A 103751-nucleotide genomic window follows, 5' to 3' on the forward strand; every position below is an offset into this window, starting at 1 on the left:
CCGGTTCCATCCGGTTTGATCCGGTCTGAACCGGTTTCATCCGGTCTGAACCGGTTTGATCCGGTTTCAGCTTGTTTGAACCGGTTTCAGCTGTTTTGATCTGGTTCCATCCGGTTTGAACCGGCATAACCGGTTTCATCCTGTCTGAACCGGATTGATCCGGTTCGAACCAGTTTGAGCCGGTTTGATCGGGTTCCATCCGGTTTGATCCGGTCTGGACCGGTTTCTTCCGGTCTGATCCGGTTTGAACCGGTTTGGCCGGTTTGAACCTGTTTCAGCCGGTTTGAACCGGTTTCAGCTGGTTTGATCCGGTTCCATCCGGTTTCAACCGATCTGAACCGGTTTCATCCGGTCTGAACCGGATTGATCCGGTTTGAACCAGTTTGAGCTGGTTTCATCCGGTTCCATCCGGTTTGATCCGGTCTGAACCGGTTTCATCCGGTCTGATACGGTTTGAACTGGTTTGATCCGGTTTAAACCGGTTTGAGACGGTTTGACCCGGTTTCAGCTGGTTGGATCCGGTTCCATCCGGTTTCATCCGGTCTGAAACAGTTTGATCCGGTTTGAACCGGTTTGATCCGGTTTGAGCCGGTTTGACCCGGTTCAGCTGGTTTGATCCGGTTCCGCCCGGTTTGATCCGGTCTGAACCAGTTTGAGCCGGTTTGATCCGGTTCCTTCCGGTTTGATCCGGTTTCAGCCGGTTTCAACCGGTTTCAGCTGGTTTGATCCGGTTCCATCCGGTTTGATCCGGTCTGAACCAGTTTGATCCGGTTTGAGCCGGTTTGATCCGGTTTCAGCCGGTTTGAAACGGTTTCAGCTGGTTTGATCCGGTTCCATCCGGTTTGATCCGGTCTGAACCGGTTTCATCCGTTCTGATCCGGTTTGAACCGGTTTGAGCTGGTTTGATCCGCTTCCATCCGGTTTCATCTGGTCTGAACCGGTTTCATCCGGTTGGAACCAGTTAGAGCCGGTTTGATCTGGTTTGAACCGGTTTCAGCTGGTTTGATCCGGTTCCATCCGGTTTGATCCGATCTGAACCAGTTTGAGCCGGTTTGATACGGTTCCATCCGGTTTGATCCGGTTTCAGCCGGTTTGAACCCGTTTGAGCCGGTTTGATCCGGTTCCATCCGGTTTGATCCGGTCTGAACCGGTTTCATCCGGTCTGAACCGGTTTGATCCGGTTTCAGCTTGTTTGAACCGGTTTCAGCTGTTTTGATCTGGTTCCATCCGGTTTGAACCGGCATAACCGGTTTCATCCTGTCTGAACCGGATTGATCCGGTTCGAACCAGTTTGAGCCGGTTTGATCCGGTTCCATCCGGTTTGATCCAGTCTGAACCGTTTTCATCCAGTCTGATCCGGTTTGAACTCGTTTGAACCTGTTTGAGCCGGTTTGAACCGGTTTCAGCTGGTTTGATCCGGTTCTATCCGGTACGATCCGGTCTGAACCGGTTTCATCCGGTCCGATCTGGTTTGAACCGGTTTGAGCCGGTTTGATCCGGACTGAACCGGTTTGAGCCGGTTTGAACCGGTTTCAGCTGGGTTGATCCGGTTCCAACCGGTTTGATCCGGTTTGAACCCGTTTGAGCCGGTTTGATTCGGTTCCATCCGGTTTGATCCGGTCTGAACCGGTTTCATCCGGTTTGAACCGGTTTGATCCGGTTTCAGCTTGTTTGAACCGGTTTCAGCTGTTTTGATCTGGTTCCATCCGGTTTGAACCGGCATAACCGGTTTCATCCTGTCTGAACCGGATTGATCCGGTTCGAACCAGTTTGAGCCGGTTTGATCGGGTTCCATCCGGTTTGATCCGGTCTGGACCGGTTTCTTCCGGTCTGATCCGGTTTGAACCGGTTTGGCCGGTTTGAACCTGTTTCAGCCGGTTTGATCCGGTTCCATCCGGTTTGATCCGGTCTGAACCAGTTTGATCCGGTTTGAACCGGTTTGAGCCGGTTTGATCCGGTTTCAGCCGGTTTCAACCAGGTCAGCTGGTTTGATCCGGTTCCATCCGGTTTGATCCGGTCTGAACCGGTTTGATCCGGTTTGAACCAGTTTGAGCCGGTTTGATCCGGTTCCATTCGGTTTGATCCGGTTTCAGCCGGTTTGAACCGGTTTCAGCTTGTTTGCTCCGGTTCCATCCGGTTTGATCCGGTCTGAACCGGTTTCATCCGGTTTGAACCATTTTGAGCCGGTTTCATCCGGTTCCATCCGGTTTGATCCGGTTTGAACCGGTTTCATCCCGTCTGATACGGTCTGAACCGGTTTGATCCGGTTTGAACCAGTTTGAGCCGGTTTAATCCGGTTCCATCCGGTTTGATCCGGTTTCAGCCGGTTTGAACCGGTTTCAGCAGGTTTAATCCGGTTCCATCCGGTTTGATCCGGTCTGAACCGGTTTGATCCGCTTTGAACCAGTTTGAGGCAGTTTCATCCGGTACCATCCGGTTTGATCCGGTCTGAACCGGTTTCATCCGGTCTGATCCGGTTTGAACCGGTTTGAGCCGGTTTGATCCAGTTTTGGCCGGTTTCAACCGGTTTCAGCTGGTTTTATCCGGTTCCATCCGGTTTGATCGGGTCTGAACCGGTTTCAACCAGTTTCAGCCGGTTTGATCCGGTTCCATCCGGTTTGATCCGGTCTGAACCGGTTTCATCCGGTCTGATCCGGTTTGAACCGGTTTGAGCCGGTTTGATCCGGTTTCAGTCGGTTTGAACCGGTCTCAGCTTGTTTGATCCGGTTCCATCCGGTCTGATCCGGTCTGAACCGGTTTGATCCGGTTTGAACCAGTTTGAGCCAGTTTGATCCGGTTCCATCCGGTTTGATCCGGTTCCATCCGGTTTGATCCGGTTTCAGCCGATTTGAACCGGTTTGAGCCGGTTTGATCCGGTTTCAGACGGTTTCAACCGGTTTCAGCTGGTTTGATCCGGTTCCATCCGGTTTGATCCGGTCTGAACCGGTTTCATTCGGTCTGATCCGGTTTGAACCGGTTTGAGCCGGTTTGATCCAGTTTTGGCCGGTTTCAACCGTTTTCTGCCGGTTTGATCCGGTTCCATCCGGTTTGATACGGTTTCAGCTGGTTTGAACCGGTTTCAGCTGGTTTGATCCGGTTCCATCCGGTTTGATCCGGTCTGAATCGGTTTCATCCGGTTTGAACCAGTTTCAGCCGGTTTCATCTGGTTCCATCCGGTTTGATCCTGTCTGAACCGGTTTCATCTGATCTGATCCGGTCTGAACCGGTTTGATCCGGTTTGAACCAGTTTGAGCCGGTTTGATCCGGTTCAATCCGGTTTGATCCGGTTTCAGCCGGTTTGAACCGGTTTCAGCCGGTTTGATCCGGTTCCATCCAGTTTGATCCGGTCTGAACCGGTTTGATCCGGTTTGAACCGGTTTGAGCCAGTTTCATCCGGTACCATCCGGTTTGATCCGGTCTGAACCGGTTTCATTCGGTCTGATCCGCTTTGAACCGGTTTGAGCCGGTTTGATCCAGTTTTGGCCGGTTTCAACCGGTTTCAGCTGGTTTGATCTGGTTCCATCCGGTTTGATCCGGTCTGAACCGGTTTCATCCGTTCTGATCCGGTTTGAACCGGTTTGAGCTGGTTTGATCCGCTTCCATCCGATTTCATCTGGTCTGAACCGGTTTCATCCGGTTGGAACCAGTTAGAGCCGGTTTGATCCGGTTTGAACCGGTTTCAGCTGGTTTGATCCGGATCCGTCCGATTTGATCCGGTCTGAACCAGATTGAGCCGGTTTGATCCGGTTCCATCCGGTTTCATCCGGTTTCAGCCGGTTTCAACCGGTTTCAGCTGGTTTGATCCGGTTCCATCCGGTTTGATCCGGTCTGAACCGGTTTGATCCGGTCTGAACCGGTTTCATCCGGTCAGATCCGGTTCCATCCTGTTTGATCCGGTTTCAGCCGGTTTGAAACGGTTTCAGCTGGTTTGATCCGGTCTGAACCGGTTTCATCCGGTCTGATCCGGTCTGAACCGGTTTCATCCGGTCTGATCCGGTCTGAACCGGTTTCATCCGGTCTGATCCGGTTTGAACCGGTTTGAGCCGGTTTGATCCAGTTTTGGCCGGTTTCAACCGGTTTCAGCTGGTTTGATCCGGTTCCATCCGGTTTGATCCGGTCTGAACCGGTTTCATCCGTTCTGATTCGGTTTGAACCGGTTTGAGCTGGTTTGATCCGGTTCCAGCCGGTTTCATCTGGTCTGAACCGGTTTCATCCGGTTTTAACCAGTTAGAGCCGGTTTGATCCGGTTAGAACCGGTTTGAACCGGTTTCAGCTGGTTTGATCCGGTTCCGTCCGGTTTGATCCGGTCTGAACCAGTTTGAGCCGGTTTGATCCCGTTCCATCCGGTTTGATCCGGTTCCATCCGGTTTGATCCGGTTTCAGCCGGTTTCAACCGGTTTCAGCTGGTTTGATCCGGTTCCATCCGGTTTGATCCGGTCTGAACCGGTTTGATCCGGTTTGAACCAGTTTGAGCCGGTTTGATCCGGTTCCATCCGGTTTGATCCGGTTTCAGCCGGTTTGAACCGGTTTCAGCTGGTTTGATCCGGTTGCATCCGGTTTGATCCGGTCTGAACCGGTTTGATCCGGTCTGAACCACTTTGAGGCAGTTTCATCCGGTTCCATCCGGTTTGATCCGGTCTGAACCGGTTTCATCCGGTCAGATCCGGTTTGAACCGGTTCCATCCGGTTTGATCCGGTTTCAGCCGGTTTGAACCGGTTTCAGCTGGTTTGATCCGGTTCCATCTGGTTAGATCCGGTTTGATCCGGTTTCAGCCGGTTTGAACCGGTTTCAGCTGGTTTGATCCGGTTCCATCAGGTTTGATCCGGTCTGAACCGGTTTGATCCAGTCTGAACCAGTTTGAGCCAGTTTCATCCGGTTCCATCCGGTTTGATCCGGTCTGAACCGGTTTCATCCGGTCAGATCCGGTTTGAACCGGTTCCATCCGGTTTGATCCGGTTTCAGCCGGTTTGAACCGGTTTCAGCTGGTTTTATCCGGTTCCATCCGGTTTCATCTGGTCTGAACCGGTTTCATCCGGTTGGAACCAGTTAGAGCCGGTTTGATCCGGTTTGAACCGGTTTGATCCGGTTTGAACCGGTTTCAGCTGGTTAGATCCGGTTCCATCCGGTTTGATCCGGTCTGAACCAGTTTGAGCCGGTTTGATCCGGTTCCATCCGGTTTGATCCGGTTTCAGCCGGTTTGAACCGGTTTCAGCTGGTTTGATCCGGTTCCATCCGGTTTGATCCGGTCTGAACCAGTTTGAGCCGGTTTGATCCGGTTCCATCCGGTTTGATCCGGTTTCAGCCGGTTTGAACCGGTTTCAGCTGGTTTGATCCGGTTCCATCCGGTTTGATCCGGTCTGAACCGGTTTGATCCGGTCTGAACCAGTTTGAGCCAGTTTCATCCGGTTCCATCCGGTTTGATCCGGTCTGAACCGGTTTCATCCGGTCATATCCGGATAGAGCCGGTCTGAACAGGTTTGAACCGGTTTCAGCCGGTTTGAACCGGTTTCAGCTGGTTTGATACGGTTCCATCCGGTTAGATCCGGTTTGATCCGGTTTCAGCCGGTTTGAACCGGTTTCAGCTGGTTTGATCCGGTTCCATCAGGTTTGATCCGGTCTGAACCGGTTTGATCCAGTCTGAACCAGTTTGAGCCAGTTTCATCCGGTTCCATCCGGTTTGATCCGGTCTGAACCGGTTTCATCCGGTCAGATCCGGTTTGAACCGGTTCCATCCGGTTTGATCCGGTTTCAGCCGGTTTGAACCGGTTTCAGCTGGTTTTATCCGGTTCCATCCGGTTTCATCTGGTCTGAACCGGTTTCATCCGGTTGGAACCAGTTAGAGCCGGTTTGATCCGGTTTGAACCGGTTTGATCCGGTTTGAACCGGTTTCAGCTGGTTAGATCCGGTTCCATCCGGTTTGATCCGGTCTGAACCAGTTTGAGCCGGTTTGATCCGGTTCCATCCGGTTTGATCCGGTTTCAGCCGGTTTGAACCGGTTTCAGCTGGTTTGATCCGGTTCCATCCGGTTTGATCCGGTCTGAACCGGTTTGATCCGGTCTGAACCAGTTTGAGCCGGTTTGATCCGGTTCCATCCGGTTTGATCCGGTTTCAGCCGGTTTGAACCGGTTTCAGCTGGTTTGATACGGTTCCATCCGGTTTGATCCGGTCTGAACCGGTTTGATCCGGTCTGAACCAGTTTGAGCCAGTTTCATCCGGTTCCATCCGGTTTGATCCGGTCTGAACCGGTTTCATCCGGTCAGATCCGGATAGAGCCGGTCTGAACAGGTTTGAACCGGTTTCAGCCGGTTTGAACCGGTTTCAGCTGGTTTGATCCGGTTCCATCCGGTTTGATCCGGTTTGATCCGGTTTCAGCCGGTTTGAACCAGTTTGAGCCGGTTTGATCCGGTTCCATCCGGTCTGAACCGGTTTCATCTGGTCTGATCCGGTTTGATCGGTTTGATCCGGTTTGAACCAGTTTGAGCCGGTTTCATCCGGTTCCATCCGGTTTTATCCGGTTTCAGCCGATTTGAACCGGTTTGAGCCGGTTTGATCCGGTTTCAGACGGTTTCAACCGATTTCAGCTGGTTTGATCCAGTTCCATCCGGTTTGATCCCGTCTGAACCGGTTTGATCCGGTTTGAACCAGTTAGAGCCGGTTTGATCCGGTTCCATCCGGTTTGATCCGGTCTGAACCGGTTTCATCCGGTTTGATCCGGTTTGAACCAGTTTGAGCCGGTTTGATCCGGTTCCATCCGGTTTGATCCGGTTTCAGCCGATTTGAACCGGTTTGATCCGGTTTGATCCGGTTTCAGACGGTTTCAACCGATTTCAGCTGGTTTGATCCAGTTCCATCCGGTTTGATCCCGTCTGAACCGGTTTGATCCGGTTTGAACCAGTTAGAGCCGGTTTGATCCGGTTCCATCCGGTTTGATCCGGTCTGAACCGGTTTCATCCGGTTTGATCCGGTTTGAACCAGTTTGAGCCGGTTTGATCCGGTTCCATCCGGTTTGATCCGGTTTCAGCCGGTTTGATCCGGTTTGAACCAGTTTGATCCGGTCTGAACCAGTTTGAGCCAGTTTCATCCGGTTCCGTCCGGTTTGATCCGGTCTAAACCGGTTTCTTCCGGTCAGATCCGGTCTGAACCGCTTTGATCCGGTTTGAACCAGTTTGAGCCGGTTTGATCCGGTTCCATCCGGTTTGATCCGGTTTCAGCCGATTTGAACCGGTTTGAGCCGGTTTGATCCGGTTTCAGCCGGTTTCAACCGGGTCAGCTGGTTTGATCGGGTTCCATCCGGTTTGATCCGGTTTCAGCCGGTTTGATCCGGTTTGAACCAGTTTGAGCCGGTTTCATCCGGTTCCATCTGCTTTGATTCCGTTTCAGCCGGTTTGAACCGGTTTCAGCTGGTTTGATCCGGTTCCAACCGGTTTGATCCGGTCTGAACCGGTTTGATCCGGTCTGAACCAGTTTGAGCCGGTTTCATCCGGTTCCATCCGGTTTGATCCGATCCGGTTCCCTGTGTTATATTTGTATCAGTAAAATGTTTTCAGAAATTATATAAAATTCATGGAAATTTGTCAATGTCCTCCTTATCCATGCTATGTGCCAGTATAGAGTTATGAGTCATAATTCCAATTATTATTTTAAATGTTGTGCCGGGTGCAGTGGCTTATGCCTGTAATCCCAGCACTTTGGGAGGCCGAGGTGGGTGGATCACGAGGTCAGGAGATCAAGACCATCCTGGCTAACACGGTGAAACCCCATCTCTACTAAAAATACAAAAAATTAGCTGGGCGTGGTGGCAGACACCTGTAGTCACAGCTACTCGGGAGACTGAGGGAGGAGAATGGCGTGAACCTGGGAGGCGGAGCTTGCAGTGTGCTGAGATCACGCCATTGTACTCAAGCCTGGGTGACAGAGCGAGACTCTGTTTCTAAATAAATAGATAAATAAATAAATGTATGCCACAGAAAAAATCAAATATCCTTGTCAACTGTGGTATAATCACAGACATTTCATACTCCTTGTCATTTAGATATTATTTCTCCCTGATGCTTTCCTGAAAGCTCCTGCGATCAGCTACAGGTCAGAATGTTCATCTCCAATACAGGACTCCCTCTGAGACTCATGGAAAAGAGTATGACAGGTACTCTGGTTAAAGACTTCTGATGATATTGCTTAAATAACTTTAAGACCATACACTTGACTCAGTGAAGATCTCCAGAAGCCTGGTGGAGAAATTGATGGGGTCATGAGACTGCTAACCCAAGATCCAGCAAGACTGGAATTGATTACATGGCACTGAATGAACTGATGAAAATTGATTATAATTTTATAGCTTTTTAGAGCATTGCTGGTTCTTTAATGTTCTAGTTTCTGAATTTAAGAAATCTCTTTCTCTTAATTTAACTGTAACTTACAACAATTTGGTAGATTATACTTTTGTAAACAGAAATGAAGCGTTTACATTTTTTTCCCTGCCTAATCTCTCCAGAATTTTGAAATTCTTACTGAATACTCTTTTTTTTTCATGATGATATAGTTATTAGCAAAAGTCCAGTAAGAATCTGTTCACCTTATAACAGGACATAATTGGAAAATTTGGTTATATTATCAAGATTTTTACTGGAACATCATATTTTAGAAGTGTACCTAAGATCAGTTACGACCAGCAATTTTAAGGAAGTAAGGTTGACTATTATGGAGACAATGCTTACAAAACACTGTGAGAAATGGGAAAGTTCTTCTTCAAAGATTGTAAAAAGTCACAATTTCTTACTATAAGATTGCTATCCACTGTGTGTGTGTGTGTGTGTGTGTGTGTGTGTGTGTTCCAAATCAGTTGTCCTAGCTTGCTCCGGCATGCCTGGACAGAACTAGACAAGCCCCAGCCCATAGTGTATGCCATTCCTTATTTGGAGATGCTTCCTTAACTATCCCTGGCAACTTCCTTTTCTTTCTTTGTTCTATTCCCCTTACCTAATTAAGAAAGTTTTAAACTAATAGCCAATTGGGTAAAGTGTAAAATGTGAGGTCCTATTCCAGCCAATGGTAACTGGACACAGCAGTAGGGTAGACACATCAGGTTATAAGTAACTCTGTCTCCTTTGTTCGGTGTGCTCTTGTGGCTGGACAGCTATTGAGTAGCACCCTTTCTGCAGAAAGTAAAGCTCGCCTTGCTAAGAGATTATTTGTTCCCATGTTAATTCTTTTTTTTTTTTTTTTTTAGAACACCAAAAACTTCATTCCCAACAGCACTCTGAGAAAAGTCAGCCTGATACTTACATTAGAGGGTTCACAGCCTTACAGGTTAGTAAAGAAGGTCATTTCCTGGTAGGCCCAGGAATTTAGGGATATTTGGGGGGACTCAAGAAGAGAGGAATTCACACAAAGCTATAAGGACTGCAGCTGAAATTTGATAGTATGTTCTTAGCTTGGCTTTTAGCCTGAATGAGGCCTTTAAAAGTCAAATCTGAGATTCTGTATGAAAACTTCCAGCAAAGAAACTCGAAAGCACCTATGTGCTCATCTCCTGTTCTTGCTGCACTTACGTAAATAATCAAGCAAAATCTAACAAAACTATACTTGAATTTAAAACAAGAATAGTCTTACTTTGATTATGGTCAAAAATGATGGTTACTACAGAGAATAATTTTATGTTTCAATGGAAAACTATAACTTGGCCAGGCATGGTGGCACATGCCTATAATTCCAGCACTTTGGGAGGCCAGGAGTTCTAGATCAGCCTAGGCAACATGTTGGAAACCCCGTCTCTACCAAAAATATAAAAATTAGATGGGCACGATGATATGTGCCTGTAGTCCCAGCTAATCAGGAGGCTGAGGAGGGAGGATCACTTGCACCAAGGAGGTAGAGGTTACAGTGAGCCGAGATTGTTGCACCTTTGCACTCCAGCCTGGGTGACAGAGCCAGACCCTGTCTTGAAAAATTTTTTTTTTTTAAGGAAAGCTATAGTTATTGTGGGTTATCAGATTCTAGTCTTGTTTCTTGTTTTGGGGCTATTTTTACCTCTTTGTAAACTGGATCCTGCCATCTGATGAATTTTGTCCCACAATGATACTTGTGGAATAAGAAGCCAAGTATTGTCTCTCCTACTAATGTATCTATTGTCAGTTAATTTGAAGGTCTCCAACCCTGGAACAAAGTTAGAAGAGGTAGGTTTTGCTCCCCAAAATGCATAACCAAACTGTGGTACATTCATGCAATGGAATACTATTTAGCCATAGAAAGGAACAAGCTATAAACTCACACAAAGACATGAGTGAATCTTGTATGCACATTGCTAAGTGGAAGAAGACAGTCTGAGGAGAATACACACAGTGTGACCTCATTTAATGAGACACTGCAGAAAGCAAACTACACAGATGGGAACCATTGGCTCCATGGGGTGGGGGTTTCAAGCATTTCATATGATACTTTAATAGTGGGATACCTACCACAATGCACTAGTCAAAATACGCAGAATTTTACAACCAAATGGGTAAATCAAACTCTATTCAAATTAAACAAAATTACTCAGGATGTGGAGTATCCCAGGACAGAATACATCATGTGAAAAATAATTTAACTATGCTACAAATTACTGTGGTTTGGATGTGGTTTGTCCCTGCAAAAACTCGTGTTGAAATTTGACCCCCAATGTGGCAGTGTGGGGCAGTGGGGCCTAGTGGAAGGTGTTTGGGTCATGGGGACGGATCCCTCATGAATAGATTAATGTTCTCCATGGGGATGAGTGAGTTCTGCTCTCACAGGAATGGATTAATTCCTGCAGGAGTAGGTAGTTAACAAGAGTCTGGGTTCCTTGGCTTCCCTCTTGCTTTCGTTCTTGCTATGTGATCTCTGGTGCACCCCTTGCTCCCCTTCCACTTTCCACCATGAGGTGAAAGAGACTGAGACTCCACCAGATGCAACTGCCCAATCTCAGACATTCCAGCCACCAGTAGCATTGCTAATGAGGAACAAGTGCTCATTCAACAATGTGCTCATTCGGCAGCCAGATGTAAGTTTTCCTACCATTCTGAAAGGAATGAGGCTCTTTGAAGAAATGTCTGATACTAGAACTGGGACAGTAAATATAGGAGTCGGGATAATCTTGAAGTATCAGAAAGTAAGTACTAAAAAAAATTAAAATATATCAAAGAAAAATAATAGCCAATAAAAACAGCTACTGATGGCCAACACAGGAATGAATTGTAGTGTTGAATAATAATTAAAGCTGAAAGTAATTATCTAGGTGTCTGTATTTGTATACACAGGTGAATAAGAAAACAGAGTTGCATAGAAATCTCCTTTGCAAAAGAATTCCAAGTAATTGATGTAGACACTCAGCCATCAATAATGTGGAGCCAACTCCTCACTCCGTAAGTGTGGGCTCTGCACAGTGACTTGCTCCAAAAGAACACATGCAGTATGGGCAAGGAGGAAAAATAACTTCACAGTGGAGAAACCTGACAAACAGTAGCTCTTCCAAATGATTCAAGTGAACATAAAAGGTGACAGTTCACCTTGAGAACATGCAGTGACAATGGGGGACATTCTACAAAATTCCTGACCAATCCTCCTCAGTACTATCAAGGTCATCATGACATGGAAAGCCTGACACACTGTCACAGCCAGGAAGAGCCCACAGGGACGTGATGACCACATGTCATGCGTGATCCTGGATGGGATCCTGGGTCAGAGTAAGACAGAACCAAGGGCATCCAAATGAAATATGAACTTTAGTTAATAATAGTATATCAGTATTGGTTCATTAACTATGACAAATTATGTAAGATATTAATAAGCCATGTGAGACACACTGACAGAAGATGTTAATAAGAGATGAAACTAGGTTGCAGCTACATGGGAAATCTCTGCATTTTTGGTGGGGCAATTTCTGAGTAAGTAAAAAAAATGATGTAAAATAAAACTTTATTGAAAACAGTTATAATTTTTGAATACTTCTTTAATTATTTATACCACGAATTACTAGTAATTGACACTGTTAACTAGTCCTGTTTTTTTAAATAAGAGCATTTATGACACAAAAAATTAAACAGTACAGATTGATATATAAATCAAAACAAATGCTCTTTACATGTTTTCTGTTAGAGTAGTCACACATATGTGTAAACTTAATTATCATACTTTTTTCTTGTGCTGTAGTTGTGTCCTGGTTCATTCTCTAAAATGCTGTTCGCCTTAGACTGGGAAAAAAAACCTTACAGACTCTGTTTCAATTCATGGTTAAATATTTTCAAAACAGTGACTTTGTAAAAATATGTTCCAATGGAAAATTGATTCATTGTGATGGGATCACTTATTCCAAAGACTTTCTGTCTTCATTTCGTGTCCATGGCTACCTTTTAGCCATAATACAAAAGAATTGCCCATGTGTTTCTTGTTGTTCTGAAGGGTTATAGATATACAGGGGTTGGTTATATTCATGTTTATTTACATATATGTTTAAAATTGTCCATATAAGGGTTTTAAAGATTCCATTGGAAGCCTTATGTTTTAAAATGTACTCAGAATTTGTTTTAACCAGGGATGTTAAGACCTGCAGACATGGAAGTGACTGTCCCATTCAAACTCATAGATCCCTAGAAATAGGAAGCACAGGGACGCCCCAGGCAGAGGCAGGAGAGGGGAAGGCACGGGCAGGATCCTCTGCTGTAGTCTCTGTGGGACAGCAAGGGCAGGCAGGGCAGGCAGGCTTAGGCTGCCCAGCGTTAATAGCTTCAGCAGGCTCTGGGGCATAGGGGCCATTTCTAGTTGTCTAGTACCTCACCCTGTGGTGATTAAGGAAGGGCGGTATTGTCTCCTACAGTATCAGAGCTAGATAAAGTAGGTGGTTAGGAGTATGGGTTCTGAATTGGTAGTTTAATTGGCTGGTCCTGGGAAAGACAATCTTTTCCCAGTATACACTAGATGCTAGAGCGTCAAGAAAACAGAAAATAAGAAAATATAATTAATGCATTCTGTGTGTACAGATGGAGTCTTCTTTTGCTTCCCCAAAGGAAGAGTCCACAGAAGCCTGGCACTCCTGGACCTGAGGAAACCCTGAAAATGTTGGTATCTGCAGATCCTCTCCAAAAAGAGGTCGCCAATCTCCTAAGACTACAAGCTGATCCCAGCATTCTGGGAGCCAAGAGGGAGAAAGAATCCGCTGATCTCCCTGCTCAGTAAATTGGCTTTCACTAAATACTGTCTTTGCATAAGCAGCATTATCCAGTGTCCTGGAGCTTAGAAAAGTTCTGTTTCAGTATCTGAAGAAAATAAATTGTTTCTTTTTCTGATGTCAGGGAGGAGCATTTGACTGCCAGTGTGGACTGAGGGGTCTTGGGATCAGTCTTCCCAATGTGCTTTGAACCGACCCTCTGTGTCTGCCTCACCATCTCCTCAGCTTACCTAGACACTTGGGAACCCTAACACAAGCCCTTCTAGGAGTCTGTGGTGTGGCTTAGCTGCCTCTGTAGGCATCTCTTGGGGTTAAACATTTTCCACTCTGCTAAGTCAGTGCCATCTGTTCTTTGGCTTCATCTTCAGAAGACCCTGAGCCCTTCCCCACCCTCCTTGCCCCACCCTCCACACCAACTGCGTGGCGCCCTTGAGGCCATAGGGTTGCTACCATAGGATTTTTGTATTGAGTGCTCTAATTCCAAGCAACTGTGAGAGATTTCTATGGCAGGGCCTCCGGGTTCCTGTCAAATTAAATTGTAGTTGAGTGTTGGGTGCTATTTAAGAAGCATCCCCCTTTCTCCTTCCTAACAGAGCCCTGAATTATTCAGTCACGTGGTTTGAAACATGGGGTGGGTCCCGGTTGACTTAACCAGCACTGTCTCATCCTGTGTCACAGTTACTGGTTCCAAAGTGAGTGCATAACTGAGGCTCATGCCAGGTGCCACACAGCACTCCCTTGGTCCCCCTAATGGACTTTGGGATGGGCGGGGTCTGAGTTGTTCCAATTAGAGTCAAATACAAGTTGCGCTAGGTTGTTAGGAACAAGGGTGTGCTTGTTCATGCTCCCTCTTTGGTGAAGAATGCAACCTCAGAAATTGTTTCTGGAGATTTTGCCACATGCAGATTTATTCTGACTTCACTGAAGGCAGAGCAGAAAATTGGGAAGAGACTGAGTCCTGGTAGCATCCATGAGCTTCTGTGCTCAGATTCACCCTGAAGCCTGGCCTCCTTCTGAACTACCCACCTGAGTCAATAAATTCCCTTGTATTTAAAGTAAAATTGAGCTGGATTTTTAGTTACTTGCACCTGCAGGTGTTCTGTGAAGCTGGTACTGTGAGTTTGCATCTGAGAATATTTACAGTGTTTCTCTCATGGTTGAGTCAATCATTTCAAGGATGCTCTGAGGGTAAAAAGAACGATGAATTGTGAAGCACTGAATTGTGCTGCCAGGCACAATTCATTGGACAATAGAAAGCCTCATCTCCTGGGCAGTAGAAAGTTTCATTGTACATAAATTACATATCTTGTTTCTGTCTCAACCTCTTATTTTTTCATATGCAAAGGAGGTAAGGAAATCCAAATAAGTCCAGCAGCTAATATGCCTCTCAGACATGATCCAAAACAGAATTGAATTATGTAAGCCTTGTTAAAATTCATCATCATCATTCATATTTCTGAATATTTAAATTAGAAATTCTGAAAAAGTAGTTTGTTTCAGAGGTAGTTTGTATGTAGGTAGGTATTTTTTCAGGATCAAAAGTTTATTTTTTATTATCTCATTGAGTTTAATTTACATATAACAAAATTTAGTAATTTTAAGTGTACAAATTAATGCATTTTGACAAATATACATATAGTCATGTACACAACAGTACCATTAAAATACATTTCATTACCCCCAAAATTCTCTTGCATGCTGCTGTAGTCAGTGACCCCTGCCCCACACCACAGCTTCCGGCAGTTGCTTTCTTTCACTCTAGTTTTGTTTGTCTTAGAATATGATACAGGCCACATGCAATGACTCAGGTCTGTAATCCTAGCACTAGATTGAGAAGCGGGGATCACTTGAGCCCAGGAACTTGAGACCAGCCTGGGCAACATGGCAAAACCCCATCTCTTAAAACACACACACACACACACACACACACACACACACACACAAATTAGCCAGGTGTGGTGGCACACCCCTTTGGTCCCAACCCCTTTGGTCCCAGATACTCAGGAGGCTGAAGAATCACCTGAGCCTGGGAAGTCAAGGCTGCGGTGATCTGTGATCACATCACTGCACTCCAGCCTTGGTGACAGAGTGAGATGTTATCTCAAAAAAGAAGTATTTGATATAAATGGAATCATATAGAATATTCTCTTATACCTAGTTTCTTTCATGTATTCTAATGCCTTTGAGATACGTCCATATGATTTCCAGTGTATATGTCATTCTTATGTTGGGCAGTAACCGTTGTAGGAATATATTACAGCTTATCTACTCTTCAGTGATAGACTATTTTAAAAATATTTGGCTATTAAGAAGAAAGTTGTTATGAATACTTATATTCAGACCTTTGTGTCAACAGATTTTCACTTCTCTTGGTTGAAAACTTAGGAGGAATTATTATTTTTTTAGGTTATGGATTTTTAAATGATTGTCAGTTGCCAGTTACTTTAAAAAAAATGTAAGTTCTTAAATTTTAAAGTTTAGGATGCCTGACTACCCTGACAAAAACAAGCAATGGGGAAAGGATTTCCTATTTAATAAATGGTGTTGGGAAAACTGGCTAGCCATATGCAGAAAACTGAAACTAGACCCCTTCCTTACACCTTATACAAAAATTAACTCAAGATGGATTAAAGACTTAAACATAAGACCTAAAACCATAAAAACCCTAGAAGAAAACCTAGGCAATATCATTCAGGACATAGGCATGGCCAAAGACTTCATGACTAAAACGCCAAAAGCAATGACAACAAAAGCCAAAATTTACAAATGGGATCTAATTAAACGAAAGGGCTTGTGCACAGCAAAAGAAACTCTCATCAGAGTGAACAGGCAACCTACAGAATGGGAGAAAATGTTTGCAATCTATCCATCAGACAAAGGGCTAATATCCACAATCTACAAGGAACTTAAACAAATTTACAAGGAGAAAAAAAAACCATCAAGAAGTGGGTGAAGGATATGAACAGACACTTCTCAAAAGAAGACATTTATGTGGCCAACAAACATATGAACAAAGGCTCATCATTACTGGTCATTAGAGAAATGCAAATCAAAACCACCATGAGATACCAACTCATGTTAGTTAGAATGGCGATCTTTAAAAAGTCAGGAAACAACAGATGCTGGAGAGGATGTGGAGAAATAGGAACACTTTTACACTGTTGGTGAGACTGTAAATTAGTTCAACCATTGTGGAAGACAGTGTGGCAATTCCTCAAGGATCTAGAACCAGAAATACCATTTGCTCCAGCAATCCCATTACTGGGTATATACCCAAAGGGTTATAAATCATTCTACTATAAAGACACATGCACACGTATGTTTACTGCAGCACTATTCACAATAGCAAAGACTGGGAACCAACCCAAATGCCCATCAATGATAGACTGAATAAAGAAAATGTGGCACATATACATCATGGAATACTATGCAGTCATAAAAAAGGATGAGTTCATGTCCTTTGCAGGGACATGATGAAGCTGGAAACCATCATTCTTGGCAAACTAACACAGGAACAGAAAAGCAAACACCGCATGTTCTCACTCATAAGTGGGAGTTGAACAATGAGAACACATGGACACAGGGAGGGGAACATCACACACGGGGGCCTGTTGCAGGGTCGGGGCCTAGGGGAAGGATGGCATTAGGAGAAATACCTAACATAGATGACAGGTTGACAGGTGTAGCAAACCACCATGGCACGTGTATACCTGTGTAACAAACCTGCACGTTCTGCTCATGTATCCCAGAACTTAAAGTATAAAAAAAAAATAAAAGTCACAGGATGTTTATGATAGTATCTATTACACTGATGTTGACATCACACATGGCTGACTATTTGGAGACTCCAAGTGAAATTTCTTGCAGTTCTCAGTGCCAGGAAAATATGTATTTCTGGATAAAAACTCAAAAATTTTAGAAAAACTTCCAAGTTTCATAGTCTAGAGCTCTAACACTGGAATCTTCCAAATTTAAGGATTAATGATTTACCTAAATCTAAAAATAGTAGGTTGCAGATGTATTTAAACAGTGTGCCTAGGTAGTATGCTTATATATTAAGATTAAAATGGTCTTCTAAAGTTTATTAATTCTAATATAACCTTTATTGTTTCATGTAGACATATCTTTCTGGTTCCCAGGATAATTTAAACAATTAATTCTAAGCAACTATTAACTTAGTTCTAGATTGGGATATCTATTTATGCATTTGAAGCTTTAGATATGTATTTCAAATCAGAAATGTGTGCTGGTCATGGAAAGTTGTGACTTAGAGCCTCATGTAAGTTTTTTTTCATGTGAACATACTGCTTCCAATTGTTGTTATGCCCAGAGCAGACAATTAATAAATACCCTTGGAACTGAATGAGTGATTAACTGCAAATATCACAATACATCTTCTTAGCGGGAATGATAATTAGACATATTTAGTCCTTGCTGTAACCTAAGAAAGGAATTCTTTTCATTAAATGTTTAATGTCTCACCCTGTTCATACAGCCAGAGTTACTGATTCAGTTTGATGTGAATTCAGTCTTATAAAAGACCCATCATTAAAACCTGCACTTATGCTTCCTATAGTATTGGAACTTCCAACTTGTATACAAAGTAGATATCCTTCATATTCTTAAAAACCACAAGAAATCTCCCTTTATTCATAATAAACACAGAATTAGGTATTCTATTAAACTGAACAATAGAACTCACTGGGAGTGACCACATAAACTATATCACGAATTGTCAAAGTGTCTGGAAAAGTCAGTGGGCCATTTCGCTCCACGCTGCACCATGAGCCAACCAAGAGGGTTGTCAGTGACTCTGCGTGGGTCACCCAGGGCACGTGGTGCTGAGGCTGTCAAAGAGCAAGACGGGGCTGCATCTAAACTCAGGCCTCTGCTAAGTGTCCGAACTCGGGCAAGATGCTAAAGACTTTAGAGACGTTTCCTTTTCTATGATTGGGGTTATAACACTCACCCTGTCAGGTTCTCGTGTGCGTTGACAAGGCCGGCACGTGACACACCAGGGGCAGAGCTGGACGGGAACCTTCTTCCTCAGACATCAGGGTCCTCATGAGCATCAACAAAATAAAGAGAGCAGGAGAGCAGGAGAGCGGGGGAGCGGGGGAGCGGGGGAGCGGGGGAGCGGGGGAGCAGGGGAGCAGGGGAGCAGGGCATCTCCAGCTGTGTCAGGACTGCAGCAGGGACTCAGCAACAATCAGTCTCTTTCTCTTGTTTCATCCAAATCATATATTTAAAAAATAGGTGGGGTTATCATGGATGTTTATATTGATTCCTGGGATCAGACAAATATACCTTTCCTTGTCATGCTGTTTTCTCTTCCCAGATGGTTTGAAGAGCTTCGTTTTGGACTTGATATTCCTGGAGTGCATTTCTTTTTCTAATTAGTTCAGTCTTGACCCTGAGCCATCACCCCTCCAGAGTAGCAGGATATTCCACTCCACCATTGTTGGGGTGCCACAATTTCACTACTAATCAAAGGCTCCTTGGTTACTGAAAAATGAGAGACGTACCTCTAATAATCAGTCTAGATTGTCACTGCTCACTTCCTCATTTTCCAATTCCACAGGGGCCCCCCAAAGCCCGGAAGGTCTCATTTCAGACGTCTTATAGACCATGGGAACCAGGAAACACTGGGAACCCTAGGGCCAGCACCCACCTCATTTGCACCCTGTCTCTGTTTCCATCACCCTCTAGATATTGCCACAGAGCAGTGTTGGGACCCACTGGAGATCTGACTGCTCCCAGTCTGGGAAACTGCCTTCTCTCCCTCCACTGATATCGTATTTCTACTTTCCACCCGACAGAAATCCTTGAACTAATCACAAAAGGGATTGGTAGTTACCTGGTGTGAAGCAGAGCTGAGCCAAAGGATGAAGCAATATTGCAATGGACTCTGTCATTGATATCACTAGTTTGCAAATCTGTTACCACTATGGTCAAATTTTTATATTCACTTTAAAATTATAACTCATTCTGCTCATTGTATTCAAGGCAACATCTACCCTAAAATATACTCAGGCATTAATTTACGCTCTTCAGTTTACAAATGAGAATTCATAAGCAAATTGAGGTAGCAATTACATTTTTTTAAACTGAAGGCAAAACAGAAGACATATACACATACGTCAGTGAAACAAAACAAAGAGCCCAGAAACAGACTGAAATACAGCCAGCTGATCTCTGACAAAGGAGCAAAGGCAATTCAATGGAGAGAGGAGAGTCTTTTTAACAAAATGGACATCCATGTGCAAAAAAAAAAAAAAAAAAAAAAAAAAAAAGAATCTATAAACAGACCTTACACCTTTTACAAAAGTTGATGCAAAGTAGATATTAGATCAATATATGAAATGCAAAATTTTCAAACTCCTAGAAGATAACATAAGGAAAAACTCTAGATAACCTCGGATTTGGTAATTCTTTTAGATACAACACCAAAAGCATTATTCACGAAGAAAAATATTGGGAACTTGAACTTTAACATAAAAAAACTTTAGTTTTGTGAAAGATACTGTTAAGAGAATAAAAAGACAAACCAGAGACTGTGAGAAAATATTTGCAAACTATATCTAAGGATTCATATCTGAAATATGCAAAGAACTCTTAAAACTCAATAAGAAAACAAACAACCCAATTAAAAATGGGTAAAAGCTGAACATTTATGCAGATGGAAATTAAGTATATAAAAAGATGCTCTGTATAATGTCTTATTAGGAATTGCCAATTAAGACAACAGTAAGATACCACTACATACCTATTAGAATGGCCAAAATCCACAAGACCAAAAACAGCAAATGCTGGTGAGGATGTGGAGCAAAAGAAACTCGCATTCATTGCTGTGGGCATTATGTGACATTTTGGAAAAGGGAAAATTACATAGATAGCAAAATGATCAGTGGTTGACAGGGGTTGGGGAGAGGAAAGGATGGATGGGCAGAGAGCCTTGGCTGTTTAGGGCAGTGAGACCACTGTGTGCGATTTCACAATGGTGGACCCACGACAGTGTGCAGATGCCCACACCCATTGAATGCAGACCACAAAAAGGTATTAATTACATAAACCATAAACTTTCATAATGAAATAAATGTTTTTTAAAAGAAGATAGTGTTGTTCAGTTACTGTCTACTTTCTGAAATGGAGATGGTGGAGCGCTTCCATGGTTGTGAGTATAAAAATAGATTAGAGAATGTAATAACTAAAATAGGTGTATAAACTTTGTTAAACTATTTTATTCTCATTTTAAAAACATGCCTTAAATATATTTGTTATGCTTTACAATTGAGCAAATAGTGCAAACACATTAATATAATTCTCTTCTAGCTCCACTGAGAAGTCAGGACTGCAGGGCTTCAGTGCAGGACTGCACAGCTCCACCTGCACCTGCCAAATGCAACAACCTCTTTCAGTGTCATTAATATATTTCAATAGGAGGATTGAGTTTAGATCCAACCTGTGTTTTCTCCCCTGGAAAACAAAGGTTTTTTTGAAACAAAGAAGGTCTTTACCGTCTTCATCCGAAATGCTGAGGCATCTGCAATGTCTGCTGTAAGTGACACCAGGCTCTCCTCTGAAATCTAGCAATGGGAAAATAGACTGTAGATTCTGCTTTCAGAAAGGTGGGAATCAGAACTAAGTCAAAATGCCATGTCCTCATTCATAAACATCTCATTTTACAAATTCCACAGGTTTAGTTATTTTGGGATTAATATGGGCCTATATTAAAGTGCATTTATTAATTTAGCATGAATTGTTCAAATGCATTCTGGATCCTGAGCTGACATCCAGCAATGCTGAGTGTGTGCCTGTGTGAGTCACCAGCAATGAAGAGCCTCAGGTTATTGTATTTATAAAATGAAGGGGTTTAGGCTTGCTCTGATTTTTTAAAAACCATTTTTAACAGTAAAAACTGTTTTTCTTGCTATATAAAAATGTACAAGAAAAACTCAAACATTACAAATGATAAATTATAATTTTATTAATATAAATATTTTTGTGAGCTCAATTTATATGACTTAGTTATTATAAAAGAAATAAGCAAGGCCAGGCGCGGTGGCTCAAGCCTGTAATCCTAGCACTTTGGGAGGCCAAGACGGGCGGATCACGAGGTCAGGAGATCGAGACCATCCTGGCTAACACGGTGAAACCCTGTCTCTACTAAAAAAATACAAAAAAACCAGCCGGACGAGGTGGCGGGCGCCTGTAGTCCCAGCTACTCGGGAGGCTGAGGTAGGGGAATGGCGTGAACCCGGGAGGTCCAGAAACACCGTTTTTACATTGCCATAGCTAATGTTAACATCTCCTAGAATAAAGGGGGAATCACCACCAAGGGTCAGTTCTGGAGTGAGGGCATTATTCTTTTTGCATATAATGCAGTGACTCCACATTGCACCAGTGGCTTGGTCAAAAAAGACAAAATTTCTGGGGAATTAGTGTTGATTATTTTTAGATATCATAATCTTGGCTTTATGGACACCTTATATTAAACAGATCTCACTTGCCAAATGCCACAGGATGCAGGCCAACAGACAGGCTCCGAGGGCTCTTGTGAGCTGGAACTGCCATATAAGCAGAACCACAAGAGAGAGGGAACACTGCCCATATCCAACACAGCATAGCCACCCTGAAAGCCTCACCCTTTCTTTTAGAAATGTGTTTAGATTTTATACACTTTTGCTAGATTTTGTTATGTAAGATTTATGTATTGAAAGGTCTTAAAGATTTTTAAATGTTGAGTAAAATGTTCACGAGTATAGTTTATATATATAGATGTATATGAAACAAACCTGTCATATAATTTATTTTCTTTAAAAACAAGGCACTGGCTGGGTGCAGTGGCTCACGCCTGTAATCCCAGCACTTTGGGAGGCTGGGACGGGCAAATCACGAGGTCAGGAGTTTGAGACCAACCTGGCCAACATGGTGAAACCCCGTCTCTACTAAAAATACAAAAAATTAGCTGGGCATAGTGGCAGGCACCTGTAATTTCAGTTACTTTGGAGGCTAAGGCAGGAGAATCACTTGAACTCGGGAGGTGGAGGTAGCAGTGAGCCAAGATCATGCCACAGCACTTCAGCCTGGGTGACAGAGTGAGACTCCATCTCAAAACAAAAAACAAAAAACAAGACCCTTATACAAATTACCCTTGGAACTTTTATTTAGAATTTAAGGTTATTTGGGGTTTAGTGTCATGTAAACAAAATTCTCCCAATTGCTAGGGTCCTCTTGGGGTGCTGCATTCCTGTAAGACATGATCATGCCAGAAAAACAGACCCTTCTCCATCTAGGAACTCAAATGCCAAGGGTGATGCCAGATCAACTTTCATTACTGAGTCATATATTCCTAAATTCAGTGTATCATAGAAAAACAGACATACCCTTAACAGTTTAACCTGACAAGTTCTGAAATACTTCCGTTGCAATAAAAGTTGTGAAAAGGCTATCTTGCTAGAGATCTCTGACTCAGAGAAGAAAGTGAAGGCTGGGCACGGTGGCTCATGCCTGTAATCCCAGCACTTTGGGAGGCGGAGGCAGGTGGATTACTTGATGTCAGGAGTTCGAGAGAAGCCTGGGAAACATGGTGAAACCCTGTCGCTACCAAAAATAAAAAAATTAGCTGGGCATGGTGGTGGGTGCCTATAACCCCAGCTACTCGGGAGGCTGAGGCAAGGGAACGGCTTGAACCCTAACCCGAACACGAACCCTAACCCTAAACCTAACCCAAAACAGAACCCGAACCCTACTCGAATCTTAATCCTAACATGGAACCAAACCCTAACCCTAACCCAACCCCAACCCTAACCCCTAACCCGACCCCGACTCCGAAACTGACCCTGACCCTAACCCCTAACCTCTAACCCTCTAACCCTCACCCTCGCCCTCGCCCTAGCCCTAAAACCCTAACCCTAAAATCCTAACCCTAACCCTTGGGTGGAGAGAACCTCTGCGCGCAGGATTCAGAGGGGATTTCGGTTTCCCGTTTTCCACACTGAACCATTCTAAGTAGTCTCTGACCTTCGTTATTCAGGGCTAGAAACAGGAAGTATTTTATTCACTGTGGATGCGGCCCCGAGTTGTCCCAAAGCGAGGCGGTGCCGCCAACGTCTGTGCTGAGCACAACGCAGCTCCGCCCTCGCGGTGCCCCCACGCCAGGGTCTGGGCAAGGTAGAACGCTGCTCTGTCTTCACGGTACCCCCGAGGTCTGTGCAGAGGAGAACACAGCTCCGCCCTCGCGATGCTCCCAGTGTCTGGGCTCAGGAGAATTCAGCTCCGCCCTCACAAACGTACAGCACCGGCGCAGGCGCAGAGTCGCACGCCAGGCGCGGCGCAGGCCGACGCAGGCGCAGAGTCAGAGGCAGGCAAGGAGCAGGCACAGAGTCGCACGCCAGGCGCGGCGCAGGCTGGCGCAGGCGCAGAGTCGCAGGCTGGCGCGGCGCAAGCGCAGAGTCGCACGCCTGCGCGGTGGGGGGGAGGGGGGGGAGGGTCGCGGCGCAGGCGCAGGCGCAGAGACGCATGCTGCGAGGGGAGCGGCGGAGACGGGCGAAACATCAGTAATCTGAAAAGCCGGGCTCCGGTGACCTCTGCTTGCAGCCGCGCACTACAGGGCCCCCTTACTCACAGTGCTGTGCCAGTGCGCCCCTTGCTGGCGACTACAGCAACTGCAGGGCCCTCTTTCTTGCAGTGGTGGCCAGCGCCCCCTGCTGGCGCCGGGGCACTGCAGGGCCCTCTTGCTCGCAGTATAGTGATGGCACGCCACCTGCTGGCAGTTGGGGACGTTGCAGGGCTCTCTTGCTCACAGTGTAGTGGCAGCACTCCTGATGCTGGCAGCTGGGGACACTGCCCGGCCCTCTTGCTCCAAGTGAAGTGGCGGCTGGCTCCCCAGCTGGCAGCTGGGGACACTGCCGGGCCCTCTTGCTTGCCTTGTAGTGGGGGCACGCCCCCTTCTGGCCGCTGGGGGTACTACAGGATCCTCTTGCTCAGTGTGGTGGCAGCACGCCCCCTGCTGCCAACCAGGACGCTGCAGGGTCCTCTTGCTCATGGTGTGGTGTCCGTGCGCCACCTGCTGGCAGCTAAGTACACTGCAGGATCCACTTGCTCACAATGTAGTCGTCGTACGCCCCCTGCTGGCAGCTGGGGACACTGCCGGGCCCTCTTGCTGGCAGTGTCGTCGCAGCACAACACCTGCAGGCAGATGGGGATTATGCAGGGCCCTCTTGCTCCAGGTGTGATGGCTGGCGCCCCCTACTGGCCACCTTCTGCACCACTTAACGTTGGAGCGCCAGTTATTAAGCGCCATCAGTTCTGGAAATTCAAACTGAAACGGAGCTATTACTGGGGAGAGCTGATGTCCCGGTTCTTGTCTAACTTGGAAGAAGTATTTTCACCAAGAGGCAGTACAAAGATGGCAGATAACTTCATTGAAAAAAATACAGTGTGAAGAGCTTATTTTAGAAAAATAGGAGTAGGCTGATCGTGCAGGAAAGCAGCCTGAGAGTCCTGTGCAGGGAATTTTATTTTGGACTTCTTCACATTCCTGCCTCTGTCTCAAGTCTCCACCTGTTTTCTTTGTCTGCTTTTCCTGCTACTGCCTTAGGTCCCCGACTTGCCCCAGTTAGGCTTGTGGGACCTCCTCACTGTTGGATGAAGCACGTGTGTGGTGATCAATCCAAATCCACTCTGGCACCAGGCTCCTTCCCGCCATCCCAGGCAGGCTGACAGCGGTCACATTTGGACCTACTGCGTCTATCTCTTTTCAATGTGCTTCTCTGCCCTAATCTCTACTTATGGTGCCAGGTTTCTTTTAAGAATGTCCCCTTTGTCCTTATCAGCATGTAGCTAGCAATATTGTGATATTATTACTGCAGAGTGAATGATGACTAGGGCATCTTAAGAGGATTTCTAGGGAGTTTCTTTCTGCATAGGTACCTCTTCTCCCTCCTATCCGCAATTGACAAGTGCCCATCCACTCCAGCATTACAGATGCCACTAAATGTGAATTTTTCATGGTCCCTCCGGGTGAGCCTTCCCAGACTTTCCCTTTTTCAGGAGCTCCCCTTCCTCTTCATGTCTAGCCGTCTATCTGCTCTAACAGAGCCCACTACCCTGTGTCTTTCCCAAAAATAATGAGGGAACAATTATTGGAAACCATAGGAAATGATATGCATGTAGATGAAAACTTTACAACTTACACAAATAATCACTCAAAATCATCCTTACGCTAAAAATGCAAAACTATACAATTTCTAGAAGAAACTATGGAAGAAAAGCTATGTGCCTTTGGGTTTGGTAATGAATTTTAACAAATGACACACAAGGTTGATATACGCAGAAGAAATGACAATGTGGATTTCTTAATATTTACAGTTTATACTCTGGAAAAGACCTTGTTAAGGGAACAAAAAGACACGCCACATATTGAAAAAAAAATGGCAAAATACAGATCTGAGAATCTGTATTCAAAATATAGACAAAATTCTTGAAACTAAACAATAAGTTAAACATCTCAATTAAAAATGCACACAGTTCTGAACAGACACCTCACCAAAGACGATCTACAGATGGCAAGTAAACATACAAAAAGATGCTCAACGTACTACAGAACTGAAAACCACAATGAGATAGCACGGCTGGTCTATATCTGTTAGAACTGCTAAACTCTAAAAAAATGACAAATTGCTGAAGGAAAAACAAGAACTCTTTTCATTGCTGGTGGAAGACAGTGTGTAACACCAGAATATGCCACCCCAAAATATGATGGTAGGAAACTAGAATATGCCACCCCAAAATATATCCCTTTGACATAAGAATTATTCTGAGCTGATTACTTTGAAAAAATGCTAAAAAAAAGGAAGTTCTGCAAACAGAATAGAAGTTACCCTTGTGTAAGGAAAATTTACATCTATAAAAGAAATCCCCATTTAAAAGATCTCTCTCTCTCTCTCTCTCTCTCTCTCTCTCTCTCTCTCTCTCTCGGCACCAACCAAGAAGAGAAGGATGACTAAATCACTACAGAGTCTTACCAACAGAGAACGCATGGAGTTAAGTCTGTATAAGAAAACTTACCCTTGTCTACTGTGCTTTTGCTTGTTACCTCCCCACTACTGAGCCTCAAATCTTCTTTCTTTAAGTTGAAGATAGCATTTACACTTCATTGAAAGCCACTGCTGGGGATTTACTCACTTTTCCCTGAGTATCTCCCATGTATCCATAAGGTATACATGTTTTTAAACTTGTCTATTTTTTTCTCATTTTAATCTGTAATTTGTTACAGCAGGTCCCATCTAAGAATTCCATAAAGGTAGAGAGAAAATTTTTTTTCCTCCCCTATTACAAGTTGGGCAGTTTTTCCCAAAGTTAAACAAGTCTCACCTTACAATCCAAAAATCACATTCATAAGTATTTTGACAGCTACTTTGATATTATTTCCAAACAAAAGCTACCATGCAATTACATACAGAAGCCCTATTCATAATGACCAAAGGAAAAAAAGGAATCAGAAAGTCTTACAACAGATGACTGTGTGGGAACCCACTCAGACATCAGGAGTTGTCATAGGGACCGGGCACGGTGGCTCATGCCTGTAATCCCAGCACTTTGGGAGGCTGAGGCAGGTGGATCACGAGGTCAGGAGATCGAGACCATACTGGCTAACGTGGTGAAACCTTGTCTCTACTAAAAAAAAAAATACAAAAAAAATTAGCCGGGTACGGTGGTGAGCACCTGTAGTCCCAGCTACTCGGGAGGCTGAGGCAGGAGAATGGCATAAACCTGGGAGGTGGAACTTGCAGTGAGCCAAGATCTTGCCACTGCACTCCAGCCTGGGCAACAGAGCAAGACTCTGTCTCAAAAAAAAAAAAAAAAAAAAAGTTGTTATAAGGATTATTTAAATGAAAACATTTGAGATACCGAAGATAAAGAAAGAAATCTTACCAGAACTTACTTTGTCTAATTATAGCAGAGCTCCCAGAAAATACAGCTGCCATTAACCCCATCCAAGGAGTTTCTTTCAAATTCAGCTGCCAGGAAGACAGCCTACTCATTCCCATTAGCACTGATAAATGAAAATGAAATCCTAAGCTCCCAACTGACTGAACAGACCCACTCTTGGCTGAGGGGATCCCACAGTGACTTTCAGAACTGAGTTCTTGGATTTACAGAGGGTACCATCTTAGAATTCTGTAAAGGTAGAGAGAAAATTATTTTTCCTCCCCTATTACAAGTTGGGCAGGATGGGATAACAGGGGTCAGATACACCTCGTTATACCCCCTGCTTTGCTAACCATGATGAGGCTTTCTTCCCTAAGGATTTAATGGAAACAAGCCTTTCAAAAGACTCCACCACTGATTTCAACCAACTGCCTGAAGCTGCCTCTCCTCTCTTGCCTAATAAGAGACCACCCATGATGGAGAGGTTCTGGACAGCATACACAGGATGCAGAGTGAATTTTCATATCCTCTGCTTCAACTTTTAATGTCAGAGGGCTGAAAACTCCACCCTGGGATCATGCTAACACTGCCATTTTTTTGTACATTGGACCCATGAAGGAGCAAGAAACTCAATTGCGCATGCACGCATTTCTCCTTTCATAAATATGCATCACTCCTCCTAGAGCTTATTAGATATGTGTATTTGGCCACGCCACTCAGTATACATTAGTATTTCCTTTACCTCTCCCTTGAAGTGTCTGTTTTTGACTTCTGGCTGGAGGTTATGCTTCCTAGCCTGTCAGGACTATCCTGCAGGCTGCAACCCTTTACAGGAAATAAATCTCTCACTGGGTGCAGTGGCTCATGCCTGTAATCAAAGCACTTTGGGAAGCCGAGGCGGGTGGATCACCTGAGACCAAGAGATCGAGACCATCCTGGCCAACATGGTGAAACCCCGTCTCTACTAAAAATACAAAAATTAGCTGGGCATGGTGGCGCATGCCTGTAGTCCCAGCTACTAGGGAGGATGAGGTGGGATAATCGCTTGAACCTGGGAGGTGCAGCCTGCAGTGAGCCAAGATCACTCCACTGCACTCCAGCCTTGGCAACAAGAGTGAAACTCCGACTCAAAAAAAAATAAAATAAAATAATGAAATCTCTCCTTTCTGAATTTATGAAGCTCATCATTCTTCATTTGACAGCATTAAAAAGCATTAAAAAGTTCCATACTCTCCCACAGAAGCCCTAGAAATCTTCATTTTGTTAATCATTTTGGATGCCTGAGAACTTGTAATCCAATGAGTAGAAATGTTGGTACCCCATTTACAGCTATCATCCTGCCAGTTCTCGGGAGTTTGTATAAGTCTAAATCTGCAAGGGTCTCATCCCATAAGGACCCTTGTCTCTTTCTCTGTTGCCTTTGCCCACTGTCTCTGGCAACAGGGATATTTCTTTCTCCTTGGCTCTCTTTGGATATGGGGGCTCCATCTTCTGTGCCACCTTAGGGAATGCCTTTTGCATGCATGGCTAAGTCATTATAAAGCCTACAGTTTGAGTAACATTTTGAGTGAGTACTCTCTGAAGCTGGGTTGGAATCTCAGGCTGCTTTGTCTGAAAGGTAACTCTTGGGCTAGAAGTTTCTTATCCTAGCTTTCGTTTTGAGGCCTCTCTGTTCTCCTCTTGGGTTGGAAGTAATTCCTGGCTTTTTGTTTCATGGTGTCTCTGTGATCTTGCTCTTGCTCCTTTCATGGGAACTTCTCAGTTGACTAAATTCTCCCTTCTCAAACCTCTGCTGGCTGTGTGTTCCACAAATATGGTACTAATTCTGGCCATCACGAGCATGTCACAGTGCTGTAGAGATTTTGTTTATGGCCAGTTTTGGGGCTAGTTTATGGCCAGATTTGGGGGCTTGTTCCCAACAATTTGGGAAAACAAAGAGTGTGAGAAACGGGTAAAATTTAGATTTTAAAAAATGTTCAGGGCCAGGCATGGTGGCTCATGCCTGTGATCCCAGCACATTGGGAGGCTGAGGCAGGAGGATCAGAAGGTCAGGAGTTCGAGAACAGCCTGGCCAACATGGTGAAACCCCATCTCTACTAAAAATACAAAATTAGCAGGGTGCAGTGGCAGGTGCCTGTAGTCCCAGCTACTCGGGAGGCTGAGGCAGGAGAATCACTTGAAACCAGGAGGCGGAGGTTGCAGTGAGCCGACATCACATCACTACACTCCAGCCTGGACAACAAGAGCAAAACTCCATCTAAAAAAAAAATCTTCATTCACCATCATAGGAAGTCATTAGATAATATCTGAAAACTCATAAATTTAAAAATTGCATAGGGCAGGGCACGGTGACTCACACCTGTAATCCCAGCACTTTGGAAGGTTGAGGTAGGCAGATTGCTTGAGTGCAGTAATTCGAGAGCAGCCTGGGCAACATGGTGAAACGCTGTCTCCATTAAAAGAAAAAAACACAAAAAAATTGGCCAGGTATGGTGGCGTGTGACTGTAGTCCCAGCTACTCAGGAGGCTAAGGAGGTAGAATCACCTGAGCCTGGGTGGTGGAGGCTGCAGTGAGCCAAGATTGTGTCACTGCACTTCAGCCTGGGAAACCTCAGGGTCTGGAGACCCTGTTTCAAAAATAAATAAATTAAGTAAGTAAGTAAATATTGTATAGTAAGATGTCAATAGACGATGGACTAGAAAGCTACAGCCCCTTCTTTCCTCACAGAGACACCAAGTTAACAACAATATACCGACCAGAATACCTCTGTGAGAATGCTATAAATAAGCTGAGAAATTAGAGCACCTAGGCCATTGTAAAACCAAGAAGGGATTTCAGTGAAAAGGGAAGGACAATTCATAGCATTTGGTGTGTCCATCAGTGCTGCTCCCCTATGCCGCACAGTACAGAGCAATCAGGAGAAAATTCTTCACACTCAAGCTCTCCCCTTGGAACAGAAACAAAAGAGCTGATCTTTCACCAAACATTTGGACTCGTGTGGGGGCTGCCCAGGGGGCTGCTTTCTGTTTCACCTGACTCAAAGCACTGATGGGATTAGCACCGGAATTTTGGAAGCCACTAAAAACAGAGGGAAGAAGCACACTAGAGCCGCAGTTCTGCAGCCAGATGCCAGGAAGAGCAAGAGATCAAAACAGGTTCAAGAAGTTTTAGAACTCCAGCCAGGTGATTGGTGAAGGTCTTCCTCTGCATAAAGCCAGTATGCAAACACTGTAAGAGGTATTCGTTTTTTAGATATTCAAATCTCGGTTAAAAAAAAAAAGTTACAAGGCACACAAACAAACAGAGAAACAAGGCCCAATAAAAGAACAAGATAAAACTCCAAAACTTGACCTCAGCTGGGCGTGGTGGCTCACGCCTGTAATCCCAGCACTTTGGGAGGCCAAGGCAGGTAAATCTCTTGAGGCCAGGAGTTTGAGGCCAGCCAGGCCAACATGGTGAAACCCCATCTCTACTAAAAATACAAAAGTTAGCTGGGGACTGCATAAAGAAAATGTGGCACATATACACCATGGAATACTATGGAGCCATAGAAAACAATGAGTTCATGTCCTTTGCAGGCACATGGATGAGGCTGGAAACCATCATCCTCAGCAAACCAACACAGGAACAGAAAACCAAACACCACACGTTCTCACTCATAAGTGGAAGTTGAACAATGAGAACAAATGGACACAGGGAGGGGAACATCACACACCAGGGCCTGTTGTGGGGCTGGGGGCTAGGGGAAGGATAGCATTAGGAGAAATACCTAATTTAGATGATGGGCTGATGGGGGCAACAAACCACCATGGCACGTGTGTACCTATGTAACAAACCTGCGCATTCTGCACGTGCATCCCAGAACTTAAAGTATTTTAAAACATACATATAAAAGTCACAGGATGTTTGTGACAGTATCTATTACACTGATGTTGCTATCACATAGTTGACTGTGCAGACTCCAAGTGAAATTTCTTGCAGTTGTTAGAGACATGGAAAATCTGTATTTCCAGATAAAAACTCGAAAATTTTAGAAAACCATTCAGGATTTACAGTCTAGAGCTCTGACACTGGAATCTTTTCCAACTTTAAAGTTTAATGATTTACTTAAATCTAAAAATACTAGGTTGCAGATATATTTAAGCAGTGTGCCTAGGTAGTATGTTTATATATTAAGATTAAAATCATCTTCTAAAGTTTACTAATTCTAATATAACCTTTATTGTTTCATGTAGACATATCTTTCCGATTCCCAGGATAATTTAAACAATTCAAAGCAACCATTGACTTAGTTCTAGATTGGGATAGCTATATGCATTCAAAGCTTTAGATATGTATTTCAAATTAGAAATGTGTGCTGGTTGTGGAAAGTTGACTTAGAGCCTCAGGAAAGTTTTGGTTTTGTTTTTGTTTTTTTGAGATGGAGTTTCACTCTTGTTGCCCAGGCTGGAGTGCAGTGGCACAATCTCGACTCACTGCAACCTCCACCTCTCAAGCTCAAGCGATTCTCCCACCTCAGCCTCCTGAGTAGCTGGGATTACAGGCATGCACCACCATGCCCAGCTAATTTTATATTTTTGGTAGAGATGGAGTTTCTCCATGTTGGTCAGGCTGGTCTCAAACTCCCGATCTCAGGTGATCCACCCGCCTCAGCCTCCCAAAGTGCTGGGATTACAGGCATGAGCCACTGCGCCCAGCCACCTCAGGTAAGTCTTTTTTTCCATGTGAACACATTGCTTTCGATTGATGTTATGCCCAGAGCAGATGATTAATAAATACCCTTTGAATTAAATGAGTAATTAACTGTAAATATCACAATAAATCTTACTGGGCATAATTAAATATATCTAGTCCTTGCTGTGATCTAAGAAAGGAATTCTTTTCATTAAATGTTTAATGTCTCACCCTGTTCATATGGCTGGAGTTACTGATTCAGTTTGATGTGAATTCAGTCTTATAAAAGACCCATCATTATAACCTGCTCTTACGCTTCCTGTAGTATTGGAACTTCCAACTTGTAGGCAAAATAGATATGCTTCACATTCTTAAAAACCACAAGAGGCCAGGCTCAGTGGCTCACGCCTGTAATCCTAGCACTTTGGGAGGCCGAGGTGGGCGGATCATGACGTCAGCAGATCAAGACCTTCTTGGCTAACACGGTGAAACCCATCTCTACTAAAAATACAAAAAAGCCAGGCGTGGTGGCAGACGCCTGTATTCCCAGCTACTCGGGAGGCTGAGGCAGGAGAATGGCGTGAACCTGGGAGGTGGAGCTTGCAGTGAGCCAGATCGCGCCACTGCACTCCAGCCTGGGCAACAGAGCGAGACTCCGTCTCAAAAAACAAAAAACAAACAAACAAAAAACCACAAGAAATCTCCCTTTATTCATAATAAACATAGAATTAGGTATTCTATTAAACTGAACAACAGAACTAAGTGGGAGTGACCGCATACGCTCCATCACAAATTGCCTGAATGTCTGAAAAGGTCAGTGGGCCATTCCGCTCCATGCTGTGCCACAGGCCAACCACGAGGGCTGTCAGTGACTCACTGTGTGGGTCACCCAAGGCATGTGGTGTTGAGGCTGTGAAAGAGCAAGACGGGGCTGCATCTAAACTCAGGCCTCTGCTAAGTGTCCGAACTCGGGCAAGATGCTAAAGACTTTAGAGACGTTTCCTTTTCTATAGATGGGGTTATAACACTCACCCTGTCAGGTTCTCCTGTGTGTTGACAAGGCCGGCATGTGACACACCAGGGGCAGAGTCGGATGGGAACCGTCTTCCTCAGACAACATGGTCCTCATAAGCATCATCAAAATAAGGAAAGCAGGAGAGCAGGATGTCTCCAGCTGTGTCAGGACTGCAACAGGGACTCAGCAACAGTCAGTCTCATTCTCTTGTTTCATCCAAATCATACATTATAAAAGAAAGGTGGGGTTATCATGGATGTTTATATGGATTCCTGGGATCAGGCAAATACACCTTTCCTTGTCATTCCTTCAAGAGTTATGTCCACACACAAACTTGCACACAAATGTTCAGAGCTTTACTCAGGATTACCAGAAACTGGAGGCAACCAACATGTCCTTCAGTAGGTAAATGGATAAATAAATTCTGGTACCTACAGACAATGGAATATCATTCAGTGAGAAAATAAATGAGCTATCTAATCATGAAAAGGCACACAGGGACCCAAAATGCATACCACTAAGTGAAAGAAGCCAAAAAGGCTACATACTGTATGATTCCAATTACATGACATTTTGGAAAAGGGAAAATTACAAAGATAGTAAAACACTCAATGGTTGACAGGGGTTGGGGAGAGGAAAGGATGGATGGGCAGAGAGCCCCGGCTGCTTAGGGCAGTGAGACCACTGTGTGCGATTTCACCACAACGGTGGACCCACGACAGTGTGCAGATGCCCACACCCATTGAATTAGGACCACAAAAAGGTATTAATTACATCAACTATAAACTTTCATAATGAAATAAATCATGTTTTTAAAAAGTGGACAGTTTTGTTCAGTTACTGTCTACTTTCTGAAATGGAGACGGTGGAGTATTTCCATGGTTGTGAGGATAAAAATAGCTTAGAGAATGTAATAACTAAAATAGGTGCGTAAACATTGTTAAACTATTTTATTCTCATTAAAAAGCAGTGCTTAAGTATATTTATATTTAAAAATTGAGCAAGGAGTGCAAACACGTTAACATAATTCTCCTCTAGCTCCACTCAGAAGTCAGGACTGCACAGCTCCGCTTGCACCTGCGAAACACAACAACCTTTTTCAGCGTCATTAAAATATTTCGATGGCAGGATTGACTTTAGACTCAACCTGTGTTTTCTCCCCTGGAAAACAAAGGTTTTATGAAACAAACAAAGCCTTTACCGTCCTCAACCGAAACACTCAGACATCTGTGATGTCTGCTGTAAGTGCCGCCACCAGGCTCTCCTCTGAAATCTCGTAATGGGAAAATAGAGACTGTAGATTCTTTTAGAAAGGGGAGAATCAGAACTAATGTCGAAAGGCCATGTCCTCATTCATAAACATCTTCTTTTACAAATTCCACAGGTTTAGTTACTTTGGGATTAATATGGGCCTATTTTAAAGTGCATTTATTAATTTAGCATGAATTGTTCAAATTCATTCTGGATCCCGAGCCGATATCCAGCAATGCTGGGTGTGCGCCTGGGAGAGTCACCAGCCCTGATGAGCCTCAGGTTATTGTATTTATAAAATGAAGGTTAGGCTTGCTCCAATTTTTTTAAAACCATTTTTAATAGTAAAAACTTTTTTTGTTGTTACATAAAAATGTACAAGAAAAATTCAAACATTACCAATGATAATCATTTTATTAATATAAATATTTTTGTGAGCTCAATTTATGACTTAATTATAGAAGAAATAAGCAACATGAGGTGCCATTATAAAATATGGTAACCATACTTTCCTACTTTGTTTATATGTTATTGATAAATCTTGATGTATACGAAAAGTAGTTTCAAAGAATAATAATTTAAAATAATATCTTGACTTGTAATTTCGGGGACTTTAAAAAAATTCCTGCAACTGCTTTTTAAAGGTTCTAGAACACTTTTCTATGTCTTACAGCTAAATAACTACAAAGAGCTAACTCTTCTCTTTCTGTATTATAAATATAAGTCAAAAAAGGAACAGACAAAATCATAAAAACACATGCATGAACAAATGGGCCTTGGCTCACATTTAATTGCATCTGCCAATGCACATAGGTTATAGCAGAATTTTTGTGTGTAATTTTACGAGTGGATTGCTGTCAAAATAAAAATTGTCTACTATCTCTATTCAGTGGTATATTTGCACAAATGGTAAACATATTCATAGAGATAGTGGGAGAAATTCTTTTCATGGCTTACAAGAAGACAGGTTAAGTTGGGACATTTAATTGTTTCGTTAATGCTACATTTTATAATGCGCTTGTATGGGCAAGGTATTTAAATGTATTATAGCAACTTTTAACTGCTCAATGTTACAGATGGAATTACTAGAGAAAGTACTAACTGATATTTTATTTGTGTGTGCTTTGAAGGCACAAGGAAATAATAAAGCAGCCCTTTTCCCTTTTCCCATCTATTTCCTGAAGGCCAAGCTGTGCTTTTGCAGATTAGGCCTCTCTGTAACACACACACACACACACACACACACACACACACACACACACGCATACACACGCGTATGGCCTTTATGGTTTTAAAGGAGGAAAAGAGAATTTGCCTGGATAACTGTCACCTAGGTATTTTCAGGGGAGATCTAGAATCATCTAAGGGGTTAAGCTGGACTAGCCAATGGGAAAACAAAATGAAGATACTGGGGAGATATTTCCAGAAGAGTAGCATACCTAATGGGCTAGGCCCTAGTCACATGCAGTTCCCCAGATGTGGTTGGTGTGGCCAAGGTTCCGGCATGTGACGGCTGCCTTCCTGGCACTTCCCGTGCTGTGAGGAGCATCCCCTCCCCAGTGCCAGGGCAGTGGTCCTCTCACCCCCTTCAGAGTAAAGGGCCAGCAGTTGGCAGTCTCAGGAAAAGTAGTGAGACAGGAAGGTGAGGAGCATGAAGTGCCACCATCCCAGCCTCCAGTGTCTGGCACAGAATATGATGAAGAACCTCCGTGAATTGGAATCTTCCATATCTTCACACATGTGAGTTTCTGCTAGATATAATTTGACTTATAAAAGGAAAGAAATATGACCTTCTTGTATCTAAATATTGTAGAAGAGTTAATGATTGTAACCTGGATGTTTTAAATTCTGAGATGCTATTAAATCAATATTCATCACAAATGTATTGATAATTTTTTAGAATAACAGAAGAGCTCTCATCATATTTAATGCAGTGGATCAATTGTAAGATGCAGGCTAACTCCAGAAAAAGTAAAGCATAAAAAAAAATCTGTCTTAGAATGGAAAATACAGTAAACTATTTTTAACTAGAATTTAAATGCAACATTTTAGGATATGAAGCCATCAAATCATTTTGAAAACTACTGGCTCAGATGACCTCAGTGATAGGAAACCTCTAAAAGATCATGAATCTAATAATGAGATAATTTTCTGTGTCTTTGCCTGAGAGTCTGTCTGAAAGTGGTGCAGTTTTTACAGAAGAGGAATAACGTGTCCCAGACTGAGAACGCTTCACGGGCCACCATTCTGGGCAGTGCTTCAGTGTGGAGTTTTAGCAGTAAGTATTCAGAAACAGTGAAATAATTTGCACTTTTTATAAAAAAAGATTATCTTGTCTATTTTCCTTTAAATATGCAGCAGAAGTTTACTATTATACAACTAAATTATGTGGGCTCTCTAATTGCCCACTTATTCTACCTTGATTAACATGTGGTTTATTTCACCTTGATGCTTTTAAAGACAGCATGTGCTGTGTGAGGGTTAGAACATGAGCCACAAACAAGGAGGCTTGAGATGGCAGTGCCTCCCCAAAAATGCAGTACCCCAGGGCCTGTGCAGGGAACACTGCTTTGAACCTTAACACTTCTGCATGAGCTGTGCTTACCCCGTTGTTCCATCGATTCTTATATTTTACAAGTATTTAGTAAATTCTTGAGCTAGGCCATGTGGTATACCAAAGGAATAAGATATCTGTTGTTATTATTTTATTTTATTTTATTTTATTTCAGTAGTTTTGGGGAACAGGAGGTTTTGGTTAAATGCTAAAGTTCTTATTGATGGTTTCTGAGATTTTGGTCCACCCATAGCCCAAGCAGAGTACAATGTACCCAATGTGTAGGGTTATATCCCTCACCTCCCTCTCACCTTTCCCCCTAAGTCCCCAAAGCCCACTTATCATTCTTAGGCTTTGGAATCATCATCATAGCTTATGTCCCACTTACAAGTAGAACATACAGCGTGAAGTTTAGGTCAGCAGAGGGCTCCAGGGGACTGGTGGGGCAGGCCAGGACATAATAGAGGGCCTAGAGCCAGGGTTACCTGGGAGAGGGTGGACCCATTTTGCCAAGCACCCTAACCCTAAAAGCTGTAACCCTTACCCTTAACCCCAACCCTAACCCTAAACCTTAACTCTAACCTTTAACACCTTACCATAACCCCAACCCTAACCCTAAACCTTAACCCTAACCTTTAACACCTTACCATAACCCCAACCCTAACCCCTAACCATAACCCTAAAACGCTAATGCTAAAACCCTAACCCCTAACACTAAACCCTAATCATAACCCTAAACACAACCCCAACCCTAACCCTAACCCTAAACACAATCCCAACCCCAGCCCCAAGCCTAACCTTAACCCTAACCCCTACTCCCAGCCTTCCTTACCTTCTACATCTGTCCAGATTCTCCAGTAGAAGCAGGGACCCTTGGTTCCCAGGTGTGCACCACTGCATCTGGCACAGGACTCCATATCAGTCCTTAAATAAGCACCCGGATGCTCACAGGGCAGCCATGCAGTGGAAGCCCAGGGTGTATTCTCACCTCCAGAACCAGGGCCCAGCACCTGCATCAGGCTGATCAGGGCTGAAGTGAGCTGTGGCACCCAAGGTCTTCGTAAGACCAAGGCCACGTTGTGCCTCCTATCACAGAGCGAGACGCAGAAGCCTTCAAAGTCAGGGGCCCTTCCCTGATGACACTCCGAGCACAAAGTACTGGACTTTCACACAATGAGGCTGCACACATTATTCTGTTTAAATCCCCACCTAGGCCACTGGGAGAAATGGTGATAGAGGGACCCTCGTGTTGCCCTGTGGTATACATGCTCTGGTTCATACGACTGCAAGCCATTTACAAGAAACTCAAGCTGAAACGCTACTTGTTTCCAACTTCTTGTTTGCAGAGGATTTACAATTTACACTCCAAAACAGACAGCCACAGAGCACACTACTTCTCCTCTGAAGTCGCTCTGAGGGCCTCCGCATCAGTCCTACAACTGGAAGATTGGTGGACAAGAACTGGGATGTTGATGGGGCACTGGATACTTGCTGGACACCAACCTCCTCTCACCTAATCTTACAGATGGCCCAGATCTCACCTGCCCAAATCAGACATTTTAACACACACAACGCTCAACAGCAGGACTTACAGACACAAAACTCCAAGGTAAAGCATTGTCTCAACTCCTTGGTGTCTCAACGAACTAAAACACTGCCTAGCACAGGTGCACCATCTACCTTATTCACTAAATAAACCTCCGTATATTTTATTCATCTTTGATTGTGGAAATGATGTAATGAACAAAATGATGTTTTATAAATTGGACTAAAGACCTTTGAGGTGTCTTCACAGGATCCTATCTGGTGGACCCCCAAATCTGCCAACACAGAGAAGTCATTCGTAAACACGTGCAGGGCAGAGGCCAGACAAAACCACCTCTCTCAGCCTCAAAGTGGCCTGGCAGTCACAGGAACGGCCATGTGGGGTCTGGCCTGTACGAGGAAGTCAGGCCTTTGATTTGAGGCACCCTACCGCACCACAAAACCAAGTTCTGCCTAACAAAGAAAAAACAGCCCACTCACTCTCCCTAATATCCCAGCTGGTAATCTAAGAGCAATATCTGCTTGACACCCCTCCTGCTCCGCCCTCCACATCCAAGCTATCACCAAGGCCCCGGCAATCCTACCTCCTAAACGTCTCTCAAACCCACTTCTCTCCCTTCGGAGTCCAGGCCACCAGCATGACTTCTGCACATGTGTAGCCGCCTCCTCGCAGGATCTAAACATGCAAATCTAGTCATAGGCTCTGTGAAAAGAAAATCTTGGGGCCCCAAGATTACTAAGCTAAAGGGAAAAGTCAAGCTGGGAACGGCTCAACGCAAACCTGCCTCCCATTCTATTCCAAATCACCTATCTCCTCACTAAGATAGGTGCACATCCGATCGCCTCCTTTGGAGAGGCTAACCAGAAACTCAAAACAACGCAACATTTGTCTCTCACCTACCTGTGACCTTGGAAGCCCCCTCCCTGCTTCCAGTTGTCCCCACCTTTCTGGATGGAAGCAAGGTACTTCTGACATGTATTGACTGACGTCTCATGTCTCCCTAAAACCAAGCTGTGCCCTGACCACCTTGGGCACTTGTCGTCAGGATCTCCTGAGGCTGTCACGGGTGCACGTCCTCAGCCTTGGCAAAATCAACCTTCTAAATCACCTGAAACCATCTCAGATAGTCAGGGTTCACGGCTCCCTTTCCCGAACCCTCCCAGGAGCCCCTCGTGTGCGCCCAGGTCCTGCGTGCTGTTGTGGCCCAGGCTCACCTGCAGCAACTCGACTCTTCCTTACAGCCTCATGAACCTTTCAGTTCCTAAAGCTGCTTAGCCTGTGAAAGGAAAATTAGTCTGAGGGCCCAAAAATCACTAATCTAAAGGAAAAAAAGCTGGGAACTGCTTAGGGCAAACCTGCCTCCCCTTCTATTCAAAGTCACCCCTCTGCTCACTGAGATAAGTGCATATCTGATGGCCTCCTTTGGGGAGGCTATTCAGAAACCCAAAAGAATACAACAGTTTGTCTCTCACCTACCTGTGACCTGGAATCCCCCTCCCTGCTTCGAGTTGTCCCACCTTTCCCGACGAAACCAACGTTCATCTTACATATATTGATGTCTCCTGTCTCCCTAAAATGTATAAAACCAAGCTGTGTCCCGACCACGTTGGGCACATGTCGTCAAGACCTCCTGAGGCTGTGTCATGGGCGTGCGTCCTCAACCTTTGCAAAATAAACTTTCTAAATTGACTGAGACCATCTCAGATATTCGGGGTTCACAAGTCCATGTATGTGGACGTCCCCTGGGGTAGTGCCCCTCTCCACTGAGCTCACCCGCGTCCTCCTGTGCGTTTTCTTCAGAAGAAATTTCACAGCTACTTGGTCCAGCCCTGTCGACCATACAGGAACCGCGGTTCACCACAGGAACATGGGCGGCGTACCTGCTGGGGAGTGTGGAGAGGACCAGGCTCCTCTCCTAATTCCCGCTCAGTTAATAACAAAGGTCGACAGGTCAAGAAATTTCCTAACCCTAACCTAACACTAAGCCCAACCATAAGCCCAAACCTAACACTAACCCAACCCTAGCCCCAACCACAACCCTAAATCCAACCCCAAACCCAACCCCAACCCCAACCCTAACCCTAAGCCCTAACCCTAAACCCTAACCCCTAACCCTAAACCTAACCCTAACCCCTAACCCTAACCCTACCCTAACCCTAACCCTACCCCTACCCCTAACCCGAACATGAACCTGAACTCTAACCCATACCCTAACCCGAACCCAAACCTGCACCCGAACCTGTACCCGAACCCTAAACCCTGACCCTGACCCTGACCCTAACTCTAACCCGAACCCTAAACCCTGACCCTGACCCTGACCATGACCCTGACCCTGACCCACACCCGAACCCGAACCCTGACCCTGAACCCTGACCCTGACCCTAACCCTGTTAGGGTCAACTGTAATGTCTCCTTTTTCATGTATGATTTTTTTCTTATCCTTAGTCTAGTTAAAGCTTGTCAGTTTTGAGTTTTCTAAAATACCTCAGCTCTTTGTTCTTTGACTTTTTGTAGTTTTTGTTTCTATTTTTACAATTTCTCCTTTAATCTGTAAGATATTTTTTCTACTCATTGTAGCATTTGATTTTTCTTGTTGTACTCATTACTGGAGCTGTATTGTCAGGTTGGCTATTTGAGATCTTTCTACTTTTCTGATTTGTAGGCCTTTATAGGTATGCATTTTTCCTCTTACAGCTGCCTTTGCTGAATCCCACAGGATTTGTTATGTTGTGTTTCTATTCTTATTTGTTTCAATAAATATTTAATTTCCTTTTTCTTTTTTTATTTATCGGCTGTTCATGAGCTTGTATTTTTCATGAGCTTGTATTTTAATTTCCGTATATTTGTATAGTTTTTAAAGTTCCTCCTGTTATTGATTTATAATACTCTTCCACTGTGGTCAGAAAAGATACTTGACATGAATTCAGTTTTTAAAGATGTGTTATGACTTGTTTTTTGGCCTAACACATAGTCTGTCCTGGAGAATAATCCATGTGCTACTCAGTAGAATGTGCATTGTGCAGTTGTGGAATGGAAAGCTGTGTAAATATCTGTTAGGTCCATTCGTATAAAGTTTAACTTATGATATTTTGTTGTCTGGATGATCTGTTCATTGACGATAGTGGGGCGTTAGTTATAGGGGAGTGTGGAGGTTCTCTATTATTATATTGCAGTCCATTTGTCCTTTAAGGTCTGTTAATATTTGCTTCTGTATTTAGGTGCTTGAGTGTTGGTTGCAGATGCACTTTTATTTGTTAGGCTGCTGTTTATTTCTTTCTGATTATGTATTTATTCTTATTTTTTCTTTTTTTGACTTAAATTCTATTTTATCTAAGTATAGCTACTCCTGCTTTTCTGTTTCCATTTGTGTGGGATATCTTTCATGATCCCTTCACTTTGTCTATGTCAGTCTTCATAGGTGAGCTGAGTTTCTTGTAGGCAGTATATAATTGGGTCCTGTCTTTTAATCCATTCAGCCACTCCTACTTAATTTAATTTAATTCTTTGATGTTCAGGGTTATTACTAACAGGTGAAAACATACTACTGCCATTTTTTACTTGTTTTTGATTGTTTGACACTTAGATCCTAATGCTGACTATAGTTCCCTCCCGGGACCTCCCCTCTCCTTGTAGCATGCTGGGCTTTCCCTCAGAAAACCCCATGTCATTTCCTTCAGCGGAACATCAATCAGCTTCACCCACAGTGTCTGTATGTCTCTGTCCATAGCAAGTGTTTTTATTACTTTAAAATATAGATGTTTACCTTAACCTAGCCAAGGACTTAGGACTCTTTTTCCAAGCTCTTTTAGATGAAGTCATAAGTGCAAATATTAGAGATGAGTGTATATGTATAAATATATGGGGAAAAGATGTTGCCTAGCTGTACAAATTAGCTTTAACAAAACTCCTGATTTACATTATTTAATTGTGAGAAGGGAGATTCTAACTCAACACAACAACAAAATAAAAGCTTTATCCCTCTGCTCCGCCAAAATATCCCGTTCAGAGCCTGTGTCGTGTGTACACACACGTGTGCACTCATCCCCACCTGACCGTATCAAATTATTATTTAAACTAGATATGTTTACTTTTTTGCATAGTAGTAATGCTTTCTGGAATGAAAAAAATAAAAATAAGAATAAACAGGAGAATAAAACTGTTTAAATGTGTCTCCGGGTGGACGCTGTGGCCGCGGCACCGACCCAGCCGATGGCGCCGAGTACCCGCGTCTCAGGAAGAGGTTCTGGCGGGGCCTCCCCCGGGCCCGTCCCGCGTCCACGGACCACGGAGCGCAGGAGCCGCCGCGCCCTCCCCGAAACAGCGTCCCGAGGCGCTCCACGGGAAGGGCCCGGCCGGGCGAGGGGAGCCCGGTCCCCGCACGGGCCGCCCTGAGCCGCGGGGACGCAGGAGGGACTCCCGGCTCCACCAGCGCCTGCCCCAGACGGGGACCCGGGACCTGGGACCCGCGAGGACCTGGGACCCGCCCGCGGCTGCCGGGAGGCGGACAGGGCAGCCCCTCCAGAGCCGCCGCCCCGAGGCCGTTCGTTCCGCCCGAGCTTGCGCGACTTGAGAAGGGGCAGCGCCGGGCCCCGCAGGGGAGCGCGTGTCCTGGAGGCCGCAGCCGGGGAGCTGCTCCGGGGAGGACCCGCCAGAGGCCAGTGACTCCGGCGGCCCCGCGCTGGCCTCCCGTCTGCGGAGCCGGAGAGCGGCGGGGCTGGGTGAGCCGGACCCGGGAGCGCGGCTGGCTGCTCTCGGCCTTCGATGGGGAGTGGACAGCTTAGAGGGTTGCTCCTGGGCCGGCCGCCGGCCGCGCTGGGCTGCATCTCCGCCGCACCTGCCCGCGCGGGCGCCTGGCACCGCGGGCGGGAGCTTCTGGCCGTGCTGGTCACCTTCCCCGGGGAGGCTCCGCTGCCTGGGAACAGCAAGGCCGGGACCGGCAGGGCTGCACCGCCCTGCACGTGGCAGCCGTGTACCTTGGAGATGGCGAAGCGGCTAGTGGGGACCTAGGACGCCGATATGGACATTAGGGACTACACTGGGAAAAGGGCCTCCCAGTATGTGAGTTAGAGCATCACAGAGGAGATCCGAGAACCTGCTGGGAGTCCTGGACGAGGACGACGGGGAGAGCACCGCCAGCAGCGGGGGTGGGCGCTGAAGATTTGAAAGGTGCCCCCTCCATCTCATCACCTACAAACTCTCACACATCCCGGAGGATGGGGGGACCCTCTTCACCGTCACCACTTGGCTGAAGGTGGTCCAGAGGCGAAACCAAGGATTCCAGAGCACACAGCCGGGCAGGACTAATGGGCTTAAAAAACACAGGCTCAACAAAATCCACTTCACAACCCAGATGGTTCACATCACACCCTCTTTCAGGGACCCAGAGCAGCCACTGGAAGAGGAGGAGGAGGAACGCTCTCCTAAAGGCCACTTATCCTATTCCTTCAAATTAAGACCAAAGTCCAATGTATTTAGGTAAAAATAATTTCTTTTAGAAAATGCCAAGGTTTGTCTTCTGAAATTTAATAACAGAAACGAAAAAAGAACACTAGATGTAAGGAAGTGAGACCAGAAAATACAAACTAAATTATCCTTACTAGGTTGGAATGGATGGGGCGGAGTTCCCATCAGGCTAGCATTCTGGGGAAAGTGGATTTCTTTTTAAGAGATTCATCATATCTTACCCTGTACCCCATTTCTCTCCTCTACCTGTCTGACCTGGCGTCCCTATTTCGGGAGACTAGAAGTGGGGGGAAGAGAAGGGATGACTGTTTCTTTGCATTCACCATTCCTGGATGCCATGCAAAGGAAGGAATATTGCGCTTTTATGTATCTGTTTTATTAAGTGGTTACTCTTCCAAGGACAAAAAAAAAAAAAAAAAATGCAGATTGTTATGAAACTGGTAGGATTTGTAAGTGCAAATACTACATGCTGTCTTGCTTTTTTTTACCAGTTGCATTTGCATTTTAAGGTACTACTGGTACAGCCATGGGGGAGAGCAGTTTGGAGGTTCCTCTAAACACTGAAAATAGAGGTACCACATGATCCAGCAATCCCACTGCTGGGTATATACCCCCAAAATAGGAAATGACTATATCTAAGAAATATCTGCACTTCCATGTTGGTTGTACCACTGTTAACAATAGCTAAGATTTGGAAGCAACCTAAGTGTCCATCAACAAATTAATGTATTAAAGAAAATGCGGTAGATATATACAGTGGAGTATTATTCAGCCATAAAAAAGAATGAGATTCAGTCATTTGCAGCAACATGGAAGGAATTGGAGATCATTCTGTTAAGGGAAATAAGCCAGGCACAGAAAGGCTGACATTGCATGTTCTCACTTGCTTGTGGGATCTAAAAAATCAAAACAATTGAACTCATGGACATAATAGGTAATAGGGGGTTGGGGGGGAAGGCAGGGGATGGGTAATGGGTACAAAAATAGTGGGAAGGAACGAATAAGACATACTATTTGATAGCACAACAGGGGGACTCTAGTCAATAATTGTACATTTAAAAACAACTAAAAGAAAGTAATTGGATTATAACACAAAGGATACGTGCTTGAAGGGATGCATACCCTGCTCTCCATGATATGATGAGTTCACATTGCGTGCCTGCATCAAAACATCTCACGCACCTGGTAAATATATATGCCTATTATATACTCACAAAAATGTTTGAAAATAAAAATAAAGGAACTACTCAAGGTCAGGTCAGAGTTGAAATGCAAAAATACTAATTAGAGAATAATGGGAATACAATAGGAATCTTGTTGGTATTCTATTTACATTGTAAGCAGCAGTTCAATTGTTCTGTAAAAGCAATTTCAATTTTAATCACTGAACTAAAGAAATGGGCAACTCTGACTTCCGTAATATAGGTTCCACCTAACCATCTCTAACACCGCTGTCAAGGAGGACCAGTGTTAAGGTACATTATTAACAACCACACAAATTTTTATTTAAAGAAAAGAATACTCTTAGCAGCCTATGGTACTTTTAAATAAAATATTGCCTCTCATTCTAACTCTCACTTGTGTTGTCATTCTAAAAGTGTGAATTTGCTGAGGTTTATATTCTGGGTATTACATAACCAGGTTCTGTTTGGCATAACCGTATTTAATGGTGCTTAGAGCTGAATTACCTACAGAAACTTTCTCATTTATTTAGCATAAATTGGCATAGATATTAATGAGCCCATACTTCTGTGATATAATTATTAAACCAACTTAATGATTCTCACATAAGGTGTGAATTTATTTTACTAATGCATTCATAATCTATGCTTTGTAGCAACATTTTTCAAATGTTTAAAATGCTAAATCTTTTCAATTTTCCAATCTTTTCTTGAACCTATTAGATACCCATAGTGTAGTTACTGAAAAGCTGGGTAACAAATACACCTATTTAAAAATGGCACTACTTTATAAAAGAGACTAGAGAAAAGATGGGACTATTTCTATATTTAAATGCTGCTGGCAATTGAATTCCTTTGTATATAAATGAAAGATACCATTCATTAAAATGAAAGACTTGTTTCAAGTGTGGTTCTGAATTACATTTCATTCATTTATGATAGAGTAAATGGCTTTATAATTACTTTAAAATTTAACTCACAAGTATATTAAAACTGTTCATTGCAAGATTAGAATCAACTTTTAGGGGAACTAATTTAAATGAGCCCTTCTTCCTTAGTCTTTTGAGTCTCATATTTGCTGAAAGTACCCCCAGTTGGCAGGATAAGGGAGTTCACGGACCATAGGGTGAGTGAACCCATGCACAAATTGCAAATTGCCCAGAGCTATGACATTTTTAGACCTTTAATTTTCCAAGTCATAGAAATGTGTTACAAGTTCATCACATCTCTGTCTAAATGGCAATTGAATTTCTTTAAACATAGGTAAAAAATGCATACAACTATAAATTATTATCCATTAGTATGCCTCTATTTTTGCTTTAGAATTGTGGAAGTGGACCCTGTGCATTTGGAAAACACTTTCATGCCTACACATGGGTGAAAAAAATCTAATGTTGTATAAATGAAAATACTTTCTCTGAAGGTAAAAAGCATCCATTTGTTCTAAATCTATATATATATTACGTGTATCTAGTACAGAATAAACTATAACTTCTCATTGAGGAATCTTAGGTTTTACAGATATGTAAAGCTAAAGCAACTCTAAAGAGTAGACACTTCAGAACTGGAAGGTTCTGGTCAAATGTTGAGAGCAGACACTTTCACTGAAGGTCCTGGTGAAATGTGGGTAACTAATTGCTCAAAATCTGTAATTTGCTAGATACTTAACTATTACTATTAAGTTAAAATGTCATTTAACTTATGTCATGGTAAATGTCATTTACCATGATTTTCACATTAAAAGCTTTAACTTTTCTGGTAAAATAATATTTCAAGTGTTCAATTATTCTGAGGAAAGCTACTTCTAGCATTCTTTGTCATGATGGGCTTGTGTGCAGTAAGTGGAGCGTTTTCAGTTACTTACCTCTACATTCTTCCGGTTTTTCAGTTTCCAATTTAGATTATAAAAGGCAAATGATTAATTTAATTTGATACTCAGAGTTGTGTTTACCTTCAATGGACAAATACATGTCAGATACTTTGATGTTTATTGATATGACACTGTGTGGTTAAACCACTCAAATATGTCCATGTGTTTCTTATAGGGTACATTTGAAATAGTAGTGTTTATGCAACTCACTTATGTAACTTGGAAATCTGGTACTATTGCATTCAGGACTGAAATCTTGGAGTTTAGGTGTCTTGTCTCTCATTTTGAAAATAAGTGAAAGTTGAGAATGTAAAATCTATAAAGTTCATTTTTTAACTAGGAAAAAAACACAAATTAATGACAGACACCAAATTACATATCCAAAAAGCTCAGGGAACACCAAGCAGGATGAATATTTTAAAAATATACCTAGGAATATCATATTCAAACTGTAGAAAACCTATAACAAAGATAAAATATTTTAAAAAGGCAGAGGAACAAACACATTGTCTACAGAGAAACAGACATAATAATTACATTAGACTTCTGTTTACAATCCTTGCAAGTAAGAAGTGTTGAAAAAATTAGAATACAGCAGATATTATCCAAGTATTCATTATCTAAAACTGTGAAGCAAAAATAATTGTAACATGAACATATTCACCAGCAATCTGAGCACTCATATTAGTGTCTTTTTTGGAGACAATTTTGTCCCCCCAGAATTCCTAACCTGAAGCTCTATCTCCCAATGTGACTGTATTTGGAGAAGGAGCTTTTAAGAAGGTAAAGTGGTGGCTCTCGCCTGTAATCCCAGCATTTCGGGAGGCCGAAGTGGGCGGAACACGAAGTCAGGAGATCGAGACCATCCTGGCTAACGCTGTGAAACCTGGTCTCTACTAAAAATACAAACAATTAGCCGGGGGTAGTGGTGGGCGCCTGTAGTCTCAGATACTCGGGAGGCTGAGGAAGGAGAATGGCATGAACTCGGGAGGCAGAGCTTGCAGTGAGCCAAGATTGCGCCACTGCACTCCAGCCTGGGCGACAGAGCAAGACTCCATCTCAAAAAAAAAGAAGAAAGAAGAAGAAAGTAAAGGTTAACATGGGGGCAAAAGGGTGAGGCCCTAATCTGTTAGGACTGGGGTCTTCATCTGAAAAGGAAGAGACACCAGAGATACCTTTCTCTCTCTTCTCTCTCTCTCTCCCCACCTCGGTCCTGTCTCTCTCTCCCTCCCTCCCTCTCTCTCCCCACATGCATTTAATTGTGAAATTGAGGTATTTGTTAGAACATAGATAGTGGCATTTTAATAAAGTGTTACTCCTCTACTTTAAAAAAAAAAAACCTACACAAAATTTTGATAAATTCTTCTTTGAGGATGAGGCCAGGCATGGTGGCTCACACCTGTAATCCCAGCACTTTGGAAGGCCTCTAGGCAGGTGGATTATCTGAGGTCAGTTCAAGACCAGCCTGGCCAACATAGCGAAACCCCATCTCTACTAAAAATACAAAAAATTAGCTGGAAGTGGTGGCGGGCACCTGTAATCCCAGCTACTCAGGAGGCTGAAGCAGGAGAATCCCTTGAACCCGGAAGGTGGAGGTTGTGGTGAGCCGAGATCACGCCATTGCACTCCAGCCTGTGTAACAAGAGCAAAACTCCATCTCAAGAAAAAATAAATGCACACAAAATTGGGATGTGCCCCTGTCTTTTAAGCAGATATAACTTTACCGTTACTAAAATTGAGCCTCAGAAAAATTAAGCATGCTACACAAACTTAGTCAGAAAATGAATACTGAAATGGAAGTTTGAAGCAAATATTATTTATTTTGAATACGATGCTAATGCCATAACTCCTGTAGAGAAGGCTCAGGTGCAGCCAGAGAGACACTAGCCCACTGATGGATGGACAGACATGGGCAGGCTCCGTCTCGCGGAACCATCCACCACTGCCACAGCTGCCTGCAACAGACACATCAGATGACACTCCAGGCAAATAAAGGATTTTCACTGCGGACTTACTGGTTTTAAGAATAGGTCCTGGGGTAGAGAAGTCCCTCAATCCTTTGTGCTACAAGTTTTGAGAAGCAGGTAAAGCTATATGTTTTGTGGTTTTGTTTGTTTGCTTCATAAATGCATCTACAAGAAGACCAATATTGACTGAACATTTAAAGGGCTAAAATATGCTTTGTGTTTTTATATGTGGAAACTACTTTCAACCCAATGACTATTTATTGTATCATAGCTTGTGATGTATTCTGTTCACGGCTTTTAAGGTGCATTGTGCCATGATCTACTACCTTTCTAATTGCTTTAATTAACAAGTCATTACCACACTTACATCTTAATTATGCATACAGACAGGTACTTATTTTACATATGTGAACTAATTGTCAAAGCAAATGCAGATTGTATGTGCAAGTAAAGTCTTTTTCTCTCTAAAATTTCTAGGGATGTTCTTAAGTGAAATTCATATTCAAACTGAAGATTTTAGTTCAAAGAACTGAGTGTAGATTAAAGGCTTTTTGTGATTTAAACATAGTCAAGAGTACACTGTGATATATCGTTGAAGTTATGCAATAAAATGTCTCTAACCTGCCAACTTAAATCTATCAAGCAGATGGCACAGTACTGAATTTGAAACCAGAAATACTGAGTTTTTATATAGATGCTTTATAGATTTCTTTTATGATAAGAGCACATAACTCGCCTAAACCTCACACCAACTCTTAAATAGGGATAATAAGTCCACATCAATGCTGATGCCTCAGCTATTGTTAAACTCTTACAGTATGATATAAAGTGAAAGTACAATGTAATAACACTCCTAGGCCAACTTTGACCAGTTTTATACAGAAACATGTGCCAGCTTTTCTGTTTGCAAGGATAATATCAAAGCAAACACCAGAAAGTCACATCTTTGATGCAGTTTTTCAAAATCATACACATAATAAACAAACCAAAGACAAATGATGAATACTATTTCAGAGAATATAAAGTATTCCCCTTTCTTCTTTTGCCAAGGAAGTACAATATTTTCACCATTTTTATAGACACAATCAATTTTATTTAAGCTGGGAGTTAACGTCTCATTGTTTTCATTGTTCTAAATAAACACCTTTTCCCTTGAATATTGTTCTAAAAATTTTGCTCTGATTTTTCATGGCTGTGCTAGTGATATGTGAGAAGGAATACAGATGGCATTTAATTATGAACAGAAAAAGATGTTAAATATCATTAGTCATTAGAAATTTGCAAATAAAGACCACAATGACTTATTAATACATATATATATATATATATCAGAATGGCTAAAATAAAAACATCAAACGCTGAGGAGCATGAGTAAAAACTGGAGCTTTCACACATTACTGGTGGGAATGTAAAATCGTACAGCTATGCCAAAAAGGAGTATAGTAGTTTCTTAAGAAACTAAAGGAACCCGAGTCCCCAGGCCCGCAGTCTGGGCCAAGGTCACTGGCCCTGATCAATCAGAATGGGGTCCAGGGGCCTTCCTGGGGCCCTCCAGTGTCCAAGGTGCCCTTTGGTGGCCTCGTCTGCCCCTCAGCCCCTGAGCACACCCCTCTGTCCCTCCAATCATCCCTGTCACAGGGACATCTGTCACACAGCCATGCCCCACCTCCTGCTTTCTGGAGATGCCAACTGCCCGGAGTGCTCTTAGCCCTGCCCTCCCCATCTCTGGGTCCTGACCAAGGTGTTCTAATGGATACCCCCTGACCCAGGTCTCAGGGAGCTGCCAGCACCCTGGGGTCCCCTGAAGCTGAGACCCAGCAAGACACATGCGGCCTGAGGCTCCTACTCTCCAGCTGGCAGAACCCAGAGGTGGGAGCACACTGGAGTGTCCTTCAGGGCGTCTTCACCCCATGAGAGGGCTGGGGGCTTTGGGAGTTTGCAGCTGGCAGGAGTGAGGGCCCAGTCTCCTATCTCTGATGCATCCTTGGTCAAGTCCTGTCCCTCAGCCTGCAGGGCCTATTGCGGTCACCAGGTGAATCTGTGTTCCCTCAGTCTGGGAGCCCCAGGCAGGCAGCGCCCCCTGCCAACGACTTCAGGGCACCTGGAAGTGGAGGCTGAGAGGTCTCCCACTTCGCAGAGCTGGGCTCTGGCCCACAGGCCTTCTCCTTGGCTCAGGTGGTCTCTCGGGTTCCTGGGCTGCAGATCAGGGAACAAACATGGGCAGCTCTGCTCTGCCTACAGAGAGGTGCCCAGTGAATGCAGGTTCCAGACAAAAGGTGGAGCCTGGCATCCTGCCCTGCGTGGGCTCCAGCCTGCTGCCGCCTGGGGAAACTGAGTCACAGTGAGGCTCGAGGTTGTTTCTCAGACCACTCCAGCCCCTGAGGTTCCCCTGACCTCCCAATCTTGACGACGGATAGTGAGAAGAGGTTCCCAGGCCGCCTGCCACAGGTTCTGGCTCGGCCTGGGTTGGGGTAAGTCTCTGGGACACTGTCCTCAAAGCCCCATCAGGAGGCTGTGTCAGGCCAGGCACACCGCGGTGACCACAGCATGGAGTGAGGGTTCTGGCCGCGGGAGAGGTCAGGATTGGGGGAGGTCAGGTCCAGGGGGAGGACACTGGCGGGCACACGGTGGGGATGGACAGACCCTGGGCGGGTGGGAATGGCCCAGGAGGAGCCCCTGTGGCCAGAGTGAGGGTGGGGGCTATGGTGGGAGAGAGGGTGAAGGTGGAGGGAACAGGGGCCCAGGGGCCTGTGCTGTAGGAGGGACATGGACTTCCTAGTGAGGACTCTCTGGTGGGGAGTCTCAGGGAAGAGGACGCCGGAGGGGCTGGGGGTCCCCAGGACTGCATGCACCAGGCAGGCTGAGGGGAGGCCAAGCCAGGAGCCTCAGGCTTCTCACCGCCAGGCCAACGCCGCCCTCCGCTGGCCGCCTGGGGAATCGCGCCTAGGCTGGGGCTCCCCTGACCCCAGGTTTGCAGGACTCCCATGTGTCCTGGGGCGCTTCCTGCCCATCCAGCCTCTGCCAGGCAGCCTGGCCCTAGGTGGCTTTGAGGGTAGCCTCCGCAGCACAGGACCTGCCTCCACCCTGTGGGGCAGATTTGGGAGTCTGACTCTGGACACTTACCCAGAGGCTGAATTCAACTCCCCAGCAAAGAGCACGCTCAGACTCCCTCCCCGCTGTGCCCAGCCTGAAGGGACCCTGGCTGGGACTTGGAAGGAGGAGGCCAGAAGCCAGGGCCTGGCTCTCAGGCACTAGGTCCAGGAGCAGATGGAGCAGAGTCCCTGCAGGAACTGCCTCAGACTGCCCCGGAGGAGGCCTGACCTGGGACCCTCTCTGTGCTACTAGGCTGCCGTTGGGGTCAGGAGGGCAGGGAGGGCAGCCACATGTACAGTGGGAGACATCAAGTAACACTGTCAGTCAGCACACCCAACACCCACACGACAGCCACACCCCTGTGCCCTGAGGGGGCTGCGGGTGGGCAGAGCCTCCTCTGTCTTTTTCACCCCGAGCTGCCCACAGGACAGGTTCAGAGAGCCAAGCCAGGAACAAATGGATGGACCAAGGAAGGGGCTAGGGCAGCAGGTCCCCACCCACACCCTAAACCCTAAGGGTGGGACACAGAGGCTGGCGACAGGCTGGCCCCAGGATCCTCTAAGTGACAAGAACCCTTGGCCACTGCTGATTGCGCCGAGGCGGGGACAGGGATGGTGGGGCTGGGGCTGCCTGGCCCTTTAAGAGGGCAGTTCTGCCTGCCACCCTGAATGCCCCCTCCCCCAGCCACTGGAGAAGGGATCCCGTTTCTTAGCAACAGGAAGCTCTTGGTTGACAGTGTCACCCAGGCGACTGGGAGCCGCGTCTTGCTCTGGGACTGAACCGCTGGAGCTGCCCCGCTGACCGCACTGGGCTGATCGCAACCGGCTGGCCACACCCTCACTCCCCTGGCCCTGGTGGGCGGCTGGCACCATGGCGCAGACGGACGTACTCCTAACCAAAGAGCCGGCCCCGCAGACAGTGCCGCCCTGCGAGCTGCCGGCCAAAGAGTACGAGGTGGCCCGCAACACAGGCGCCTACACGTCCTCCGGGCTGGCCACCGCAGGCTTCCGCACCGCCAAGTACCTGCTGGAGGAGTGGTTCCAGAACTGCTATGCCCGCTACCACCAGGCCTTCGCGGACCGCGACCAGTCGGAGCGGCAGCGGCATGAGAGCCAGCAGCTGGCATCGGAGACCCAGGCGCTGGCGCAGCGCACGCAGCAAGACTCCACGCGCAGGGTTGGCGAGCGACTGCAGGACATGCACGGCTGGAAGTCGGAGCTGCAGCGCGAGGTGGAAGCGCTGGCTGCGGAGACCGACCTGTTGCTGGCCCAGAAGCAGAGGCTGGAGCGCGCCCTGGACGCCACGGAGGTGCCCTTCTCCATCGCCACTGACAACCTGCAGTGTCGTGAGCGCCGCCAGCACCCCAACCTCGTGCGCGACTATGTGGAGACGGAATTGCTGAAGGTGCCAGCAGCCTTGGGTGGCCGGGACTTGTGGGCGCAGAGAGGAGGGGCCCGGCAGTTCATGTGGACAAGCCAGGTGGCTGCTGCAGGCATGCGAGAGCCCAGCCCTCTGCACTTGGGAACCCTGAGTCCCGAAATCTGGCCCCTTAGTGACAGACCAGGAGGCAGCTTTGCCCTGGAGGGCCCCTGACTCCCAAGCAGTTGTTCCTCTTCTGGGCTTTGTCCTCCAATCCCTTTGAGTGCTGGCACAGTCATCCTCACCCTGGGCTCCCTGAACTGAGCCACAAGGCACCTCCCCAAAGACCATAGCTGGCTGGGACAGTTGTTCCCGAGGTGGAAACCCAGGCCTGAACTAGCACTGCGCGTGTGGACAGCTAGGGTGGGGTGGGCTGGGAGCCACCGCTCCCATTCATCCTATACAGAGCCCGGGCAACAAAGATCTGCACCCGTAGGTCCCCTCTCCTCCATGTCCCTGTAACTTCCGAATCCAGCCCAGCTTGTCAGTGAGGCAGCCTCATAGGGTGAGAGAGTAACTCAGTCCTGGCCCTGATGCTGGCTCTGGAGAATTCTCTGACCTCTCAGAGCCTGGGGCCTCCCTGAGAACCACTGCAAGCCCGTAGACATTCATGAAAGATGTGGGGTGGGGGCAGCTCTTCTCCTGCCACACCCCCAAGCTCAGGCAAGAACCCTTGAGTTCATTCCTCCCTTCATGCCTTCCCTCCTCCCTCCCTTCCCCAGGCCCTTCCCCCTGCACCCCCTCAGTGCCTCAAGAACTCCTACAGCTCCCGCAAACCCTCTGCCCGCACCAAGGGCACCTGCCCAGTAATGGAGACACTGACAGTGCAGGAAGAGGCAAACCCAGGGACAGAGGGGCGCAGGACTCGGGCCCTGGCACACACGGAGGTAGCCGGTGGTCAAGGCAAAGACCCCAATCACAGGGAAAAGGCTTGTTCCTACACACAGAAAATTAAACTGGCCAGGCAGTAAGAAGAAACACAGGATCCTCCTCCTGTTCTTGCTGTGAGCATGGCCTTTCCCAGCACAGATCCCTGAGGGGCAGCCTGGGCAGGCATCTAGGCCCCTAGAGTTTGGTTCCTCAGGGGCTGTTCAGGCACCAGGGGCAGGCCAATGTTCCTGGGTGCACTGAGGGAGCAGCAGTGATGACTCCTAAAGCCTGGGGCGTGGGAACTGCCGCTGAGGGACCTTCCCAGCAGCCCATGGAAGGCCCTGGAGGAAAACACCCCACTTACAACTCACCAAGGAGGATGCCCCAAAGCCCAAGATAAACCCAGTGAGACAGCAGAACTTGCACAGTCAGAGCTCAGGCCCCGGCACTCAGCTCCTTCGGGTGGCTCAGGTGTTGACCAAAGCCGGCAGCAGCTGGGCCTGCTAGGATCCTCACCAGGGACTGGCTCTGGTGCTCAGGGCGTCTCCTTCCTCAGGAAGCCGAGCTCATCCGGAACATTCAGGAGCTGCTGAAGAGAACCGTCATGCAAGCTGTGAGCCAGATCCGGTGGGTCGAGGGCTGCCCAAGGGATGACTCCTGACCCCACCCACGGCTGGTCCTGGGGCAAGGCATTGAACGACAGGACCCTGAGGCCCAGGGCAGGGGCTGCCCCAGGTCACAGTGGGAGCGCAGGGCTGGGTGGGGGAGGTTCCGGCCCAGCCTGAGGTTGAGTGGCCAGAGCCCAGTCCCACGTCTGCTCTGTAGCCTCCCAGTCTGGGCGGCTGCTCCTGGTCACTGCTGAGCATGAGGGCTGCCCAGGAGGGGCTGGCCGAGAGTTCCCTCCTGAAGCGGGCACTGGGGCCCAGCCTGCAGCAGGGACAGTCCCCAGCAGGGCCCTCCCTGGGCACATACCAAGGCCTTGCCCCACCTCGCCCCAGACTGAACCGGGAGCGCAAGGAGACCTGCGAGATGGACTGGTCAGACAAGGTGGAGGCCTACAACATCGATGAGACCTGCGGGCGCTACCACAGCCAGAGCACCCAGGTGCAGGCTCATCCTCATTCCACCGCCTTCCAAGAGAGGTGGGCCCCAGCTCTGACCCCGCGCTTGCCCTGGCTGTGGACTTGCCTCCCTCCACCCGGGGGCCTCAGCGGGGCTGCTTCCCCCAGCCTGGCCCAGAGGCCCTCGCCCCCGAGGGTACTTGGGAAACTTTCTACCCGGGCATGAGCAAGCGAGCAAGACCCCCTCAAGTGCCCAGCGCGTGCACAGCCAGGTCGCGGGGGGACAGGACAGGGTGGGGTGGGTCAGCACCAGGCGCCGGCAGGACTGCGTTTCCGTCCACGGCCAGCAGAGGGCGCGCGACCACCGCCCACTTGAGCGCAGCAAACCCCCGGGCGCAGGGAGGGGACCCGGGCGCCGGGTACTAGGGAACGGGGGCTTCGGGGGCCGGAGGTGCTGCAGAGGCGGCCTCGGGGGCGGCGGTGCTGGGAACGGGATCGCGGGGACGCGAGGGGACTAAGCGCCCGAAGTGGGTAGGGTGTGGGGGGACTCAGGGGAGTTGTGGGCCGGGGGGCACTCGGGGACAGGGAGCCTGGGGGACTGGGCTTCGTGGGGCGGCGCGAGGTGCATCGGAGTCCATGCGGGTCCTCCAGGAGCACGGGGCGCGGACAAGGCATGGGGGCGCGGCAGGACCCCCGGCCTTTGGCAGAGCCTCCCCGCCATCCCTGGCTGTCCCCCAACCCGCAGCGCCTCCACCCCGGAGACCTGGGCCAAGTTCACGCAGGACAATCTGTGCCGCGCCCAGCGCGAGCGCCTGGCCTCGGCCAACCTGCGGGTGCTGGTGGACTGCGTCCTTCGCGACACCTCCGAGGACCTGCGGCTGCAGTGCGACGCTGTGAACCTGGCCTTCGGGCGCCGCTGCGAGGAGCTGGAGGACGCGCGGCACAAGCTGCAGCAGCACCTGCACAAGGTGGGGCGCCCTGAACCCCCAAGACGGCTCCCGCGCCTGCCCACCACTCTGCCCCCCGCATCACCTGGCCTGGGCCTTCAGCACCGCTCTCCTCTGCCCCACTTACCCCGAGGGACCCCAGAAGCAAGTGCCACCTCTCCGTAAACCTGTGTAAAACCAGGCGAAGCTGAGTATGATGGACGGGTGTTGCCACCCCCATGACTAAACAGGAGGAGCTGTGGGGAGGATGGAGGCAGCAGGTGGTCTGGGGAGCACTGACCTCCCAGGGGTCCCCGAGAGTCCTGGCCTGGCAGGCAGGGCTCTGATCTAGGGTCTCAGCGTGGCCTTTACCGCCTCTGAGTGCCCAGTCCTTGAGCAGGGTTCGGGTCCTGGTGACCACCAAAGATGGTAGTTCTTGGACCAGAGCTAAGGGGCAACAGGCTGCCTGACTCTTCCAGAGCCCGCTGGGGCCCCGTGCACATTGTTCCTTCATTCATGCCTCCTTGGGGCCACTGGTCAGGACTGCCGTCTGGACACAGCCCCAGGACCTGGGCAGGACCAGCCTGGTATCGGCATTCCATATGCCCGGGCATGAGGGCACAGGCCCAAGGGCACTGTCCTGTCTGCAGACGCTGCGGGAAATCACAGATCAGGAGCACAACGTGGCGGCACTGAAGCAGGCCATCAAGGACAAGGAGGCCCCTCTGCGCGTCGCCCAGACCCGGCTGTACCTGCGCTCACACCGGCCCAACGTGGAGCTGTGCCGCGATGCAGCCCAGTTCAGGTGCTGCCTGTGCCTCTGAGGCAGTCCCAGGTGGCCCGGTCCACCGCCTCCCTGCTACTCTCTGATCTCAGCCTCCAATAAACACCCCAACCACCCACACACATCCCCCGCAGGTGCTGAGAGGGGAGGGAGACTTTGGGGCCACGCGCAAGTACACCTTAAACACACAGACATGGACATGACCCTGGGCAGGTGATGGGTGGGGGGCTCCCAGTGCCAGGGACCTGTGCCCACGTGGTCTCACCCCACCCTGTGCTGCCTCATCTTCCCGGGAGGAAGCTCCTGCAGACAAGGTGAGCTCCAGGAGGCCACAGGGTCAGAGAAGCCAGGCAGGGCCGTTCCCTGCTGCCCTGAGGGTGCTGTCCACACCTCTGGTGGAAAGTATGACCTACACTCGGGCTCCAGGCATAGATGGGCCGTCCTTTTGTTTCCCTTGTTAACGGATGCCCAGTGGCCCCTGCTGAGCCTAAGTACCTTTCTTCCCTGCCCCTCAGTTCCTTCAAGGAACTGGGGGCCTCCCTCCGTTAAACATCAGGAATGGAAAGAACCGAGCCTGGTGGGCTGAGGGCCAGTCCTGTCCTGCCCGGGTCGAGATCGCATGCGGGTCACTCATTCGCACTCTCCCGCGCTCCCTGGGAGGACCCTCGTAATTTGTGCTCTGCCCTAGAGCCGCTTTCCTGGTGGGGTTCCCTTAGGGGTCCTTTCACGGAGTCTTCCCAGGACCTCCTGCCAGCTCCTATTGGGAGTTTTGGGTTCCTTGCACCCCAGAAGGTGCATACTTCTGCCCTCCCCAGCCCCGGCTCATACTCCCCAACACCCCCAGGCTGGTGAGCGAGGTGGAGGAACTGAACATGTCCCTCGCAGCGCTGCGGGAGAAGCTTCTAGAAGCAGAGCAGTCCCTGCGCAACCTCGAGGACACCCACATGAGCCTGGAGAAGGACATCACCGCCATGACCAACAGTCTCTTCATCGACCGCCAGAAGTGCATGGCCCATCGTACTCGCTACCCCACCATCCTGCAGTTGGCTGGCTACCAGTGAGCCGCTGCCACGGTGCTTCCCCGCCAAGTCCCCAAACAAACAGCACGTTAGCTTTCTGCACGGAGTGTGTGTGCCCGGTGGGACCTCGACTTGCTGTCCGTCTGAACTGGCCTTTGGGTCCCCTGTGAGGCTGGCTCTGCCTACGGACTCATCATCCCAATGGTGGGAGATGAGGGGTTAGAGCCGAGGACCAGGAATCCCTGTGCCTCAGAGGACAGGACGTGCCCAGGTGGGGACTGGGGCTCCACAGCACAGCTCAGGTGTGGGCGCAGACCATGTGTCCAGCCCAGAGCCAGGCCATCCAGCTCCCCCTCCCCACTTCCCCACCAGTGCTGGCTCTTCCATTCCTTCGCCAGGGTCTTACAGCCTTGGGACATCTTTCGGACCTCTGCATCTCCCCAACTCCTCCCCCTGCACCTCCAGGCCCCCAGCCTCAGCTCACATACCCCCCAGACAGGGCACTTTCTCTACTAGAGGCTCATCCAGCTGCTGGGTGCACCTGCTGGGGTGATCCTCCAGGCAGGCGCCACCCAGAAGCACCTGCTTCAGCATCCCCTCTCTGTCCCCAGTGACGGTGCATACCCCAGCCCAGCCCAGCTCAGTGCCCAGGACCCCTGAGGCTCAGATGGACAGATCGCCAGGGGTACATGGAGCTCCCTTCTGCACCCCCCAGGATGGACCCCCCCGGAGAGCATGTGGGTGGGAGTCCCATCTCCAAGATCCAGGCCCACAGGGCTCTTGTCTCAGCCTGGAGGGGACTGGGAGGTAACAGCCCCTCCCCCCAATCAACCACAAGGACACCTAGTTGGGCAGTTCTGTGAGCTGGGTAGGGTCAGCAGGTGGAAGTTGCTGCTGGGGGTTGCTGGGAGGAGAGGCATCCGCTGCCTTTCACGTGGGGCTAACTCAGACCGCTCTTCCCCACCTGCTGAGACCCCTCCAGAGGCCACTGCTGAAGAGGAAAAACACCACTGCCGTTCACTGGGGGAGGTGACAATGTGACTGCAGGCAGTTGCCTGTGGGTGGAGCCTTCTCGGGAATCCTACTTAGCCTGGATGGGGAGAAATCTGGGAGAGGTTGTGTGTGAGCAGGCAGGGCAGGGAGGGCTTCCTGGAGGAGACAGCCTGGCTTCCACCACACAGGCCAAGGCACAGGGGCTGGGACCAGGGAAGGAGGTGTCTGGGCTGGGCCTCTCGCTTTATCTTGAGCTCTGGTTCACCGCGATAAGCTCATTGCTAACTGGGCCCAGCCCTCCCCAGCTCCAAACCTGACTGCCAGGCAGCGAGGATTCTTCTGCCCACCTGGCCACTCCCAGAGACACAGACCCAGACCCTGGAGGGTGGGCCCGAAAGCTTCCAGGACCTTCTCTTCAGTGCAGATTCAGGGGAAATGACACCTCCCATCACCACGGAAGCCACGCTACTTGTCGCAAGCCACCAGTCACGACAGTGATACCCAGGCCCACTCTTATTCTCTGGGGTGCCATTTAAATTTGCCCTGGATGCTGTTACCATGGGGCTTTGACAGCCAGGAGCAGAGGCAGCGGGACACAGCAGCCAAGTCTCACCTGGGGGCTGCAGACAGTTAGTTTCCTGTTCATGTAACTTCTCCAAGCTGCTCCAGGACACCAGGCAGGGGCTGAGGCAATGACCTGCCCAGGGAACACCAAAGAATCATCTCCCTGCAATCACCCCCAGCACAGGGGAAACCTGGAGTGAGGCAGCTGCTGGTGAACGCAAAGGCCCCTGAACTGGGGGAGGTTATTGGGTGGGGACTTCACTCCCTGCCACCCTGGAAACGACAGTCAGGGAGCGGTCAGATGTGTGTGGGTGATGGCTGCAGAGCCCTCCCTGCCTGCTGCAGGGGGATGCAGGGGGTCCAGCACCATCCTGGTCCTGGTCAGCCCCGGGGTCAGCCTCAGCACTGTAGCGAGGAGTCCCCCAGGAGAGCCAGGAACCTTCATGGGAGGTGGGTGGGGGCAAGGTACCCCCATGCTGTGCCCACTCCAGCCCCAGAGGGAGCTGCTGGCGCTGTCCCCCCTTGAGCAGCAGCGCTTCTCTGGACTCTAGGGAAGTAGCCATTAAGAGGCCCAAGAGACAATGGCTCCCTCCATGCAGGCCCCACACTCAGGCTCCCATTATCGCCCAGACCCAGGTGGCGCTGCCCAGCGCTGTTGGGTCCCCATCAGGTGCAGGGCCTCCTTGTCCCACCCTGGAGGTGGTGGCTGATGGAGAGCTGAGTGTGGGGGGTTCCAGGGGAGGGGGTCTGGGAGAAGTGTTTCATCTCTAATGCCAGATGGTGGCACCAGGCTGGGAGGCGCCGAGCTAGGTGCCATCCTGAGCACATGGCAGATTTTAACTCCTTCAGGCCTCATGACAGCCTCACTATCATGTGCATTTTACAGCAGGGAAAACCGAGACCTGAGGGTTCCAGAACCCACTGTGCTCCCACCCCAGGGACAGGTTGATTGAGGGAAGGCTAATGACAGCAGTGATGGACGTCACTCCCAGCTAGAGAGAGGCCAATGCCCCGGCCTGCAAGCTTCATGACTCGGTGCAGAGCCATCCCCTGGGGCTGCTGGGCCAGAACCCTAAGGGCCACCTCATGCTGAATTCCCTGCTGACCTCCAGACTGTCTAACCCCCACCCCTGAGGCCATCTGGACACCAGTGGCTGCTGCTAACCCACAGGCCCCTCTGTGGAGTCCCTGTTGACCTGGCCTGGAGCTCCTACCCATGGTGGAGATCAGCTGTGGCTTGCTCCAGGAAGCCCCTGAGCTCCTGGGGATTGGGAGAGTGACTGGGGGTGATTCAGGCCTCCACAGTGGGCAGGAAGGTGGACACCCACCCTGGACTGTTCTCAGGCCCCTCTCCCCACAGTGGGCCCACACCCCAGCCACCCTGGGCTTCTAGCACAAGGATAAAGAAAGCTACAGCAGCTCTTGCCTGGAAGAGACTGTGGTACGTCCCATCCTCTGCAGTTCAGGGAGGGAGGGGTTGCTAGGGGCTGCTGGCCCGTGGCTGTTACTGACCGGGTCGGGGTGGGAATGGAGAGGACCAGGTCCTGCCATCTGAAGGGTGCAGGTGGGATGTGACCCAGCTGCTGCACCATGGCCCTCTCCCAACCCCAGCCTATCCTAACCCTCAGTGACCCCACATCCTACAGTCAGCACTGTGTTCTGTCCTCTGCGGAATCCAGTGGAGCCTGGACACAGCTGGCCCCCTCCGTGTTGGGGTCACCCTCGGCTGTCCCATGTCGGGGTTCCCTCATCTGCCCCCACGTGCAGTGGTTCCTAGAAATCACTCTCACAGGCATCAGATGCATGGCTCAAGGTCGGCGCCAGTGCCCCTAGTGTAGTACCTGCTGTCCAGCCCACACCAGCCATCCTGGCTGGCTGCAGGGGAGGCAGCGGTAATAGGATCCTCACTCCTTCAGGCCCCCACTCCCCTCTCCCACACAGGCTGGCCGCTGGGCTGGGGCACATGGGTTGCCTGCCTTGCGCTAAAAATGGAACCCCAGACTTTCTGGGATTAGTAATACAATCCTGACCCCCCAGGGCCCTCCCCATTTTCTGGGAACATCCCAAACATCTTCCACAGGAAAAACTAGATACTTGAACCCAGGCATCCAGAAGCCCAAGGTCTGGTGCCCAGGGAGGGAAGGGCTTGCCAAGGCTCCTCCCCCAGTGCCCAGCACCCCTGGGGAGGGGAGGGGGGGCGGGCCACGCAAATGGGAAACCGCTGTACCCCTTGGGCTGGATAGTAGGTGCCAGCATAGATCCCAAATTCTGTAGGGCTTGCACCTGGATAGAGGCCTGGGGCTCCTGGCTGCACAGGGTACTGCTGAACCTGTACCGCTGTACTACATCCCTGTCCAGGGATCCAGCAGGGTAGACATGGGCAGCTGGGCCAGGGCGGGCAGGGGCTGGAGGCTGCACTGCTCGTGGGCTGGGCCCGGCTAGGGTAGAAGTGCTGGCGGGGCTGAGAAGGCGTGTTCATTTGTGTCTCTTGTGGCGTACTGAACACCACCGGTGCTGTCTACCCCGGGGGAAACGCTGGCCGTGGGAGTCCGGGGGATGGGACAGATGGGGGACCTGTGGACTGTGGAGCTTTGTTCATTTCATTTGGTGCCACATCAGGGTGCCCCCAGCACGCCCTCGGTTAAGAATAAGTCCATGGTGCGGCCTACAGGTTCTGGGCATCCGAGGGCCTGGGGGGGAGGCGAGGGGCATCAACCTGGCTCCGCGGGGCCCAAGACCAGCCAGACCGGAAATCCCAGGTCTCGCTGGCACCAGGCTCCCGGATCACGAATGGGGCCAGCTGCTTGGGCCGTGGTGTCCCCACCCGCACCAGGGGCACACAGGGTGTAGGACACGAAGGGCGGGAGTCAGGCCCTAAAAGGAAAGGCGGGCGGCGGCCGTTGAGGAGCCGGTTTCAGGTAAGTGAGGGTCTGCTTGGGGCTCCCCGCCCCCGTGCCCCGCCCCCGTACACCACCCCCGTGCCCCGCGCCCGCCCCCCGTGCCACGCCACGCCCCGCGCCCGCCCCGCCCCACCCCCGTGCCACGCCACGCCCCGCGCCCGCCCCGCCCCACCCCCGTGCCCCGCCCCGCCCCCGTGCCCCGCGCCCGCCCCCCCGTGCCACGCCCCGCGCCCGCCACGCCCCGCCACGCCCCCCCGTGCCACGCCCCCGTGCCACGCCCCGCCCCGCCCCACCCCCGTGCCCCGCCCCGCCCCCGTGCCACGTCCCGCGCCCGCCCCGCCCCGCCACGCCCCGCGCCCGCCCCGCCACGCCACGCCCCGCGCCCGCCACGCCCCGCCCCGCGCCCGCCCCCCGTGCCACGCCCCGCCCCGCCCCGCCCCCCGTGCCCCTCGCAGCTCCAGCAAGGGCCAAAGCAGCGCGTGTCGCTTCCCGGCCGCTAAGCGGGAGGGGGCGGCGGGCCGGGAGCCGCGGTGCGTCCCCTCTGGGCCGCCTCGGGTCAGGCTGGGCGGCATTTCGCGCGACGAACCCGGCGCCCTCCCAGCCCGCGGGGCCTGCGTAGTCCCAGCCCCACCCAGCAGCCGGGCCGGGCACACGTGGGCCGGGAACGGGGCCCTGGCGGGTCAAGGCACCGGGGCGGCGGCGCAGGGTGGCGGGTCCCGGCCCGGATGGCTGCGGATGCGCGGGGAGGGGTGGGGGGCCCTTTTTTAAAACCAGTTTTGGAAAGCTTTGTGGGTGTTATGGATATTAACATTTTATCTTTCAAAGGCATTGAGAAGGTTTCTTTCCCCAGTCTATTTCACCCTTCAACTTTGTTTTTTGAATTTATTTGCCAGAAAATAATTTACAGATATTTTAGGTTGTCAAATAAGTACATTGGAAAAATTCGGGAGATTTCTATCTTGGTTTAAGAGCCCTTCTTTGTCTCAAGTTAATTTAAAAATATATTCTTCTAAATTCTCTTTCAAGATACATACTGGTTTTTATGTTTAATACATTTTATCCATTTATTTGGGGGTTATGTGGGGAGTAGGAGTCCACCTTCTCTACTTGCAGGAAAATAGCCAGTTGTGCCAGGACCATTTACTAAATAAACTTTTGCAATTTCATAGCTTTAGGTAATTTCTCTATGGATAGTTTATCTTCCCCCTCACCCCCCCGCCTTTTGTTTGTTTGTTTTGAAACGGAGCCTCGCTCTGTCGCCAGGCTGGAGTGCAATGGCGCGATCTGTGCTCACTGCAACCTCCGCCTCCCGGTTCAAGCGATTCTCCTGCCTCTGCCTCCCGAGTAGCTGGGACTACAGGCACCCATCACCACACCCAGCTAATTTTTGTATTTTTGGTAGAGACGGGGTTTCACCATGTTGGCCAGGATGGTCTCCATCTTTTGACCTCGTGATCGCCTGCCTCAGCCTTCCAAAGTGCTGGAATTACAGGCGTGAGCCTCCGCGCCTGGCGTATCTTTTTCCTCTTAACTTGTGGGATTCTCGCTGCTCATTTTTGTCATATGTTGCAAATATTTTCTCCTCACCTATCAATTGTCTTTTAACTTTGTGTTGTGTTGTTTTTACTTTGATGTAGTTACATCTGGCTTTCCTGTATATCCTTTGCTCTGTGTATTTTGGTCCCATTTAAGGTCATAAATATGCTCCCCTGTATCTTTTGTAACAGCTTGATACTTTTATTGCTTACTTCTATAATCCATCTGGAATCTACTTTAGGGTCAAGCTTTATTTATTTTCCCAAATGACTAGCTAGTAACCTTCACACCAGTCATTCTTTCTCACTGATTTGAAACAGCTTTTTTTTTTTTTTTTTTTTTTTTGAGGCGGAGTCTCGCTCTGTTTCCAGGCTGGAGTGTAGTGGCGCGATCTCGGCTCACTGTAACCTCCGCCTCCCGGGTTTGAGCTATTCTCCTGCCTCAGCCTCCTGAATAGCTGAGACTACAGGTGCATGCCACCACGCCCAGCTAATTTTTGTATGTTTAGTAGAGATGAGGTTTCAACATGTTGGCCAGGATGGTCTCGATCTCTTGACCTCATGACCCACCCGCCTCAGCCTCCCAAAGTGCTGGGATTACAGGCTTGAACCACTGCGCCCAACCAGCTTGTCTTCTTTTTAAAACGTGCCTATTAACATGGCCTCATGGCTTTTTCTTCTTTTGATGTGTTAATGGGTCCACCTCCCAGTTGCTGGAGCCCATCTGCCCAAGGTACAGTTGGAGTCCACCTCTTCCCTGAATGCTCCCAGGTTCCCAGTGGAGCCAGACCTGCAGAGTGAAGTCCTCAGGAATCCTTGAAAATGGAAAGAACAATTGGATTTCTTCTGAGACAGATGCCACCATTTAAACTGGAAAGGCAGTCCATCAGGAGAGAATGAGTAACCAAGCGGAAGGCGTTCTCAGGTCACTCAGGCAGAGCCCAGCGGATGGTCTTTGTGGACCCTGCCTGTGGAAGGGTCACCAAGGCACCATTCCACGAATGCCTTCAAACTGTTGATAAGTAGCCTCTGAGAATGGCTACTCCCAGCCATCTCCCCTAGTTCCAGCCTCTCCCCTAGTCCCCGCCTCTCCCCTAGTCCCAGCCTCTCCCCTACTCCCACCCATCTCCCCTAGTCCCAGCCTCTCCCCTAGTTCCAACCTCTCCCCTAGTCCCAGCCTCTCCCCTAGTTCCCTGTTCTTGGCTTTGATATGCAGGGACCCACAGTCTCAGCTTTAAGAACACATAGGAAGGGCCCATCGATCTTTCCCTGAGCATCCACCACATACATCAAACCAAGGAGGCCGGGGTTGAAGGTGCTGCCTCTCAGCTCTGCTTCCAGCAAGGCCTTCTCCTTCCGGGTGTGTCATCTTGAGACTACATGGGGCAAACTCACTAAATCAAGGTATTCTAAAGATATTTCAAAGTGAGGATTTCAGTTTTGATCGATAGTATATAAGTTTCAGATCAAGTGCCGAAGAAAGTATTAAGAGCCCATTGATTAGAATCAGAATTCTTCCTAGAACAAAGCAAATCTTTGTTCCTTTTTGGGCAGGTGAAAATGTTTTGGTTGTGTAATAAGATTTTGCTGCATCTGCTAAAGCTGCCAAGCCATGCTGGACTGAGGAACGATGCTGCGTACAGAACGACGCCCCACCCTGCCCGAGCTAAAGTGGGAAAGGAGAGCCTTGTTTCCTCCAGAGCCTTGCCTGGTCCCACCCCCCACTGCCTTCCCCTCACCTAATGAATTACTGGAATAGATTTTTCCGTGTTGAATCATTCTTGAATTTCTAGGTAAAGCCTGACTTTCTCCTGATGCATCTTTGCTTTAAATACTTCTGGATTTGATTTGATTTGATTTGTCCATCTTTCATGAATGTCTTTCTTAGCCTCCAGATCCATAGATATTCAGAGCAATTCTTCCTAAAACAAGATGAGATTTCAGATGCATAAGCCACCCCCTCCCCAGTCTTGACATAATTTGGACAAGTGACGAGTCATTTAACCAGTGTACACCAGTTAGTCCCTAGAATAGATTAAAACGTTTCCCCAAAAACTGAAAATGCAAGGGGAAGAGGTTGAGAAAAGTAGTTAATTTCTAAATATTGACTCTATTTAGTTTCTGGCTTTGACATTAAGTGACCCCATTTTCCACTCAAACTGTGACTGGTCATCCAAGTTGTAGACTCCTAAAATAGGCTCAGTCAGAAATTTCAGAATTTAATTGCCATGAGATTTCTAACTCAAGTTTATCCAAAATAAGACACAAATACTCTTCTAAGACATTAAGTTGGAAATTTACATGTGAGGGAGGTAATCACTACAGGATAAGACACTAGGTTCAAATTTCAAGCCAACCAAGACAAATCCTTTTTTGTTGTTGTTGTTTTTTTTTTTTTTTTTTTTTTTTTTTGAGATGGAGTCTCACTCTGTCACCCAGGCTGGAGTACAGTGGCACGATCTCGGCTCACTGCAAGCTCCGCCTCTCGGGTTCACACCATTCTCCTGCCTCAGCCTCCCAAGTAGCTGGGACTACAGGTGCCCACCACCTCGCCCAGCTAGTTTTTTGTATTTTTAGTAGAGACGGGGTTTCACCGTGTTAGCCAGGATGGTCTCAATCTCCTGACCTTGTGATCCGCCCGCCTCGGCCTCCCAAAGTGCTGGGATTACAGGCGTGAGCCACCGCGCCCGGCTGACAATTTCTTAACTAATCTGTGTGCTCTTTGCCCCCAAGCATACAGCCACCAACTATGTGGGTTGACAGACTTAGAATTATAACCATATTTGCTGCTGTTTCTGACAGAAGACAAGCCAAAGTCGCTCTTTCCACGTGTGGGTTTTTATTTCTAGTCCTTCACATTGACCACAGAATCGCCTGTGGCTTCCAAACCTGTCACAAGCAGTTTGTTGTTGCTCTTCTGTATGTGATTAAGTGGATTTACCTTTTGTATACTCATCGCTACCATCTCTGTTTATCATCCATTTAGGGACCCTAGACAAGGTACCAGATGAAGAGGGCATGTGGGGTGAAGCTCACTGGCTGCCTGCCTGATTTTTCTGCACACAGGTGAGATATTCCTGCACATCCTCTGGGGACCCCAGAATGAGGGGGACTCGCTGGTGAATTGCCTCGGGTTTCACGTCCAGTACAGGCTGGGTCCCCGTGGTTGCCAAGCCTCCTGCCTGCTCAATGATGTAGGCCACGGGATTGCATTCATACAGGAGCCGGAGCTGTGGAGGAACAGAGGCAGGTGAATAAACTCTGCAAGTGGCCAAATGTCCTGAGCCATGCCCCTAAAGTTGGGGGAGCAGCTTGCACTGTGGAGCTTCCATCTGGCTAGCATGAGTGCACCATGCCCCTCACAAGAGAGGGCCCGAGCTTTAGAGCCTACAGCAGGCCAGATGCATCAGATGGCACTCATCCAGAAGCCTTGGGGCCCCTCTGCCCAGGTGGCTGAGCCAGGTATCTGCCCATCCTGTGATCCTTGTGCTTACCAGGGAGCTGCCTCTTGACTTGGAGATATGAGATCTAGGCTCCTATTTCTCGGTTCAACAAGGGCAAACTGATGCTGCAGACCTGGGTGGAAGCCTTTGTATGTGAGACCTCAAGGCTGGTAAAGAGTCAAGCTTGGATGGGACAGTAAGGTCACCTTGAGCATGCCGGATCGCCTCTCTGGGGACAGCCACAGTGGCTGGGATTGTGTGGAGGAACTCCACATCTTAAGCTTTGACTTTTCTAACTAGTTTGCTGGTGTTTCAACGGTCTTGTCTTTTGCCCCTTTAGACTAAGTGAAATCCCATCGTTTGCATCCTGTACTTCCCCTCTGGTACCACTCATCCCACTGAGGCCTCTTTAGTGCCTGGCTTCCTCCCTAGGCTGCTGTCCATCCTAGCTGGTCCCTGTACTATCTCCACTCTCAGTAGTGCCTGACACATTGAAAGTGTTGGCTCCTGTCTGTAATCCCAGCATTTTGGGAGGCCAAGGCAAAAGGATCACTTGAGTCCAGGAAGTTGAGACCCCATTTGAGATAGTGAGACCCCATCTCTACAAAAAATTTAAAAATTAACCAGGTGTGGTAGTGCACACCTGTGATCCCAGCTATTCAGGAAGCTGAAGTGGGAAGATCAACTGAGCCCCGGAGTTCAAGGCCGCAGTGAGCTGTGATCACACTACTGCCCTCCAGTCTAGGAGACAGAGTGAGAGCCTGTCTCAAAAAAAAAAGGAAGTGTCCAAGCAAGGCCACTGTGTTTCCTGCACTAGGAGTCCCAGCCGAGGGCAGAAATTGGGTTGAAATCAGCCTGTGCCCTGCTTGCCAGTCTCTGCACAAGACCCCGGGCTGAGCCTGTTCGGAGGAAGGAAGGACCTTCTCTAACCCTCCTGCAGGCACGTGAGAACTGGCAGGAGGCTGCCTCTGTCCTGTGAGTACGCGGTGAATTGAAATGAATGGGGTTGGATTGAATGGACCTTTTAGGTCTATTTCTGTGATGACGTCATGATACCCCCGGCCTGACGCACGACACACACCCCCATCACCTTAGATTCAGGGTGTCGTTCTGGCCGAAGGCCCTGCTGCTGTGCATGACTCAGTATCATCTTCTCCTTTCTCCACATCAGTGCAACCTGTGACTTCCCAGAAGTTCATTCTCCACTATCACCTTACAAAATGGTTGACCCAGCTGTGTGCAGCCTTTCCTTACCATTCTTTTCTTCCAGTCCGTTTTGGTGATACGTTTAAACTACTTTCAGAAACAGTCATATATTATGGTGAATTTTTTCTATGGTTCTATTATATATTTATATGTTATTACATTATTATATATTATATATTTATATATTATATGTTATATATTTTTTCTATTGTATGTATTATATATATTAAGGAGAGAAACGCGATATATTTGGTCTAGGCTGGAGATCCAGGCATTCAAGAGAAAGTAGGTGAAGACTCCGTGGGGGTATTTATGCCATTTTGGTCAGACAGTGTAAGATGCCCTCACCCTAGACCTCTGGCTCTTAAAGTAATGGGTGCCCAGAAGGGTGTAAAAAAGTTGTGGTGCATGCGGGCTGTCTGGGGGCAGATAGTTCTGTCCTTCATCACCCACAGGAGGGACACGGGAGGCCACGCTGTCCAGGACAGTCTAGCCAAGGAGACCCTCACCTTGACAGCCTGTAGCGCTCAGCATTTTTCTCCCCTTTTATGGGGGGGATTTGGGGTATCAGACAATAAAGTCTCAGACTGTAATCAATTACCCTGTTGATTCAAATACTTTAACCAAAAAAAGCTCAGCCTTAGTACATAATGTGCTTGTCTTGGAGCCAAGTTACTTTTGCTCTGACCTCAGATGCCCCTGTTGTAAGAAATTCAATACCAAAATGCCCAGGACTTCATGGCACCTTGGCCTGCAGGCCATGTGACATGTGACCTGTACTTTTTTTTTTTTTTTGAGACCGAGTCTCACTTTATCGCCCAGGCTGGAGTGCAGTGGCACGATCTCGGCTCACTGCAAGCTCCACCTCCCAGGTTCAAGCCATTCTCCTGCCTCAGCCTCCCGAGTACCTGGGACTACAGGCGCCGCCACCACGCCCAGCTAATTTTTTTTTTTTTTTTTTTTTTTTTTTTGAGACAAACTCTCGCCCTGTCTCCCAGGCTGGAGTGCAGTGGCGTGATCTCAGCTCACTGCAACCTCCACCTCCCAGGTTCAAGCGATTCTCCTGCCTCAGCCTCCCGAGTAGCTGTGATTACAGGCATGTGCTACCATGCCCAGCTAATTTTTTTATTATCATTATTTTCAGTAGAGACGGGGTTTCACCATGTTAGCCGGGATGGTCTGGATCTCCTGACCTCGTGGTCTGCCTGCCTCGGCCTCCCAAAGTGCTGGGATTACAGGCGTGAGCCACCACACCCGACCATGACCTGTACTTTCTCTGCAATTAAATCTACACAGCTATACAGATGCAGGCACACACAGCATAGGAATGTGCACATGCACGCACAGACACACACACAGAGGTGGGCACAGGGACCATGACAGCAGAAACGCAGAGATCAGGATCCAACAGAAGTTTCAGAATGGGTGGTGGTTATGCACAGCAAACGCAGATCTATCTATGGAGTGACGTGTGCTTACAGGATATGAGTATGTGATCCCATGTGGGTATTTTCTGACTCAGTAGTAATTGATCTTTATGTTCTCCCCAGTGTAACTGAGTAAGTGACCAGAGTGGTCCTAAGAATTTCCACATCTTGGCCGGGCACAGTGGCTCACGCCTGTAATCTCAGCACTTTGGGAGGCCAAGGCGGGCAGATCATGAGGTCAGGAGATCGAGACCATCCTGGCTAACATGGTGAAACCCCATCTCTACTAAAAGTACAAAACATTAGCCTGGCGTGGTGGCGGCACCTGTAGTCCCAGCTACTCGGGAGGCTGAGGCAGGAGAATGGCGTGAAACCGGGAGGTGGAGCTTACAGTGAGCCGAGATCACGCCCCTGCACTCCAGCCTGGACAACAGAGCAAAACTCTGTCCTCCCCCCCAAAAAAAACAAAAAAGAATTTCCATGTCTTCTACTTGCCTCACTTAGTCCTCCGTGGCGCTTAGCTTCCCTTCAGCGCCTCTTCTGCAGGCTTATCAGTGTTCTTAGCTCAGTGGGTGAACACACTCGGGCTAGGCACTCACACGGAGAGAAACACCTGATACACCAACCTATTAGAGTCTCTCTGGCTTCAGTGTGCTGTGTTAGATCTCTCAGCATGGCTTTGATTCTTAGCATTCGAATAACTCAAATCTCAAGGTGACTCTGAGAGACAGAAAAATGTGTTGCTGGTTGTTGGTGTGTCAGAGAAAACAGAGGCCTTTATTTGATTTGACTACTTACCTACTATTTCTGTGATCGGCTAAAATTCAGATGCATTTTTATGGGAGGTTCTATGCAAGACAGCTGGATCATAAGATTCTCACTTGATAATACAAGTATTTTCAGTTTTGCATCATTAAATTGCAATTAGACCTTCCAGGAACTACCTTTCCAGATATATTGGCTGAGTTCTGAGCAGAAGTTCTTATTCTAGGGTTTGGAAATTCTCTAGGGGATATTTGGGTGAACCCCAGGGCATCAGTGAACCCCCTCAATGTGTAATGCGCCACCACGCATGTAAACGTGTATGTAATGTGTACATTTACATGCATTTGTTCTGGGAAGTGTGTTGATAAGTTTTTATTAGGCTCCTTATGGGGTCCATGCTACCAAATCAGCTGGTGCTGAAGCTAAAAGTCAGATGTAGCCTGTGGAGAGAGAGACACACAGCAGGCTTCCGGTGAATGGTGGGTGGGAGGCTGGAGGGGGTAAGACCAGTGAGAATCACCAGTCACATAACGTCAGCCTGTTTGCCTCCTTCTTCAAACCTCCCACAGCCTGGAGACTCACTCAAGGGAAATACAGCTCCCTGTATTTTTCCTCCCCTGCCCGTCTTCACACAGACATGCCATGAAGCAGTGCAGTAGCCAAACAGCAGGCGTGAGGGGAGGGAGCTCCCCTCCTCCCTGACCCGATGCACAGCCGGTGGACAAGGGAGAATTACCTTGCCCTTAGGGCTCTTCTGGTTGGCTGGGTACAGGAAGATTCCTCCATAGACCAGGGTGCGGTGCACGTCAGCCACCATGGAGCCCACGTACCTGGCCCCATAGGGAGCACTGCCATCCTAGAAGACAGAAAGAGAAGAGACAAGATCCAGTGGCTTTCAGAATTAGCTAGCACCTACTCGCGGTCACAAGTCCAGTTGGTGTGACCTCTGCCTTCTTGATCCCCTGTCCTCCACCTACTAGTGTAGGAATTGAAAAGATTATATAATTGTGCATTTCATTCGTGATGAGCTCCTCAAACCTTATTGTGTGACTGGACTTACCAAATGTAGGGCTGCTTAAAGGATGAGACAATATCCTGCAGCAATCTTAAAAGAGCCTCTAAACAAACAAACAGAAAGAAAAAGGAAGTCGCCCATCCCACATGCACTGCCACCTACAGGCTCAAAATAAAGGGATGGAAGCCAGACATATAGAAAACAGAAAAAAGCAGGGTCTGCAATCTTAATTTCAGAAAAAATAGACTTTAAACCAATAAAGTTCAAAAAAGACAAAGAAGGATATTACATAATTGTAAAGGCCTCAATTCAACAAGAAGGCCTAACTATCCTAAATGATATGCACCCAACACAGGGGCACTCAGATTCATAAAGCAAGCTCTTAGACTCCCACACAATCATAGTGGGAGACTTCAACACCCCACTGACAGTGATCACTGAAGTAGAAAATTAACGAAGACACTCAAGACCTCAAATCAACACTAGACCGAATGAATCTGTTACACATCTGTAGAACTATATCTACAGAACATCTATAGAATAGAAAGCTATAGAACTCTCCACCCAAAACCAGCAAAATATACGTTCTTTTCATCACACATAGCACATACACTAAAATTGAACACACCCTCAGACATAAAACAATCCTCAGCAAATGCAAAAGAACTGAACTTATACCAGCCACTCTCCAACCACAGCTCAATAAAAATTGAAATCGAGACTAAGAAAATCACTCAAACTATACAATTACATGAAAATTAAACAACTTGCTCCTGAATGACTTTTGGATAAATAACGAAATTAAGGCAGAAATCAAGGGATTCTTTGAAACTGGTGAGAACAAAGATAAAATAACCAGAATTTCTGGGACACAGCTAAGGCAGTGTTAAGAGGAAAATTTATAGCACTAAATTCCCACATCAAAAAGTTAAAAAGATCTCAGATTAACAACCTAATAGCACAACCAAAAGAACTAGAGATATAAGAGCAAACCAGCCCCAAAGCTAGCAAAAGACAAGAAATAATCAAAATCAGAGCTGAACTGAAGGAGACTCACACACACACACACACACACACACACAATTCATGGCTGGGCCCTGTGACTCATGCCTGTAATCCCAGCACTTTGGGAGGCCAAGGTAGGTGGATCACCTGAGGTCAGGAGTTCGAGACCAGCCCAACCAACATGGTGAAATCCCATCTCTACTAAAAATACAAAAATTAGACAGGTGTGGTGGTGTGTGTCTGTAATCCCAGCTCTTCGGGAGGCTGAGGCAGGAGAATTGCTTGAACCTGGGAGGCAGAGGTTGCAGTGAGCCGAGATTGCACCACTGCACTCCAGCCTAGGCGACAGTGTGAGACTCCATCAAAAAAAAAAAAAAAAAATCAAAAGATCAATGAATCTAGGAGTTTGTTTTTTGAAAAAAAAAAAAAGAAACTAATAAGAGATAGACTGCTCACTAGATTAATAGAGAAAAATAGAGAGACGATCCAAATAAATTCAACTAGAAATACCAAAGGGGATATTACCCACTGACACCACAGAAATACAAACCATCAGAGACTACTGTGAACACCTCTATGTACTCACACTAGAAAATCTAGAAGAAATGGAAAAATCCTGGACACATACACTCTCCTACAACAGCCAGGAAGAAACTGAATCCCTGAACAGACCAATAACAAACGCCAAAATTAAATCAGTAAAAATAGCCTATCATCCAAAAAAAGCCTATAACCAGAGAGATTCAGAGCCGAATTCTACAAGATACATAAAGAGCTGATACCATTTCCACTGAAACTGTTCCAAAAAAATTGAAGAGGAAAGACTCCTCCTCAACTCATTCTATAAGGCCAACATCATTCTGATACCAAAACCTGGCAGACACACACACACACACACACACACACTTCAGGCCAATATTCTTGATGAATATTGATGCAAAAATCCTCATCAAAATACACAGCAGCAGCACCTTATAAAGCTTATCCACCACAATCAAGTAGGCTTTATCCCTGGGATGCAAGGTTGGGTCAACATACACAAATCAATAAATGTGATTCATCACATAAAATGAACTAAAGACAAAAACCACTTGATTATCTCAATAAATGCAGAAAAAGGCTTTCAATGAAATTCAACACCTCTTCATGTTACAAACTCTCAACAAACTAGGTATTGAATGAACATACCTCAAAATAATAAGCTCCATCTATGACAAACCCACAGCCAACATTATGCTGAATGGGCAAAAGCTGGAAGCACTCCCCTTGAAAACTGGCACAAGAAAAGGATGCCCTCTCCCACCACTCCTATTCAGCATAGTATTGGAAGTTAGGGTCAGAACAATCACGCAAAAGAAATAAGTAAAGGGCATCCAAATAGGAAAATAGGAAGTCAAACTATCTCTCTTAGCAGATGACATGATTGTATAACTAGAAAACCCCACAGTATTGGTCGGCTGGGCGTGGTGGTTCACACCTGTAATCCCAGCACTTTGGGAGGCCAAGGTGGGCAGATCACGAGGTCAGGAGATTGAGACCATCCTGGCTAACACAGTGTAACTCCGTCTCTACTAAAAATACAAAAAATTAGCCGGGTGTGGTGGCAGGCACCTGTAGCCCCAGCTACTCGAGAGGCTGAGGCAGGAGAATGGCGTGAACCTGGGAGGTGGAGCTTGCAGTGAGCTGAGAGTGGAGCTTGCCACTGCACTCCAGCCTGGGCAACAGAGTGAGACTCTGTCTCAAAAAAAAAAAAAAAAAAAAAAAAAAGGAAAGAAAAAATGAAAACCCCATAGTCTTGGTCCAAAAGCTCCTTAAGCTGATAAACAACTTCAGCAGAGTTTCAAGATACGAAATGAACATACAAAAAAATCATTAGCATCCCTACACCAAAAACAGCAAGGCCAAGAGCCAAATCAGGAACATAATCCCTTTCACAATTGCCACAAAAATAATAAAATCCCTAGGAATAGAACTAGCCATGGAGGTAAAAGAGTTCTATAATAAAAGCTACAAAACATTGCTCAAAGAAATCAGAGATGACACAAACAAATGGAAAAACATTCCATGCTTATGGATATAAAGGATCAATATTGTTAAAATGGGCATACTACCCAAAGCAACTTACAGATTCAGTGCTGTTCCTATTAAACTACCAATGACATTTTTCACAGAACTCGAAAAAGACTTTTAAAATTCATATGGAACCATAAAGAGACAGAATAGCCAAGGCAATCCTAAGCAAAAAGAACAAAGCTGGAGGTATCACATTACTTGACTTCAAACTATATTACAGGGCTACAGTAACCAAAACAGCATGGCACTGGTACAAAAACAGATAAATAGACCAATGTAACATAATAGAGAATCCAGAAATAAGGTCATACACCTACAATCATTTGACCTTCAACAAAGCTGACAAAAACAAGCAATGAGGAAATGACTTCCTATTCAATAAATGGTGCTGAGATAACTAGCTAGCCATATGCAGAAGGCTGAAACTAACTCAAGATGGATTAAAAACTTAATGTGAAACCCAAAACCATAAAAACCCTGGAAGACAACCTAGGCAATACCATTCTGGATGTAGGCATGGGCAAAGAATTCATGACAAAGACACCAAAAGCAATTGCAATGAAAACAAAAATTGCCAAATGAGATCTAATTAAACTAAAGAGCTTCTGCACAGCAAAAGAAACTGTCAATAAACAGACAACCCACAGGATGGGAGAAAATTTCTACAAACTATACATCTGAGAAAAGTCTAATATCCAGCACCTATAAGGAGCTTAAATATATAAGGAAAAAAAACATTAAAAAATGGGTAAAGGACATGAACAGACACTTTTCAAAAGAAGACACACCCAGCCTGGCCAATATGGTGAAACCCCATCTCTACTAAAGATACAAACATTAGCTGGGCATGGTGGCGTGTGCCTGTAGTCCCAGCTACTTGGGAGGCTGAGGCAGAAGAATCACTTGAACCCGGGAGGCGGAGGTTGCAGTGAGCTGAGATCGCGCCACTGCACTCCAGCCTGGGCGACAGAGAGAGACTCCATCTCAAAAAAGAAAAAAAAAAAAAGAAGACGATGACGACATACATGCAGTCAAAAAGCATATGAAAAAAGCTCAATATCATTGCTCATTAGAGAAATGCAAATCAAAACCACAATGAGATACCATCTCACACCAGTCAGAATGACAATTATTTAAAAATCAAAATGTAACAGAGGCTGGCGAGGTTGCAGAGAAAAGGGAATGTTTATGCATTGTTGGTGGGAGTGTAAATCAGTTCAACCATTGTGGAAAGCAGTGTAATGATCTCTCAAACAGCTAAAAGCAGCCATCCCATTTGACCCAGCCGTCCCATGACTGGGTATATACCCAAAGGAATAGAAATCATTCTATTGTAAAGACACATGCACGTGTATGTTCACTGCAACACTATTCACAATAGCAAAGACATGGAATCAACCTAGATGCCCATTAGTGGTGGACTGGATAAAGAAAATGTGCTACATATACTCAATGGAATACTATGCAGCCATAAAGAAGAATGACATCATGTTTTTGCAGGAACATGGGTGGAGCTGAAGGCCTAATTATCTTAAGTAAACTAACACAGAAACAGGAAACCAGATGCTACATGTTCTCACTTATAAGTAGGAGCTAAATGATGAGAAACACATGGACACAAAGAAGGAAACAACAGGCACTGGGGCCTACTTGAGGGTGGAGGGAGGGAGGAAGGGGAGGAGCAGAAAAGACAAGTATTGGATACCAGGTTTAGTACCTGGGGGACCAAACAATCTGTACAACAAAACCCCCATGACACGAGTTTACTTATATAACAAACCTGCACAACTACCCCTGAATCCAAAATAAAAGTGTGGAAAATAAAATCACACCTGCATCACAGGAATGTGTTCTGGTGTCTAAACCCCTGTAGGATGAATATAGTTAACAATAATATCTGACATTTTCAAAAAGCTAGAAGGAGGATATTGAATGTTCCCAGCACAAAGAAATAATAAATGTTTGAGATGATGGATTGCCTAATTATACTGATCTGATCACTGTACATTATATATAATGAAACATCACTATGTATCCCATAAATATGTACAATTATTATATGTCAATTAAAAATAAAACAATGGGCCAGGCGTGGTGGCTCACACCTGTAATCCCAGCACTTTGGGAGGCCAAGACAGGTGGATCACCTGTGGTCAGGCGTTCAAGACCAGCCTGACCAACATGGTGAAATCCCATCTCTACTAAAAATACAAAAATAGTGGCAGAAGCCTGCAATCCCAGCTACTTGGGAGGCTGAGGCAGGAGAATCGCTTGAACCGGGGAGGCGGAGGTTGTGGTGAGCCGAGATCGCGCCATTGCACTTCAGTCTTGGCAACAAGAGGGAAACTCCATCTCAAAATAAAAATAAATACATACATGAATAAAATAAAATTAAATAAATAAAATGATGACAATTTTAATGATTAGTCACCTCCTTCATAATTCATGGTCATCATCTTTTTTAGTAACTCCAACTTTATGGCTCACACTTGGCACTGTACCAACAGGTGGAATTTGTGAAAAATGTAAGGAAATATTTCTGCTAATTAGGCGAGTCCAATGCTCTAGCAATTGTTTAAAATGAAAACGAATGCAAAACAAACTACCAGAGCCCTGAAGCAGTGTTTCTCATTCATTTCCTCCACAATAAGCAGATTCCTGAGAACAGCCTGATTCATATTCCTCTTCCCTTCCAGATACGGAATTGGGTGCTCTGCAGCTGGGCTTCTGTCCTGTCCACACCCAGCAGGTGCACAGGAAGAGGAACCGGGGTGGAGGAGGCAGAAACTCCACAGCCAGCAGGGAGGCGCTGTCTCCCCTGAGGTTAGGCAGCCCTGAACCACGCACCTGTGTGTAGGGGTGAGGATTCTTCCCCACTTGATTGTTTCCAAGCAGGCTCCCGTTGTGGTTAAGGGCATGGGTTGACAGCCAGAATGCTTGGGTTCGAATCCTGGCTCAGCCACTTACCTTGGGTAAGTAATTGAACTACTCTGTGCCTCAGCTTCCCCATCTGTACCTGCCTCCAAGAGTTGTTATGAGATAAAAGGAGCTATTACACGTAAAACACTAAAATAGGGCTTACGACATGTTAATCACCCAATACATGTTAGCTATTATTATTATCACCTTGAAACACCCCCAAATCGTAATTACAATGAATATCATCATATTCTGTTATCTTCTAGTTGCATGCCGTGAAACCACATTTAGGCAAAAATTACCAAGTCTTCTCCTATTTTAGATACTTAACACTCTATCAGACCCGAGGTGAAGCACCTTGGCCTGACTTGAGCGTGAAGACTGAAGTGAGGTTCCAGAATTCTGTTTTACCAGAAATAATGCCTTCATATCTTTTTTTTTTTTTTTTTTGAGACAGAGTCTTGCTCTGTTGCCCATACTGGAGGGCAGTGATGCAATCTCAGTTCACCGCAACCTCCTCTTCCTTTTGGGTTCAAGTGATTTTCCTGCCTCGGCCTCCCAAGTAGCTGGGATTACAGACACCTACCAACCACACCCAGGTAATTTTCGTATTTTTAGTAGAGATGGTGTTTCACCATGTTGGCCAGGCTGTTTTCGAACTCCTGACCTCAAGTGATCTGCCCACCTTGGCCTTCCAAAGTGCTGGGATTACAAGTGTGAGCCACCATGCCCAGCCTTACTTCTAGGAATGCCTTCTAAGGGAATTTTCAGATTAGAAAAATGAGGTACAAAGGGGCTCACTACAGCATTATTTATGGAGTGAAAAGCTGGACACAGCCTAAGTGTGGAACAACCTGAGAATGATTAAGCATGTTACCGCACAGCAATGTGCTTTTGAAGAACTTTTACTGACTTGGAAATGCTTGTGAAGTCAGTAGAAAAGCAGGTTTAAAAACTGTTTCCAGTTGAACCACATCTGGTAACTGGGTAAGCACATTTGCAGAAAACAAACCCTAGAGAAATGTATCAAGATGTTCAGCTGAGCGTGGTCACTCACGCCTGTAGTCCCAGCACTTTGGTAGGCTGATGCCAGAGGATCACGAGGTCAGGAGATCGAGACCATCTTGGCCAACATGGTGAAACCCTGTTTCTACTAAAATACAAAAAACTAGCCAGATGTGGTGGCCCACAGTGGGGTTTTTGAGGGTGAAGTACCTTACACATGGATTTTGTTTACATTTTCTTATATTTTTTGGTGTCTTCCATGTGATGTGTTACACAGGAACATACTTTTTATATTTGGAGAAAACATTAAGTTATAAAATCAAAACATTTAAATACAGAAAGAATCTTTCAACAGACACACAGTGAATTATCAGGAACTAGAGATGGAACCCATATTCCTAAGCTCCTAGTTTTTTAGCCCAGAAGGACTTGACATAACAGAGACAGGTGTTTCTACTCTTTAACTAACCTTTGCTCTGTAAAGAAAAGCTATGAGAAATCTATCAGTTAAAGACAGACAGACAGATAGATAGATAGATAGATAGATAGATAGATAGATAGATAGATAATAGAGAGAGACAGAGAGAGAAAGAGAGAGAGGTGAGAGTGCGGGAGGGAGCGAGGGCGGGAGGGAGGGATAACTATAGATGCTCGTAACTTGGGGGAGGAGAGCAAAGGCCTCTGAAGGTGTAGGATACAATTTGCCCTTGATAATTACACCCATTCATTTTTACAACACCGGGGAGAAACATCCTTGGCCCATGTCTGCTTATTATGAGAGTGTTCCGAGAAAGCCACAGTTGTAGCAGAGAAAGCCCCGGAAAGTTCACCAGAGTCCTTCTCCACCACATCAGTGCTCCTGCTTAATCTTCTCATCAAACAATGGCAGTTTTGCAAGGGTTTTGATGCAAAATCACTACAATCCTGATTTAGCTCCTTCTGACTTCTTTTTGTTTCCTAATCTTTTTTTTTTTTTTTTTTTTTTTTTTGAGACGGAGTCTTGCTCTGTCGCCGAGACTGGAGTGCAGTGGCCGGATCTCAGCTCACTGCAAGCTCCGCCTCCCGGGTTTACGCCATTCTCCGGCCTCAGCCTCCCGAGTAGCTGGGACTACAGGCGCCCACCACCACACCCGGCTAGTTTTTTTGTATTTTTTACTAGAGACGGGGTTTCACCGGGTTAGCCAGGATGGTCTCGATCTCCTGACCTCGTGATCCGCCCGTCTCGGCCTCCCAAAGTGCTGGGATTACAGGCTTGAGCCACCGCGCCCGGCCTTTGTTTCCTAATCTTAAAAAACCTTTAAAGGGCACCCATTTCTCTTTGGCAAATAACATTATAAAGACAGCCTTGACAGGGTTAAATTCCCGTGCCTCAGTTCGTTACAGACGGATTAAAGGGTGGGTATGAGCCCTTACAAAAGCATCTGAACCTGATGGAGCTTATGTTGAGAACTAAAGTTTATATTTTATGTTTTTAATCTCTTTTAATTTCATTTTTCCATGAACTTTTTGAGGGCCTCTCATATAATTTCTTCTAAAAGCAAATGCAACGAGTGAGTGAATCTATAGGTTGGAGTTTAGTTTAAACAAATGACTTCAGAGAGGATCTGGCCTGAGCTCTGAATTTTGTAAATGTGATCTCTACCTTCTTTACAAAGAATTTATCCTGGAAAAGCTCAAATGTAAAGATAAGTACTACCTTTAGAAGGTAAATGTTAGCTATATAAGATACTAAATGCTTATGAAGAAAGGCAGAGTCCATCATCTTCCTACTGACCACAGCCATGAACAGTGGCACCAACCTCTTTCAGCAAAGCCCCTGAAGCCACCACCCAAACAGGACCCCATGGGGACAGCATTCTGTGCCACCCACCTGGCTTTCTTCACTCACCTCAGGGAATTTCTTTTTCTGCACATATTCAGTGGTGGCTGCATCAAAATACTTGGCGTAGCCCTCATTCAGGCTGTAAATCTTTCCTTTCTTCTTAATCTTGACATCTTTTTCCACCAGGACAAATTCACCAAGAGCCTAGCAACATGAAGAGAGATGCCAGGAAGAGGAGATAAGCCAGGAAACAGAAGCCGACCGCAGGATCCCCACAATGAGAGCAGGAGATGGGGGCCTGCTGGCAGAGCCCGGGCTTGGCTGTGGTCACTCTGAGCCTGCCCTGTGGTGGTTTCGCAACTGGTGGGAAGATCAGGGATCACATGGAGCCCACAGGAAGCCCAAGCAGTAACACAGCAAGCAGGAAGACAATTCAAAGGAAGAGGCCATAGTCTTCTTTCTCTTCCTTTGTGGCTTCCACTGTCAGCGAGGTACAAGGAACCCAGCTGTGTGTGTCTCCCCAGTTCTCACCCCCAGATTAACGTTTTCAGGAAGATGGGCCATCAACAGTGAGAGGAAGAAGTTACATTGTTGTATGAGGGATGCATTTTAACCATTAATTTGTGGTACAGTTGTTTGGTTTATGTTAGTGATTAAACTGTAGAAACCATTCACAGTTTCTGCTGTCCCAGTCTTATCTGGGGAAAAGAGGAAGAAACTGTGTTCACCCAGCATAAGGAAGAAGTTGGTAAAATCTAAAGGAATCCTCAGACACATTAATAGAACTACGCCCAGTCCCTCTGCAGTCCCCCTGGAGCCGCCGTGGTCAATACCTGCAGGGCATCTCCCAAATACCCCTTTGTCTGTTTCTGGTAATATCACTAAAAGTCATTAAAAATGTGATCAGCTTGTGGCAGATACCACCTTCAATGCTCATGTCTGTCAAAGTCACTAGGAGGAAAATCAGAGCCTGGAAACCAGATCCATTTTGATGAATGTCAAAGATTTTGAGACAGTGAAAAACTCCAAAATGATAGCTCACAGTTGACACCTAGGTCAGAAGGTTCCCACGGAACATCAGAGGTATTCCCAGGATAAAAAGAGACAAGGCCACAGAATGACTGCACATAGCAGAGGTGCGGCTACGAGAGCTGGCACTGTCCGTGTCCGAAACAAGTCAGTGCCAAGGAGACTCAATAACAAAAACAACTCTGCAATCCTCTCCTGCCTAACATGAGTGACAACCACTTCTGTATCGATGACTTCAATCACCCTGCCTCCTAGATAAAAATTATTAAGGTAACTAGTCATTGATTGCACCCACTTCCAGACAATATCCAATGCAGACTGACCCTCTCTTCCTCAAATCCTGTTTAGAATCACCAAGCAAGACCCCAAGTGCTATAAGCCCATCTCAACTCCCTCCTTATGCAGCACCCCACGGCTGCTCTGCAGTGCCTGCTAAATCTAACTTCTGGTTATTACAGGTGCACGAGTGATGTCTTTGACTCATGAGCTTTAATTCGCTGTGGGCATCTGTTGCTTTGGAGCAACTCGGTGCTGATTTCTACTTCTGAAAAGTGCCCTGACTTGCTTTGAAGAATTAACTCTTCTCATTGGATGCCAGTCTAGGAAGACTCATATCTGGGCCCCTTGTAGGCCAAGGTCAGGCACGTGCCTTAGCTTGAAAATGAGACACCCTCCCTGGGATTGAAACCTGAGTGAGAGGCACAGCACCAGGGCTGGTGTCCAGGCCAGACCGGCCATGTTGCGAGACCACTGCCGTGCCTCCTGCTTCCTGGTGCTCTAGTCCTGCCCGTTCCTAGCCAGGGTCCTCAGCTTTCCCATCAATGCAGTAACTCTTTTCACTTAGCTGAGCTGGGGTCAGTTTTACTCTTGCTTTTCAGCAAAGAGGGTGGAGATGTGCAACCGTCATCTGAACAGCGGCACTCCCTCACCACCTGGACAGAGGCGCTCGTTCTGCATCAGGGTGGGTGAAAACGCCTTGTGTTGATCCACTCCTGGGGCTGGGACTGGGGCTGGGACTCCCAGGCCCGGGGAATATTGTTTCCACAATTTTATTAACCTGGAAAATGTGTTCCTTTGTTCTGATTGTGTGGTCACCGGCAACCGCTGATTTTTAATATGGGCTCTCATACACTCTGTTACCGATGATCAGAAACCAGATCCTTGTCACAAGAAACAACAGCTCCCATTTGTGAATGAGTGCCTTGACACTGAGGTTTATCCCACAATGGAGAGTTGGTTAAGAGGAGGTGGTCTCTCTGTGCCTCCACACTATGTGTGTTCTGACAAAATCAAATCACCAGTCCTGCAGACCCACAGACCTCACAGGCTCAGTGTGACCCACCAGGGAATGCTGCTTCCGTGAGCTGCTGGCCGCCGTCCACGGCATTTCTAACTGTGACACCTGCCACAAGCTGCCTCTGCTGGATGTCAAGCAGGACTAAGCTTTGTGCACTGGGTCTTTGCCCAAATGTCCTTTTTAGTAGGGTGATGTGATCCAAAGGGGTTTCAGGCTGATACACAGAGATCTGGAAAGCTGCTATGGTTCAGCTCTTCCTTCTGTCATGTTGACAAGCTCTGGTGCCCACCCATGTCCAGACTGGGCCCTGCTGTCATGACTGAGGGCAGAAAACAGAGGATCTGTCTGTGCCTGGGAATCCTTGAGTTGGATGCCTGAGTCAAAGCACCTCCCATCACCTTTAGAACGGCTCAGAATATTCTTGGAGATATTTTGCTTGTACTCAAGAGCAGTTATCTTGGAAATTCAGTGTGGTAGAGTAATTAAAGCACAGACTGCTGGAGCGTGACTCCTGATACCAGTCACTAGCTTGACTGTGCGCAAGTTACTCACTCTCTCTACACCTCACTTTCCCCATCTGAAAATGGGAAAACAGTAGGACATACCTCAGGGCCATTGTGACATTTAAATGCATTAATAGATGTAAATTTCATAGGACAGGCACTTTACATGCCTACCACTTACGAAGAATTATCTAACTCTTAGCTGTTATTCTACAACAACTTTAGAAAGGGTGTTTTATTGTCTGAGGGTAATATTTGTAAGCCACAGAATTTCTCAGGGTTTGCCAGCTTCTTTGAACATAGGGCATTAGCAAACTGACACAGCGATGGGTCTTGGTCTATTGGGCGTATAGGTGAAAGATTCTATTTGAAAAGTTTCTGGGTTTCCATACTGTAAACTCTGTTTTGTGAGTTAACTCCATGTCATTTTGAAATTTTGCAGACTCCTCTCTCCACACATGTGCACTAACATGTGACTCCACAAGCGCCGGCATGCGTGTTTGATCAATGCTCCATCTCCACTGTCTGGAATGGTGCTTTGGGACACAGTAGATGCTCAACAAACATCTGTAAATCAAAAATTTAAATACCTACCTTTGGTCTAAGTGAACACAACAGGTTTTGACGTGTTCTTTGGTCAACATTATCTGAGTTTTCACAAGACCTCAGTATACTTGGCAAAGCATTTCACAAGTGATGGGCAAGGCATCCAGCATTTAAAAGTGAAATGCACAGAGCATTCTACTAGATGCTGCTGCTCTAACGAACCCAAGTTTCTGCTGGAAATTTGCAGAATTGTGATTCTTAAACCATGGAGTTCTCATAAGCCAAAGAGATTGAGTGAATTTTTGGAAAATGTACTCCTTAAGGACAGGGCCTGAGTTGATGCAACTGGCTCTGCAGGACACTCCTACCCCCGAGTGCCCTCACTGTGAGAGAGGCCCTTCATGGTTTCTGATGATGGCGTTGGCTCCCCAAACTAGGCTCTCAGCCCCCCTGGTCCCCAAAACAAGTATTAGGAATAACCAGGACATTATCGCAGAGAACTGGCATTAAGGCACAGAGGCCTATGGAGTCCCCAGGCACAGGTGATGCCATAATCTGTACCTACCGGGTCAAGCATGAAGAGGTCCACGCCTTGCCCTGTGGAGAGAGCCACCAGGGTTGCACTACCGTACAATGCATAACCTGCGGCCACAATATTGCGGCCACACTGCAGGGCGTCCTTTTCAGAAGGCTCATCCTCTGAGGTCTGCGGAAGAGAGAAGAGAAATGCCATGTGTTATTGTTGTCTCCAGAGAGAACCCTTTGCCAGGGGCCTGGGCTTCAGTCTCCTCAAACCACTGAAGGAAGCGCAGTTCTTAGAAATTTAAGCTGCTACGGGCCGGGTGGTGGCTCACGCCTGTAATCCCAGCACTTTGGGAGGTGAGAAGGGCGGATCACGAGGTCAGGAGATCGAGACCATCCTGGCTAACACGGTGAAACCCCGTCTCTACTAAAATACAAAAAATAGCGGGGGATGGTGGTGGGCGCCTGTAGTCCCAGCTACTCGGGGGGCTGAGGCGGGAGAATGGCAGGAACCCGGGAGGCTATTTGGATATACATATTTTAAAACATTTTTCCCTTCTCTTGGGTTCCAAGATATAACCTTGAAGCAAACTGCAGAAGCCTTTTCTCTTAGCTTTAAAATAGCTCCCTTTCTCACCACAATACTCCCTGCACATTTAGCTAACTGCATGCTAGTATCTATTATGTGCCTTCTTAGAAGTTCCAGGAGGTAATGTTGAGACAGACAGACCAAACATGGAGACCTAGCTGCAAAATTCCAGAGATTACTTCAATGTGGCTAATTAACAACTCAGCCGTTGTTGAGACGGTGTCAGCCTGAAGTCCAGGTGGATTGGCACCAAAGATAATCACAAAAACAAGACACAGAGATACGGCACTCAGCACAATTCCTGCATGCCCTCCTTAATCAAGCTTTCCTCTTTTAAACCCCTCCCTTCCCCTGAAATACTCAAAGTGGTTGCTTTGATGGGAATCTGCCACTTCCCCTTTACTAGTCGTGGTTAATAAAGTCACTTTCTTTCTACCCGGCCTCACTCTTGTTAGCTGGGCTCTGCAGGCAGCGAGCATGTGGACCTGCATTCAGCTACAATTTTAGTGGCCCATACAGTGTGCTCTGGGGGCCCAAGCCCACGGTCTGGTTTCTACTGGGCAGGGCCTAGGGCTGCCTGTGAGCTTCGGCTGCTTGTGGCTACCTGACCCCTTGGCCGGAACGCTAGGGAGTCTCCGGCAGCTGCCTAGATGCTTCTGTCTTGGGGATCCTCTCTTTCTCTTCCGGCTGCAGTGCCTGCTGCCTCCAATGTCTCACTGGTGCAATGAAAGTGACTTTAGAGAAGTGACAAACTTTGGGATTTGGGAACTTTGAAACTTTGGAACTTAGTGAGTTAGTCGGAGTGCATTTGACCACCATCTGCCTCTTTTTGGGTGTCACTGGAGCTCTGCTCTATTTAGACTTGGCCGCTAGTGACACCATTGGAGCATTTTATGCATTTGTATTTGTGGCAGCCTTGACGCCTTGCTGGGTTCAGGCTGTTCCAGGGCAGGGGTGGGGAGGGCACTGGAAACTGAGGTGAGGGATTTGGAGCTCTACTCAGCCCTCCCTCCCCCAACTTCTTCCAAGTCATCCTCCTGATTATCTTGGAGCCACCTACAGCCTTATTCCTCCTGGCCAAAAGCACCCATAGCTCCCTCCGGCTGGAAACAGTTCACCTCGACTGGTGACTTGCAAAGGTGGGAAGGGCTCATCCCACACCATGCAGGTGTGGGGTGCTGAGGCTCTCCCTGACAGGAGATAAACCTGGGTACTGACTCCTCGCCTGGCAGTGGCTGGAAGGCTCACAAGCCTCCCCTCCTTCCTTTCTCTTTCCTCTTCCTTCCTGTAAAACGTGACCTTTCTCCTCTACATCTCTCTCTTTTCTTTTTCTCATTTCCTGTCCAATCCAGGGGTTCTCCTTGAAGGAGAAAAACAGTTTCCGACATCACAGCCTCTGATTTTGTCATCTTCTTTGGGACTGGTTACATATTCTGGCCCATTTTTGTGCACATTTTAAACTGATAGGCAAATTACAACAGGAAAAATTCAGAGTTCAAATAGTTAACCTTCACTGTGGAGTTCAGTAGAATCTTCTTTAGCTCCCTCCCTTCCTCTCTTTTCGGCCTGCTTTAAATCTGCTGTTATGAAGCTGCTGGTGCTGAGACAAGACTCATTGTTTATGGTCTAAATCGAATATAAACATTGAAAACTCATTTGAAACTGAACAGAAAAAAAGGATAAAAGATTTAAAAAGAAAAAACCAAACTGCCACAGAGGCTGCTTTGCCCAAAATCGGCTGCCAGCTTCCCTTGGATTACCTACCAGGGCAAACAAAGTTAGCCGTGTGAACAGCTTCCAGTTTTGTCAGAAAATAACGTGGAGCCAGCCGTCTTTCATAGGTCAGTGAGTTCGTGATGCTCTCTCATGGCTAGAGTTCTCAGATAAAAGCTCTTCGATCTTTGTTTGTGTATGGATGTATACATGTTTAGATACGTAATGTACATGTTATAGTTATGTTCTGTGTCGCGCCTAGCATGCTACCAAACTGGCTTATAAGTAATGAGTACACATAAATTAAGTTCAAATGCTTTCCAAGTTCACATGAATCTTTGATAAATGAAACTGGCTTCAAAATTATTTGTAAAATAAAAACAAAAATGCCTTCAGAGTCATCAGCACACATTTGTATCTAAGCCAAAAAATTTTATATTTGCCTCTGTTAAATGTTTGAAGTGTCAGGGTTTGGCACAAAGATGGTAAGACTATAACCCAACCAAACACAGAGCAATCTTTGTGTAATTTTTTGACAAATAAGAATAAGTTAGGATTGTTAGTTCAATGAAAGCAACTGAATCCTCTGAGTTACTGGCAGAATGCCCATGGATTTACTCTGAGGCTCTTTCTTAGGTGTTCACCTAATGTTCGGACTTTAGAAATGGTTAACAGTGAATAACTTTAAATAATGACTAACTTTGTATAATTCTTTGTAAAAAAGAATCTAGATAAACTTACAGATTAAAAAATTAAATACACATAAATGAAATATATGTAAATATATGTTTGTAGGTGGATTTTTTCTATAATTTAAAATCTTAAAATTACTTTAAATTAAATAATAAATGCTTATTGAATGTCTGGGTCATTTCCAATTTTTAAAGAATTATAATAAATTATGGGAATAATTTACAATAAAATATAGGAAAACATGGTTCTAAAATTGTGAAATGACTTCATCTATAAAATGCTAACATCTGACAAACAGTTCAGGACTTCTTGCTTACTAAATTTCCACTAAAATTTAAAGTTAGTAGAAATAATAATTCTAATGACTATATAATTCTATAAATTGTATCCTTTTTTAAAAATAATTTTATAGGCCGTGCACGGTGGCTTACACCTGTAATCCCAGCACTTTGGGAGGCCAAGGCAGGTGGATTACGAGGTCAGGAGATCGAGACCATCCTGGCTAACACCGTGAAACCCCGTCTCTACTAAAAATACAAAAAATTAGCCTGGTGTGGTGGCGGACGCCTGTAGTCCCAGCTACTCGGGAGCCTGAGGCAGGAGAATGGTGTGAACCTGGAGGCGGAGCTTGCAGTGAGCTGAGATCGCATCACTGCACTCCAGCCTGGGCGACAGAGCCAGACTCCGTCTCAAAAAAACAAAACAAACAAACAAAAAAACTCAGAATCATATCCTGGAAGTTTGGCTTTGCTGTGTCTTGCTGCTTTCAGCTTTTTCTCCCCTTGAGAAGGCCTGAGAGGATAACTCTCTCATTCAGCTTTTTCCTCAACCCTTGTGACCTTTTTCCTCCAATTTTATTATCATGGCGTGGCACTAAAATGTTTTATCTTAAAGGTCTAGAAAAGCAATGTTTTCCTACATTATTACTTGATTCTGTACTTTCCTTGATATGTCTAAATTTGTCAACATAATTAGAAAGCTTCTCATGCGGTTGCTAAGAATTATGTATTTCCCTGATACACTCCAGGTTTCCCTGACACACTCCAGGTTTCCCTGACACACTCCAGGTTTCCCTGATGATACACTCCGGGTTTCCCTGACACACTCCAGGTTTCCCTGATGATACACTCCGGGTTTCCCTGACACACTCCGGGTTTCCCTGATACACTCCAGGTTTCCCTGATGATACACTCCAGGTTTCCCTGATGATACACTCCAGGTTTCCCTGATACACTCCAGGTTTCCCTGATGATACACTCCGGGTTTCCCTGACACACTCCGGGTTTCCCTGATACACTCCAGGTTTCCCTGATGATACACTCCAGGTTTCTCTGATACACTCCAGGTTTCCCTGACACACTCCAGGTTTCCCTGATGATACACTCCAGGTTTCCCTGATGATACACTCCAGGTTTCCCTGACACACTCCAGGTTTCCCTGATACACTCCAGGTTTCCCTGACACACTCCAGGTTTCCCTGATGATATACTCCAGGTTTCCCTGACACACTCCAGGTTTCCCTGATACACTCCAGGTTTCCCTGACACACTCCAGGTTTCCCTGACACACTCCAGGTTTCCCTGACACACTCCAGGTTTCCCTGATGATACACTCCAGGTTTCCCTGATACACTCCGGGTTTACACTCCAGGTTTCCCTGATACACTCCAGGTTTCCCTGACACACTCCAGGTTTCCCTGATATACTCCAGGTTTCCCTGACACACTCCAGGTTTCCCTGATACACTCCAGGTTTCCCTGATACACTCCAAGTTTCCCTGATGATACACTCTGGGTTTCCCTGACACACTCCGGGTTTCCCTGACACACTCCAGGTTTCCCTGATGATACACTCCGGGTTTCCCTGACACACTCCGGGTTTCCCTGATACACTCCAGGTTTCCCTGATGATACACTCCAGGTTTCCCTGACACACTCCAGGTTTCCCTGATACACTCCAGGTTTCCCTGATGATACACTCCAGGTTTCCCTGATGATACACTCCAGGTTTCCCTGATACACTCCAGGTTTCCCTGATGATACACTCCAGGTTTCCCTGACACACTCCAGGTTTCCCTGATGATACACTCCAGGTTTCCTGATGATACACTCCAGGTTTCCCTGATGATACACTCCAGGTTTCCCTGATGATACACTCCAGGTTTCCCTGATACACTCCAGGTTTACACTCCAGGTTTCCCTGATACACTCCAGGTTTCCCTGACACACTCCAGGTTTCCCTGATATACTCCAGGTTTCACTGACGCACTCCAGGTTTCCCTGATACACTCCAGGTTTCCCTGATGATACACTCCAGGTTTCCCTGACACACTCCAGGTTTACACTCCAGGTTTCTCTGACACACTCCAGGTTTCCCTGATGATACACTCTAGGTTTCCCTGACACACTCCAGGTTTCCCTGACACACTCCAGGTTTCCCTGATGATACACTCCAGGTTTCCCTGATACACTCCAGGTTTACACTCCAGGTTTCCCTGATACACTCCAGGTTTCCCTGACATACTCCAGGTTTCCCTGATATACTCCAGGTTTCCCTGACACACTCCAGGTTTCCCTGATACACTCCAGGTTTCCCTGACACACTCCAGGTTTCCCTGATACACTCCAGGTTTACACTCCAGGTTTCCCTGACACACTCCAGGTTTTCCTGACACACTCCAGGTTTCCCTGATGATACACTCCAGGTTTCCCTGATGATACACTCCACGTTTCCCTGATACACTCCAGGTTTACACTCCAGGTTTCCCTGATACACTCCAGGTTTCCCTGACACACTCCAGGTTTCCCTGATATACTCCAGGTTTCACTGACGCACTCCAGGTTTCCCTGATACACTCCAGGTTTCCCTGATGATACACTCCAGGTTTCCCTGACACACTCCAGGTTTCCCTGACACACTCCAGGTTTACACTCCAGGTTTCTCTGACACACTCCAGGTTTCCCTGATGATACACTCTAGGTTTCCCTGACACACTCCAGGTTTCCCTGACACACTCCAGGTTTCCCTGATGATACACTCCAGGTTTCCCTGATACACTCCAGGTTTACACTCCAGGTTTCCCTGATACACTCCAGGTTTCCCTGACATACTCCAGGTTTCCCTGATATACTCCAGGTTTCCCTGACACACTCCAGGTTTCCCTGATACACTCCAGGTTTCCCTGACACACTCCAGGTTTCCCTGATACACTCCAGGTTTACACTCCAGGTTTCACTGACACACTCCAGGTTTCCCTGACACACTCCAGGTTTCTCTGATACACTCCAGGTTTACACTCCAGGTTTCCCTGATACACTCCAGGTTTCCCTGATATACTCCAGGTTTCCCTGATACACTCCAGGTTTCACTGACACACTCCAGGTTTCCCTGATACACTCCAGGTTTCCCTGATACACTCCAGGTTTGACTTCCAGGTTATCCAAATAGGCTTCCCCTAAGGAGAAGCAGCTACACTGCAGGTTTTTCTTTCCCTGTCTGGTAATTGGCTTAAGAAACAACACTTTACATTTTATCAAAATAAGTCCTATGTTGTCTTTATTAGGTTTTAATTGCTTAGAAAAGCTGAGATCTGAAAGGATTAAGGTTTGTGCATCCATAACACCTTCTGTATTGCCTTTTATTTGTTTGTTTGTTTGAGACAGTCTTGCTCTGTTGCCCAGGCTGCAGTGCACTGGCGCTATCTCAGCTCACTGCAACCTCCGCCTCCGAGGTTCAAGTGATTCTCATGCCTCAGCCTCCCAAGTAGCTGGTCCAACATGCCCAGCTAATTTTTGTATTTTTAGCAGAGACAGTGTTTAGCCCTGTTGGCCAGGCTGGTCTTGAACTCCTGGCCTCAAATGATCCACCCGCCTCAGCCTCCCAAAGTGCTGGGATTACAGGTGAGAGCCACCACGCCTAGCCTGGATTGCCTGTTAAATCTTTCGATTATCACTCTGGTTAAATGAGCAACTATTGTTTAACAGTGATCTACAGAGGCTTCGACAGCTGAACAAAATGCTTGCATTTGTGCAGGTAAGTGCTACTAGCCAAGCTCACAGTAGCTCAATGTATAGATTTGTAGGTAAGTCAATTTTGGAACTTCGCCTTTTGGCTTTGGGTTTTTGGCTTTTACATTGCTTAAAAGGGGTTTTAAGGTTAATGAGTGCCTGCCCACCTCCACTCCCATCTGGCCTGGAACATTTAACTGGCTTTCACTGTCTTAACTCTAAGTCCCTGGGCCATCGAGGAACATGATGGACCCAGGGAAGGTAACCACACCACCCGGCATCCATATGGGACAAAATAAATGCTTGGCCATCAATACTGCCCCTGGAACACCTGGACAAAAAAGAGAGAATATCAACTAAAATAAAATCCTAAGCCTCTCAACAGACGGAATGGACCTGCCTCTTGGCTGAAGGAAATCCCCAGATAAACTGAAAACGACTTCAGGCTGCGTTAGGAAGCAGGCTCAGACACGCCTCCCTAACCTCCCCCACTTTTTGGAATTAGGCACAACTGAAAACCCTAAGATTGACAAAATAGACTGTTTGTCACAGTAAAATACCCAGTTAGAAATGGGACCTAAGGCCACGCCAGGCCAGGGCTAGTCACTCACTCCTGCACTTGAAGAGGAAGCCGTGTCCTAACTGCCACAGGTTTTTCTTTTTCTCCAGCAGCCAAACAAGCGCCGGCCTTCGGATCAGCCGACTAACTCGCCCCCAGCCTCTTGTTCCACCAGCCAAGACTACAGCTTTAATTAGACAAGAGACTAATTTCAGTAGCTCTCCTGATAAAAGACCACCAACCATGGGCCAGGTCTGGCCAGTTTACAGAAAGCACCGTGTGCCTTTATGTCCTAGAAAGAACTTGACATATAGGGCCTAAATGGAATACATTTGCATGTTAAGTCTCCACCGCAAAATAAACATGGGTCATACATGCGTATTTATTCAATACACATATGTCAGGACCATCTTCATAAATACTCATAGCTCCCCCTATAATCTGTTAAATGTGTGTGTGTGTGTGTGTGTGTGTGTGTAGTCTGTTTGTTTTGAGAGGGAGTCTTGCTCTGTTGCCCGGGCTGGAGTGCAGTGGTGCAATCTCAGCTCACTATAACTTCCACCTCCAGGTTCAAGCAGTTATGTCTCAGCCAAGTAGCTGGGACCACAGTCACAGGCCACTGCTCCCGGCTGATTTTTTTTTTTTTTTTGAGACACAGTTTCACCCTTGTTGCCCAGGCTGGAGTACAATGGCGCGATCTCAGCTCCCTGCAACCTCTGCCCCCCAGGTTCAAGCAATTCTCCTGTCTCAGCCTCCTGAGTAGCAGGGATTACAGGCGCCCGCCACTGTGCTCAGCTACTTTTAGGTATTTTTAGTAGAGATGGGGTTTCACCATGTTGGCTAGGCTGGTCTCAAACTCCTGACCTCAGGTGATCTGCCCACCTCGGCCTCCCAAAATGCTGGGATTACAGGCGTGAGCCACCCTGCCCAGCCTGTTAAATATGTATATTTTGCCAACCTGTTGTCAAGCCCCACAGGAATCCCAGATGTAATTGACAGTGGGGACCATGATGTATAATTAAAACTAAATGCTGTACATACTTCCTGAATAACTCCCAAACATATCCTCAGCTCCACAAGACACAGGAAAGCAAACTGGTATTTTGTCTTAATCCCACAATGTCTTTAAATCATATGACTTTAGATATCCTAACTACAGCCCAAGGCAACACTTGTGCATAAATTAAGGCTGAGAATTAGATATCTACCAGATTATTCTCACAATATAACCCAAACTATACATACCTTAAATACTCATATTTCTGCTGTAGATTCCCCCTCTCAAGACTCTGTAACACAGCACGGTTTAGTCAACTTCCTAATACATAGAAGACTCTCATATACAGTATCACTGGCACTCTGCTTACTGTTCTCTTTGGTTGCTATGGATTGTTTGTTTGTTTGTTTGAGAGAGAGTCTTGCTCTGTCACCCAGGCTGGAGTGCAGTGGTATGATCTCAGCTCACTGCAACCTGCACCTCCTGGGTTCAAGCAATTCTTGTGCCTCAGCCTCCTGAGTAGCTGGAATTACAGGTGTGCACCATCACCCTGGCTAATTTTTGTATTTTTAGTAGAGACGGGGTTTCACTATATTTCCCAGACCGGTCTCCACCTCCTGGCCTCAAGTGATCCACCTGCCTTGGCCTCCCAAAGTTTTGGGATTACAGGCGTGAGCCACCGCACCTGGCAAGGTTGCTATGGATTTTATTGCTGTTGTACATTTTATATGGAATGAAGGACAAGTTTTCAGAATTGAAAATTTCTGTGTGATCTGTGAACACCCGGCATTACATAGCAACGAAGACTTTGCAGGTGTACTCAGGGGTTCAGATTTCAAATAGGGAGATCACGTGGACCATCCAGGTTAGATTAGTTCAATCTAATCCAATGAGTGTTAGCAGAAAACTCTGGCTGGGGACAGGAGAGATGAGGCAAGAGGGGGAGAGGATGTCAGAGATTCAGAATACCACCTGGAACCTAATGCCACGCCTGACATTTGTGTTGCACCCAGACTTTCAAAACAAGATCCCAGCTGTCCTCCTGCGTTACCCTCCCAGGAATGCCAGAAAGCAGGCAGAGGGAGAACCTCCATTCCAGTCCTTCTAACGGGAGCTCCAGGCAGAGAGAAGTTGGTGGTTTGCTACAGTGGCTTTTCTCATTGGTGAGAAGACAGAGGGTAGGACTCCAAACACATAGCTCTCAGCCCAGGAATCTTCCAGAGACCTCCACAGGAAGGAGGTGCGAAATGTCAGCATGTCTACTCACCTTTCTGTAGATGGCAAAGATGGTTCCGATGGAGGCCAGGCAGTCAATGTTGGAAGATCCATCCAGTGGGTCAAAGCAGACCACGTATTTCCCCTAAATCAGAGAGGGAAGCACCAACTGGTCAGCACATCTTCCCATCAGCACAATTGCTCCGTGTCAGGGCTGTGCGTGGCAGAGCACACCACATCGAAAAGAGACTGAGAACCACGGAATATCCTTATCAAAAAACACCACGACTTACGGAGGGCAGGGTGCCGGCTTATACACAAATACTCCTCTGGGTTTTGTATCCATCTCTCCTGTGTGATTCAAAGACCAGAAGATAAGATAGAGTGGGTGCGGTCTTGAGAGACCCACGTCCCCCACGGCCACCCAACTCTGCTGTCCCTGGCAGCTCCAGCCGTCGAGGGAAGTCCCCAGGTCCTTTTTATAGCCCCCTGTGTGCAGGGTCCTGAGAGACCCGTAGTGAAGGAGACCAGAGCCCCCAGGTCAACTAAACACGGGTAATGCGACTTCCGGTGAAATGAGGTCATTTCTCCCTCCACTCAATTTAGTTCTCCCTGACTTTCCAGTGAGTATTGGCCTAGCTTCATTTGAGCTTTGTTTCTGTTTTTTTTTTTTTCTTGCTCAGCCAGAGGAGAAAAGTTAGATAATCTGTAAACTTGGAAATTCCCCAACATCTGTATAATAATCCAATTTTCAAAAAATAATCCAGTTTAGCCCATTCATTCATCATGCATGAGTTCAGCAGACACACGCTGAGCTTCCAGCACACACTGGGAACTGTTCAAGGCCCGGGGTTTGTTTCCAGGGGGCGGCGATCCTGGCAGCAGGGCTGGATTTCCTGGCACTGACCTTCCGGTGGGAGAACAGACAGAAAACGCACAGGCCAGCACACACAAGCAGACTGTGGCACGTGCCCTAAGGAAACCTACGCAGGCTGGGGGCTGCTGGAGAGCCGTGAGGGGCCACATTTGACGACAGGCCTGACTAGAATTAAGAGATGAAGAAACACACAGAGACCTAGAGAGCAAATTTTCTTTTTGTTTTTTTGTTTTTGTTTTGTCTTGTTTTCTCGACAGAGTCTCACTCTGTTGCCCAGGACGCAGTGCAGTGGTGTGGTCACAGCTCGGTGCAGCCTAGAGATCCTGGGCTCAAGCAATCCTCCCACCTCAGCCTCCCGAGTAGCTGGGACTACAGGTGCACACCACCATGCCGAGCTAAATTTTTATCTTTTGTATCTTTATTTATGTTGCCTAGGTTGGTCTCAAACTCCTGAGCTCAAGCAGTCCTCCCACCGCAGCCTCCCAAAGCCCTGGGATTGCAGGTGTGAGCCACTGCGCCCATCCTAGAGACGAGAATTTTTGGCAGAGAGATCAGCAGGTTTGGAGTATTCAAGAGCTGGCATGGGCCAGGCGTGGCGGCTCAGCCTGTATCCCAACAGCTTGGGAGCCTGAGGCAGGTGGATCACCTGAGGTCAGGAGATCGAGACCAGCCTGGCCAACATGGCAAAACCCAGTCTCTACTAAAAATACAAAAATTAGCTGGGCGTGGTGGCAGCACCTGTAATCCCAGCTACTCAGGAGGCTGAGGCGGGAGAACTGCTCGAACCTGGGAGGCAGAGTACAGTGAGCTGAGAGCGCATCATTGAACTCCAGCCTGTCCAGCCGGGCAATAGAGCAAGACTCTGTCTCAAACAAATAAATAAATAAAGGAACTGGCCTGAAGACCCATGTGGCTCAGGCCAATCGGAGAAGACAATGGTACATCAGACTGGAGAGAGAAACAAGGGTCGTATCAACTGAAACTGAAAGTTGGAAGTAATAGGTGTGATGTAGCTTAAATTATGTGAGATGAGGGTGAAAGTGCCTTGTGCAGTACCTGGCATAGAGCAGAGGTTAAATAAATTTGGCTTTATCTTCTTTTCCATTCCTCCAGCTAATCACAAAGAAATGGCCTCTTGGCCAGGCGCGGTGTCTCATGCCTGTAATCCCAGCACTTTGGGAGGCCGAGACGGGCGGATCACGAGGTCAGGAGATCGAGACCATCCTGGATAACATGGTGAAACCCCGTCTCTACTAAAAAATGCAAACAACTAGCCGGGCATGGTGGTGGGCGCCTGTAGTCCCAGCTACTCGGGAGGCTGAGGCAGGAGAATGGCGTAAACCCAGGAGGCGGAGCTTGCAGTGAGCTGAGATCCGGCCACTGCACTCCAGCCTGGGTGACAGAGCGAGACTCCGTCTCAAAAAAAAAAAAAGAAATGGCCTCTTGTCTGTTGACTGTATTGCAGCTGAACATTGATTGAACCTTTTAGCCATCAGCAAACCTGTCTGAATAACAAGCTGTGTGTGAACCCACAGTGAATGCAGACCCTGCCAGCTGTGCCTGCGTTCACTGGCTTCACATCCTACGAGGCAGGAGCACAGGAGGCTGGACCAGTCTAACAGCTTGTCAGACACGAAGAAATCTCTGCTGAAACTAACCCCTCACAAAGTGCGGGCTGGGGGTGGGGGTGGAGATGAGAAGGCCGGGGGAGTGCGAGGCTGTATAGTACAGCTCTTCCCTGGACTCCACAAGGTTAAGCCCCCAAAAATGTGGCACTTGTTACTGATTAAGTGAACAGCCACCAACGAGCGTCCACTGAGGCGGTTCCTACATCCCTCGGAACTATTTCCTGAACGAATCACTGACTACTGTGGAGTCTTCTTTCACTAGATGTCACAAGACTTCCAACTAGAGAAGTATGCAATCATTTGTTTCCAGAAAACAAATGTGAAGAACTGGAGGAAAATCCCGGGAATTAAAGAAAAGCAAGGCAGCTTATTTCTGGCTCAGTGTCATCATCCACTGGCCAGTGCGGACCCCGCAGCCCCAGGACGCACCCTCTTCTCCTTGGCGGTGATGATGGCATCCTTATTCTCCTCTGAGACCAGGACGCAGGTGCTGTAGGAGGATTGGAGCATGTTGATCACCAGGGAATTGGATAGCACGTCCAGTTTCTTCACCTCATCTCCCGTCACGTTCACGCTTCCTGCGATTCCATACCTGAGGAGACAAAAGGCTAAATGAAGTCACTAGGGGGTCTTAACTCCAGCAAAGAGCCGGGGACGCTCAAACGCCAGCAGGGCACTCCCCTCTCGTTCTGTGTCTCTGGAGTCTCCAAGTCACACGTGCAGAAGAAGGCGATGATGCCTCGCAGGCTGCCTCTCAGCCTTGCCTCCCTGTTGCCATATTTTCTTAGCCTCCCAGTGAGATGACCCAGGATTCGGTCTCACTAAAACACAAATCCACGCTCAGCACAGGGAGACGGAGCAGACGGGGGGTTCATCAAATCAGGCCCATCACCATAACTGAGGGCTCCACAAGTAAAGGGCCGTGGCCTCCAGCCCTGGAATTTCTATTTTATTTTATTTTATTTTATTTTTTGAGAAGGAGTCTCGCTCTGCCGCCCAGGCTGGAGTGGAATGGCACGAACTCTGCTCACCGCAAGCTCCGCCTCCCGGGTTCACACCATTCTCTTGCCTCAGCCTCCCAAGTAGCTGGGACTACAGATGCCCACCACCGCGCCCGGCTAATTTTTTCCTGTATTTTTAGTAGAGACGGGGTTTCACTGTGTTGGCCAGGATGGTCTTGATCTCCTTACCCCGTAATCTGCCCGCCTTGGCCTCCCAAAGTGCTGGGATTACAGGCGTGAGCCACCGCGCCCGGCCAACCCCTGGAATTTCAAGCCTTTGTGGATTATCCTTACACAGTGCCCTGCTGGGACAAATTAAAATTGCCCTGTGGTAGCCTGGTGTTACTTGAACTGAGAAGGAAATTTGGGGACAGACTTATTTCATTTTTTTCTTCACTGCCATCCCAAGCAATGTAAGAGTGCTATTATGAGAATTCTATGCTGGTCAGGGACGGGGGCTCACGCCTGTAATCCCAGCGCTGTGGGAGGCCGAGGCGTATAGGTCACTTGAGCCCAGGAGTTCAAGACCAGTTTGGGCAACACAGTGGGACCCTGTCTTTACAAAAAAATACAAAATGTAGCTGGACGTGGTGGCACACACCTGTAGTCCCCGCTACTTGGGAGGCTGAGATGAAAGGATCACCTAAGCCGGGGGAGGTGGAGGTTGCAGTGAGCTGTGATCATGCCACTGCACTCCAGCCTGGGCGATGGAGTGAGAACCTCAAAAAACATTCTATCTAGAGGCTTTGGGTTTTAGAGTATTCATAGGCAAAGTTCTCCCCATTTCCACCCTTGCCCCCTTTGGGGGTTCTCAACACAGCAACAGGAGGGGTCCTCCTAACGTGCCCTCCAGTCTCACCCAGAGGCAAAATCCAAGTCCCCAAGAGGCTGTCAGGCACCACCGTGGAATCTCTGTGCCCGGGTTGGCATGGCTGCCCGTCTCGCTCGTCCCCACAGGGCCTGCCCCAGCCTCGGAAACCTCCAAGGCACACACCTGCCTTGTGGCTGCCCACTGGCCTTGCTGCCCCACCTGGGACACTCCTCCTCGAGAGCCCCGCGGCGGCCACGCCAGCCACGCCTTGGCTCCAGGATCATCTCTCAGTGGTGCCTTCTCTGGCCGTCTCTCTAGAGCAGCATCCCCGGTCCCCAATGTCCTACTCGATGCATTTTCTACTCTGCCCTGACCACCATCTAGCTCCTGTTTATCGTCTGTGAGCTCCACAGTGGCAGGAATTTTTCTTCCACTTTGAGGGAAGCCGCATCCTTCATGTGTCCACCTGCACCCCTGCAGCGAGGCTCAGCCACCCTGCCACCCTCTCACGTTCCAGCAGCCACAGATGTCCCTGGGCCAGCACCCAGCGAGGGGCTCCGGTCCTTCTCGCCTTCACTAATGGCGTTCCCACCACAGCAGTGCCCTCTGCCCAGCTTTCTTCCTGCTCTTTCTCCTTTTCCTCTGGGACACCTCACTGGTCCTCTCAAGTGTGCCCCACACACCAGACACACCTCATCATCCCTCCTCAGTGCTCACCACACTCACAGACCAGCTTCCTGCTGCATGACCTGCTTGCAGAGGGCAGGATCCGTCCTTCTGTCTGTTTCTGCAGTGCCCGGACACACAGCACGTGCTCCATGTCTGTTCACTGAGTTATGAGGAAAGGATGGCAAGAAAGGAACTCCCTTCCCTCCTGTTGTGAATGCCATTTATTTGTGGAAGGAAATCTCAGGTGGTTCTAACAAGCAGCCAGGGTTGGGAACCACTGATGTACCCTAAGCAGGGAACAAACTCGTTTCCCACCCTCTCCCCTGAACGGCACCCCCACTCACCCCGCACCACAACCCCCACCCACGGCACGTCGTTTGTGTCTGAGGAACCGTGATGTGAGCAGTCAGCTGCCTTGGAAAACACTCCTCACCCCGAAGCCTGTGCCTCCTGGTCAGGACAAAAGCAAGCAAACAATAGCAGCCACAAAACTAGGTTGACTGCATCTGCGTTTCAGGGGACCACAGACGCAGGCCCTTGTTCGACACAGAATCTGGATGCACCTGCCGCTGCAGAATGAACAGCCGGCCCAGGCCTGCGGTGGGCAGAGCTGAGAAACAGGCTCCGTCCTGCGCTTTGCAAATCCCCCTCATCCGTCTAACCCCACCCCTCGGCCGACCCCCTGCACCCTCCCTCCAGGTGCTAGGCAGCACCCCTCCCCCTGGAAAGAACGGAAACGCACCGGGAGATGTGAGTTCCTGGCAACAGCTTCACCTGCGATGATGGGCGAAAGGGGCTCTCTGGCCTGTAGGACAGTGTCTCGCAGAGTTCTGACCGGCACTAAAGCTCACTGACAGTCTCTAAAGAAATGTTCCCCCGTGGCCATGAGAGAGCCAAGGAGAGAACCTGGACGGGTACTCCAGCCTCTCCTGTTCCCACCGTGAGGAGAAAAGGAAAGAGAAGGCGAAAAGGAGACGCTCGTAACTTTTAAATTGCATTCCTGGAGCCTGTGCTAGAAATGTCTGCCCAGAACGAGCCAGGGGCTTGCAGTGCCCGCCTGGGTGGTGGTGGGGGTGTGAGACAGGCCTCATACAGCCTGGCTGCTGCAGGATGGAGGACTGCCCTTTCCCTCTCTGAGAAGCAATGCCAGGGTCTTTTTAAAAATAACCCAAGTATCTTCTTAGAAAGAAATAATTTCTAGCCACTGGGCTTCCCCTGCTGCCTCCCTGGGTGTCTGCTACACAGGGGCCAGGGAAGGATGCTGTCTGAGTTGGCAGAACATGGGGTCCCGGCTGGGATGTGGGGCCCGTGCTGGCCCCAGGACCCTGCCCAGCCGCCCAGAGGCTTCCATTGGCTGCGCCTGCCACCCAGTGGTCATCCACGGCTCAGGCACAGGCAAATCTAGTCTGAGCTTGGAACGGCGGTAGTGACAGGCACCGCGCGTGTGACGGGGCTGGCACAGTTAAAGTTGTCATCACAGGCACTTGCTAACTCTGCAACAACCCTGAGAGTTAGGGGTGCTAGTATCCTCTCCATTTCACAAAGGGAGACTGAGGTCCTAGGGAGAGTAAATCACTGCCCATTATCACACGGCAGGAAACGCCAAGTTAATAAGCACCTCGATTATCCAGTTCCTAGGACCACTTTGTCTCCTTGCTCAGCTGCCGTAAAGTCAGTTTTGCAGCAGATAAGCAAGACCCCTACCGCGGCAGCCACTGGCTGGCCAAGAGCCCTGCACAGAGGAGGAGCCCGATTCCTGTGGGTGAATCGCCCTGAGATGGGCTCAGGCAGCTGGGCTGAGGATAGCAGCGTCCGCACAGCGAGAGGCAAAGTCCCTGTCCACCATCAGTCGGCAGGGCTCTCACCCACAGGAGCAGGACAGGGTGCCGGCTGCCCTCACATTCCGGAAGCCGCTTCAATGCAGAGGGTGGCTGTTACTGCCAAATGAGGTAAAAACAGAGCTGGAGCATCCACACACAGGAAAAACACGAGGATAAGGCGTCGTCAACCTAGGTCCTGCTACTGGGTCCCACCCCTAAATAAACACAGTCTGTGGTGATCAAATGATAATTACATCTTGTCATCTAATGCTATCGCTTTTTGTGTTAAAAGCACTTAATTGTTAAGAATAAATATTTTAAACGATTGGACTTTGTTAGCTCTTCAGTTTGAATCTCTTTTGTCCCCAAAAATATGTGTTCCCTCAGCTCCTGAGAGGACCTCCCCTGGAATTACTACAAGGGAAGCCCAGAGAAAGCTGGGTTTTTTGTTTGTTTGTATGTACGTTTTGAGACAGAGTCTCGTCCTGTCACCCAGGCTGGAGGGCAGTGGTGCGACCTTGGCTCACTGCAACCTCCACCTCCCGGGTTCAAGCGATTCTCCTGCCTCAGCCTCCCGAGTAGCTGGGACTACAGGCACACACCACCACACCCAGCTATTTTTTGTATTTTTAGTAGAGACGGGGTTTCACCATGTTGGCCAGGATGGTCTCGATCCCTTGACCTCATTATCCACCCGCTTTGGCCTCCCAAAGTGCCAGGATTACAGTCATGAGCCACCGTGCCCGGCCGCCGGGTTCTTTTTATCAGACTTAAACTGGACACCGGGCTGTGACCATCAGCAGTGTAATGTGAGCTCAGCCTCATCCGTGCTTGGATAAAGCACCAAAGCGAACCTGGGGAAGAAGCCTCCGCACTCGCCTCCCAGAACCAGCGCCTCCCAGCTTCCTGCACACCGAGTGGAGGTGAAGATAAAGAGTCACAGAGAAGAAACAAAGCACGGAGCCAGCAAAACACTCCTTCAGGTGACGAGAGAGCAGAGTCGGGCAGGGGCTCCACCAAGCTTCCTGTGTCGTGAATAATTTCCAGCTCCTAACACTAAGCAAAGCTTATTACAGTAAAACGCTCATGTCTGCGAAAGACGTAAGGAGATGTTTCAGGTCATCCCTCTACTTCTTTGTGCCAGTGAGACTCTCTCTGTGCAAATGCAAGTCATGATAACACGATACATATTTTAATGCAACAAGCCACTGCACTTGGTATCATTATAGTAACTGGAAAAATTATATGTATATTTCTTCATAGCATGTTTTCGTTCCTTCCTTAAAACAAGTCAAAGGCCCGTTACCAAAGCACACATGGTAGGAACTGGAAATGCAGCTCCCACCGAGGGCACACAGGCCAATAAGCTTCAGACCCAGTGTCCTGCCTCCCACACCCCTGCCGGGCCTGAGGTGCTCTGGGCCCCGTGCCCGCTCCCCCGGACTCACAGGTGGGCCAGGCCGGCCTTGCGCACGGCCGAGGAGATGGCTTTGATGGCCGTCAGCATGGAGTTTAGCAGCTGGGTGAGCTCCCCGGTCCCTTTGGCCTGACGCCCCTTTTCCATAACGTAGCGGGTCAGGGTGAGCATGTCGGTTTCGAAGGGGCTTCTGTCCGTCATTGTGGCTGGAATGCTTCAAATCCTTTTCTGCAGGCAGGAAACCTTGCTTACCTCTGAGGGCTGCGGCTCCGCAGTGTGGGAGCCGATAAGAAATCTGTGCTGGTCCTGCCAGGACCTCTAAGGACCAGGCCCAAAACACATGACTCAGACAACTGCTGCTGCCCTCAAGGAACTCCCTCTGGCCTGGGGACCGTGGCAGCTGCCAGGGAGCCACAGCGGTCTGTAAATAGGACGGGCTGCCCAGAAACAAGGAGCTGCTTCTCCGGCTGAGCACCCCCCCTTTCAGGACACCAAGAAGCCACCGCTCAGGCACAGGTGGGAGGTGAGAAACCCCGTAGATTAAAAAAAAAAATGACACATAAAACGCTCTTATTCCAGGCTCCAAAGGATTATCCACATACAGCGACTGCAGAGCCTGGCTCTCCCGAGGGCAGAGGTGGCAGACTGGCAGGTTCCTCATCTGGGACACAGGTCACGTAGTAACGTAACGGCAACCCCAGAATCCCTGTAGCCAGGGTTTGGAATAAGTCTGGAAAGAATGCTTTTTATTTCCAATAAGCGTGTGTGACCGGTGGATATCCACAGCAGAGATCCAGATCTGGAGGAAAACTATTATATTCCTAGCACAGTTCCTGGCACCAGTGTTATTTTGTCACTATCTCTGGATGTCCACTTTTGTAACAAAAATTGCTTATTATAAAGGAAACACTAAAGAAGTGGATAAAGAAAAACCTCCTCACCACCAGCCCATCCTCCCACCCCACTCTCCAGAGATCACGGCTCCTAGGGCTGGTGGCCGTCTGAGCAGCCAGTAGGCACTGGCCGGGTGTGTATGGTGGTGGAAGCACTTTCTCTAGGGCCAGCCAGGCCTGGCTCTGAGTCCCAAGCCAGCTATCTGTTGGCTGCATGATTTGGGAAAGTGATTAAACCCCTTGGAACCTCAGTGGTCTCACTCTTAAATGAGTGAGACACGAAGCATCCACCTTATACAGTGGCTGCAATGAGATGTGCCTGGTATACTAGGTGCTCAGTACTTTGTTACCTATGATTGCCCTTCCAGCCTTTCAACGTGCACACAACTATTGTGCAATTGTACATAATCTCATTTCGCAAAACAGTAGAACATGCACATTTCTCTGAAGGTTTCTTCCCCTGACAGTTACGTCAATTAGAACG

The 103751-nt window shown here is 47.6% G+C and overlaps 2 protein-coding genes and 2 long non-coding RNA genes across 5 annotated transcripts; 1 reads left to right on the top strand and 3 right to left on the bottom strand.

Moving 5' to 3' along the window:
* Window positions 1-18293: 18293 nt before the first annotated feature.
* Window positions 18294-23482, bottom strand: LOC139358062 (uncharacterized). Of its 2 annotated transcripts, none has more exons than XR_011612261.1 (3): window positions 23205-23482; window positions 20699-20767; window positions 18294-18686 (listed from the first exon to the last, which is right to left on the bottom strand). It is a non-coding gene; the product is annotated as an uncharacterized lncRNA (long non-coding RNA). The 2 variants fall into 2 exon arrangements; XR_011612262.1 differs by lacking the exon at window positions 18294-18686 and adding an exon at window positions 19893-20573 and having other exon boundaries at window positions 23205-23463.
* A 10285-nt stretch (window positions 23483-33767) lies between these two features.
* LOC139358063 (uncharacterized) lies at window positions 33768-38150 on the bottom strand. Its single transcript, XR_011612263.1, has 3 exons — window positions 37600-38150; window positions 37444-37511; window positions 33768-33883 (listed from the first exon to the last, which is right to left on the bottom strand). It is a non-coding gene; the product is annotated as an uncharacterized lncRNA (long non-coding RNA).
* Window positions 38151-52517: 14367 nt separating this feature from the next.
* LOC105498951 (tektin 4) lies at window positions 52518-57908 on the top strand. The gene is made up of 6 exons (XM_011771352.3): window positions 52518-53135; window positions 54577-54647; window positions 55019-55162; window positions 55827-56049; window positions 56658-56812; window positions 57636-57908. The coding sequence occupies exons 1-6, from the start codon at window positions 52602-52604 to the stop codon at window positions 57850-57852; spliced, it is 1344 nt and encodes a 447-aa protein (XP_011769654.2). The 5' UTR covers window positions 52518-52601; the 3' UTR covers window positions 57853-57908.
* An 8716-nt stretch (window positions 57909-66624) lies between these two features.
* Window positions 66625-103128, bottom strand: LOC105498948 (fructose-bisphosphatase 2). Its single transcript, XM_011771349.3, has 7 exons — window positions 102406-103128; window positions 97086-97248; window positions 94204-94296; window positions 84423-84563; window positions 80549-80686; window positions 71380-71499; window positions 66625-67032 (listed from the first exon to the last, which is right to left on the bottom strand). Exons 1-7 carry the CDS (start codon window positions 102573-102575, stop codon window positions 66835-66837), a joined length of 1023 nt encoding a protein of 340 aa, XP_011769651.1. The 5' UTR covers window positions 102576-103128; the 3' UTR covers window positions 66625-66834.
* Between the last annotated feature and the right edge of the window lie 623 nt (window positions 103129-103751).

The sequence above is a fragment of the Macaca nemestrina genome, chromosome 14 (assembly GCF_043159975.1).
Source record: "Macaca nemestrina isolate mMacNem1 chromosome 14, mMacNem.hap1, whole genome shotgun sequence".
Lineage (NCBI taxonomy): Eukaryota > Metazoa > Chordata > Mammalia > Primates > Cercopithecidae > Macaca > Macaca nemestrina.

Coding starts and splice junctions, on each gene's coding strand:
- LOC105498951 (XM_011771352.3), top strand. CDS start 52,602: ATGGCGCAGACGGACGTACTCCTAACCAAAGAGCCGGCCCCGCAGACA. Junction 53,136..54,576: donor TGGAGACGGAATTGCTGAAG/GTGCCAGCAGCC, acceptor CTCCTTCCTCAG/GAAGCCGAGCTCATCCGGAA. Junction 56,813..57,635: donor CGCGATGCAGCCCAGTTCAG/GTGCTGCCTGTG, acceptor CAACACCCCCAG/GCTGGTGAGCGAGGTGGAGG.
- LOC105498948 (XM_011771349.3), bottom strand. CDS start 102,575: ATGACGGACAGAAGCCCCTTCGAAACCGACATGCTCACCCTGACCCGC. Junction 80,687..84,422: donor ACCTCTTCATGCTTGACCCG/GTAGGTACAGAT, acceptor TCATGTTGCTAG/GCTCTTGGTGAATTTGTCCT. Junction 71,500..80,548: donor AGAAAAAGAAATTCCCTGAG/GTGAGTGAAGAA, acceptor TCTGTCTTCTAG/GATGGCAGTGCTCCCTATGG.